This window comes from Pygocentrus nattereri, chromosome 14 (genome assembly GCF_015220715.1).
Source record: "Pygocentrus nattereri isolate fPygNat1 chromosome 14, fPygNat1.pri, whole genome shotgun sequence".
In the NCBI taxonomy this organism is placed as follows: Eukaryota; Metazoa; Chordata; class Actinopteri; order Characiformes; family Serrasalmidae; genus Pygocentrus; species Pygocentrus nattereri.
The window spans coordinates 25,181,987-25,326,165 of NC_051224.1; the positions used below are offsets into that span (position 1 = coordinate 25,181,987).

Sequence of the window (144,179 nt, forward strand, 5' to 3'; positions counted from 1 at the left end):
TTCTGTTTGAAACGGCAATAAATTACACGAATGCATTTATTTAAAAAAATACAAAATTATTTAATAAAATAAAAATACATATAAATAAAATTAACAATATTGTATTATATAAAGTGATCTTATTTAAAAGCATACATATGTACAAATTAATTTAATTAGTTTTATCAGAAACCCATGGAAACCGCCACTATATATAGCCATTTAATAAGTCATAACGAGAAGGTTTTTCATAATAATGTGTGGCTAATCATAATTATGAGAAAACAAGTAATAATGCTAAATCATAATTATGAGAAAGTAAATCATTATTATGCTAGATCATATGAGAAGGTAAGTCATAATTATGAGAATGTATGTCATAATTTGAGATTGAGTCTCATTATTATGACATCCTAAGTCATAGTTACGAGAAAGTAAGATATAATGATGAGAAGCTAAGTAATAATTATGAGATGCTACTTCAGAGAAAATGTTATTATTCAACTCCTCCCACATAGGGGAAGTCTGTTTATTTACATTATATAATAATTCATTATGACTTACTTCGTGGTTATATTTACTTTTTTCCAGTGGCGGAAACGGGCTTCCGTAGAAAGCGGACGTAGGACGCTACAAAACAAAAGTTCGATTCAGTCGCCACCCACAAGGAGCCGGCTCGGCTCAACCGGATCATTTGAAAGGACTCGGTTCAGTCATTGAGCGCCACTCTCTCTCTCTCTCTCCACCGCCTCGATGAAGTTGTGTCGAAGATGGCGGATTTCCTGCCGTCGCGGTCCTTTCTGTCCGTTTGTTTTCCCAAATGTCTGCTGAACAGCAGCGAGGCGGAGCAGCTGAGGATATCCAAGGAGATTGACAAATGTATTTCGCGGGACAAAACGTACGTGAAGCGGCTGGTGAAGATTCTCTTGCTGGGCGCCGGCGAGAGCGGCAAGTCCACTTTCCTCAAACAGATGCGCATCATCCACGGACAGGACTTCGACCAGCGGGCTAAAGAGGAGTTCAGAGCCACCATCTACAGCAACGTTATCAAAGGTTAAAAGCCCTTCTGCTAAGCTTTAGCCCCCGGCTTGCGACCCTCGCTTGCTTGGATGTTGTTTGTTTTGTTTTCGCGCCGTTTGTTTGTGTGGCGGTGATGCTAAGCTAACCGAAAAAAGTGGAAGAAAACGCCCATGTTGCCGAGTATAAACCTCCGCGTTAGCTCCGGCACAGAGTTCGCAGACTTTGTGTTTTCTTCTCGACGTCTTTAAGTTAAATAAGTTGGCTGTAGATTTAGAACGACTAGAATGTTATTCTAAAACCAGCTTCTTGTTTGAAATTTCCCGTTCCACCTTAAATAGTGCAGCAATTACATTCTGGCGCCTCAGGAACCACAATGTATCTGCTGCACCATTTAAGGTGGAACGGGAAATTTCGAATAGGAAGCCAACTTCAGCCTCGTAGTGAGTGCTAAGCTAAGCTAAACTAGAAATGTGCATAGAGACGAAAACAGCCGTTAGCAAAACTCTGATAGCATATAAAACAAACTTGTGGTCATTTTTTCTTTATTTTTCTGTCGTTAACGCTCGCAGGAGTTAAAATACGAGGGTTCTTAAGGCGATTTGTTCCCTCATGGTCCGTATTCGTGTATTAAAGGGGGAATTTCACCCATTTAAGTTTTGTGAAAGTTTTCTGCGTAATTCAGTGTTTAAGGCGTAAACAGAGAGATTCAGATTGGTTTGGTGTGAAATGGTTCAGATGTCTTTACAGTGGTGGTGATGGGAACCAGGGGTCGCCGTTACTACAACACAAATAGACATTTTATTTACCATCCAGAATCACCAGTGAACCTACACGAGTCTTCTGGGTTTATATGGAATGTTGATGATGGAAAATCTGAAATAGTAAGTTTTCTTTGGGGACTGTTTTGCCTCACAACACCCTGCATGTTATGTATCCCTCCACCATGAATGGGTTTTAAGGGCGAAATGTTCTTAAAACTATCATGAAACAGTGTCTCAGTCATCAGACAGTGAATTCATAACCCTTTCATGTAGGAACTTTCTGTGAGGGAGCTTTAGAGGTGGACGTCTGGTTCCTGTCACCATGACTGTCAACAGTTCTGACTCGGTCAGATTCTCTAGAAAGGAGAGTTTCACACCAGACGGCTCTGAATGACTGCTATGAAGTAATGTGGAGCTTTGGAAAAATAGGTGGGAGTTCCCCTTTAAATCAGCGAGCTACAGTGGCAGAATATTTGAGCTGGGGAGTATGGCAAAAATGTAATAATGACAGTTTATGTCACACTATTCATTTTCTGACATTAGGTAAATTAGTAAATACAAAATAGTGTCATAACCAAAAAAAAATTAAAAACTATGGATACATTATTTGTGTGCAACATTTTACGTCATGTGCTGCACAAAATCAAATAAAACAGAATTAGTTAGGTTCTCTTTTTAGTCAGACAGTGTTATGTACCGATGATGTTTGCGATAAGCTCAGGAAAGCATATAGTGATGTCAATAATCATGATAGCGATCAGTATTGTCATATTGCTAGAGTGTTTTGATTATTTCTTGAGACATGCAGAATTTCACATGTTCGGGCTGCTGCCCAGCTTTAGCTTTATAAGCTCCTGCATCAACATTTCAGCATTTCTCAATCCTGATCCTGCATAGTTCAGTGTTTTTCAGTTCAGCAGCTCCTAACTAAACCCTTCATGAGACTTAAGAGCAAATGCACCAAAATATTAATATTTAGTGGTTAAGATGTAAACAGAGCAGTTCAGAATGGTTTGGTGTGAAACGCCCTGTTCTAGAGAAACTGACCGAGTCAGAACCGTTCACAGTGGTGGTGATAGGAACCAGACATCCACCTCTAAAATCTCCCTCACAGAGAGTTCCTACATGAAATGGTTATGAATTCAGTGCTTGATGCCCGAGACACTGTTTCATGATAGTTCTGAGAAGATTTTAGGCTAACACAAATATTTTTTAAAATACATGCATGGTGGAGAGATAGTTGCAGGGTGTTTGGTTGATTGGCATGTAAATAATTGCAATTATCATATAAAAAATGGCATCATAATAGTCCTTTTCTTATGCAAGTATCAAACTGGTCAAATTGCTTCCTAGCTGTCGATACTCGGTTGGAAACAGAAACTGCTCAAGCTCAAATAAACATCATTCACCGCTGCCCTCTAGAGAAGACCCCCTAAAGTGGTGAAAAAGGCAATAAAACTGCAGCGTCCCGTTCCAACACAATGAACACACTTTCCTTCTTTCCCTCAAAATCACATAGATTGGCCCTAAAACACATTTTAACAGATACATAACAATAAATTATAAATATTATATCTGTCTTTCAGTTTACATCGTTTTTGAGTATTAAAAATATCTGAAATTAAATATGCAGCTTAATTTGGCATTATAAATACTCAGCTTGAATGCAAGAGGGCAGAAAATCAATTAAAAAAACATTTGCCTTATGCTAATTGCTTATCTGTGCTTATAATAGCCAATATAATAAACCACTATCAAAATTATTGCACTTTCAGTCTACAGACACAAACACTCCACTAACAATTTCTGAAGATAACTACAACTGCACTTGTTTTCAAGATACTCTTTAATTTAAAAAATACTAAATTTAGCAGGTACTAGAGAAATTTTTGATCAGAAATGACTCATAAAAATATCAATTACATGTCAAACACTGGCATATCTGAGTAGCCCAGGGTCTCACATGGAATGTGTGACTGTCATGTGATTAATGTTGTTATTGTAATTGACCCAAAATACAAAAAAAAAAAACCCCAAAATTGTGGAGTTCTAAGGGTTGAAGCATCCTTAATAATGGAATTTCTTCTCAAAATTTCTGCATAATTAAACAGTTAAGAGGTAAACGGAGTGTTTCAGAGTGGTTTGGTGTGAAACGCTGGTGATAGGAACCAGACATCCACCTCTCAAAGCTCCCTCACAGGACGTTATTACATGGAATGGATTCCTGATGGAAAAACATAGCAAAATATTCTTAGAAGAAGAATTACTTTGCAAAAAATTTCTGGTCAGATGACATCTTGACTGTCGCAGTTCGCCTAAATTCTGAAAAATCGGTTGAATTTCCCCTTTTAAATGAAAACGGATAAGTAGGAAAACAGTAACGCGCACAGGATATGGGAGCTAATACAGGGCATGTTTGGGAACTACTAGAGTAGATAATGAAGATGATTGCTGGGGTGGGGTGTTTATTTTGACCCTACATGTAATCACAACTGTTGGCTTTCTCAGTGAATGAGTCACAGCAGACTGCGATATAGACGGTGTTCGGCTAACATGTTGGTTTTAGGGCATTAAGTCAATTATTGACAGACTTCTATGTCTGATGAGCATCACAGAACTATTCAAATAACTAAAGCAGACATATTTACCCTCTTATTCTTCAGGGTATATTTTGGTTTGCCTTAAGCGTAAAGCAGATTATTCAGTAACTGCATGAAATAAATGTAAATTATTTTGTTTATTTTTTGGTAAAAGCTCCCATCAGATTAACAGAAAATGTGTTTTGTGATCACACATATTGCTCTATGCTTACAGTTTACTTAAACCTTAGACGCTCTTTGTATTATTTTATAAACATAATGTTTACAGAACAGATCACTGAAGAGAGTTTATAGCCCACATTGTGGAAAAATGGGTTGACTTTCAGTAGAAAAAGCTACTTCAGCTACTTTTATTATAAGGGTTTAAAATGACATCACCATCTATTTGACTGGAAAGAAGACAGTTACAGCCTCATACAATGCCCACCTTCTGAATGTAGCTTATGAAATATGAAAAATATGAATAATGTGTCGAAATGCGTTTTGGGACCACCGGAGGTCCCAAGGAGTTAAAAAGGTTAATCCCACTGAAGTGGGAATTAATATTCCTGTACCTCTTTCCTAATACTCTTGTACAGTGACGCATCTCAGAGAGGTTTAGGTGGACTTCTCAGTGCGTGTTTACTCACTTTTCTCAGAAAAGGGGATGCGATAAATTAGCACCAGTGATGTTGTATAACGTGGGGCTCCCCAGTAACTGTGCGTGATTCTCAGCTGGGGATTTCCAGCCGTATCATCGCAACGAGCGAAGAGTGGAGATTTCCTGACTGAGATTCAAGCCTCTCTGTGGTCATGTGCAACAAACGGGACGCTCTAATGTAAAGGTGGGCGTTGTGTGAATATATCAGTACATTATTCATGATACGCAATATGTATCACGAAATTTCGTATTTGTAATGTTTATATATACCTTTGAATGGACAGAATGCACCAGCAGAACCGTGGCACCACATTTGAGTACAACCTTTGCAAAAGTAAACAATATAAACACAGAACCCACGTTCTCATCATTCAGCATCATTCTTCAGACTGTTGTATATGCTTCTTTGTGGAGCCTGTTTAAAAAGAGATATATAGTACTAAAGAGTTTTTATGAAATCAAGCATGTAACAGTAGCAGAACAGTTTTTGGTGCTATATCAGTCTGAAGAACCCTTTTAGCATGCAGTGTTCTTTGAGTGTTTAAGAACCCTTGAAGAACCATCTTTAAGAGTAGGTGTTGTTGTTTACAGTCAGTAATTGATCTAAATCTGTATTTTTGAGATCCATGTAGTTGTTCAGTGTTCTAGATATCCTATACCCATCCTGTATGTGATGAATTTATCACAATAATTGTAAAACATCGTTGTATCGCCCACCTCTGTTGTACCATTATGTTGCAGGGTCACCTCAGCATCCTCAGTCATTAACTTAAATGCAAAACGTTTAGAGAAATGGCCGCGTGGAGTTAATCCTAAGCATGAGGGTTAGTGAAATTCTTGGTGGCTTCCACAGGGTGAGGGAGTGAGAATCTGCTTTAAAGTTTAGAGCCTCTACATTTTGTGTATGTGTACATATATATATATATATATATATATATATATATATATATATATATATATATGTGTGTGTGTGTGTGTGTGTGTGTGTGTGTGTGTGTGTGTGTGTGTGTGTGTGTGTGTGTGTGTGTGTCTGCATATCAGACTATGCCTGGTTTAGCCCAGTCATCATTACAGATAAACACTGAATAGACTTTTACAATTATATGTTTTAATACTACTTTAAAATGCCCATATTGTGGAAAACTACAAAATTTCCATTTACTCTTCCGTTCATACAGTCCATATATTATGATTTAAATTGCGATTGATTACAACTGAAAAAATTGCGCTTCTTCAAATTGCGATTTCGGTATTAAAAACAGTTGTTCAGCCCCACCAGCTAAGCTGCAGAGACTGCCCGTTTTGAATGCCCCATTTTTGTGATGTCACTCAGACTGATGAGGCTCTCTGTGTGTAAACAAACATGTATTTTTAAGTACTGCCAACATCAGCGATATGCTCAGAAAACATACCATTACATATGATGTAATTCGTCGTATTGCCCAGCTCTGATTCATCGGATGCTTATACATAGACTCAATAATCCGATCATAATCAGATTTCTGCAGTTATCTGATTCAAATGGTCATGTAAACACCATAGCCTGATCTAGAAATCCAATTTAGCAATCCGATAAAGAGGTGGGATTTTTTTCTGAGTAATCCGATTTCTCAGTGCATGTAAACTCTTATTCTGATTTCTTTCGGATTTCTCAGCCTGTGCGAGATCAGACGGTGGATGTTGCGAGACAGAACACTACTGGAGTGGCGCTAAAACCAAACAGGAAATAAAGGATTTAAATATTCTTTGTCTTCTAGCTAATGATGTATGTTCATGTTTTCAGGTAAAGTGATGCAATGTTTAAAAAAACTAAAAACTGTTGAAGTTTGAGTTTTATGTTACGCTTACATCGCATTGACTTCTGTGGATTTATTGGCTGGTTGTAAAGCAGAAATCTGATTACTGTCTGACTCATGTCGACCCGGAGTTTCCCCATTATCTGATTACTGAAGTGCATGTAAACGTATTGATCGGATTACCGACAAAATCAGATTTTCTGCAGTTATCAGATTATTGAGTGCATGTAAATGTGTTGATCGGATTACTGACAACCTGATTTTCTGCAATTATCAGATTATCGAGTGCATGTAAACTTGTTGATCGGATTGAAATCAGTGTTTGACAGGTTTGTGGTTCTGGAAAAAACACATTTGTATGTTTGCATGATATTTGTTTTTCATTGGAGGCTGATTTTCTTTATACATATTGCTTATATATAGCATTTACATTACTGTAGAAAGATTTATATAATAAAGAATATAAACTCTAATTTACAGTTTTAAAGTGTACTGTTTTCACTTCATGTAAAATGTTAGTGCATCTCAGGTTGGCTGAGTAATTGATAAATAATGGCAACTTTTGCTAGTAAATAAATAAGTAATGCTTTTTTTTTAAATACCACCATTTTGGCCATGTGGGTATTAATTGATTGTCTTTCATCACTGTAGATTCATAAGGAGTTTGCAACCTTCACTGTTCCTCTTTCCTCTTTAAAAAGCATTATTAGGCAACTAAATGTTCACTCACAGCAAATATGAGTAGTTGGAAAGTGTTTACTAAGGACTTTGTCAATTTTCCTATTTCAAAACACATTTCTCAGGACAGAAATGTGGTTTTGACTGTCTAGTTTGCTCCAGTAGATGTTATTAATGGCCTGAATGAGGTATGTCGTTACATAGACTCCTCACTAATGAATAATGGAAGAGAAATCCTCCTTAGAAGTGTATAATAGTAAATATCAGACATTTTTTTGTGACATTTTTATGTTTTGTGGCATTATTTTGAGCTGTGTGTTTTTAACTAGTGCTGCACAATATATCGTTTGTTAATTGCTGTCATGATATACACCTTGACGATATCAATATTGCAGTACATTTTAATATGTAAATGATCCTATGACTGATCACAGTATTTTGGCTGTTAAATGAGTCAAGAAATTCACATAATTCATTGTTTTTGTCGATGTCACAGAAAGCAGCTCTCCATCTAATGAGAGTTTCAGTCCAGTGTTATTAGAATGAGATACAATACAGGGCAGCCAATCTGCATGGAGCTCATTTACATGCCAGGCTTGGTCACAAAAAAGTGAACTATGACTGTTAGTACTTAAAACTACAGTTTTAAAACTACTCTAATACTAGAGAAATGTAAGATGAGCCCTTTAACCACACCATGTCAAGCTCTTGTTAATGTTTTTACTATTTTGCAGCAAAATAATCACCGTGTGATGTTTTGTACGTTCTGTGCAGCCCTAATGTGATCAGTATTCTAATGACCCCTGTGTGTGTAGTGTCGCAGCGTCTCTGGCCAGTCGCTGCAGATTTGTTAGCTTTTCAGATGTGATCCTGTTTACAGTCCCCAGATCTCAACATGTTGCATCCTGATATTGTTTATGTTGTAATTTATTTGAGTCATGTCGTTTAGTGAAGCTGCGCGGTTCTGCTTCAGGGAATGAAAACTGGTGGATCGCCTGTCTCTGATAAACGAGCTGGCTATGCAGCATTGGTAAACATTGTTGTGTGTGTATATGTGTATATGTTTCCAAAAGTTTTCACGCATCCAAATCATTGAATTCAGGTGTTCCAGTTGCTTACATGGCCACAGGTGTATAAAACCAAGCACCTAGGCCTGCAGACTGTTTCTACAAACATTAGTGAAAGAATGGGTCACTCTCAGGAGCTCAGTGAATTCCAGCGTGGTTCCATGATAGGACGCCACACCTGTGTAAGTCCAGTCTTGAAATTTCCTCAGTACTAAATATTCCACAGTCAACGGTCAGTGATATTATAACAAGGTGGATGCGATTGGGAATGACAGCAACCCAGCCTCGAAGTGGTCAGCTGCGTAAAATGACAGAGCAATGACAGAGTCAGCGGATGCTGAGGCGCGTAGTGTGCAGAGGTCGCCAACTTTCTGCAGAGTCAATCGCTACAGACCTCCAATCTTCATATGGCCTTCAGATCAGCTCAAGAACAGCGTAGAGAGCTTTATGGAATGGGTTTCCATGGTCGAGTAGCTGCATCCAAGCCTTACATCACCAAGCACAATGCAAAGCTGACGTGTTCTCTGGAGTGACGAATCATGCTTCTCCGTCTGGCAATCCGAAGTCTGGGTTTGGCGGTTGCCAAGAGAACGGTACTTGTCTGACTGCATTGTGCCAAGTGTAAAGTTTGGTGGAGGGGGGATTATGGTGTGGGGTTGTTTTTTCCCAGGAGTTGGGCTTGCCCCCTTAGTTCCAGTGAAAGGAACTCTTAATGCTTCAGCACCAAGAGATTTAGGACAGTTTCATGCTCCCAACTTTATGGGAACAGTTTGGGCATGACCCCTTCCTCAGCGAATACTTTTGGCAATGTTGTGTGTGTGTGTGTGCATGCATATGTATACATACATGTTGCATTTCAGATGATATAAAATGTTAGTGCATCTAAATTGGTCTAAACAATAGTTAAATAATTGCAACTTCAGTATAATAATAAACATTTAAAAATGGTTCTTCAAGGGTTCTTTAGTAAAAATCAATTTTGGTTCTTAGTATAGTATAAATCATGGTTCTATATAGAACTTTGCATGATTGAGTACTCTTTGCATCTTTAAAGCGTTCTTCAGATTAATGCATGTGTTTTATATGGTTCTATATAGAAATGTTTTGAAAAAGGTTCCATACAACACTAAACAAGGTTCTTCTGTTGTTACAGGCTTGACAGTGTAGCAATCAAGGAACCCTTTTTGGTGCTATAGAAAGCTTTTCAAAGAAAACGTTCATCAATCTGAAGAACTCTTTGAAGATGCAAAGGGTTCTCAATGTTAAAGGTTACTAAAGAACCCTTGAAGAACCATCATTTTAAAGTGTGAATGCTAATGTTAACAGTCAGTGAAAGAAGATACAGTGAATGACGGCTTGTGGTTCCACCTGTACTTCGGAAAACCTTTAGTTATTGATTTAACCAGCCGTTAATATTTAATAATTTGAATAATTATGACCATGTTAAATTAATTGATGCCGCTCTGTTATCAGTGTAGGTTCGTAATGAGTTTACAGCCTTCGGTCATTACTCAGTCAATTATTTTAATGATTGACTAATCACTTTTTCAAAGATTAGCATTAACTTACAGGTTTTGTTTCTATCTTTAAGAGAGCTGAGTAGCCTTTAAAATCTGCTCATTTACATATGCACACCTGTTCTGTCTGCAGCAGTTTAGCCCCGCCCACACAGTGAAGTTATAAGGAGTGTTTTACATCAGAAGTATGAAACACTTTTTAAATGAGGCATGAACAGAGGGCGGCCAGTCGGGATGGAGCTCATTTATATATCGATCTTAAAGGCACAGTAACAGAAACAGCATGTTTAATTCTAAGGGATAAAAAGAAGCTGGAAAGTTTATGAATTATGACACATTAGCACATACATGAAAAATGAGTACAATACAATAAAAATGCAAGTATGTTTATGGATGTTTTTGATGATTTCAATATATGTAATTCGACAAAAGTAGTTTATTTTTCTCCAAATATTGCAGGCCAGTCATCTTTGTAGCTTTGTGATGAGTTTGCGGCCTTTAGCGATTAATAGATCAAAATAATTGAGGCTCGTCAATCAGAAAATGATTCAACTGGGGCTAAAATAATAATGATGGACTTGAAATTGCAGGTTTTGTTTCTTGTTCTAAGAGAGATGAGTGGCCTTTAAAATCTTCAATATTATGCAAAAAAGCGTTGCAGATTCTTTGGAACATGTGTTGAGCATATTGCAAGATGTATTACGGTATTTATGTAGCAGTATATATCAGTACTGCTGTGTACACTAGAGTTACACTAGCAGTGTAAGAGGTGACTGTGTGCATCCTGCAGTTCTCAGTATTGTCACCACCTTTCAATGAAGGTGTGATTTTTCTCTTTTCTCTACAAAGCAGCTCAGCTGCCAGGAAAGATGGTCTTTAATGTAATCGAATAAGCCCCCGTTCACCTATACCTGCCTGCCAGCTCCTGTTCAACTGCACTTTTAACTCGTATTGTCTGTTACCTCCTCCACCCACGTACGGAGCAAAGTGAGAAGGTGGCATTTACCTCCCAGACTTTGTGGCTTTTCTATGTAATTAAACGATACAAAACCGTTGGCTTTTGCCTAAGCACGGTCTTCCTCGAGGAACTGGACAGACAGTGAGATTTGTGCAAGCCCATTAATTTTTGATGCTGGAAGGCTATTAAATTTCATTCATGTACGTCTGTGAGCAGCGAGGTATGTGATGTATTTTATGATGAATGGACTGACCTCTGGGGAGAACTCTTCTGCCTAAATATTCCTGAGCAGGGTTTGGGCCACGCTAGAGGAATCTAGGCGATTAAAACGTAAACGATAATTATCAAAATTAAAATTTTTGATGATATACAATCAGTGTATTTTCTTTTACAGGCCTGATTCTGATGTCTTAAGTTGAAGGTTTTCTTCCATACTGAGTGCTGATCCAGTGCTGATTTTAATATCTAAGTTCAGGGTGTGGTTCGATACGGAGTGCTGATCCGATACCGAGTCCAATATTAAAATTTGTAGCGGATACAGACTCTTGATCTGATACTGTTTCTGATGTCTGCATTCAGGGTTTCGGTCGATACTGAGTAGTGCTGTGCGATTTTCACAATTAATTTGGTTAATTTGAATTAACGTTTTCACACGATGTTAGAAATGTGACAGTCGAGTTTGTGCACTGTGATATTTTATGATAAGTTTCTTGGCTGTTAGAAAACAATTTTTTCACAGTTCTAACTATGGCAACATTTGAGTTCAGAATACTGCCACCGTTTAAGGTGGAACGGGGAAATTCGATTAAGAAGCTGGTGAAAAGATAACCAACTTCAGCCTCGTCCTCTTGTGAGCCTAAGATGACCTGTATGTTGGGGTGCTTAGTACTAGTTAGTATTACCAAATAACAGACTTGGCATCTTAAATTTAGGAGGTATTCTTTGTTTATTTAACAAATGTGTGTTTCACAGTGAAATATTAGGGTGCCTGCCAAAGCTGCTCAAAGTTGTCCAGCTTTCTGTAATGGCACACCTCTTTTTATACTGACCAATCACAGTTTATTTTAACTGACCAATTCCTTTTTTCTTCACTGACCAGTTAGAGGCTCTGTTGTGTCGCGTCTTCGCCCGCGAAGTTCGCCCAGCTGCCATGTGCGCGACACATCTAATAAAGCCTCGGCGTGACGTCTGCGGTTGTTTTTCTTCTCCTCAGTTACAGCACATCATCTCCACAAGAAGTCTGTTGAGGCCTTTACCTTTCAAATGCTGCCTCAAGCCTGAATCAGTAGATGTGCATGTGTGCTCCTTTCAAGAAACCTGTAAGAACTTTGTGGATGGCATTTTTCTTAATGTAAGGAGGTCATGCTGGCACATCATTTAAATTAAGAGTTATTTGTGAGCTTTAAGGAGCTGCTTGCTATTCTTAAAAGAATATCACTAATAAAATGGTTATTTTATGTTTGTTATGCTTTTTTTGTTTTATTTTTTTGTTATGCTTGGACAGCTAGTCCCTTGAAAGGATATTCAAATCTTTAATATTCAAATCTAATAATCTAATCTAATAATAATCTAGATTTTACTTTTTGGCAATATCGCCCAGCCCTAATACTGAGTGCTGATCCAATGCTGATTTTAATATTTGAATATGGGGCTGATACAGACTGTTGATCTGATGCTGATTCTCATTTTTAAATTCAAGGTTTTGAGTTTGTACACTGTGATAGTTTATGATGAGTTTCATGGCTGAGTTTTGTGCCAGAAGTTTCTGATAAAATTCTGAGGTCCATAAGCAAAATACTGAACATGAAAATGTTATGTTTGTTTAAGATGCAAACAAATGGATTTTAATCACTTATTTTTCCAAAACGGTTACAGTTCATTTTGAACACATTCTGATATTAATTTATCACTCATGTTTTGATGACTTATGTGTTTTCATTTAGTAATTCCAGGTAGTTGCTATGGTGTTCCTATGAGGTTGCTGTGGTTTTCTTGCTTGATTAAGCATTGTTTGGTGGTTGTTAGGTGGTTACGAAGGTGTTGATAGGCTGTTGCCATCATAGGTGGTTGTTACTAGGTTTTTGCTTTTTCTATCACAGGTGGTCGCCAAGGTGTTGCTATGCTGTTATCCAATCCCAGGTGTTTGCTTAGGTGTTGCTTGGCTTTGGCTTTGCTATCATGTGGTTTCTAATTTGCATGCTACGGTATCCCAAATGGTGTCTAATGTTTTGCTAGCCTGTTGCTATTCTATTCCAGGTGATTGATAAGGTTTCGCTAGGCTGTTGCCTTGCTATCCATATCGTTGCTAACGTGTTGCTAGACATGCTATGGTGTCCCAAATGATTGCTAGGCTGTTGCCTTGCTATCCATGTTGTTGCTAATGTGTTGATAACTTGTTGGTAGACGTGCTATGGTATCCCAATGGTTGCTAAGGTGTTGCTAGGCTGTTAGAATGGTTTTCTAGTTGGTTGCTAAGATGTTGCTAGCCTGTTGCTAGCCTATCCCAGGTGATTGCTAGTTAAAAAGAAGGTGTCACTAGTTAAAAAGCTCTATATAGTACCACATGTTCTCCATAAATCTAAAAGACCATTTCAACATACAAATACATTTTTAAGCATATAGATGTGTTTTTGCATTTTTATGGTTCTGTGTAGAGCTATTGTCTTTACTAAAGAAGCCTTGAAGAACTTTGTGTATACTAGCAAAGCGCTTTAGGTTTAAAGAGGGGGAATTGAAGCTCATGAAGCCTGTAGAGTCAAAACAGACCTCTGTGTGTTTGTGACCTCACAACCACAACTTGCTGGCAGTTTGGCTCACTATGTTCAGAGGTGAAGCCTGAAGCCAAAAAGGTAGATATTCTGATCTAATCAGCCAAAACAATTGCAATTTAAGTTGGTCACAATATTGGTCAGAAAAATTGCAATTGGACTTCCTATAGTGTATTACAGTCCGTCAGAGTGACTGTGTGGATCATGTGAACATTATAGAGGCTTTTTAAATGAAACAGTAGAAGCCATATCACCCCCTACACTTCCTGTAGTGTATTACAGTCTGTGTGGATCATATGAACATTTATAGATTGATTTTAAATGAAACAATAGATGTCATATTACCCCCCTACTAGGTGTGGGTCAGAATGTTTGAGTAGTTATGAAATTAAAATATAGTATATAGTCGCTAACTCAAGATCATTGTATGTAATGAAATTAACATTCAGTATCATTCAATTTATCTGTTTTTGTATCAGAAAACTTCTTGCAAACGGGCTGTTTTTAAACTTAATGTAATGAGGTTCAATGTTAAAAATGCTGTTTTAATTTAGTGACCAGGCTGCCCTCAAAGTCAGTTGACTTTTTTTTTACTAATTAACAATGTAATTGTAAGTTAACAGAACAGAAAATTATACTAATTATTATTATTATTACTATTATATTTCACATTGTTTATAGCTGCTTCTTTCCCTATATATCAGGTTTATGATGGACGTTTTAAGTGACAGTTAAACTGAATTGTTAAATTATTAACAGTGGTGTCCGAAGCGTGCAGACTGGCTCTCTTACCTGCACAGGTAGCACCTGGGAATGGAAATGAGGAAGGGCATGTGTGCGTATGTATGCAAACCTTTACTACTGTGCTTGCAAGGCCCTCAGGTTTCAGTATAGTAGGTTTTTAATTTAAAAAGAGACAAGCTTTATTCTTTTCAAGGCTTAGTTTTCTTTAACCCCATTAAAGCGGCGGTGTTATTTTTTTTTTTTTTAATGTGCTAAATTGTTTTTGATTAGTAATGAATTGACATCAGATAGACCTATATGAATGAAACATTGCTAATTTGTTTCTAATTAGTTATGAATTTATTATTTATCATGCCTGCATAGTAGTTGGAAAATAAACCAATAATAAACTTGTAGTTTAAAGGGAAATTCCACTGATGTTTCAAAGTTTCTGCCAAGTTCACTGTGTGAGGTGTAGAAGGAGAGATTCAGAGTGGGTTTGTTGTGAAATTGTTCAGATGTCTTTACAGTAGTGGTGATGGGAACCAGGGGGCGCCATGACTACAACGCAAATATAAACTTTTTATATAAATATAAATATTTTATTTACTGTACAGAATCACCAGAGAACCTACAAGAGTCATCAGGCAGTGAATTCATAACCATTTCATGTAGTAACTATCTGTGAGGGAGCTTTTAGAGGTGGACGTCTGGTTCCTATTACCACCACTGTGAATAGTTCTGACTCTAAGTTTCACTAGAACAGGGCATGTCACACCAAACCGTTCTGTTTACATCATAGCTTCTTAATTATGCAGAAATCTTGGAAATTTGGTTGACTTCTCCTTTAGGTAGTTACTATTAAGGCTAGGGATATTTTGTTACAGATTCAATGTGAGATTTTACTACCCATGCATTGTTTGTGTGTGTGTGTGTGTGTGTGTGTGTGTGTGGGACTGCAGCAGAAACCAGTCTGACCTGTTTTGTGGCCGCCAACATTAGAGCAGGAGGGCAGAAAAGGTGTTGGATTTGTCTGAGAGCGTTTGGCCCATTAGCGCTAATACAACTATGACGAGTGTGTGGTGGAGCAGCGATCGGTTTTGGTTTCTGAAAATGAGACCGTGTTAATTAAACTTAGAGCTGAAGGCCACTGTGACCTCATCTTAACCAAAGCTGCTGAACAGTTCTTCAGTCTAGTGGGTCAGAGAGCTGTTGGCGTGTGAAACTGAGCTGAGCTGAACTGTTGTTTTCATTTCTGTTTTAACCAAAGAAACTGCTCCAGTACTTTCCCATTTGTTTCAGGGAAGCAGGGAGGAAGTGAATGGGGTGTGATGGCGGGTTATTTGTTAGACAGATTCGTGTGGTAGCTGCAGACGGCAGACACTGTGGTTATGGGTGTGGTCAGGTACACCAGCCTTTGTCTAGAGAAGCTCCAGCTGTCGGTGCAAGTTACTGTTCTTAATGCAGCCAAACAGGTCAGCAGCTATCAGGCATCACTCGTTCTGCATATTCCATCAAATATTGTTTTGAATACTCTATAACAATAAGATGAGCTCAGTACACTTCACCCCAAGCAAACTGAACAATTATTCTTATCCTTGATTTTATAATTCAGATTCAGATTCCTTTATTGATCCCAGGGGGAAATTGCAGTTGTTACAGTTGCAGCCATTTATGTAAAAATAAACACTTTACTAATAATTTAAGACAATATAGAGAAATTTACAGTATGTACACCAGATTTAAGTACTTAAGAATATAGTACGGTGGCGGTGATTTTGTAATATGAAGTATTATTATAAGTATATTAAGTAATATGAAACATCAGGTATAAAGCAGTTACTATTATTAAATTATTTAAATTAAGTTAGTGTACTACTATTAACCTTAATAATAAGTATAATAACAATAATGACAAAAAATCATGGCTGGTACTTTTTTTTTTTTACCTTGTGTAAGGCTCCCTAGGGTTTTGAGAGGCTTTACATAACGTTGTTGTTGTATTATTATTATTATTGTTATTATTATTATTATTATTATTATTATTATTATTATTATCATCATCATCAAATCAACAATAAGAATATATTTAATTTTCTATAACAGTTCCAAAGGCTCTGATTTGCACTGAGCAAATTGAAGAATTATTCTTATTTTTGATTTTATATTTCTACTACAACTAATAGAATTAATAGTAATAATATTATTAATAATTACTTCTGTAACTTGTGTAAGGTGTCCTAGGATTTGAGAGACTTTAATTTAAACCTTTTATTGCTGTTAGTCCTTCTTCTCCTTCATCTTCTTCTCCTCCTTCTTCTCCTCGTCCTTCTTCTTCTTCTCTTTCTCCTTCTTCTTTTCCTCATCAAATCAATGTTTTTTTTTAATATTGTATGAGAGTTTGAAAAGCTCAATATGCTTCACCAAAAGCAAATGGAAGAAAAATATTCGTATTGGTTGTATTATAATAACAACGCGATAGTATGTTGTATTTTGATATTTTTCAGTATGTTAAATTCAGCAAATAATCAAGTGCACAATAAATTAGCAGAAAAAATGTCCTATTTAAAGGACCCAAATCATGAAAAACTGAACCTTCCTCATTTTTCTGAAAGAAGAGTTTGATGTAGCTGCCTGTATAAACATTGCTAAAGTTTTGCTCCCCAGTACATACAGTCTATATATGTTTTTGTGATGTTCACACACATCCTTCTACTGAGCCTCCAGCAGTTTAGCCCCTCCTACTTGAGTGCTTCATCTTAGGCTGCTTTTAAATGGTGCACAAAACAAAGCAGCCTGTTGGAACCGAGCTCATTTACATATCAGTCTTAAAGGCACAGTAACAGAAATAACCTGTTTAATTAGTTAGGTAATTAATATAAAATAGAGAGGTTCAAAAGTTGAGAAAAATAATATATTTTTAACAAGCCATTTAATTTGATTAGAGGTGTTTTAGGACAGCAAAGTATGTGTCGTTTTTCTATGTACGTTGTAGCATATAAATCAAATTTTAGTTACTGTGATGTAAATTTTTGTCTCCTATGCAAAAATGAAGCTGTAGTTTCCTAAAACTGCTTTATTTTGCCTTGTGGGTGTGGCAGGAGTTTTTGGATGTGCTTGTTTAATTGAATTCTGGTCCAATTGAGTCTGAATTTGGCATGTCCTCACAGGTATTCGGGTTTTGGTGGACGCACGAGAGAAATTGCACATCCCGTGGGGCGACCCATCTAACCAGGAACATGGAGAGACCGTCATGGCCTTCGACACACGCTCTTCCAAAGTGCTGCAGGGCACGGTGGAGACGAAGGTGTTCATGCAGTACCTGGCCTCCATCCGCTCGCTGTGGGCGGACAGCGGCATCCAGCATGCCTACGACCGCCGCAGAGAGTTTCAGCTGGTAAGTCGGAAGAAACTGTTAAAGCCATAGTTTGGCCACAAATCAGATTTGCAGTTTTGGTACCTTTTAAGTTTATTCTTACAGCACCTTCCATACACTGCTGTCAGTCAGAGTGCTTCACAATGAGAATATACAGAGTCGTTTAGGAAGTAAACGAGAATAGAAATGAAAACTTTAATTTAAAAGAGAAAATCAATCAATTAACAATCAAATTAGAGATTCAAAATAAGGATAATAAAATGCCATAAACTGAGCTGAAAGCTGTTAATAATGCACTGTGCAGTGTCTGGGCTCTTCTTATGCTCTTGTGGTCCATTTAAGAGCAGCTAATGGTCTGAGAGTTCTGCTCAGCTCATCGCTGCAGCAGATCAGATAAATATGCTACTCTTCACCATTTAAGACATTTATAGAGCAACTTTTAGTTCCATCCACGCGGGCTAATTGGTTGAGAGGGGTTCAAACTGTACTGTTATTTCGCCATAACATCATGGGTTTTCCACAAACTCTGTATCACTCCACTTAGACGCTGTTGCTAAGCAACGACTGACAGCTGTAGGAGATGCTTAAGCCATTTGAACGTTTTAACTTCTTACTTTGCCACAAACAGAAAACGGACACTTAATATCACATTTGACTGAAAGCTGATTTGGTCAGACTCTGAAGATGAGACGACGCTAAATTCCCAAACAGACTGGCTGGAACAAAACAACATTAATACTGATCTGGAAAAAAAAACAACAACAAAACTGAGCTAATCTTGATATTGGGTCAGTTTTATGGGTCAGTCTGATTTGGTCCGACTCTGAAGATCAAACATGTTTGGCGAGTGGTATTGGGTTAATTTCTGGCTGATTCCAGGTTGTTTAGCTGGTCTTCTGTCACAGCTGTCGATTGAAAAGCTGCTCAGTGGAGATGACAGTTTGGGAATTTAGTGTAAGGAGCTGGAGAATGAACTGCCGGCTGTGCAGCGAGTGGGCAGAGCTTGTTACTCTGACGTAGCAACAAGCTGCTTGTTAACGAACTATAATTTGGAGGAAGGAACTGAACATTAAAACATTAAACACAGCGTTCACGGCCCAATTTATTAATTTCTTACTTTATTTATTTAACTGTTGTATTAAAGCAATAGAACACTCGAGGAGTGTGTTCTCGCCAGTAACATCATGGCATGATGATCTACGCCGACCAAATCACAGCCGTGATGTTATTTCGCGATAACACACTCCCTCTCGGGTTCTATTGCTTAAGTAACGGCTCCTTAAAGTCTTTTCTGGAACAGAGTGGTGAGTCAGTTTAAGGATGTAAGAATCGGGGGAGGGTGTGTTCCTTCTTTTACTCCTAGTGAGATTCTGGCAGATGAATTCTGAACCAGTTGATGGTCTTTTTTTGCTGAGTCCAATTAGGTGACCATTATGGTGATCAATTCTGTTGGAAATGAAAATGTGGATGAGGTTCTCCAGGTCTGCCCTAGTCAGAACATGTTCTTCCTTCCAGCGCTGCTGTCAGTGGCAGCCTTTCCAGTAGCTGTCTTTTCTTTTGTGTACTTTTTTTGCACTTTTTCCTTACTTTTTTTCTCTGTACACTTATATTGCTAATCAGTGACTATAAAGGTCATTTTATCTGACATCTTAAAAGTTTGAAACAAAGCCGTGCATGTTTTTAAGTAAAGGTATCAAGTTATTAGTACAATTATGTGTATTCAGTGCAATGAGCTGCATTAAGTCATTGTAACAGTAAATACAGCAGTATTGCTGGGCTGTATATGAGCAATGACTGGGTTTCAGAATAAAAAGAATATTGTTTGCTTCAATCCATACAGTCCATATGTGTTTGGAAATTAAGCTGCAAAAACAACCCATTTTGAATTAATTGTTTTTGTGATGTCACAGAAAACAAAGTATTTTTTTCTACATATTTTCTGTTTCTGCCTTTTCTACATTTAGCAGTGCAACCCTGCCCACTCACTGAAGTTACAAAGAACTTAAAAATGAATTATGACCACACATATCCCTACATGACAAACTGTTATATATAAACATGGAGAGAAGGATGGACTAAAGTCTATTGCACAACTGAAAAGGGAAGTAGCAGCAGTTTAATTGTTTTATTTATTTATTTTTATTTTCTCCTTGTTATACATAGTGCTGTCTTAAAAGCTTTGCTCTACTGTCAATTAGCTTTACTTTAAATTTTGATAATATATTACAGATACTTGACTTCCATAAATTGAAATTGTGTCAGCTTTCAGTTTATGTAATAAAACATCAATACTTGACATCAGAGTATTGATAGTGTTACCACACAGAATATCGCCATACTCTGCTGTATGGATTTTATCTCTCATCCTTGTATGTTACACTGTATATAAGCATGCACAAATTTTACATAAACATGGACAAAAAGATGGATTAAAGTCTGTTGCGCAACTGAAAAGGTAGTAGCAGACATCTTAAAGCCTGAATTTTGCTGTGTTATATATGTAGCACTGACATAAATTACTTTGCTTAGTTTAGATAATAAAACATTGATACTTGGCATCCATCTATTGATGTTTTATTACAGTATTGCCACACTAAATATCACGGTACTGCTGTATAGATGCTGTATAGATTTTTACTTTAGATTTGGATAATAAACTATCGATACCTGGCATGTGTATTGATAAAATATTGCCGCACAAAATGTCATGATACTCTGCTAAATCGATTTTATTTCCCATCCCTACATGATGCGCTGTATATAAACATGCACAAATTATACATACACATGGATAAAGTTGGATTGAAGTCTGTTGCACAACTGAAAAGGTAGTATCTGGCGTCTTAAAGCCTGAAAGTTCTCCTTGCTAATTAGTGAAGTATGAACTTCCACTACTCATTAGCTACGTCAGCCTCGTTGCTTCTGTAAAACTAAACCTAAAGAAGCAAAGTACATTTGTGAAAATAATGCAAATGTGTGTTTTCACTGAAGTATGGCTGTAGTACTAATGTTGTTTTCTATACTAAAACCATGTTGGAGCGCAGAGGCTCTGATTTGAGCGAGTCTCCAGCATGATGCTGCAGACATGGTTGTTTGGGTGACACTCGCTGCCTTGTTTTCCCCCTAGAGTCACGGCTGAGTTTTCACAGAAACACAGCATGAACTTGGCCTGAAAGCTCTGCAGACTGACCTGCAAGGCTGATGTTTATATCAGGGAGGATGTGTAAACCGCAGTGCTTCTACACTCGGGCCTCGACCGCCAGCCTGACATTTTTCATCTGAAGTCGGCCTGAAAAGCTGCAGCAGAGTTTATGCATGTTTATTAAAGCCAGTCAGCTGGGATGGAACGTGCAGTTGTTTCCTGTTTTACGTTCAGCCGGATTTGCAAATGTTCCATCCTTTTTATTTTTATATGTATTATTTAAGTTTTTCCCAACTAATCCTATTACATATGATTACTCATCAAAGCCTGATATCAGTCGAGCTTCAGCACGCGATTTCTGCACTTCTCCAAATACTCTCAGTTCCTGATGGGTGAATTCCCCATTTTTTAAAAAGCAGTAGACTGCGTGAAAATGAGTCTTAGCTTATGTTCTGGAAGTAGTGACTACGTTGGACATGTGCCAGGTTAGCTTTTTTACTAGTTTTATTAATAAGTTCTTACACCTTGTAATGCACCTTCTATTAAAGGGCCCATACACTACATTTTTCTTGTATTTGATATTTTTCCAAATCCCCTTAAAACATGTGCTTTTCATGTACTAAAAACAATCAGAATTAATTTTCCAACCTCTCTCTATCTCTTACTGTGGTGGTTCCAAAACCTACTTTTTCATATTCTTCACAACTTCATAAGCTACATTCAGAAGTTGGGTGTCATATGAGTCTGTAACTGTCTTCTTTCCAGTTAAATAGATGGGTGATGGGTCATTTTAAACCCTTGCAATAAAAGAAGCTGAACTTCCAATTTTTTTTGAAAGTCAACCCATACTTTCGCATATGGCTATCAGTCTTGGAGGCTCAGTCACATTAACAGCCTGTTTAAAGAAACAACAAAATTAAACAGTGGGTGTCTTGTTGCGACTGGTTTTGGCATATAAATGCTCAAATGTTTTAAGTTGACTTTAAAGGAAGCAACTACAATAAAATAGAATATGAAAAGTAGAATATGGGCTCTTTAACCAGTTATTCTCTGTCTGAATTTGTGACTATCATAATGCAGATTATTCACTAACTGCATGAAATAAATGTAAATTATTTTATTTTATTTATTTATTTATTTATTGTAAAAGCTCCCCTCATTTACAATAAAGGTGTTTTATGATCTACACGTTGCTATATGCTTACAATTTCAAGTCAAGTCAAGAGGCATTTATTTACAACACGGTGCAACAAGGAACAAAGTGCGAACATGCAGACATAGTGTGCAAACAAAAAATTAAACTAGAAACAATAAATACAGTAAATTAAACAGACATTAAACAGGGCAGTACAGCACTGATATAGCGCTCATTCTGGACATGAGGTAGTGAGAATAAAGTGCAGAGATATTAACATACTGTTATCTGTGAGTCACGCAGTCAGTTGACATACATAAACACTGCAGTTACTGGGGTAGAAAAAACCTGAGCAGAACAGTGAAAACACAGTGTAGCAGCAATGATCGAGATGGTGCAAGTGGAGCATCAAAAGAGGTGTGTGTGTGTGTGTGTGTGTGTGTGTGGAGTATGGTGGGGGCAGGGGTTAGCTCAGTCCTTGTGAGTTTAAAATCCTAATTGCTTGAGGAATAAAGCTGTTGCAGAGTCTGGCAGTGGTGGCACGGATGCTCCGGTACCCTCTGCCAGGTGGAAAAAAGTCTGTGTGAGGGAGGGATGGGGTTGTCTATAATGCTAGTGGCTTTCCGGATACAACGTGTGGTGTAGATGTCCGTGATGGAGGGGAAAGAGACCCTGATAATCTTCTCAGCTGTCCTCACTATACGCTGTAGGATCTTGCAGTCTGAGGCGGTGCAATTCCCAAACCAAGCGATGATGTTGCTGCTCAGGATGCCCTCCACGGACCCCCTGTAGAACATGGTGAGGGTGGGAGGGGAGAGATGAACCAGTGATGTTCAGTGGGGGGGTCACCTTGCATTCTTCGGAAGTCATCCATCTCCTTAGTTTTTTCTACATTCAGAGACAGGTTGTTGGCTCTGCGCCAGTCCGTTAGCCGCTGCACCTCCTCTCTGTATGCTGACTCGTCGTTCTTGCTGATCAGACCCACCACAGTCGTGTCATCAGCGAACTTGATGTGGTTTGAGCTGTACTTTGCAGTACAGTCGTGAGTCAGTAGAGTGAACACCACTGGACTGAGCACACAGCCCTGAGGTGCACCGGTGCTCAGTGTGGTGGCGCTGGAGATGTTATTTCCTATCCTGACCAACTGAGGTCTCTCAGATAGGAAATGCAAGATCCAGTTACACAAGGAGGCGTTCAGGCCCAGCAGGCTCAGTTTTCCAATAAGCTGCTGAGGAATGATGGTGTTGAACGCTGAACTGAAGTCTATGAACAGCATTCTGACGAAGGTGTCTTTATTGTCTAGTTGGGAGAGAGCCAGGTGGAGTGTGGCGGAGGTGGCGTCGTCTGTTGAGCGGTTGGGCCGATATGCAAATTGCAGTGGGTCCAGTGAAGGAGGAAGCTGGTCTTTAATGTGCCTCATGACGAGCCTCTTGAAGCACTTCATGATGGGAATGAGTGCAATGGGACGGTAGTCATTGAGGCAGGAGACTTCTTTGGCACAGGGATGATGGTGGACTTGAAGCATGTTGGAACGATTGCAGTGCTCAGAGAGATGTTGAATAAGTCCGTGAGAACATCAGACAGCTGTTCAGCGCATTCTCTGAACACTGCCTGGTATGCTGTTGGATCCTGGTGCTTTTCGTGGGTTGACTGTGTAGAGTTCTCCGCATATCAGCAGTGGACAGTACCTGTTCACTTTGAGGAGGTGTGGTTTTCCTCACCGTTGTGCCGTTCTGTGCCTCAAACCGAGCATAGAAGTTGTTAAGCATGTCTGGAAGGGAGGCATCACTGTCACAAGCAGGTGGAGGTGACTTGTAGTTTGTGATGGCCTGGATGCCCTGCCACATGCGCCGTGTGTCAGCAGTGTTTTGAAAATGATGATGAATTTTCTTTGAGTAGGCACAGTTAGCCTCTTTGATGGCCTAGGAGAGCTTGGGTCTTGACTTGAAAGCCCTGTCGCAGGTTCTCAGCAGCATGCGCACCTCTGCAGTCATCCATGGTTTCAGGTTGGGGTGAGTTGTGACTGGTTTGGAGACAGTAACATCATCAATGCACTTGCTGATGTAGCCAGTCACTGATTCTGTGTACTCCTCCAGGTTGATGGAGTCACTAGTAGTTGCTGCTACTCTGAACATTTCCCAGTCAGTGTGCTCAAAACAGTCCTGAAGAGCAGAGAGAGCTCCTGGCAGCCAGGTTCTCACTTGCTTCTGGTCTGGTTTGGCATGTCTGATGAGCGGTCTGTATGCTGGAATAAGATGTAGTCTGACTAGCCGTAGTGGGGGCGGGGCTCGGCCCTGTACGTGCCGGGGATGTTTACGTAAACAAGATCCAGCATGTTAGCCCCACGGGTTGCAAAGTCCACATACTGATTAAATTTGGTGAGCACAGACTTCAGATTAGTGTGGTTGAAATCACCGGCAACAATAAACAGTCCATCTGGGTTTGTGTTCAGGAGGTCGCTGATAGCGCTGTACAGCTCAGTCAGTGTGGCGTTAGCATTAGCACTGGGAGCTATATCCAGCAAACTTATCTCTCTAGGCAAATACAATGGCCTGGCTCTGACAATCGCAAACTCCACGAGCGGTGATCAGTGACTGGAGACTAGCGCTGCATTTTTACGCCATTCAGTGTTGATGTAAAGACACAGTCCTCCACCTCGAGTCTCACCGCACAGCTCAGCGTCTCTGTCCGCATGGAAGCACAGCAGGCCATCGAGCTGAATGGCTAAGTCCGGAGTGGGGTTCGTCATCCTGTCTCCGTAAAAACGAAAACACAGCAGTCTCCGAACTCACGCTGGGTCGCCTGCCGAATCCGGAGGTAGTCCAGTTTATTTTCCAAGGAACAAACATTAGAGAGAAGGAATGATGGAACGGCTGGCCTATATGAGGTATGGGAAAGGTTCAGTAGGGGGACTAGCTCAATAGTACTCCCCTCAAACTGAGAGGCAGCTGAGTAGAGCAAGTCAAAAGTGTAGTTTGATGGCCTTGCGTCCTAGGACTTGCCTGTACTACTGTCAAGCCGGGGCAACATTTTAACTACTGTTTATTTTGGTTTGCACAGTTTTTTTTTTTTTTTTTTTTTCATTTTGTCTTCACGATTGTAAATAAATCGCTCACTCTTTGAAAAGAACCACTCAGTCATCTTGTCTTCAACCTGCATCCAACTTCCACATACCATTCAGTCACAACCTACCCGGTGACTTTGTGTCTCATCACGGGCTTCGGTAAGGCTTCGTCATAAAAACGTGTAATAGAATCGGCTGCTGTTGGAATAGTAGTGTGTTTACCTGCGCATAATAATCCGATAACTGCAGGAAATCAGATTTTGTCAGTAATCTGATCAAAGCATTTACATGCACTTGTGTAATCAGATCATGGGGAAACCAGCCAAAAAACTCACAGAAGACGTGATGTAAATGTAACATAAAACTCGAACTTCATGCTGCAGCTATTTTTCTAAAAGTTGTGCCGCTTTACCTGTAAATATGAACGTACATAATTTCGAAGATAAGGATATTTGAATCCTTCGTTACATGTTTGGGGTTTGCACCTCTATGAAAGTTTTGTTGCCTCTCGTGACAGCACTGCTTCTTTATTTCTGGTACCACCTTCTGTTCTCATGCATACAAAGACTGAGAAATCCAATAGAAATCCTTGTAAGAGTTTACATGCACTGAGTAATCTGACTACTGGGCTAAAATCCAGCCTCTCTATCGGATTTCTAGATCAGTGTGGTGTTAATTTGATCTTTTGAATAATCAGATAACTGCAGAAATATGATTATGATCAGATTATTGAGTGTGCATAAACACACTCATATTTAAAGTGGTGGTTCGGCATTTACACCCCCTGTTTTGGCAGGTGTGCAGTTGATCACGTGATGTTTTGAGCGATTACTAGAGCTTGACTGACATGAATATTCTGTGACCAAGACCAGCTCTGATTATAAGCTGCTGAAAATTATGATTAACAGTAATATGTCCTCTAGGCCTGTCAGTCATTTTAGCTGATGATTGTCATATAAGGTCTTAAAGGTCTGGTATGCAGGATTTAGGAAGGTCTTATCAAAATAGAATATATTAAAGAAAACCATGTTTACATTGGTCTATAATCACCTGTAAACTACGAATCGTTTTTTAGCTTAGAATAAGCTATTCATTTCTACAAAGAGCAGCTCCTCTTTCAGCAGGAGCCCAGAACAAAACCGAACACTGGCTCTAGAAGGGCGCCTTTCACGATTTTACGCCTGAATTTGTAGGCGCTGTAGCTTCGGTTGGAAGGCATATAAAGAAGAATCGGTGGTTGCTGCTGTGACCATTTTGTCTTGTGAGAAGTTTGAAAGCCCAAATTTTGAAAAATGGCGGATCAAACTTATTATTTAGCACTAGGATTGCAAAGGGGTGGAAAATTTTCGATAAATTTCCAGTAAATTACCGGTAACTTTCCATGGGAACTTTGGAAATATTCCAAAATGTAAACTTTCCGTGACAGTTTTGGGAACTCTGTGAATTTATGGGAATTTATTGGAATTAATAGGAAATATTGGATAATTTAAAGGAACTATATCATACACTATCATCAATGTACCATTTCTTGTCAACAGCAGACATGAAGGCATAACGATACAAATAATAACTGACACATAGTTGCAAGCAGAACTTTATAAATGCTTAATTCTTTCATTGAACAATCAAAAGTTCAATCAAAAAACAATAAAACGAATGCAACTCCTACTTTTTGCTTAAGTTTCAGGCTTCTTCCTGAACCTCGGTAATCCTTCATGTTCACTTCATCATCAGTAACATCTGACTCCTCTTCCTCTGTGTCAGGGTTCAGCCTAGTTGAGGATGGCTCTAGAGAAATTTGAGGCACTTATTGATATGTTGCTGCAGCTTTGTGGCATTCTTTTCATACCTCTTTCCACAATATTTACACAAAAACAAAGCCTTTCCATCCACATTAGCTGGTGTGAAATGTCGCCACACATCAGATGATGTACGTGGCATTCTTCTGTTAAATAAAATGACAGTGTAAAAACACTAAAGCTAATGGTCTTCAAAGTGTTAAATAATAAGTGTTAATTCTTGGTTACAGAAAACCATTGAGGCAAAAAAATATAGGTAGCTAGCCTATGCTAGCCATGGGAAGCTAACCTCTTTCTAGGCTGCTAGCCTTGGTAAACTAGTCTCTTAAATGAAATTGCTCATTAAGCTTTTCTGATTTACCAGACAGCAATCAACTGTGACATTACACCTTAATTTAATAGTTGCTTAAATATTTAATTTCTATTATTGTCAATAAAAATATGAGCCTCTCAAAACTTACCTGACTTCAGGTAGTCCTTTGGTCCAAGTGTGTGCTTTCAGTAGTGGTAAGTGTCAGGTTTCTAGAAATTATTTGGACATAATGCTGTACGTGTGATGGAGGAATGCACAGTGCATGCAGGAGGCGTGGTCTCAATAGCCCCTCAGTGTGTAATGTGCCGTGGATTGAAGAGCAGCTTTGCTGTTTTGGTATCATATCTAATTATTTTAGCCAAGATTATGCTTCAGTACATTTTTTACCAACTAGATGTAAGTTTCTCATCTTTAGCTTAGAATATTTACATTTTGTTCCCATTTTATTCTCGTTAATTCCTGTGGTAAATTTCCCAACTTTTGAAAATTCATTTTGCAACCCTATTTAGCACAAGAAAAAGAAAAGGATGGTGAATCCCCACCGACTAAGAAGAGAAAACATGAAGCAGCAAAACAAAATCAGGACAGACGGCATCAAAAAATCTGACGGCCACTGTAGGTTCTACTACTCGCTTGGAAAGGGAGGGGTAAGAGAGGGTGAATCCTCACTGACTAAGAAGAGAAACCATGAAGCAAAACGAAATCAGGACAGACAAGAAAAGTTGCTCCTATGTCTCTGAATTCATCTCAGCGTTGTTTGTGTGTTAATGAACTATGTTGGTGTTTTATGTTCAGATTATAATATAAGAAAAAAGCTATCGATTGTCAGCCACTCATTATCAGTGGGATTCTTGTCGATACCAGTTAATCCTGCAAGACCACAATATTGGCCAATATAATCAGCCAACTGATGCATCGTTCAGTCCCTACAGGTTACATGTGGAGATGCGCTTTGATATCAGAATCGTATCCGTTTCGGCAGATAATTGCTTTTAAAGTGTTCCAGGCTGATATTTGATGTGTATATTATATAGAAGTTGGTGGTGATACTGGGCTGCTTCACTAATGTTTCCAGTGTCTTCACTTTACTGCTTTTGTAAATTCACAGAAATTAATTAAAAGTAAATTTTTTAATTTAGATCACATACAGATTAGTTTAATCTCAATTTGTACATTTTCTATATCAGGATCACCAGAAATGTGCATGAAAAACACTGGATATCGGCATTAGGGCACAATTCCCATATTAGTCCTTCCCCAATTACATACGTGCTTGCTTTATTTATTTGTTTGTATAATTAGTCATAGCAATTTTTGTGATTGAAAAATTGTGTGGCGCTGCTGAGGCTTTTTTTGTTGTTCCACCTTATCAAAAAACTGAATCTCATGTTAAGATATGAACTGTGAAAATGTTTTCAAGTAACCTGTCTGTTTTTTCCATGTCTTCCACCTTTTAATTCACAATAAGTGGTGATATAAACAGTATGAGAGTGTTTTGTCCATATTGTGTAGCTCTGAGCTGAAGCTGCCTGGGCTGGTTGGGCTGATGTGAGGTTTTAAAAACACGCTGGTCAGGACAAGAGAAAACACTATGCTGAGCAGGACGCAGATCCACACTTATAACACCGCAAAGTTCTGCACAGGAACCCAAACCAGAGCTTTTTTACAGTTCACTCTGTGGGATAGTTTCTTTAACTAAACACTAGAAGCCATATTGCCCCCTACACTTCCTGTAGTGTATTAGTCTGTCAGAATGACTGTGTGGATTATATGAACATTATAGAGCACATTTTAAATGAAATGGTAGAAACCATATTGCTCCCTACACTTCCTGTAATGTATTAGTCATTGTAGCCCTAGTGAATAAGCAGTTAAACATAATATTTAATTGTTTTTCTTCTTGTTTTTGAGCTGTGGCCAGTGGTAAGCAAAATGTGCCAGCTTTTGTTTTACTTTACTCCCCGCCCCCCAGCACAGTTTTACTACAGGTTCTGATCATTTGCATTTGAGCTTGCAAAGCCTGTTGTGGGGAAAGACCAGAAAACAAAACACTTTTGTGTTCAGTAATCCACAGACCATGTGTGCCGAGTGCAAAACATATCAGGCTTCCTGCTTCATGCTTTACAGCAGGAACTCCCAAAAAAAAAAAAAAAAATCTGTTCAGTCCACAAAGAAAGCGCGCACACATAGACACACATACATCTATGTACATACACTGACCAGGCATAACATTCTGATCACCTCCTTGTTTCTACACTCTTTGTCCATTTTATCAGCTCCACTTACTGTATAGCTGCACCTTATAGTTCTACAGTTACAGACTGTAGTCCATCTGTTTCTGTGATACTTTGTCAGCTTCCTTTTACCCTGTTCTTCAGTGGTCAGGACCCCAATGGATCCTCACATAGCAGGTACTATTTGGGTGGTGGATCATTCTCAGCACTGCAGTAAAACTAATGTGGTAGCGGTGTGTTAGTGTGTGTTGTGCTGGTACGAGTGGATCAGACAAAGTGGTGCTGCTGGAGCTGCTGTTGTATATGTAATAATATTAGATCCAATACGTACAGTACTGTGTGGATATCAGAGCCCACCCTACTTTTATTTGTTTTCCAGCCAAAACAGCCATTGAGTAGTTTTTCAGGGGACCCGATCTTAGATAATGCACTTGCATCAACAGTTAGAAAGTCAAATGAAAGTAAATGGAGATACCAGGACTTTCCAACACTGAAGTTTCTGAGGACTCCGCCGACTCCAACAACCACCGGGAAAAACCTTGTAGAACACCAAAACTGCCACAGTCAGATAAACAGCACTTAAAAGCTTTCATCTTTGAGAGAGAGGAGAAAAACGAGCTGCTTCAGATCTGAAAACATACACAGGTGTTTGTCCATCCTTCCACTGTGAGAAGACCACTCAGCGCTGTGGGTCTGAAAGGATGTCTATCTGTTTAAGAAGAACCTCACTGAGAAAAGGAGACGGAAGCAAAAAGAACACCATTTAGCACTAAAGCGTCGAAAATCCACATCCGAGACGTGGAGTGAAGATTTATTGACTGATGAGCTAAATTTGTATCTGGGATCGTGAGAAACAGGAAGTGCAACTAAAGTCTAAGACTGAACTTTTTGCAGATTGTTTGAGACACTGAAAGTGAGCCTTCTGAAAAGAACAGAAGCTGTAATAAAGACACTAAATACTGAGAAATCTGGTGATATATTTAGTTATTGAGGCTTCGGTGTCATTTCCTGATGAATGTGTTCTGGTTTTTATGTCCTGAATGGCTGTTTTGACTTGAAATAAATGAGGGGTGGTTTCTGACTTTCACACTGGACAAAATATTTAAGTATGTAATACTTTATGCAATAATAGTACTTATTTACATATATTATGTATATATTGTGTCTGTTAATGAAATTTTAATACTTTTTGAGCGCATTGTAAATAGCAGTTTTCAACTTCAAATAAATAAGGAGATTACAGCTGCAACTAACGATAATTTTCATTGTCGAGTAATCTATTGATTATTTTCTCGATTAATCGATTATTTGTTTGGTCTATAAATTGCCTGTGGTTAAAAATTGTTTAAATATTTTCCAAAGTCCAAGATGCTGTCCTCATTTTTTTTTTTCCCTCCACACCCAAGAGATATTCAGGTTCGTGTCACAGAGTGGTCAAGAAACTAGAAAATATTCAAATTTAAGAAGCAGGAATCAGAATTGATTACTTTTGTCTTTATTCCTAAAAATGATTAATCGGTTACCAAAATAGTTGCAGATTAATTTAATAGTCGACAGCTAATCGATTAATTCTTGCAGGTCTATTGGAAATGCAAAGTTTGATGTTTTTATAGTATCTACATGTTCTAATTAAAAAATACTTGTACTCTTTCGGTTCTAAAATATGAACTGTGGGTCCTGTATTTCAGCTCTCTGCTTCCCTCCCAGCTTCCCCACTCTACTCCTCCCTTTCCTGGCTATTGCATAATCCTAATTCACAGGCCTTAGCCCTCCCTCTCCCCCCACACGGCTGCTCTCTCTCGCACTGATCTCCGCTGCCCTCTCTCTGTTCCTTTCTGTGTGTGTATTAGAGTGACATCACTCTCGTTTACTATCCTTTCAGGTTCACGCTAGAGCTGCACAGTATAAGGTTTGTTTAAAGAGCCCATGTCATGGGAAAAACAAGTTTTCCTCACCTTTCGGAATAAAATAGTCGAAAATTGACAAAAAAGCCTGTTTGGATTGAACTTTATCCTTATTTTAACCCTGATTCGCTCCTTCCGACAGTTATTAAATGTCTGAAGTGATAACAGTGCTTACAGTATGTGAATAAATGTATTTGCAATAGTGTTTTACCCATGTTCTGCAACCTAAAGACTAAGAGATTTACAGTTTTGGAGATTCCTTGGAATTTGATTTCGGTGGTAAAGCCGGTACAGTGTTCAGTGTAATAAGACCAAAAGTAGGGCTGAATGTCCGATTTGTGGAAAATATCTAATTGCAATTTTTCCACCTAATATTGCAACTGCCGTTTAAATTGCGATATATTTTTTAAAATTGAGATTCATTACTGACTTTTTTGGGCCATGAAGACCAGAACATCCACCTTTTTTTGGCTTGAGGCTCAACCCCTGAATGCAGTGTGTCAAACTGCCCGTAAGTTGTGGTTGTGATGTCACAACACATGGAGGTTTGGTTGCCTCTGTAATTGATCTCACTCACAAGCAGTTCACAAACTCTTATTAGGTTCTGTTCACTGAATAAAGACTTCAAGGGTTCTTTAGTAATGACCGTGGTTGTTTGTATAACTATAAGGACTCAGACCCATTTGCATGCATAAAAATTTCTCTACAAGTTAAAATGGTTCTTTAGATTGATGGAGAATATTTTGTATGTGTTTCTATATAGAACCTTTTTGAAGGTTCTGTGTAGAAGGTTCTGTAGATGTTGTGCAGTAACGTTGCAGAAAAGTACCACATTTAAGTGAGCTTTCTGTAGAGGATGTGTTTGTCTTTGATCAGAATGTACGTGACCAAATCATAAGGCAAATTATTCAGTAACTGTGTGAAATAAATGTAAATGTATTTTATTTCTTTATTTTGTTAAAGCTCTCTCAGATGAATAGGACATGTTTTATGATCACACACATTGCTCTATGTTTACAGTTTACTGCTGAAAGACAAAAAAAAGTTACTGCTGAAAGACGCTCTTTGTATTATTTTATAAAAATCATTTTTACAGAGCAGATCACTGAAGAGACGCTATCTGTTTATAATTTATAGCCCAGATTTGTGGAAAAATGGGTCGACTTTCAGTAGAAAAATTCAGCTTTTATTTTGTTTAAAATGACATCTATTTGACTGGAAGACAGTTACAGCCTCATATTCAGCTTTTGAATGTAGCTTATGAAATATGAAAGTTATGAAGTAAAGAATGACTAAGTGCATTTTGGAACCACGGGTGGTTCCATGGAGTTGAAGAGCTCTACAGTGGCCTAAAACGGAGATAAAGGATGCCTAAAATGGCACTTTTTCAAATGGTCGTGCCTCTCTAAGGTCCGGTTGTCTGAGATGAGACCGTATCAGCCGTGTCTCTCCTGCTGCAGTCCCTGAAGGCCCACCCGTGATGTCTGGTGATTAAAGCTGGAGGAAGCGATTCTCTGATAATACACATCCATAAGCTTCTTCCTCTCCACAGAACAGGGAGCTTCTTCACTCATCTTTAGCTCCAGAGTTATGAGACCGATACGAAACACAAGGCTCCAGACTAACATTGTCCTGTGGACCATAAAAATAAGATATGAGGTTATAAGTGAATCAGTTTAACTGCCCTTAACGAGCAGCTTTTTGCTACGTCAGAGCACTCTACTACCCACTCGCTGCACAGCCAACAGTTTGTTCTCCAGCTCCTTATGCTAAATTCCCAAACTGTCGTCATCACTGAGCAACTTTTCAGTCGACAGCTGTGACAGAAGAACAGCTAAAAAACCTGGAATCAGCCAGAAATGATACCATTACCAAAGATACCCAATACCATTTGCCAAACGTGTAGTCTGATCTTCAGAGTCTGACCAAATCAAACTGAGCCATAAATCTGCTGCAATATCAGGTTCAGCCCAGTTTGGTCAGTTTTTCCACATCAGTATTAATGTTGTTTTGTTCCAGCCAGTCTGTAAAGCATCTTACAACCCATTTAGTTTGGCGAATGGTATTGGGTTCGTTTCTGGGTGATTCCAGCTTGTTTAGCTGTTTTTCTGTTACAGCTGCCGACTGAAAAGCTGCTCAGTGAGGATGACAGTTTGGGAATTTAGTGTAGTCTCATCTTCAGAGTCTGACCTAATCGGCTGCCGGTAAAATGTGATCTTAAGTTTCCGTTTTCTGTTTGTGGCTTGAACATCTCCTACAGCTGTCAGTCGTTGTGTAGCAACGGCGTCTCAATGGAGTGATACAGTGTTTGTGAAAAACCTGTGATGTTATGGTGACATAACAGAACAGTTTGAACCGTTCTCAACCAATCAGCTCGCATGGCCAGAACTAACTGAACTAACTGTTGTATGATAAGTAGTATAAATAATTTAAATGTTTAGTTTCTCAAAATTGTCAGTCAACGTCACAAAATTGTCTTAAATGTCTGGCGCCACCACTTGTACGTTGTGCAGCACTGGAGTGTTTGAGCTTCTGTGTCATGCTCAGAGATTTTTGTTGCATCTGCTGGAAATGTTCCTTTCACTCTCACCCTTTCAATCATTAACCCCTTCATTTTTTCATTCGGATATTACAGTGAGTATAGTGAATGATCCGTGAAGGAATGTGGAGCCGAGATTAGAGCGATGGCTTTCGGACCGCATATCTGAGGCCCGCTGAAGGAAATCTCGCCTGTTCTCATTCTGCTGGTCACTTCTGGGACTTTTCACCGACCCTCTGTCTTTAGACTAAAATCCCTTTGCATTGAGTGACCCTATACCCTTAAAGATGGTTCTTTTCTGTGTAGCACCATGAACACTCAAAAAACCCTTTGCATGATCAAATGGAGAGCATGTTGTATATAGTTCTGTACAGCTTGACACCATAACAATAGAAAAATGCTTTTGGGAGTTACATAGAACCATTTTACAAAACGGTTCTGTGTAGAACCATTAGTCAGAACAAACAATTCATGGTGCAAAGGGTCCTTGTGTTCATGGTTTGATATAGAAACATTTTTTTATTAAAGAACACTTGGAAGAACCACCTTTTTAAAGAGTGTATAGATGGTTCAATATAAAACCGTTTTCAAAAAGTTTGTATATAGAACCATCAAGAGCACATCCTTCTATATGAAGAACCCTTTCATAATAAAAATCCTTTAATCTGCAAAGGGTTCTGTGTGTTCATGGTTCTGTATAGAACCATTTACTTTATTATGGACCTCTTGGAAAAACCATCTTTTCTATGAAGAACCTATTTGAAAAGGGTTCTCTATAGCTCTCAAAATGCTTCTTCCATTGTTACAAGCTTGACACCGCAAAAGTAGAAAAACTCTTTTTGGAGCTAAAAGAAACCTTTTCAAAAATGTTCTATATATAACCATATGCAACAGATTCTCCATCAATCTAAAGACGCCTTTGATTGTGCAAAGGGTTCTTTAGTGTTCAGAGCTCTGTCTAGAACCATTTTCTTTACCAAAGAACCCTTGGAAACCATCTTGGTGTTATTACCATAATTGTTTGATTTATTAAAATAATGTTCCATTCTGTCACTACCAAAACAAGCATAACTCTACCCAAACATTACCAAATGTTTCAGCATTGCATGTTTCAGTAGTGACCATTTTGGCTTGTTAACTCAAAACTCAGTATATGACCAGCAAACACAACTTTGAACAGCTTTTTGCACAGAATATCATCATATTTTACATAACACTAAAAAGTATTGAATTGCTTAAATTATGAATATTCTTAATGTTCCACATTGATTTTCAGACTTTGGGACACATTTGGACTAATTTGGTAGAACTTTAAATGCTGTTTATCTGATCCGGACAGTTTTGGTGTTTGTCTGGCCTTCCAGGTGGTTGTTAGGAGCCCAGTTTTCTTTATAGTGTTTTTGAACAGTCGTATTTTTGACTTTTTCCTTCTTTATGCAATTGCATTATCTGATGCACTTTATTGCCAAAAGTATTCAGTTGTCTGCCTTCACACACACATAAAATTGAGTGAGATCCCAGTGAGATCTTAATCCATATGGTACAATATGATGTCGGCCTGCCCTTTGCAGCTATAACAGCTTCAACTCTTCTGGGAAGGCTTTCCACAAGGTTTAAGAGTGTGTTTATGGGAATTTTTGACCATTTTTCCAGAAGCGCATATGTGAGGTCAGACACTGATGTTGGATGAGAAGTCTCCACTCTAATTCATCCCAAAGGTGTTCTGTGGGGTTGAGGTCAAGATTCTGTGCAGGCCAGTCAAGTTCTTCCACAACAAACTTGCTTATGTCTTTATGGACCTTGCTTTGTACACTGGTGTGCAGTCATGTTGGAACAGGAAGGGGCCATCGCCAAACTGTTCCCACAAAGTTGGGAGCATGGAAGTGATTGGAACACCTGAATTCAGTGATTTGAATGGGTGAGTGAATACTTTTGGAAATCTCCCCACGAATATGTCCTGAAAAGTAAACTTCTTCTTGATGGCTGTTTTGACTAAGTTAAATAAATGAGTGGTAGTCTCATTTCCACTGTACTGTAAATCTACATGTCTTTCTTACACTCACTCGCTCTCTCTCACTGAGATTGAGTGTCATGTTTAGTATGCATGTATCGCAGGCTGAGCATAGCCTGACAGATCCCTCTGGTGTCGTGTTTTGTGTCATTATGCAGCTGTGATGCATTACAGGCACAGTTCTGTGTAAAGTATGTACTTCTTCAGAGTGACTGTATGTATAGAGTACATACAGCATATGGCCATCGCCGCCGTCATCGTAGGAGAATGTGTTTGCTCACATGCAGAGTAAAACACACTGAAGTACATTAACGTCTGCCACGTTTGGTTGAAAAACTCACCTCTGTGGTGATGCTAATTACAGCTAACGCGCGTGTGGGTTTTCTGATGGTGTGTTGGTGCTAATCTAAAGGCTTGGAACTGCATGTATTAGGTTTACAGTCTTAAAGTAAGCAGTCCTGACATTGTGCCGCAAATATTGGACTATTTGAGATGGATTTAGATGTTAATGTTTGGATCGCCACTGACTTTACAGCTTGTGGTGCTTTCTGCCCAATCAGGAGTGATGATGGCAATGGCTGAGCGATTTGGGGGAAATATCTATTGACGATTTTTCCGACTAATATTGCATCTGCAATTTAAATTGCTTGTTAAATGTTGTGTGTGTGACAATTTCCAGATCGCACGTGCTGCAATTTTCTTTAGTTCAAAAAGAAAGTTCTTCAAGGTTCTTAAAAAAAAGATGCTTCTTTAGTAAAGACAGTTTGACTATATAGAGCCATGAACACTCAGACCCATTTGCATGCATGAAAAGGTCTTTTGAATGGTGAAATGGTTCTTCAGATTGGAGAATGTGTTGTATGTGGTTCTGTACAGCATCAAAAAGGGTTCTGGTGCTGTTACTTTGTTGCTTGTTGATGTCAAGCTTATTACAATCTAGAGAACTCTTCAAAAAGGTTCTGTATAGAACCATATACAACACATTCTCCATCAATCTGAAGAACACTCACCACATAGAGAACTTTTTATGCATGTAAAGGGGTTTCTGAGTCCTTATGGCTCTACATAGAACCCTTGTCTTAACTAAAGAACCCTTGAAGAATCATCTTTCTTCAGTGTGTATGTTAGCAAAAACGATGTTTTAGGTTTTAAGAGGGGAAACGGAACCTAATCATGGTTTGTGAAATACTGTAGGTGAGTTATACCAATCAGAGGCAACCAAACCTCCATTGTGACATCACAACCACAACTTACGGGCAGTTTGACGCACTATGTTCAGGGGTCGAGCCTCAAGCCAAAAAAGGTGGAGGTTCTGGTCTTCATGGCCAAAAATCAGACATGAATCTCAATTTATACATTTGAATCGCAATTTAAATTGCAATTGCAACATTAATCCTTTAATTGATCCTTCTAATTAATCAGATTTATACACATTTAATGCAGCGAACAAGCACAGATGTAAGACCAAGTTTAAACAGGAAGAGTACACTGGCGAACTCTGAGTGACAGAAAATCCCCCATGTGACCTGTTTTTAAAAGCCCTGCGTTTGAAAGCCACACTGAGTTCGGCACATGAGCACAGGCTTGTTTTTGCTTTGGTTGTAGTTATGTCAGGTTTCTAGTGCAGAGGTCACACAGCCTGCCTTTTTTGACTCTGCTCTACTGCTTTTGTTTGAAAATGAGATTTTCCTCCGGTCTCTCTGCTTATTTTGGTGCTAAAAGTTTACAAGAAGGTTCATATGGGCATGTACCAAACTTACTGATTGACTTTTATACATGTATGTCTTTCTAGGATTACCTCAGTATAGTTTGTTTCCCTTTGCAGTATTAATATCACAGATATGAGGCAAATGAGCCTCTATCCAATCACAGTGCTTCGATTATCCTGACTAAACACAGCCCCAAAAGAATTGTGGTGTTTTAATGAATCAGGGTACTAGTTTTTATCCATACTGTGCAGTTTTAAAACTGAACGTTTTAAAACAGAACAGTAAAATAGACAACGAGACAGGGTATGTGGAGTCAGTACAGCTTGGACAATATCATGTGGGTTATGGTTCAGTTATGTTCCCTGACTAAAGGTACTAAGATGGACCCTTGATGGATCCACCCTAAGAGGGGAACTGACCCAAAAACACTTTAGCACCTTATATTTTTGAGTGTCTGTGTGAAATTGTTCATTGTAGAGACTCAGACACCACATCTACAACCCAATTATATATTAAAATGTATGGTACCACTTTAGAATAAGCTTGCTTTTATAAAGGGTTTATAAATGGTTTAAAGTGAGTTTATTAAGTTGTTTAGGTCATAAACACTTTCAAAATCATTAATAAGCAGTTATAACACAAGAACAAAAAGGTGAGCTGTTGTATCGGAGTATGAATATGTGAGGAAGCTGATAGTTTAATGTTGACTGATGGTAAAATCAGTTCAAGACTAAAACCTGAGGTTTATATATAAATTAATGTGGATTCACTATTAGAAGCAGTGAATTCATAACCATTTCATGTAGTAGCTTTTTATGGCTTAAAATTGTTAAAAGGTTCTGATACGACCGCAACTATATCTTGCCTGCTGATCTACGCTAGGAAGGATGCAGACTGCAAACCCACACTGCTGCAGATTAGCTTCTGGAATATTCTGCAAGAATTGCCTGCCTCCTCACAGTCGCTGTTCTGTTTCTTTCTTTTACCGGCTTGGATCAAATACACAACACCCCCCAACCCCAGATGTCTTAAAAGTGGTGGTTATAGGAACCAGGGGTTGCCATGACTACAACACAAGTATAGACATTTTATTTACTATCCTGAGCCACCAGAGAACCTACATGAGTTGGTGGAGTTCTTTCATATCAATTCACCCATAAAGAAATAATCCAGCATGTTATTAGTATAAGAGACTTTTTTTTTCTCTGAATATTGCGACTTTGTTCTCGACATATTGCAACTTTGTTCTCAAAATGTTGCAACTTCATTTTTATTAATAATTTAAATTAATACATTTTTATTTTTATTAACAGAGCCCCTAAAATGCCGTTGTAGGCATGTATGCATAATCATTTCAACGCAATCGTGGGCTGGAGGTTAGGGAACCGGCCTTGTGACCGGAAGGTTGCTTGTTCGGTCTCCAGAGCCGTCAGTATGTGACCGAGGTGTCCTTGAGCAAGACACCTAACCCTCAACTGCTCCCCAGGCGCTGTGGATAGGGCTGCCCACCGCTCCGGGCATGTGTGCTCACTGCCCCCTAGTTTGTGTGCTCATTAGTATGTATGTGGTGTTACTTCACGTATGGGTTAAATGCGAAGGTGAAATTTCTCCATTGTGGGTCTCATAAGGGTCACTTAAACTTAGTAACTTTCAGTGAGGGAGCTTTTAGAGATGGACAGATTTGTCATTAATGCTTCGCAAGGGTCCATACCACCACTGTGAACAATTCTAACAAGGTAAGTTTCTCTGGTACGAAGCTTTTCACACCAAACCAACTTTGAGTGATGTTTGTTTATTTGAGCTTGAGCTGTTTCTGTCCTCGACTGAGTATCGACAGCTAGGAAGGTGTTTGACCAATGTGAGCAAAACGACAATTATGATGCCGTTATGGCAGTCAGCAACTGAAACGTTATGATCGTGACACGGGCCTAGTTTTAATACTTGTTTGCTACATTAGCCTAGTAGCTTCAGTGCTGAAACTGAAGAAGCTTTGGTGAGGAAACTGTAAATGAGGTTTTTGGTTGAACTGTTGCTTTAAATAGGCCACCTCCAGCGTGGCTCTCCCTCAGGTGTTACCAAGTAACAGGACTTCCTATTTATTCTTGGCTCAGGAGCTGGTATTCTGACCAGAGCTTTGTTCCCAAGGGTCCACACCCTCCATTGAAGATGAACAGACCATGCCCGGTGGCGGCATGCCCGGACTGGAGAGGGTTTCAGGGGCTTTTCTTCTGACCGAATCGCTGCTGTATTTATCACACTGTAAGCCACCTCAGAAAACCTTTGTTTCCCCTGAAACCACATTAACCCTTAAACACTTGCAGTCTTCAGGGGGTCCTTGAAGGAAGGAAGGAAGTTGGTGAAGGTTTTCCCTCAGGCTCCTGTTCTAGGTCATACTGTGGTTTCTTTTAGGAATTTACACGTTTAGGAATGTAAACAGTGCTCTTGAAAGAACAGTTTGATTAAAGACATGATTTTTCATCGCCCGCTTCCCCCAGCTTGTTTCTTTGATTTTAACAATGGAGCTACGAGACCTAATGTAGCTAACAAGTAATTGAAGCTTATACCTCACCAGTTTCATCATACCTAAATCATCCAGCTCACCTCAAAGCATGTGTTGTTCTGTATCTCTAACAGACTTGATTGTGGTTTTGACGCTGTGATTCACTCCATCATCATCATCATCATCATCATCATCATCATAGCTAAAATTAACCAGCAACCATAATGAAGACTGAATTTTGTTTCTGTTCTGGCCAGTTTGACTATTTAGTTGTCTTCACAATGTGTTTTGTTATTAAAACAGTACATACGACAAAAAAATAGGAAACCTTGGGACAAATGTGTTTTGTTAGTATCAGTTTTCTGTTCAGTGGTTTTATTGATTTATTTTTATTACTAATCTGCTTAATAGTTTTGATTTATTTTCCCCAGGTCTTTTGTGTACTATTTTAATAACATTGTTTTTATTTCATTGGCAATACTTTTTTGTGTAATTATTGGCTGCATCATGAATGAGGATCAGCCTCAATGTAATTTAAATGAGTTTAAATAGAGGTTGATTAGTTACTTGTTAACTGTTGGCTTCATAGCTACAGTGCTAAAACTAAAGAAGCAAACTTCACACACCAAACATGTTTCAGCTGATCCTGTACGCATTTAAAAAAGGGTTCTTTTACATCTTTAAAGGGTTCTTCAGGTTAATGGAGAATGTGTCATATGGTTTTGTATGTGTTTTTATATGGTTCTTTGCATGATATAAGGGTTCTTTGTATGTTGAATTGGTTCTTCAGATTGGACTACATGTTTTATATGTTCTGTAGAACCTTTTTCGAAGGGTTCCGTGTAGCATCAAAAAATATTCTCCTAACATTGTTACATTAGCCAAGCCCTTTTGAGTACTGTGTAGAACCCTTTGCAAAAATGGTTCTGTATAGAATCATACAAAACACACTGTCCATCAGTCTGAAGAAACAATTAAGCATGCAAAAAACCCTGTTTGCTGAAGCTGGGTTCCTTATTTTCGTTCTTTCGTTTTGCTCTTTTCCGGACCAGTTTGTTCCTATTACCCAATATCTTCATTCCCAAACTGACTTCTTTCAGAGGCTCTGTTTTGCTTTAAGTTACATGAATTGGCTGTGCTATGGTGATTTGTCAGTGGTTTCTGGTAAATGTGTTTGTGCTGCTGCACTGTTTCATTAGCCGGGTGTTTGAGTCATGAAGGCAGACGGCACGGAGTCGGTCTGTTTACCTGAGCAGTCTTCACATCCTTTAATGATCGTTTCTGCAAAAAAGACCAACCACAAATTACCCCTCTGCTCTGCAGGCTGTCCGTATTACATGTTTTGCATCTTCGAATGAAAGAAGTCTGTACACATTATTATCGCTCTGAATTTAGACCTGAGAGCCTGTATTTCACACCAGCTATGACAGTGTTTATGGTTCCAAAACCCACTTCATCATATTCTTCATAACTTTCATATTTCATGAGCTACATTCAAAAGATGGGGGTCGTATGAGGCTGTAACTGTCTTCTCTCCAGCCAAATAGATGATGTAATTTTATAATGTTATCTAAACTATAAACAGACAGCATCCCTTCAGTGATCTGCTCTATTAAAAATTACTTTTATAAAATAACACAGAGCATCTAAGATCAGCAGTAAATTGCAAGCATATAGTAATATATGTAGATCAAAAATCAAGATGGATAAACCAAAATATAATCTTTCATTTTAGGGCCATGTATAACATTTGCATGTTTGTATGTTTACCATAAACAGCCATAATTAACACGACCATCTTCTCGCTTCTCTTAGAATTAAACGGGTTGTAACTGCCTTTAAGAACAGTATATGCAAATAAGTTTTGTTTTGATTGGCTGGCTCTTTCAGAAAGCAATCCTAAATGAAACACTTCTTCTGTAACTTTAGTGTCAAAGGCTGGGGTTAAACTGCTGTAGGCTGACTAGGTGTGTGTATGTGTGTGCATGTGTGTATTATATATAAAATGTGCAAATGTGTTGTCTTTATGACATTGCTAAAACAGTTAATTCAAAGCTGGCTGCAGAAGAGAGTTGAATATCCAGGACATCATCATGAAGAGCCTTCCACTAAATAAATTTTTATTAGTCACTGTTTTCTTTCCAGCTTTTTCTGTTTTAACATTACTGACTGACTGTTTTTCCTCAACAGGGTGAATCAGTGAAATATTTCCTGGATAACTTGGAAAAACTTGGAATGCCGGTAAGCATCGCCTGCATCATACCATAAAAATATTTACAGTTTCAAACTGCAGTTTCTAGCCTTTCACACACACAAACAGTTTCCTAGGTAAGTATTTCTTTTAATTGATAGTTTGGCTGGAAGCAAGGACATATGATGTCATCGATGCAAAGCATCACTTTTATAATAATGATGTTAATAATAATCATTAAAATAACTTTGTTTATAGATCACTTTTCACACTGGTGGCAACTCAGAGCACTTTTGTGATAAATTTCAATAGTAATAAAAGAAATCACTGAGCTTGATATCTTCTGTTATAGTTACTCTTTGATGACTTATAAGAGGAGAGAAAAGAAAATGAAAGTTGAGTATTAATTTAAAGCATTACAGCAGGGCTCTAGAGTGCGACCAATTTGGTCGTACGTGTGACCTCATTGCTCAATTTCCTTTTATTGGCTGTGGTTCAGATATTCCTGTACGTGTGTGTACATTTGAAAATGTGTGTGCTGCAGTCAGACATAAATCAGATAAACAGAGTGGATGTAGCTGCGGATGATGAGAGAAGATGAAAAGAATGATTGACAACTTTTTCGTTAAGAATGTTAAGGCCTGATGCATCCGAAAATCATAACCAGTGCTCTGACACGGAACCACCAACCCTCCCAGGTTATGTCAAGCCCTGGTCTGGAGACAGCATCAGATAATGAGCCACATATGATCGACTCCGAGCCAGAGCCCACTGAAATTAAAAGGGGGGAAAATGTATACATTTAGAAGAGAGTGGCCTGACCAGTTTCCCTAGCTAAGATACAGTAAAGCCGATTATATAATGCACTGAATTTACTGTAAAAAAAGTGTGGGAAGACCATGGTTGGCAATTTGTGACTGGTTCTAATACATTTAAAATTGAAACGCTGAAAAAGCACAATGCATCTATAAAACACATTACATGCCGTGATAAATGCACAGCCCAAGTGTCCCCTCTCCCCGCTGCCTTTCAGTGGCAGGCAGCAGCAAACAGATCATCAGACAAGGCTGAGATGATAATCAAGTTTAACGTTGCCTACAATATTGCAAAAGAAGAATTCCCTTCACTAAGTTCAAGTCCAAATAATTCCTCAGAAGAAAAATGGCTTGAATGTAAACCCAACGTACGGCAATGATGTCGCGTGTGCCCAATTTATAGGAGTCATCGCAGATGCATTGGGGAAAAAAAGATGTCTGTGCAAATTGTGAACAGTGTGTACATGGCATTCCCTATCGACGGAGACACAGATATCGGCACAAAGGAATGCGTCGTTGCGTACAGTCGTATCTTGTGGAGAGGAAGACCAGTGAATATACTGATTGGAAACATTGAGGTCAAGCATGCCCATGCCCAAGGTAAGCCATGTCATGTAATGTAGACTGTTAATAATGTGCCTACCGTCTTGTTACTGCATTAACCATATAATATTATTCTGATAATTGAAAATTAAAAAATAAATATAGTACAATGAAAATTAAAAAGTTGATGGCATCCTAGGGGCATGTGACTGCAATGGAGGATAGTCCATAAGACATTGAGCCATGAGAGTTTGAAGCCCTTAAAACACTTGCACTTTTAATTAAGATTTTATTTTTATTTTGTTTATTTTGAGATGTTTTAAGTTTAAATTTCAGCTCAGTGAAGCACTTTAAGCACCAACACTTTTTCAGTAAGTTACCTTTCTTGTAGAATTGTGCTTCAAATAAAGAACTTTATGTTGACCAGATTGTCAGTTAATCATTTACAAGTCAATATTGCCTATATGGACAAAAAAAAGTGAACCTGTAAAACTGCGTTGTTAAATGCGATGCGGTCAAAAAAATTTGGGTGCATCTAACTTTTGTGCTGGTGCACCTAAGAAAAAAAAAGTTAGGTGCACTAGTGCAACCAGTGCAAAAAGTTAGTCTAGAGCCCTGAATTACAGTGAATCAATTAAAGGGTAACACAAAAAGAGAAGTAGACATGTAATTAAAATCTGAATTAGAAATGTAGGTGAAGTGTGTACCAAGCTTTGCTGTAAAAAGTTATAATTGAGTTCCACAGTTTAGGAGCAGAATATCAAAGAGGACACTCATGATGCATCAGAGCTATTTGAGTGCTATTTGGTGCCACCTTGTGGGCAGTTCAGCCTGCTACATGTGAGTGAGTGAGTTACAAGCCACTGTATATCAAGTATGTTAGAGATTACTGAACAACTCCACACAGTTTGAGGCATTAAAGCATGTGGTCATTAGTGCCGTACTAATTGATGGGGGATGGGGTAATGTGCAAAAGTTTGTGCGCAAATCCAAGTCAAATTCCATATGAAAAGTCACCATGTCCTCTACAGAGAACATTTTAATGCACAATTACTGTTTATTGACTGAATGTAACACACCCCTTGCATGTGTGGAATTTCTTGTAGTATGGAAACATCAGCATTTTTCCAGACAGAGTACAAGTACATGTTTTTTTAGTATTTGCTGATACAGTCCAATACCAGACTGAGTAACATACTTAAGTGAAGTATCTGTTAGTGTGAGTGTAATGAATCTTAACAGTTAAATCATTCAATTCTACCTGATTGTAAGTGAAGTGCGTTAGCTGGCTCTGTCTCTGTTATTGATCTCTGATCGTGCAGCGCTGCAGTGGAGAAGAGCGGGTTTTGTTCCGTCAGAAAACCTGAAATCATTTGAAGCAGTTACAGTGTTGAATTAAAAAGGTAACACAAAATAGAAATGTAATTAAAAGCTGAATTAGAGTTGAAGGTGAAGTGTGTACCAAGCTTGGCTGTGAAATAAAAGTTGAGTTCCACAGTTTTGAAGCAGAATAACAGAAAGAGGCCACTCATGATGCATCAAAGCTATTTGAGAGCTATTTGGCGCCACCTTGGTGAGAATATTCAGCCCGCAGAACGTGAGCGAATTACAAGCCACCTTGAATCAAGTCTGTTAGAAATTACTGAACAACAACAGTTTGAGGCATTAAGGCATGTAGGCATCTTTAGGTTTGTTTAACAACATGGAAATTGACCAGGGGGTGTTTTAAATTTTGCATTTCACTGTAAGCCTCCATTACTCATCAGCTGCATTAGCCTTGTAGCTCTAGTGCTAAAACCGGAGAACTTAAACTATGTTTGAACTACGTGTCTGGCTGATCATGTCGCTTTAATTCTGGTCTAATAAAGCACGTGAATAACCAGCTCAGTGTAAGCAGTGATGTTGAATGTATGTCCTATGATCACTGTAATTCTGTTGTTACTGGGCTTCCTAATAAAAATGTACATCCCTTACAACTCATACAGAATGCAGCAGCATCCTAACAAAAACAGCACAGAGAGATCAGATCAGTCCTGCTTTAAAAGAGCTGCACTGGCTGCCTGTATCATTCAAGATTGATTTCAAGGTTCTGCTACTAGTCTTTAAAACTCTAAATAATCCTAAATCACCTGCTTAGATTGTTCCGCCATGCAATCCAAGATCTGCACACACTGACCTTCTACAAATACCCTCTGTAAAATACAGAAAACGTGGACAGAGACTTTAGTTATTCTGCTTCTAAACTCTGGAACTCAATTACACCTTTTATTAGACAGTCGAGCTCAGAGCTCACTTTTAATAAACATCTGAAAACAAATCTCTAAGTTAGGATTTAATGAAAACTCGAGGTTTTTATCTTCTAGTTTGATCGGTTTCATTTTCTTCTCATTCTGATTAAAGACTAATGATGTCTATATACTGTTATCACCTCTGTAAAGCACTTTGAGTTGCCACTTGCATGAAAAGTCATATATAAATTTAAAAATATTATTATTATTATTGTGATTATGATGAGCGTATCTGGTTTAAATAGTCGCGTGAACCTCAGCAGCGGAGGCTCAAGCGCATTTGTGGGCGGATGTGCGCGAGTGCACCCGTTACTTTGTGCTGTTCTCACGCAGCTCTGAGGGTGGAGGAGCTCCGGCGCCAATACCCTGAACACGAACACACACACACACAGAAGGAAGTGAAAGCAGTCATGTGCTGTGCATGCAAGCCTTGCCAGCGCTCTGCCTCCCACTGCAGGCCATTATACAGTGTTTAAAGTGATAGTTCATGAAACTCATTCATGTGACGTATTTGATGTCTGAAGTTTTGCTTCTCTAGTTTTAGCACAGGTGCTACAAAGCTAATGTAGCTAACAAGTAAAGGAAGTAAGGAGCTAAATCTGCATGCCTTCATCACACACACTCCTCAGTGTCAGATGGCATGTAATGAAAAATATATTTTATTTATGTAGGACCTTTTGTACATTTGAATTGCTTCACAAGGAGAAAGTCAAATAATCAGTAAGCCGAAAAATAAAGATTTGGAGGGAAAAAATAGTAATACTAAGTGACTCATTCTAAAACAAAACATGCACACTTAAACATGGTTCCTCAAGGGTTCCTTAGTATAAAAAAAAAAAACCTTATAATAACTTGGCATGGTTAAATGGTTCTTTGGTTCATGGAAACGTTCTTCAGATTGATGGAAAATGTGCATAAATGTGCTACAGATGGTTCTTTTTAGAATCTTTTTGAATAGGGTTCTAAGTAGCACACATACAAGCTTGACTTCGTAACAATAGAAGAACCCTTTTGGAGAACACTTTTCTACATAGAACCATCTACAGCACTCCATCAATCTGGAGAACCCTTTAGTGTCCCTAAGAACCATTTAACCATGCAAAAGTTTGAGTTTTTATGATTATCTGGAACCATTTTCTTCACTAAAGATCCCTTTTTAAGAGTGTATATAGAAGCAAGTAATATAGGAAAACAGTAAAAAAAAAAAAACAAAGTGGAAAGAAAAAAATGTAAATGATGATCACAATATATATAACGGTATGACTGCACTCTGAGAAGGAAAGGTGCTGTTTCTGGGTCAGTTCCCTTCTTGACACTGGGGGTTCCCCTCAGGGGTCCAGCTTGGTACCTTTAGTCAGGGAACATAACTGAACCATAATCCACTGAAATATGTTCTAAGCTGTACTGACTCCACACGCCCCCTCTCGCCTCCAGGCTTTTATTTTACTGTTCTGTTTTAAAACATTTGGTTATGAAAAGGTACAAGTACAAACTTTTCACCTGGAAAAAGATTCACAGTCGGACCTTAAAACCACTGCTGTACCTTTCAGGGAGCATTTCCACGGTTTATACCTTGATGAACGAGAACTGTACCTGAATAAAACCTTTATTTCTAACAGTGTATTTAAAAAAAAAAAAGAAAAACCCTAGCTGATGTAAAATGATGTTTTAAGCTGCCTTTGCTATCTGGGGATGCTCGTAGGAGGGAGGTTGCCAGGGGTGGGTTTGAATTTCTCCTTCCTTAGTTTTAGCACTGAAGCTATGAGGCTAATGTAGTGACCAAGTAATGGAAGCTTCAACCAAACTCCTTATAGGTGAGTCTCCTCACTCGCTGGCCATCTTTGCAACAACGTCGGGCAGTTATTTCAGCCATACAAGACCAGACCCCTCTCTCTGTGAATGAGGAGAGACCAGAATACTCAAAACATTGGCAAAGAAAATCATAGTTTATAGCGTTTGTCTCAATAATGCAAAAATAACATGATTAGCATGTTTTTTTCTTTGTTGTTGAACATTCTCCACTCGCAGCATAGCCAGCAACTCTTTTTATTTGATATTTGGTTTTTCTCTGTAAATTATGTCTTTCATTATACCCTGCCGTTTGGCAAACGGTGTGAAGTGTGGCCACGGTGTGTTTTTAGTGAAAGCTGCTTTCTTAAGAATCTGAAAATCGGCTCTGGGTTTCAGTCTCAACCCTGCAGATCACTGATAACTGTTATAACAGTCATTAACCCACTGCTACTCATATACACTGCATATTCAATAAAAATAAAGAGATTAATAACATTAATATTCATTAACTAACATACAGAAGACTACGGCTGAAATAAGTCACAGAAGAATTATAAATTAAGTAGTAAAAAAGATAATAATAAAACTTTATAAAGAGTTGTTGCTGCTAATGTTGCTATTATTATTGTTGTATATCAACTTATATCAGCTTGTGGCGTGTCTTGTATACAGCTATAAGAAATGGAAGAAAAAGGGTAAAAATGAAGCCACAAAAGTATTGCAAATGGAGGTTTGGGGGAAGTGTGTGTGTGTGTGTGTGTGTGTGTGTATATATATATATATATATATATAAAATATACAAATACACACACACACACATTTCCCCCAAACCTCCATTTGCAGTACACATATCAGAAATAAAAAATCCAAAATAAAAATAAACCTGTAGCTCCAAAAAATAGCAAATAAATCACAATTCAAAAAATAAAGCTTTTAGCACCAGAAGCAGTGCGTCTCAAACCAAGCCACAAAAAATTGCAAACAAAACCCTAAAACTATAACTAAATAAATGGGAGCTTCACAAATGATTTATCTCAAATAAAGACATAAATGTATTTCAGTTCAATTAAATAAAAAATAAAATTTTATCAAAAAGCAATAAAAAGTGGAAATAAAGTGGCGAAATATGACAGTCATTTTAAATGTAAAATCATTTAAAAATGGATCAGAAGATAATTGTAAGCAAATCAAAACTTGAAGAAATAGAAGCTAAATGTTGTAACATCAGGAAGGGTGCTGAGAGCCGTTGATATGTTTTGGAAATGTTGGTGTGTGGGCGCAGCAGCGTCCGTCTGTCTGACTGTCTGTGTTCACCAAAACAAACAGCTTTGCGCTCCTCGTTAGTTATTAATATCTCTCTGTTTATCCATTGGGTTATTCAAGCTTCCTCTTATATTTGCTCTGTCAACAGTGAGGCTCACTGACACGGATCTGCTCATCTGACGGTTCTCTGATCTGTATCTGTTCCACAGTGACGCGACAGGCCGCTCAGATTTACGTCAGGCAGCCGTTTGGCGTCAGAGCTCAGTTGGTGCGTTTCTCTCACACAGGAAGCAGGTGGTTTTTCTCTCCTCGTGATATTGATGTTCTGTGAGGAGCTGAATCGGCATAGTCTCATCTTTTATTCAGAACGCTGACGTTCTGCATCAGATAACGAGGGTTCTGTCCTACAGCGTTCACATCACTTGCAGTGGCAGCTCTGAGTGTCAAACATCTGCCCTCTCTCTCTACCTCTCTACATCTCTTTACCTCTGAGTTCAGAATAGCTTTATTAGCATGACTGTGAGGTACAGTATTGCTAAAGCATCGCAACAGTAGAAGTGAATAACGAAAACAATGAGAACAGAATGAGATAAAAACAAGAACGAACATAAATAATAACCATATTCACAAAACTACAGTACTAATCACTGTTTATAATTATAATCATAATAATTAATAAACTAATGACATTTGCAATTTTTGCAAACACAAATAAGTTGTTTAACAGTAAAGTGGGGGGAGGGGGTCAGGAGGGAGGTTTCTTACCCGCTGTCAGGCGGTGGAATATTTAACAGCGAGGGGGCTCTCTACCTCTCTATCTCTCATTATCTTTGTCTACTGGTCTTTCTCTACCTTTCACACTTTCCCTCTTTAGCCCCTCTACCTCTCATTTTTCTACATCTCTCTCTATCTTTCTCTACATCTGTCTCTGTCTCTCTCTGTATACACTGTTACCAAAAGTGTTCGCTCGTCTACCTTCATACGCATATGAAATTGAGTGAGATCCCATTCTTAATTCATAGGGTTTAATATGATGTTGGCCCACCCTTTGCAGCTATAACAGCTTCAACTCTTCTGTGAAGGCTTTCCACAAGGTTTAGGAGTGTGTTTATGGGAATTTTTGACCATTCTTCCAGAAGCGCATTTGTGGAGTTGGATGACGTTGGACATGAAGGCCTGGCTCGCAGTCTCCGCTCTAATTCATCCCGAAGATGTTCTATCGGGTTGAGGTCAGGACTCTGTGCAGGCCAGTCAAGTTCTTCCACACCAAACTCGCTCATCCTTGTCTTTATGGACCTTGCTTTGTGCACTGCTGCGTAGTTATGTTGGAAGAGGAAGGGGCCATCTCCACACTGTTCCCACAGAGTTGGCAGCATGAAACTGTCCAAAATCTCTTGGTCTGCTGAAGCATTAGGAATTCCTTTCACTGGAACCAAGGAGCTGAGCCCAACTCCTGAAACACAACCCCACACCATAATCCCCCCTCCACCAAACTTTATACTTTGCACAATGCAGTCAGACAAGTACCGTTTTCCTGGCAACCGCCAAACCCAGACTCGTCCATCGGATTGCCAGATGGAGAAGTGTTATTGGTCACTCCGCTTTGCATTGCGCTTGGTGATGTAAGGCTTGGATGCAGCTGCTCGGCCATGGAAACCCATTCCATGAAGCTCTCTCTGCTGGTCTTGAGCTAATCTGAAGGCCACATGAAGTTTGGAGGTCTGTAGTGATTGACTCTGCAGAAAGTTGGTTACCTTTGCGCACTATGCGTCTCAGCATCCACTGACCCCACTCTGTCATTTTAAGTGGCCGACCACTTTGGGGATGAGTTGCTGTCTTTCCCAATCGCTTCCACTTTGTTATAATACCACTGACAGTTGACTGTGGAATATTTAGTAGTGAGGAAATTTCCCGACTGGACTTGTTGCACAGGTGGCATCCGGTCACGGTACCATGCTGGAATTCACTGAGCTCCTGAGAGCGACCCATTCTTTCACTAATGTTTGTAGAAGCAGTCTGCAGGCCTTGGGGCTTGATTTTATACACCTGTGGCCATGGAAGTGACTGGAACACCTGAATTCAATGATTTGGATGGGTGAGTGAAAACTTTTGCAAATATAGTGTGCCTCTCACTCTCTCCCTCTTTTGCTCTTTCTCATTCCCTCTTATTCTCTTGCTTTCTTGCTCTACCTCTCTCTCGCTCTCACCCCCCACCGGAAGGAAGTCTCATGCTTATTCTCTAGATATCTATCTTCCTTTCCTTTGCACATTTGTGCTCGCTCTCTCTCGTGCGCTCTCTCTCTCTCTGTTGTCATCTATGTCTATTATGTTTGCCTTCTTACTTCTCACTCTCTCTCTCCTATCACCCGACTTTCTCGTTGTTTTCATTTCTCCTTTAATCCTCATGCTTTTTCTCTCTTAATTATATCTGCTTATTCCATCTCTCCGTCTCTGTCTCTTTCCCTGTTAAAGAGGAAGTTTTTGCTGTGTATCTGACACACTCAGTAGCCCTGCCCCTGTGTGTGTGTGTGTGTCAGTGCTGTACAGAAGTCTTGGGCGTCTGAGCACATTGTTTAAAACCATTTGTCTGGGCAGTAAGCATTGCTTGTAAAATCATCATATATAATTAGAATAAATACAAATAAACCTGAATACAGTTAAAAATAAATTGTGAGAGTTTGAAAAACATTGTCTGGTTCCTGGGTTCTGCAGGGATCCATAAAGTTTGAATGAATAGCATTAACGTGTTGGATTTTATACACTCATCAGACAAAACATTAAAACCACCTCCTTGTACCTTCACTCCCCGTCAAGTGGATCAGACACAACAGTGCTGTTGGAGTTTTATACACAATGTCCACTCACTGTCTACTCTATTACTACCTTGTCGGTCCACCTTGTAGATGTAGTCAGAGACGACAGCTCATCTGCTGCTGCAGAGTTTGTGTTGGTCATCCTCTAGTCCTACTAGCACTACTGTGACTGATCCACTCAGACCAGCGCAACACACTATCACACCACCACGTCAGTGTCACTGCAGTGCTGAGAGTGATCCACCACCCAAACAGTACCTGCTCTGTGAGGGTCCATGGGGGTCGTGACCACTAAAGAACAGGGTAACAGAGTATGCAGAGAAGCTGATGGACTACAGTCTATAACTGTAGGGATTATGACTGATGTGTGGGTGTGTATACGTACTTTTCTTTAGTGAAGACAATGGATTTTGACAGAATCTGCATGGTGAAGTGGTTCTTCAGATTGATGTAGAATGTGGTGTTAACGATTCTGTATAGCACCAAAAAGGGTTCTGCTATTATGACTAACTTGTTATATTAGTATTTTTTTGAGTGAATGCAAATAAATGCTTACTGCTCAGTTGAATATCTTTTTAAATCTTGTGTGTGTGACAGAGAGAAAGGGAAGCTTGGTTGTTTTATTAATATAGATAAAGTGAGAGTGAGCTCTTCCTGATCAGTCACCACCTGCATGGGTGATGTGATGTGCTTTAACTGTTACAGTGCTAAACCAACTGAAACAGACATTGACGAAACCCCAAACTGTGGTTTGTATGACGTGTGAAAAGCTCAGTGTGTTCCAGCTGTCTGTGGGCTTCTGCAGTCGCAATTACACACACACACATACATGCAAGCATGCACATGCACTGGAAGCAAAAGGTAGGTGTTCTAGAAAAATGACCAGTGAGTGGAAGTTCTAGGTAGGTGATTCTGGTGAAGTGGCCAGTTAGTGGAAGTTCAAGGTTGGTGTTTCCAATAAAGGGGCCAGTCAGTGTAAACGAAGGTGAGCTGCTTGTGTGTCCTTGCAGCTCATTCAGAAAATGAAAGTGTGTTTTAAAGATTTGAACATGTCACTCCGTTTCTGGGAGTGAGAAGATAAACGAGGTGTGATCAGTGATCGAATTACTTCCTGCGGTATTGTTGTGTCAGCAGTGTCGCTCAATCACGCTGCACTGTAGGAGTGTGTGTGTGTGTGTGTGTGTGTGTGTGTGTGTGGGGAGAGGTGCTGAGCTCATCCATTGAACTTTCCCAATGAACCCTCTCATCTGTGACGTCATCCTGGAATTTTAGAAATGTACCCTCTGACCTCACGCCAGTATGGAAACGTCCTCAGAGGAGAATGTTTTTTTTTTTTTGTTGATGAGGTCATTGTATGTGAGTCACATTAATTGTGTGTTCCGTCATTCAGAGTGCGCATGTTACAGTAGCTGCCGTTCGTGTTCTTTCGTTTTTCTTCTTAACTTTTATTTATCGTTTTAATAGTTTATTTATTTATTTATCTCATAGCTTATAATATATATATATATTTATATATGTATATATATATTTATATATATGTATGTATGTATGTATGTATGTGTGTGTGTATATATATATATATATATATATATATATATATATATATATATATATATATATATATATTTATGGCATTTGTCAGACACTCTTATCCAGAGCAACTTACAATGTGATCATTTTACACAAGCAGGTGAAGGTAGTGTTAGGAGTCTTGCCCAAGGACGCTAAGGCTACGTTTACGCAGCAGGTAAAAGTGGCCCAAATCTGATCTTTTTCCTCATATGTGACACAGATTTGTCATTTGTGTGTCAGTGTGAACAGCAAAAACGCATTTCATCAGAGATTTTCGATTCCGATTTGAGACGCTTACATATGTGGTACTGATATCCGATCCGTATCGGATCTGCAGCAGTGTGCGACTCAGTCTGAAGAGCCAGATCAAAATTCAAGTGACTTTTACGTGAGTCCAACTCGACATTCATCATAATCTTGCTGAGGTTCATAAACATTTAGGCTGATGTTTCTGTATTAAAAAAATAGAAGATACTTGTCGTGTTTGAAGAGGTTTCGAACTAAATGGCTGAGCGCGGCCGGAGGAGCCTGAGGCTGCAGCTTCAGAGAACAGTTAAAGAGGACACGAACCAAAGAAGTGGCCGAATAGCGTGCCCTTTTTATGGCGAACTCACGCATTGTGTTGCTGTCAGTCATTGGAACTGTAATCGCTCCTGTGATGATGACGAAGACGAGAATGAAAGCTCCGGGAGCGACTGGCGTTTTCTGCCTGTCATGACTGTTTACCTAGGGACAAGTACAACACGTGAAGCTCTGTTTTTTTCACACATTTAAAAGATAGTGTGAACAGCCAAACAAAAATCAGATTTGGGCCACTCTTACCTGCTGTGTAAACGTAGCCGTATTGGTATAGTAGTGTAGGGGATGGGTTACCCAAGTGGGAATTGAACCCCAGTCTACAGTGTACCCACTACACCAGAGGTCACTAATAGGTGGACCATGGTCCCAAAACTCAGATGCTGTCCTGTACGGACCTGGACGATAAACTATGGAGAATTATTTCATTTAGATGGTGGGTCCTATTTTTATCCGCCTAACTTTTCTAGCCTTTATGGTAGCTTTAGCAGTCAGAGACTCACAGACCAATTGCATGTGTTGTAAATGTCGCATGTGACGCCACTCAACCAATCAGAGCACTGAGACTTGATTGAGTGACACACACACACACACAGGGTGAAGTGAGAAACACTCGTTATGATGATCTGGACTTTTTTTTTCCCCCACACACGTATATATTTGGCCTACCTGTTGTGCCACCTGACTTTTAAGACTAATTTCAACTTGGACACCCGTAGAAACCTCTGTCCTTCAACTTGAGTTTATACTTATTTTAAAATAAATAATCATTATTATAATGCCACGTGTTCATTTGTTCTCTTGAGGTCGGGCCACCAGACACAGTAAACTGAATCATTATAACCACGACTGTCATATTTTTACTAAATTTGTGACCTTGGCATTGGACCATGAAGGTCATTTGGCATCTTTTTTTTTTTTTTTAAAGCCTGGCCCCTCTTTCATAAAAGCATCTCAGAATAAAAGTCCTTTGTTGCTGGTTGTGCTGCCTGACATTTGTGTTCTTAAGTGAGTTGGGCACTTTTAAAGATGTCTTAATTCACAATATGGTTTTTATTTTAAAGCTTTCACATGTAAATTCATGCCAAACTATTTTATTTAGAATTTTATACAATTAAACTAAATTTTTTGTTAGTTTACTTAATCAAAATGTATGGTTGGACAGTTACATATTTTTGACTTTTGGAAGCAAAAATATGAAATGAAATTTATATTGCACTGAGTGATTTCACATAAGAGGTGTTGCTGAGTAATTTATACATCGTGTTTTATTTTTTTGGGGGAAATTAGACAGCATTTTTTAATGTCAATGACCCTATCTATATACATAATATATACACAAAGTCAATTGATAGTTGTGAAAAAAAATTAGAACCTTGTTTGCATTTATTTGACAGACTGATATTAATATTGTTAATATCCTTACAAAATGGTACATTAGACAGCCGATCATCAGTCCAGATTTTGTAGCAAGTACGTTTATAGTCACACTGACTCCTTAGTGTTGAAATTTGATATTGAATGATGATTTGTGGATGAGGATATAGAGCAGTTTACATTGTCCCATATAAGTATTATTTTTGGTAAACAGATTCCGTAAGTCATTTCATAATTATGACACTTGTATCCCGTTTACCTTCAGGCCTTTATTATTACAGTGATTTTTCTGTCGCTCTGTATCTCTGTCTCTGTAGCATCACATTTTCTGTGTTGGAGGAAGTCTTAGGCAGTTTTGCTCCTGTGTATTTCAGTGAACTGTATTAGCTTTTAGTCCATCTCTGAAATCACTGCTGTGACAGATGTTCTTGCTAATCAGCGTTTTTAAGAAATCCAGTGTAAAGCCTTTGTTCCTGTTTCTGCAGAATTGTTTAGATAAACGCTTTGAGTGAAACATGATGTTTTTCCTGAGTAAGTTTATTGTGTAGTTATTAAACCCCTAATGAGCTCATGAGCTGAGTCAAGTGTGATGGAGCAACAGAGTCTGTCCAGAGTTGGTTTATGGGGAGCCTGGTCACCTTCCTATTTCCCTGGTTCTATCAAAAACAGGACTACTAATCAGCAGAGGGCAGCTGCGAGTGAGTGCTCAGTGAACGGGAGTGAATGGAGATCATGGCTAAAAATGAAGTTAAAATAGTTTTTAATCACTCGCCCAGAACATTTCTTTAATTTTAGAAAGCAGAAGGATTTATCTCACTTAAAAAAAAAAAACCAAAAAAAAAAAAAAACCTAAGACCTCTTACCTGTATATTTCTTTTTTTTCTACAGTGCACAGGTTTTGGGCAGTGGGAGGCGGGCATTACTGCTAGAGCATGATTGTTTGGTGAGCAGAGCAGCTCATTGGCTGTTGGTGCTCACAGACATCATGGACACACATGAAGCGTCATTTTTAACTCTTAACTCGAGTTTAAAAGCTTATATAGCAGCAATGTTGGTGGAAATTCTCTACAAGTTGTCCGGTCTGTCGTCTTCCAAGTGTGTACCTTCATGCCTGTTGGTGCTTTGATTGAATAGTTCCTGATGTGGACCCCAGCCACTTCGACTCACCGCTAAGGTGTGAATCACACCCGTCTTACACAAGTGTCCACTCACAGCAGAAGGAACAGAGGTGATCGCGAGGAGCGGATTATTCAAACGGAACATGCTCGCCCTTGGCTTCAAAGATTCTTCGAAGTTTCTTTTGCAAAGAAAATGGTTCTGTGTAGCGCCCAAAAGGGTTCTTTTATTGTAACAAGCATGACACTGTAATAATAGAAGAACCCTTTTGGGTGCTATATAGAACCATCTTCAGCAAATTCATGCACATATTTTGTCAATCTGAAGAACTTTTTCATGATGCAGAGAGCCTTTTAATCATGCAGTGGTTTTCTTTGCGTGTTAATGGCTATATATAGAACCATTTTCTTTACTAAGTACCCTTAAAGAACCATTTATTTTAAGTGTAGGTTAGCCTCAGGAAGCCTGTCAGCTAGCCATGCAAACATTGGGATGTAATTAGAATTTTTTTAGAAATTTTTTAAGTTTGAGCGTACTGTAGGGCAAGTGTATTGGTTTTAATGCCTTTCATAGGTTTCGTACCTTTCATACGTTCAAAACACTTGACATGCACCGAAAATAAAAGCATTAGATAATACAGCTTATAACATTCATTTTAATATAAATAACATTATTACATAAGATAGTTACAAAGGCATAAAGTAGACAGTAATAAAAACATTTTAAAAAAAAATTTTTTTAAATAGATTTTGGAAAAATGTAACCTCTTTTCTCATTCACACAAAATGGTTCTGCCTGTTGTCTTTTTTTCCCCACAACTTTGATGAAATACATGTACATGAATTTGCATTTGATGATTTACAAAACTCATAATTATACATAATCATACATAATTTTATTAGTTAAGAAAGTCAACAAGTGTTTTTATTGTGCTTAAATGCTGTTTGTTAATTGTGTCAGATGTGCAGGATTGTTTGTTGTGAAGAAAACAGCAGTTGTCCATTTTATCTTGTCAAGTTTTCACCACCCCCCCCCCCCCTTTGCCCCTAATTGCTAATTAGCAGCTCAATACAGTCACAACATTTCACACATAGAGCCAGCGATGTGCTTGTTCATCTGATAACAGCTGTGATGACCAAAATGATGATGTGTTTGGTTATATTAATTAAAGATATCAGAGTTCATTTGCATTCCACCTCAGGAATGGGCCTCAAGGGGGCGCTGCAGGAAGAGGTTAATGTTTTCTGTTTCTGTCTCCTCAGGACTACCTGCCCAGTCAGCAGGACATCCTGCTGGCCCGCAAACCCACCAAGGGCATCCACGAGTATGACTTTGAGATCAAGAATGTTCCCTTCAAGATGGTGGACGTTGGGGGGCAGCGGTCGGAGCGGCGGCGGTGGTTCGAGTGTTTCGACAGCGTCACCTCCATTCTGTTCCTGGTGTCATCCAGCGAGTTTGACCAGGTGCTGATGGAGGACCGACAGACCAACCGGCTGATGGAGTCGCTCAACATCTTCGAGACAATAGTCAACAACCGCGTCTTCAGCAACGTCTCCATCATCCTGTTCCTCAACAAGACAGACTTGCTGGAGGAGAAGGTCAAGACGGTGGCCATCAAGGACTACTTCCCAGAGTTCACTGGGGACCCGCACAACCTGGAGGACGTGAAGAACTTCCTGGTGACATGTTTCCGGAACAAGCGGCGGGACCAGCAGCAGAAGCCCCTTTACCACCACTTCACCACTGCCATCAACACCGAGAACATTCGGCTGGTCTTCCGTGACGTCAAGGACACCATCTTGCACGACAACCTCAAGCAGCTCATGCTGCAGTGATGCTGCGTTCCTTCTGGCTCCTTTAACGTCATTTTTCGTTTTTGTTTTTTGTTTTTGGTTTTGTTTTGTTTTTTTTTAATGGACCTTCCCCATCCTCCTCTCCCCTCCTCTTCCCCTCCATTCTTCTGCAAGTTTGAACTCCGTACAGTAACCTTTCTGAATAGCTCTGGGGTCTGTTTTGTTGGGGAGAACAGGGCTTAGGTGGGTGAAGAACGCGCCGAATGGCTGGGTTCGTGTCCGTCGGTCACCGCTGAGTGGCCACGGTGTGGATGTCAAGTTTAGGGATGGGAATGCGTGCGCATGTGTTAGTATTGCGCATCTTACGGCTGCACGATATGGACGAAATACAATAACACGATAACATGGAGGGAAAAGTGCAGAACTGCGCCATCTGCTGGTTGCGTCCAAAACATTTCAAATTGCCATTTGTTACACCATGGGGGAAATTTTTTATCGAAACTCACTTGAAGCTGGAACTTTTGTGAATCATTTCAAGACGTGAAGAGCGCAGCACCATTTAATTCGACTTTAATAGCAGAACATTTCACACCGTAATTAGAACCACAATTAGAACCACAAAAGAAACCCATAGCTTGGTGCTGGCGCCGCTTCATGGGATGTGCGATCAGTATTTTTATTTTTTAACATTTTTGTCGTTTTGAGCTTCAATACAGTATGAAATATAATTAGACTTCTAACGCAGCCCCTCCAGTGCATCGGTAACCTGAATGCAAACAGCTGTTGACCACTTTCACATTGTTGGAATGTCGAAACTATATCTGGTTCAAAATTGTTTTGATGCTCTTCACTTTCACTGATTGGCGCATCTCAATTGCATGCAGTATCACAGTTGCGAAGGCTGATAATGCAATAATAATTAACCAATCGTAAATTGTGCCACCCTGGCGCGTATGTATGTGTGATTCTATGCTCCTGTCTGCCTTTATTCAGCCTGCCGTGAAGAGGTGCGTGCCAAAAAATTCTTTTTTTTCCACCCCTCTCTTCCAAGTTACTAACCAATGTACAGTTGAGTGAAAGTGGGAAGATACGAGTCCTTAATTTCACCTTTTGAGCCTTTTATTACTGACCAAATAGCGATAAAGCGAAGGTTTTTAAGAGATGCGAAACTTGTTTTGAATTTTTCGTTTTTACTTTTTTTTTTTTTTTTTCCCCCTTAAAAAAATGAGTTTTCTGAGCCTTTCACAGTTTGTCATCAATACCTGCCTGGCTGTGTTTTTATTTTTAATGTAGGTTCCTAATCGGGTCTTGTTTTTATATAGATACATGAATATATTTACCTGTAAAAATTTAAGTTATATTTTTAAAGGTTTACACTTTTACTTTTGTTTGTTTTTGCCACCACTGATGGATTCTGGTTACTTACAGTTGGAAAAACAGTGCACGTTTCAGACCACTTAAACTGAACGTATAGCGTAAAAACTCAGGGCTGAATGTCGACCACTTTGTGTTGGGTTTTTGACCGTTTAAAACTTTCAGCAACATCCACACACACTGTCCATCAGTGATTTGTCTTGCTGACCTGCTAACGTCAGCTTTATTCTTTTTTTTTCTTTTTTTTTTTTCTAGTCCGTTTTCCTTCACGTCAGCAAGATTCCTCTTTTAGATTCTGCTTTGACACGTGTCCATCAGGGAAAAGGGGAAGTGGTGTCTTTTTAATTTATTTAATGTTTTATTCTTTTAACCCTCTTCAGACTTCTTGACCCTGTTCATTTTTAATTAACCGTGATTAAAAAAAGTAATTCACAAGTGCCAAAAATGTAAAAGGTACCCCTTGTTAAAACAGTTCTAAGCCAGTCACATGCAAAAGGGACAGAGTTCGCCTTGCAAAGATTTTTTTTTTCTTCCACGTCAGACGTTTATAGCTGATGTATAGTGCCGTGTCCACCCGGTATGCAGTTCTGTGAAGGGTGTTTTTAAGTGTATAGTGTGTATCTCACTCTTTTCTAACCCATATGCAACCCACACTGAAGATGTAAAGCCATCTTTGTTCGTTTTTTTCTTCCTCGCTAGTGCTGCACGTTCACTCAGAGCCACCTCACATCTTCCCAGCTCACTCTTCTCTCACCCATTCAGTATTGCTGCTGCTTCTTTTTGGCTGGATCATCCCGGTTGTGTGGCAACCTCCACAGTGAATGGTGCCTATACATCCATCTATGCATGCAGACACTGTTTCAGGCTCCTGACGGCTGAGGCTGCCGTTTAAACCCCGGCCGAAGGCTCTGCTGCCCCGAGAGCTCTTTGTGTGCCTCATGTCTCTGGCCGGAGTCCCAGGAGGCTCGTGAAAGGAGAGGTTTTGTTTGTTTTTTTTTTTTCCCCCCTTGTGTACCAGTCAGTGCCCCAACCAAGTGCTAAAGCAGCACTCACTGCTCAAGAGTTCAGTTGGATGCTTGTTTTGGTTCTAGACTGTGATAGGTTGAGCTTACGAAGTGTTAATAAGCCTTTGCTAACATGGCAAAATGCCAATCATGGAACCTATGATATTGGTCTATGCTAACATAGCAAGATGCTAATGGTGGAACCTGTGCTATTTGTGGAAGCTGTGCCATATTAGCATGTGCTAACAACAAAATGGTAATCAAGGAACCTGTGCAGTATTAGCCTGTGCTAACATGGCAAAAAGCTAATCGTAGAATATGAGCTGTTAGCCTGTGCAAACAGCAAAATGCCAAACATGGAACGTGTGCTCTTAGCCTATGCTAACCTAACAAAATGCTGATCACAGAACCTATGCTGTTAGGCTATGCTAATCACAGAACCTAAGCTGTTAGGCTATGCTTATCACAGAACCTATGCTGTTAGGCTATGCTAATCACAGAACCTAAGCTGTTAGGCTATGCTTATCACAGAACCTATGCTGTTAGGCTATGCTAATCACAGAACCTATGCTGTTAGGCTATGCTAATCACAGAACCTAAGCTGTTAGGCTATGCTAATCACAGAACCTATGCTGTTAGGCTATGCTAATCATAGAATTCATGGTGTTTGTTTGTGCTAACATGCCAAACTGCCAGTAATAGTCTGTGCTATGTTAGCCTAAACTAGCTAAGCTTATGCTATATTAGCATTTTGCAGTTACATCCCAATAAAATGGTTCTTGAATTGTTCTTTAAGGAAAAATAATGATGTCTGAAGGCATGAATACTCACGGAGACATTTGAGTGCATAAATGGTTCTTTGCTTGGCTACAGGGTTCTTCTCCATGATGGAAAACCTGCTGAATATGGTTCTTTTATAAAAATGTTTCTCTCTAGCACCATGGAGGGTTCTAGAAGTTACAGAACCTTTTTTCTATTACTGTAAAGAACCCACGTGCTAATTGTGTAATCTACTTTCCACTTCCCAAATATAAACAAACTTGATCGAATTTCAGCTGTTTGAATTGACGGTTGTGCAGTGACCACAAGCCACATTGCGCCTGTAAGAATATGTTTGAACTGCTTCTTAATCTGTATGAAGTCTAGTTGTTGATGTGTTTTTCCTGCTTTTATTGTACAGTCATGGCCAATCGTTGCTGTGAACCCTGAGAGGTCAGCTAGACGTTCCTGAGGAAAGGTGCCTTCAGATTTCAGAAAGCAGCAGACGTTATTTATGAGCCGTTAGCGTTTGTTTTAATGTAAAGTTTGACTCGTATCAACATGAAGATCCGAATGGTTTTTGAATGGCTTTAGTTTGGGAAATGGTAGGATGCTGGTTAGCAAACCCGAACACACAAATTAAGACGCATCAGATGTTCTATTAGCTCTGCTGCGTAGGGCTGCACGAGATGGACAAAATGCAATATATTCCAGTTGCATGCCACTTACTGCACCCTTGAAGTGGCATGGCCTGCATCAGGGCTGGGAACCAAAGTCGGCTCTGGACTTTTGTCTATACCAGCCCACTACGACCACAGTGACCTTCCTCGACCCTCAAAAACCAAACGTTTGTTTAGAGGCTGATTTGCCTGTTTAAACCTCAGAGCAGAGGTCTGTACCTCCATAATCATTAACAAGCGAAAGTTCAAGGAACGTTCAGTTTACTATCTCTAACCAGCAGCTGCCCATTGACTTTCATTATAGGCGAGTTTTGAGTCGGCATGTTTTCTGTTAAGAGACGCACGTTGAAATTATGGTCTGTGCTAAATGACAGTTTGTTACATGTGCAGTAAATAGAGACAAGGTTGAAACTTAATGATGTATTCCTTTAAAAAGCTTCGGAACAGCTCAGCTGCTGCTGAACAGGAACGGTTTGCTGCTAGCCTGTTAGCTGTTGGCTGAATTTTGAACGTGCCTCAGTTGTTTAGGTTATTATTCTGTGGCTTGTAACTGTGAGAGAAACTAAATCTCCTCCAAAACCAGACTGTTAATGCTTTTTGTTTGTTTGTTTAACCAAAACAGAAAGTGACCGGCGTTATGCTTCCGTGCTCGTTTTCTGCTTAGCAGGCCAGAAAGCGAAGACATTTCAGCAACCACACACGTGCCTCGTTTTAGAGTTTTCACTGTAGTCGCGTGCCGAGGCAGGAGGTTTTGAAAATAAAAAGAAAGCAATGCTGTAATTTAGACACAGATACACTACTTTAATTAACCTGTATTTCTGTGCCTGTCGTCACTGTGAGAAAGAAAACGACTTTTACTGACGTCTCAATGCTGAACGTCACAGTTACGATGCAGGTTTTGCTGTAGTTTATCTTTGTAAATGTGTTAAAACAGTGTATAAAACAAAATGGGGTTGAGTTACTGTCATTTTTTTGGGAATGTTGCAAACAAAAGGAAAAAAAAAGACGCAATCAAAAACGGCTTAAATTCTAAGCTTTTCCTCTTTTCCCCCAGAAAATCAAGTACGCTGATTAATGTTTAGTTATGCAGAGGATTAGGTCTGAAACTCAGTTTCCTAGTGCCTCCAGTTTTTAATGCCTCAAACCTTTCCAAGCCTTTTTTTCTGTTTTTATTTTAAATTTTGTACTTGGATGATTCAAATTGTTTTGCCTTACGTGGATGTTTTCTAAATCCTCATTTTCTAATCCTACTAAAAAAGTAAATGTCAAGGCTCTAGCTTCCTGTCAGTACAGAATACTGAAACACTCTCCATGTACAGTCTAACCTCTGCTTTCTCACCCTTTTCCATCCTTCAATAAAATAAAACATTTTTAAAAATATGCCTGTCTTGTTTTTTCAGTTTACTTCGAGAGCTGGTCTTTTTGGGGGTTATGGTTTCAAAGGGTTTTAAGAATAAAATCTTATTAAAGTGAGACAATTCAACTGCTAGAAGCGCTAAAGATTTAAAATGCTAATGTTGCTAAATTAATGAATGTATAAGTAGAGCCGGTTTCTGAAGAGCCTGGCCACTTCCTACCCCCTCCCCTTATATGAAAAACAGCTAAACAGCAGCAGGCACCTGCAAGTGAGTCCTCAATGAATGGGAGTGAATGGAGCACGATGGCTAAAAACGAACAGAATAGTTTCTAATCACTGGGCCAGAACGTTTCTTTAATTTTAGAAAGTAGAAGGATTAATTTCACTAAAAAAAGAGAACTCGCCTGTATGTTTCTTTTTTTCTACAGCAAACGGGTTTTTTGGCAGCAGGAGGCGGCTGTACTGCTAGAGCATGAGGATTGATTGGCGAGCAGATAAAAATAACAGCAGTGTTAAAATGGTTCACGCTGATCAGTAAATTATTTTTTTTGCATAAAAAAATGTTTAAGCATTTAAAACTGATTTTGCTCAAAATGCTCCATATCACCCCATTCATTTTGGACCCACTCGGGAGCGCGCTCTAGCGTATGAGAAACCCTGAAGACATTGCAGAGCGGGAATTCTCTACAAGTTCTCTGGTATAAGCGCCATTTAGCATGCTGAGGATAGCATATCCATGTTAGCATGTTCGCTTAAGGCCATTGCTTACTTGAAATTAAATTCTTTCTGGGTTAAAGACCACAGTAAAACATTGCAAGTGAGTGTTTAGCAAGCCACAAACCTGTCTGAGGATTTTTTTAATAAGTAAAAATTCTGTCAATTCGACATTTATTTTGACATTTGAGTTTTAGCAAAATGCTAATGTTGCTAACAGTGAATTACACCATGTAACTTGAGCACCAGTTCGCATTACGACAGTACCAAGGCCATGTCAAGAGATTTGAGGGTAAGCGGTCTAGCGAGGGGTTTATAATGTAATTGATTCAGAGAAACAGTTAAAGATTAGAAACGTATTAAAGTTTGATCAAAGTGCTAATGTTGATGACGGATTAACACGTAGTCAACAGCGATGCTAACTGCTTCCACCAGCTATACATGCGTGGATACGTCTGCGCGTCCGCCATGTTGGAGCGGTCATGCACCTGATGTGAGTTAAGCTCTCCGGTAAAACCACAATCAGCGAGTCCATCCGTGTGTAGAATCACTTCTAATCTTTATACACAGAAGGACGAAGCTGTGTTGGCTTCCTGTTCGCCAGCTTCTTGTTTTCCCTTTCCACCTTAAATGGTGCAGCAGTCACTTTCTGGTGCCTGAAGCTGCACCATTTAAGGTGGAGCGATCAAATTCGAACAAGAAGCTGGCAAATAAGAACCCACCTTCAGGTTCGTGTAATAAGGTGCTAATCTCCTATCAATATCTACACGGATAAATGAGTGTAAGGACTATTAAATAAAAAAAGCTTAATATAAAACCAGAGGAAAAACAATCAGCAGGTTCTCTGAGCCTCACCGACCACACGGCCGTATCTACACATACACAAACATCACACAGACATGAGCGTGGATCACTGCGTTCCCTCCGGTATATAATCCTTTCCCACTTTCTGAGAGCAAGATTCCTGAAATGGTGGAATTTTGGACCTCATCTTTCTTAAACTGCTGCTCTGCTGTGTAACGGTACTAAATGCAGTCCAGCTGCGATGTTGACGTGCTTGGCTGGACCCAGTGCGGCATCTAGGTGTGTGTGTGTGTGTGTGTGTATGTGGAGGGTTAGAAACCAGCATTTCAAAGCGAATAAAGATCAGCGCTGGTTTCTAGTTTGACCTTTACATGCTGAAAAGAAGGTTGTTTAGCAGAATGCTAATGTTGCTAACCGCGAAATACATAATGCAGCCATCGATTAGCATTATGGGAAAAAAAAATAATATAAAAAGAAAATCGGTTGCTAGGAGCCTTTTTAGCATGTTTTGCCAAGATTTTGCTCACTTGAAGCTGAAATGATTTGGGACGTCAGCATTCATCACGTTTTGTATTGTTTCTACATTAAAAGAAGCAGCAAAAGATTAGAAAATAAAGATTTTTTCATTGAGTATTTTTAGAGCTAGTAATGGGACCATGAAGCCAGGTTGGTGTCAGATAGGTTTCTAAAACTGTTTTAAGCAGAAATCCTGCAATAAATAAATAAATGTACACGCCAGAAATGTTATAAAGGTTTAGCACGTTGCTGTAGTAACAGCGAGTTATGACGCTAATTGGCTGCTGCTATGGTTAGCGTCCATCCATTATAAGCCAAGTTAGCATGTTTGGTCCAGCTGTTCCTGTTTTAAAGGGGCCAGTGTTGTTTTTAATGAGTAATGTGGAGTTATGGATTATAGGGAACAGTGAAAGGTTAGAAAACAGCCATCGGGCCTCTGCAGGCGAAGTATGTGAGTAGGATAAAGCTAATGCCTCAAAGAGGGTCACTAATGGGCCAGTCAGTTGCCCTGCACACGGACCTGATGACCAAAGAGTATATTCACATTTTGTGCAGAATTAAGCTTATTCTGTCATTTAGAGAAGATTGTTATGAATATTATAGCATTTTAGTTTATGGCAGCAGATTTCGCTTGGAGTTGTATAAGGTTTTTGTAATAGTTTCCCTAAAACCTGCTCTTCACACCTTAAAGTCGTGCTTCTTTAAGGGTTCTTTAGTAAAAACAATGGTTCTATACAGAGCCATTAACACCCGAAGAGCCCTTTGCATGATTAAAGGGTTCTTTGTATGGTGACATGGTTCTTCATACTGATGGAGAATGTGCTGTAGATAGTTTTTTTTAAGGGTTCTTCTATTGTTACATTGTCAGGCTTGTCACAATAGTAGAATCCTTTTTAAAAGGTTCTATATAGAACCATCTACAGCACACCTTTGAGTGCTCAAGGTGCTGTATAGAACCACTGTCTTTACTAAAAACCCCTTGAAGAACCTGCTCTTAAGAGTGTAAGGATTCTGTTCAAGGCCCAGTGTCCTGAAAGCGCCTCGTGTTAAGATCATGTTAACTGGTAGAGAGAGAGAGCGTTCAGTGTGATGCTCGCTCTGCCATTTATGTGCCTTTCTGCTGTTTTTGGGGAAAGCTGTTAGACTGAAAATCCGCCAGGTGGCGACATCGGACCACTTTTACAGGATGCTGTACCAGAGCCGGTTTATGAGGAGCCTGGCCATATCCTATTCACCCGTTATATCAAAAACAGGCCTGTTAATCAGCAGAGGCCGCATTTTTCTTTAATTTTAGAGAGTAGAAGAATGAATTTCACTAAAAACCAAAGAAATCTTACCGATATGTTTCCGTTTTTCCACAGTAAACGGATTTTGGGCAGCAGGAGGCGGGCGTTACTGCTACTGAGTGCTGATTGGTTGGCGAGCGGAGCAGCTCATTGGCTGTTCGCGCTCACAGACGTCATGGACACCCATGATGCTCGGATTTAAACTCCTATAGCTCGAGTTTAAAAGCTCTGAAAGTATAACAGCGGGGCTCAAATGTTTTATGCTGTTGAGGAGATTACTGTATTCTGTTACATTAAAAATGTTGAAGCATTTATAAGCTATGATTTTGCTCCCTATCGACCCATTCACTTTTGACTCACTCGGGAGCGCCCTCTAGCGTTTAAGAAACCCGGAAGACATTGCAGAATGGGAATTCTCTCTGTAAGTTCTCTGGCTGCACTGCGTCTCAAATTCATCTCAAACTATTTTATTTACGTGTTTATGGATCGTTTTATGTTTACACACGTTTGTCTCGCTGGAACTTACTTTAATGATTGAGACTCATTTGATTAATTTGGAAATTGTTCTTGTTTGAAAAGTGTAACAGCACTAAATGTTAAATGGGCGGTTATGCTGAGTGAACACAAGGTGGCGGTATTTGGCCATTTAAACAAGGGGTCCCACAAAAAGCCTGAGTAGACTGATAAATCAATGTGATCAGTTATTAATCCCAGTGTTACTGAGCTCTGCTAAAGCCTGAGTAGACTGATAAATCAATGTGATCAGTTATTAATCCCAGTGTTACTGAGCTCTGCTAAAGCCTGAGTAGACTGATAAATCAATGTGATCAGTTATTACTCTCAGTGTTACTGAGCTCTGCTAAAGCATGTGCCAACCAAGCTGGCTGAGGTTTTCACTGACGTCTTAAACCTCACTTTAACATCTACAGTTATGAAGTGTACCCTCACCAATTTGCATACCGCTCTAACAGATCCACAGACGACGCCATTGCACTAACAATACACACTGTTCTCACACACCTGGACAGAAAGAACACATATTTACGAATGCTGTTCATAGATTTCAGCTCAGCATTCAACACAATCATCCCTGTCAAACTCATTCCTAAGCTCAGAGACTTGGGATTGAACTCTCATCTGTGCAACTGGATACTGGACTTCCTAATGAGCAGACCCCAGGTGGTGAAAGTTGGGAACAGCTTCTCTTCCACACTGACTCTGAGCACAGGGGCTCCGCAGGGATGTGTGCTCAGCCCCCACCTGTACTCCCATGTCTAACATCATCTTCAAGTTTGCTGATGACACCACCATCCTAGGCCTCATCACTGATGGAGATGAAACAGCCTACAGAGACAAGGTCAACGCTCTGTCAGAGTGGTGCCTTGACAACAATCTCTGTCTCAGCATCAGCAAAACAAAGGAGACGATTGTGGATTACAGGAAACAGCAGAGGGACGGTCACTCTCCCCTATTCATCAATGGACCTGAAGTGGAGAGTCAGCAGTGTGAAGTTTCTCGGCGTACACCTCACCGATGACCTCACCTGGTCCCACCACACCAACACTATTGTGAGATTTGTCCGTCATTGTCTCTTCTTCCTGCGTAGGCTTAGGAAGTTTGGTCTGCCTCCTCAGATCCTCATCAGCTTCTACAGGTGCACCACAGAGAGCATCCTCACGGGTTGCATCACTGTCTGGTACAGCAGCTGCACCGCCTGCAACCACAAGGCCCTTAAAGGAGTGGTGAGGACAGCAGAAGCCATCATAGGCAACAGACTACCAGCCTTACAGGACATGTACCAGTCCTGCTGCCTCAGGAAGATCAACAAGATCCGGTCAGAGAGCGTCACCCAGCACACAGCCTGTTCATCATCCTGCCATCAGGCAACCCGGCTATTGAACAGTTTCTACCCACAGTCTGTCAGGCTTCTGAATAAGCTGTGAAGCTGTGGCTCTGTCCCCAACTACCACTTCACTCAGTCACTCTGTCAGTATTATTATTGTATCATATCGTCTCTGCTACAGACAATAACAGTAAGCCACTTTAAAGAACTATAGCACAGAGTCACTCAAGTAACTTTTAATGTATGTTGTCTCTGTCTTGTGTATATTGTGTTTATATTTTGTGTAAATTTCACTATATTTTGTGTATAATTTCTCTAGATTTTGTGTAAAATTAATGTATTTTATTTATTTTTTATTTATATATATTTTACTCAGTTACTTTCTGTAGAGTGATTATCTGAGCCTCACCACAAGCATTTCAATGAATAAATCTCCTGACATGTTGCGCAAATTACAAACTTGAAACTTAATGTCTGTCTTGCTGAGCTCTGCTAAAGCGTGAGTAGACTGATAAATCAATGTGATTGGTTATTAATCTGGGTTACTGAGCTCTGCTAAAGCCTGAGTAGACTGATAAATCAATGTGATTGGTTATTAATCTGGGTTACTGAGCTCTGCTAAAGCCTGAGTAGACTGATAAATCAATGTGATGTTTTTACTCATGTTCATGTATTTACAGCCTTTGGTTGAAACTCAGATGAACTTCAAGACTCAAATAAAACAGAAACTCATAAAATCAAGAACTAAAATTTATTCTAATTCAATAAAACTAACTGTAATACAGCAGTTGCAGCATTTCAAAGGCAAACTCTACATTACTGTTTGGTTTCATTACATAAAAATATTAAAAAAGAAAACGTGATGCCCAAAAATTATAAGAAAAAGATGAACTGCAGTGCAATCATAACATCATGACTGACAAACCGATGGAGATCAGAGCCGTTCAAGTCTTCAGGTGAGGATGAGCCTTAACTGGTTCAGGTCAGAACATGATTGTGTCTTTCATTACACAAAGCATCACACTGTCCTTTCAGATTGTTTCTCGCTCAGAATTTATTAACTAGATTCAAGTCTGATAATGATTTAGAAATAAAAATAAATAAAATATTAAATCTGCACCGCCTCCTTCACTCTCTGTGTGATCAGAGTGAGTCAGAGTGTTTTGGCGTAGCTCACTCTGCTGCTGTAGTGATGAGCTCTCGGTTCTTTGAAGGAACTCAATGAGAACCGTTTGTCCCACTGATAAAGGATAAACACACATTTGCTACATTCGTTCTTCTTTGTTGTCCACACAGAAATGTTCCTCAGAGACGCGTTACGAACGTGGAAGATGTGAAGCTGGAGCAGATCATATGATCCGTCCGTGGTTTTGTCTCTCTTACGCCTCTTGAGGGGTCAGTTTACATCGGGACATCATGATCTCACAGCAACGACAGGATGAAAGTGGCTTCTTATTCATTTCTGGAATTTACTGTTCCAACTTAAACACTGTAGCTCCATTTAAGGTGGAACAGGAAATTCCAAACACAAAGAAAACTACAGCTTCATCCCAGCAGCTCCACTCCAACCTCTCACCGCTTTAAAAGGAAGTTCGGTTTCCAATAAGAACTAATGGATGAACCACAAACAGGCAGAAAAACGACCTGCTGTAAACAAGAACACAGACATTTCACCTCGAATGTCACAACACGGCTGTCGTCACTGGAACGGAAAAGGAGCCTTCTGAAAAATCAGCATAAATAGAGACCGTTTCACGCTGTGGCTGAGCGGCAGAGCTGACCGGCCTGCGGTTTCTCGTTTGGTCGAAAACAAAATGAAATAAATAAATTAAAATTGGTGAGAAAATGAGACGCCGAAAAAAAGGGATTGGGACGTCCGTCTTTGGGTGGATCGTTCAAGTTGATCTGTGCGTTTTTGCGGTGTGTGAATCTGTTCACTGAAGATGACAGTGGGGTCAAATGTTTACATCATTTCCACATCAATAATATATATGAATTATTATAAAATGGCACCTTTTAAAAAGAAATATTGAGCATAACTCATCATACGTCACAACAGAAATGCTAGATTGTAGGTTTTATCTTCCTGGACAGGTCGCCAGTCCATCGCAGGGCAGACAAACAGACACAGACAGTCACTCACACCCAGGGGCAATTTAGCATGTCCAATTGGCCCCACCCCTAAAATGTCTTCTCATATTTTGATGATGTCATCGTGCACCAGTGGGCGGAGCTAGGCTTGGCTAGCTTAGAGACGCTCCCTGATATCGAGTTTCAATCACACATACGTCACAATACAAAAAGAAAATGATCTGTGGTCTCACAATTACGCCGACTCTAATGTACAATACCGTGACGAGGTTTTATTCCATGTAAATTTGGACCGTTTCTATTGGTCCAAATCTATTCGTCATGAAAAACAAAGTTCCATTGAAGACGTATTATATTACCACCTTAAAAGGCCTTAAAACCCACAGCTCCAAACTTAAGCAGTAAAAAGTTTCTACATGAATTTCGTTAGCTGTAACATGTCACTCTATGCGCCGCTACGCCACCTTCTCAATGCTCAGAGTGACTTTTTGTAGGCGGTTTTTCGCTTTTAGTTTCTGTAGAATATCAAAAATGTGTAGTCTGTATTTGAGACTTTCTGAAATCATAAAATAATCAGTTGAAAATCTGTGTGAATGTTGCTTTATTCACATCTGAGAATAACTTGTTGTAGTCCATATAATAACCCAATAATAACCCTGCTTGTCTCTCACTGCTGTCAGTGGTTTGTAGAGCATAAAGAGTAAAACTGCTGCCCTCCACATAACAGACTAGGGGTCAGTTCCCCGTCTGGGCAGCACACAAGTCCTTCTGAAACTCTCTACCTGACTTTGACTCTGACTCTACACTGGCTGTGCTCCAATAGCAGGAATGTGGAAAAGCTGTACACGTGTGAATCAAGCCAGTTGACCCCACTGTCTCCACTGTGTCCTTCAGTATGTGTGTTTATTTGTGAGTGTGAGGTTTTCAGGCTGATGCTGAATCAGGTGGACTCTTCGCTGAGCTGCTGTCCAGAACCAGGTCCACTTCCAGGAAGTCAGCGGGTGTGTCCTCGCTGTGAGTGTCTCCCTGTTTCTCCTCCTGCGTCACACTCTTCCTCCTGCAGCAGCACAGTCCGAGTTTGGCAGGCCGAACCAGACCCAGGAATAGCGCCCCCACGCCCACACCGGCCGCGCTGGTGTAGAAGGCTGAGCCGTAATTCTGCGTCCTGTCGACCAAAGTGCCTGAAAACACAACAAACACACGCAGGGAGTGAGTGAGGTCAGCAATGCAGGTGGGCGTCCAGAGTCTAAAAGAGCGTTTCCTGTTATAAAGTTATGATGATGTCATCATCCAAGATGTGTCTGGTGTCTGAAGTCTGCTTCTTTAGTTTTAGTGCTGGAGCTACGAGGATAATGTAGCTAACAAGCAATGGAGGCTTACAGCCCACCAATTAGCATGGTGCCTAGAAACATGTGGAGGCATTCATTATCTCTAATATCTCTTATAATTATGTGGTTTCTGACACTGTATGACTCACTGTTACCTATAAACATGGATGAAGTACATTAGCTTAGCTAAACACACTAGCAGCCACCTGGAAGTATGAACTTCATTTGTACTTCTGTCCACCTGATGGGGTATAAGCTTCCATTACTTGTTAGCTGCATTAGCTTCGTAGCTAAAAGAGCCAATTGTGGACCCAGTAGGGCTGTCATCATTGACTTTATTAGTAAACTGAGTAATGTAGCGATTATTTAGATGATTAATTAGATATTTGTTGTTTTTAGCCAGTCATTTCATGAACTTGTCATGCCTACATATCATTATACAGACATGTTCACTGCTGAAATTCTCACATTGTCACTTCATTCAGAGCCCAAATACCAGCCCTGTGATGATGCTCATATCCCAGACAGGCTGTAATCCTACTTAAGCTCTACTTAAGCATATCCTTTTGAAGCACTGAAGCTTCTAAGAGACATTCAAGCATCTTATTGTTTACTTTGTATGTTGCAGTTTTACAGTGAATCTTCTGATGAAGCCAACCAATTAAAGCCAATTAATTATTTTTTTAAGCAATCCAGTTAATTTCACTCTGCATACCTGAAATCAGTAACTACAAACATATGTGCATTAGTGAGATCCTGCTGGTGTGGGTTTCCTCTCTTTCAGTGATGCTCACAAAAGCGAATGCTAATAGTTCCTTCATGTGGAGAATGTTCAAACTGCTGAACAGCTTTCATGACACTGGTTATCTCTTAAATTGTAAGTAATAGCCAAGTCAATTCATCAAGAACACACGCTTTAATCTATGATTTTTTAAAACACGTTTTAAGTAGTCGAGTTCCTATGAATAGCATAAGGTGTGCAACATTATTTACCTGCTAGTGGTGGACCAGCCAGCCCAGCAAAGCTCTGGATAAAAACGTAAACTCCGACGGCCGATGGCATCCTCTCTATGCCCACCACATCGTCCTCAGCCAGCATGGGGATGTGGGTGGAGCCTACGGTGCCGAAAAGGAAGCCAAAGGCGGCGCAGCAAGAAGCCAACCCCCAGAACTCGGAGACGGCGGTGAAGAGCGCCAGCACCAGGCTCAGCAGCAGCGTACAGATCAGCAGGATGTAGATTTTTCGGATTGGCTGGCGGTTCAGCACCCAGCCAATGGAGAGGCGGCCGAATATTTCGGCCACGGCCATCGTGGACAGCATGTAGGTGGCTCGATCGCGTTCTAACCCGCGGCTGACGCTCAGTTCAATCACGTAGAGCTGCGGGGCGAAAAAGCCCAATGTGGCGAAGAGGCCAAAGAGAGAGTAGCAGATAAAGCTGCAGTCCGTGAGCACGGAAAAGTCCAGAAGTTTGGGCCGAGCCGCCTGCGGCTCTGCTTTCTCCTCCTGCTGTGCTGTGGGCTGTTTAAGAGGAGTTGAGGGAAGTGCTGGAGGTTCAGGTTCCTCCTCTCCTCTCTTCTCCACCAGCTGCAGGTCTGTAGTTTGTTCTGAGCCTCGTTCTGCCGCACTGCGACTAGGGCTGCATGGTACAAACCAAACACCAAACTGTGGTTATATTTCTGTGAGGTTTCTTGCAAATTGGAGCTTACCACAATAAAACTGCAAACAATATGACTTTTAAGGAGCTAAAAATTCAGATAGTAATTTCATTTTGTCAAAAAATAGACTCCAGTAATTTTATTTAAATACCATTTTACTGGCCAATATTTTAGACCGGCAAATTGTCAAATATGATGACTGTCAAAGTCTTACATATTATAATTATTGTAGAACACGGACAGAACTTTCCAGAATTCTTAGCTGTGCTGGTTTCTGTTAACATTAAATGTGTATGATTTTGATGGCAAATGATATACGAATTAGGCTCTACTAGTGAAACATCAACTATACTAACTTTTAGAGACTGTCTAAAGCGCTCATTTGTTTACTGCAGCAATATCAGTCCTCCAAAGGCCAATAACTCAGAATTCATTAACAAATTTCATATATTGCAGAAAGTCCCACGGCTCAGTTATATAGGCTAGTTTTGCTTTAGCTTGGTGGTTAGCTTTCTTTCTGTAAGCTTCCTTCATTAAAACATTTAGAGGTGGAAATTTGTTAAAGCTATGTGGGCGGGACAACCCAAATCAGCCTTGTGAGGATAATTCTTTCATAAGCAATACCCAAGATTAGGACCACCCGGTTACCACGACCATTTATTGGGCATCGCAAAGTTATTCCTGGTACGTAAACAAGGATTTAGCTTCCCTTTAGGTCCTCTGGGGCATTTCGCCTGAAGTTTGTCCACTTTTAATTGGTGATGCATAAACCTCTGTCACTTGTTACCTACATCACATCAAGATTAACCAGATTAACAAGATTAATCTATAGGATATAGTAAACATAGTCTTACCTCGCACCCTCAGCCAGGTTGGTTCTGGAAGAGGAGATGGACTGCACTCCGGAGTCCACGGAGCTGAAGGAGGTTCGGGTAAACTCGTTCTCCAGCTCATATTTGCTTTTGGTTTGTTTGAGGGGAGACTGAGGCCCCTCCTCCTCTTCTGGGGCGGAGGGTTTGGGCTGGATGATGATGGGCCTGAGCAGCGCTCCAAAGGCAATGACTGACGCCTGCAGGAGGCCAATCACAACCAGGCAGTTCCTCCAGCCAATGTGATCTTTCAGGGCACTCAGGGCTGCAGAGTGAGAGATAAACGGCAGCGATGCCTCAGCATTATATTCCTAATGGGGTCCGTTAAGGAAATAATTACTAGTTGAATCTAAACTGAATCTCTAACCAGCCAAACCAGCCTAATCAGCCAAGTTATGTTTGGTATTTAAAGTTCCTTTCTTTAGTTTTGGACAGGAGCGAAGAAGCTAACGTAGCTAATCAAAATATATCCTATATAAAAAGGTGGAAACTGCATCTTGTGGCTCCTGTGTTGAAGGAAAATTTGTGTAAATTTGTTGATTAGCTAAATCTTTAAAGTCTAAGTCAATTTATTATGGTACAAGACATTCACACCCTGATGAACACAGTGAGCCTTTCGGCTAAGTGGGTTCACAGGCTGCTCTCCTTTCAGTTTCACCAAAAAAACATCACACAGCAAAGTGAGAAGCACTATGTTCCCTGTTTATTGTGCAGTGATGATGACCAGGTCTTGTGGCCAGGTGTGCTAACATTACCTGGAGCTAAAACAAAGAGTGAGAAACACTCTCCGGTTGAGGCGACGGAAGTGACGAGCGATCTGCGCTTGCTGAAGTACTGCGAGAGGATGGTGACTGTAGGCAGGAAGGTGAGGCAGTAACCCAGGCCTGTAAACAAACAGCACAAAGGGTAACAGCCACTGGCGCCTTCTACTGACACGGGCTCAGGTCAGGCTACGGGGGGTTAAAGCACAGCACGCACCAGGCCGCTGGCTTCCACGGGTCCCGGAGGATGCAATTCTGAAATAAAATTGCAATTAAGAGAGACAAAAAAAGGGACAAGGAGAAAAACAAAGAAAGAGATTGCTAGATTAGGGTGCGTCCATTTGCAGAAAAAAGAAAGTGCTCTGATAATCGGGGAAAGCTAGCAGTGCGTAGGGTGTTGACGTAAACAAACACATAACTAAAGATAAAAACAACTGAGAAATAGGTCGTCACTTTCATCACTTCGAAAATTAAAAATTACAGCATAAATCAGCACAAATGACAGATGGAATCATGACTCAGCCAATTCTGTAAGAAACCATGGTCGGTTCAGTCAGAGCACTAATTGGATTCCCTCTCAGTACCTTCAAGAAGAATTGTGAATTACATTGATTTGTGCAGAAACACAATCAGAGCTTTTAAAGAAAATCAAAATCACACTGTATGTCTGTACAGTGATTCAGCAGAAGGTGGACAGCAGGAGGGTGGATGAAGCTGGGAACTGCAGGGATGGTCAGACTGGTTGTAACTCGTTGTTGTTATGTAATAAGTAATAAGTTATATTGCAGGTGTGAAGTGAATGAGTTATGATCCACCACTGACTCTAATGCAGGTGTGTCCCTACAGCTGAGGTTTGTGGTAAAAACAACTTAATTTACTTTTAATTTCTGTATTTTAAGAAAACTATAATACAGATTAGAGGTGTCACTCAACCTGTAATATTGACGTTTTAGTACTATAATAATACAACACATAGTGTTTCATATTGTATTGTAATGTATCGTACTGTGTCATATTTTGTACTGTATTACACTGTACTGTATGGTAACATATATAGTGTTGCATCAAACTTAATGACTAATGTTACCATAAGTATCATATTGTATAGTATTATATTGCATCAACAGCAACAAATAATTTATCATTACATATTATAATTTATCATATTATATCATTGCACTGTCTCACTGTCCTGTATTATACTGCAACATATAATAACTTGTAATGTATTGTGTTAAGTGATCTTCCTCTCTGTAGCTCTCGTTCTAACACAGCAGCTGAGTGTTAAAATGAGACACTGAGGATGTCAACCATTTTAAGTCCCACACAACCATGTTAAGGTACAAAAACGGTGCAGATGGATTAACTGGGTTCAGTAAGTGAACAGAGGTGCAGTCCATATAAAATGGTATGTAAAAGACACTTGTACACATGGAATGGACACCTGATCTACTACACAGAGGACACTGTTTACAGCAGTGGTCAGCACTGTTTTACATAAACAGATAAAAGCAAAGACATACAAGCACACACATATATACACATCTCGGGTGGCACAAGTACCTGAGACAAGGCCCACAGTGACGTACATCTGGTCAATGGACTGCGTGAAGGCTGTGCTGACCGACCCCAGGCTGATCAGGAAACCTCCAAACATGACCACCGGCCTGCATCCGAAATGGTTACTCAGCACCGTGGATAAAGGGGCTGTGGAGAAACATCACCAACAGTGATTAGAACCAGTATGAATCTGCAGTGTGTAGTGCTGACTGTGATTATTCTGGAGTGAATGGTCTTCTGTAACTGGCTGAACTCTCAGTGATATTAGTCCTGTTACAATCCACATCATGCTAATAGAATAACAATACAGCTGTGCTCCATGTTGTTATTGTTATTGAGTTTGTTCTGTGGAAAAATGCTGGCATCCAGGTTATGACTTCTACTATGACTTCAATCTACATTCCTTGGTAAAACTCCCAAAGCACAAAGGCCAATCGGGTCAATCACTTGTAGGCTTTATTTTGAGGAAGTCTTGTTTATCTTTGCCCCTCGGAGTGATTAGACTGTGTTTGTGCAAGGAAAACTGCTGCTTTTAGCTCCTCTCAGCTGGAAGAGTGTGAGTCTATGCACAGAAATATGACGCAACAGTCGGGTCATTAAACCCAGACCACCTCAGCATATCCATTTACAAATGGATATCCTTTCTGTCTATGTGTGCCTACAATATAGGCAAATCTACTGGCAGAACACTCTTCCATACAAAGAGCTTATTTGTGTAATTATTTTACCAATATTAACATTAACAATATTATTATTAGTATCATCAGCAATACTACACATTTTAAGGATGCATAAAGATATTAAGAATATTAAGTGTATTGTGTATTGATGTCTGTTTTGGTCTTGTGTTGTGTCTGTTTCTAAAAGAGAATGAGGTCATTTTTATACAAATAACAATCTAAATTTGACCTCCTTTTATTGCTTTTTACTGCAACAGCTTTTAATTGTAATTCATGCCATTTAAATCTGAGCTTAAAATCTACATATAAGGCAAATTTATGCCAGGAAATGCTCATAAAGTACATTGTGGGAACATAAAAGCTCACGTGATGCTACAGCAATATAAATGTCTGAGGTCTAATTGCACCCAGATGGTCTAACAGCACAAGCGAACCTTAGAGAGAAACTGCTTTCTTTAATGACCTTTTTCTAAATGTGCCTCTGTACATAATGAAGGAATGGCTGTGTCTCAATAGGGTCACTCTATTCTCCGAGATAGCTGAGAGGATTCACTGATGCTTAGCGGAGTCACGATTCATAAAACCCATTACTCGATTCGATACAATACAGTGGCGTCTCAAATCAATTATTGTTTTTGATGAAGCTAAAACAAGTGGCTGAAAATGTGCCTACATTAATGTGTTAATGTTTCAATATTTCTGATTATTAGAAAATTCAATATTATAAAATTACAGTACTTTTGAAATAAAAGCTATAGTGTCCCAGTGTAATGCTATGGTGACAAGCTTACATACTATTTGTGATACGATGTGTTACGTTGTACTGTTACATCCTAGAGCTTATACATAACTAGCTAACTGCTTATTCAATGTCATAAACTCCACCAATCGCTGTAGTTATTCACTGAGGTGAGTAAATATAAACTAGTAACATTTAGGAGCAGAAATAATGGATTATTTGATGAAAAACTAAAAACTAACTAAAAAGTCTCAATTTTGGTTAAAATGTGGGTCTCTGTAATTCAAACACTGAAAATAGCTGGTCAGGTAGCTCTTACTATTTGCTGTGTGTTGTGAGTGAATGGCTAGACTTGGGGTTCTTTCTCCCTGTTTAAAAGGTATTAGACACTGAGTGGCTGATAAAGGCTAAAGGCAGGTGTCTGACCTGTGAAGGTCATCACAAAGACGCAGATGGAGACGATCCAGGACACTCGGCTATTGGATTCTCCAAAATCGTTCGTGAGGTCTTGCAGGAAAATGCCAAAGATTTTGATGATGCCGTAGGTGAAGACCTCTGTGAAGAAGAAGGCCACGGCCACGGCCCAGCCCCAGCCTCCATCTGGAACCTGAGGGTACACGTTGGCGCTCATGCACCCCCGCAGCGTGGGCACCAGTCCCTTCATGGCTGGAGATGTTTCTGCCTGGAAAACAAAAACGTGACACGTCAGCAGAGGCAGGGAACCAGCTACATTTACTGAGTTACACATGCTCAAGTAAAACGGATGGATCTGAACTTTTTTGAGCATTTTCGCATTTTCACTTCCATTTTAATCATCAGCATCCTTTTTTGTGTTTACTCTCATTCTGTTGGTTCAGCTCCTGGACTGTTTTACTGCTTCTCTCACTTTGGAGCTTTAGCACCAAATTTGAGACCAAAGGGATCCAAAACGAAAGAACAGAGAATAATAAATGTCAGTTCCTGAGCTGACAGAAGCTGGATGGACTGCATTTTAAGCAGTTTGAACTGCTGTTTTTGTTCTTCTACTCCAGAAGGTTTTGGACGATGCTTTTACTTTTACTGTGGTCATTCTTTCACTGCAGTAGCGATATTTTATTGCAGTACAGGTTCAGATATCCACCTACTGGCACAGCAAACATGGCAGGAGATTTCGTCTCTGATAGCTGCAGATGTTGTTCCCCTTGACCCTCAGGCTGAGCCAGCACTGCATGTAATTACTGAGAAAAGCTGCCAGCTTAACCTTAATGAGGACTTAATGTAAACCCAACACAGTTTCATACATACCACTGCACGGACCCCTGCAAAGGGACAGTTTGGTGAAAAGTGAGATTTACATGACTTTCCCCTTTCAGTGATCTCACATAGGCATGATTAGACCTCAAGATGGCTGCTACTGCTACTAATGTACTGTTGTCCATGTTTATTTAACAGTGTGTCATACAGTTAGAGGTGGGCAATGTGATGATATTTTATTGCTATCGTGATAAATTATGTCCCAATATACTTTACTGATCATCCATATCATCAGTACTTAAAGAAACACTGACTACCTACACGTTTTCTTACAAAGAGAGCATTATAAGGTCGGTTTAACTGGATTTAGTGCAGTTTGAATAAAAATCATTGTAGTTTATTATTATTTTAATATTTTTATGTGGTCCCACAGGTTCAGTTCTGTCTGTTCCAACTTATTAAATCTCAGAAAAACGAAATATTATGAGGCACATGTGTATCATGAAAATATCTCAAGGTATCATACAATGTCGCCTAATTCTTCCTGTCAGAAAACACATAAGCACGTCTACTGGAGATTCCTGAACCAGCTTCCAGCACTCAGCTACATGAGCTCTAGTGCAAAACTAAAGACTGAGACACTAGACATGGCCTCCAGGGTAAAGGGTGTGTGTGTGTGTGATCCTATCGATTTAATGTCTAAAGGAATAAAACATCTCTCTTAGCAGCTTGGCAATGCTAAAATAACAGCAGCAAGCTTTAATCGGTTTTATTCTGAATATGTTCAAGATCCTGTATCAGCCTGCAGATCCAGACAATTTAATTTAGTACCTAAAGATGTGCCTCAAGGGCTGAAGGTTTTTAAAAAATGTTGGAAATGAAGTCACAGCCACATCATGACGCCTCATTTGTCCTTCAGGCAGCTGCTGATAAAGAACCTGATCTTTATGCTGAGCTTCCAGCCCTGGTTGGACAAGGTGTTCCAGCAGAATGATGTCATATAGTAGCTTGTGTGGGGCAGAGGGGGAGGGGACAAGGCACTGCAGGAGAGAGAGCTGATGCTGATATTGACACGTTCTCATTCACAAGACTGCAGTCTGCAGACACTACTGTCACAGTAGATGTGGCATAGAGCGGAGCTCGGCTGCTAGTCATTAATAACCTAAATTGAATATATATATATATACATATATATATATATATATATATATTTATATATATATATATATATATATATATATGTAAAAAAAAATAAATATATATATATATATATATATATATATATATATATATATGTGTGTGTGTGTAAAAAAAATAAATATATATATATATATATATATATATATATATATATATATATATATATATATGTAAAAAAATTATATATATATATATATATATATATATATATATATATATATAAATAAAATATATATATTTTTTTTCATATGTGTGTGTGTGTGTGTGTGTGTGTGTGTGTGTGTGTGTGTGCTTGCTTAACACGTGCAACACTACAGATGACGCAAAGTGCATTGCAGAAGCAGTGATGGGAAAATCTGATTCAGTTCGCTGAATCGATTCTCTAATTTCTCTGTCCAGCGTTTCAATGAATCGAACACAAGAGACAAGAGAGAAAAGGGTAAAATAAATAAAATAAAACATAAACAATGAAAGAATTGAAAAAAATAACAATAAAAGAAAGCAGGTGAGATAAACTAGATACGACGTTTTAAAACGGATCATTTACTTTTTTCTATCATAAAATGTATTTTATGAAAAATCTCTTGACATGTGCTACATAAATAAAGATTATTATTATTATTATTAACATTATAATAATAATAATAATAACATTTCGGAAAATATTGCACTCTATAAGAGACGGTTTTCAAGCTTAGTGGGGAATCGGTTCAACTGATTCACTGCAAGGAATTACTTCAGATCTAATGAACGATTCCTTCCTGCACTAGCCGATCAGCGCAACGCAATGCCGCCAGACCGAACCGGTCTGGAGAGCAGCTTCTTTAGACGACTTAAACACGAAGAATTCACAAAAATCACAATTTTATTATTTTACTTGGCAAAATGTAAATCTCTCTTCAAATTCGATTAGCTATTCAACAGCTTCGTGTTCGAATTAGTCGTTCCACCTTAAATGGCGCAGCAGTTACACTCTGGTGCCTCAGCCTCAGGCATCAGAACGTTAACAGCTGCACTATTTAAGGTGGAACGGAAAATTCGAGCAATAAACTGGCGAATGAGAAGCTGACATCCTAGTTACCTCTCTCACAGAATTGTACAAAAACTTATTTTTGAGTTCTACTTACCGAAAACGAGGAGAAACTCTGAGGAAAGTTGCCGGTTTTTATTTCAAAAGACGTTAAATCTTGGCGTTTCCTCGCTGGAGCATCTCACTGAGAGCCGAGCGGAGAGCAGCGCTGAGAGCCGGTTAGCTTCAGTCTGAACCGAACCGAGCCGAGCCGGAGCTGCTGGATTACTGAACAGCTCCGGTTCTCTTCTCTTTTCCTCCCGTTGCTGCTCTCCTTTCCTCTCTTCTCCTTAGCACATCTTCTCTCCGTCTGTCAGCTCTCCGTTTCTCTCTTTCTTTCTGTCTTTCAGTACCGGTATAAGCCGGTATTGCAGCGCGTGCGCGCGAGCTGCTGCTTTACAGTTTGAACTTAAATACTGATTTATACATTGATTTAAATAAATTAAAATATACATATAATTACGCTTTTGCTCTAAAGTGTATTTTTTCAATAAAGCCAAAAATAGATTTCTTTCTCTTTTTAATGGAATCGAACTTCATTTGAATACGTAGTAATTTGTGTGATAAGTATATGAACTAAAATAGATAAATGAAATATTGGTGTTCTTCGCTCTAAGCTGTGAGAAAGAGCACCATAAAACGTTCTAAGCCGCATTAAAAGTCTAGATCAGTGAACTCTTTTGGCATCGTCTGAGCCTGTTTGGTGGTTGTGCTGATGCTGATCGCCACCAATAAAAGTCCCTAGAGCTGCAGCCAGCAGTGCTGGTCGCCCCTCTCCGCCTGTAAGGCGGACAGAGACGCAGAGAGCGGCTGAGCGCTACCGGGTGGAACAGGTTCATTCCGGTTCTGAGGGGCTGCCACATGGGCGCGCAGAGAGCGCGCGGCCTGGGGGGCGAATACTAATGAAGTCTGTCCACTTTATCATTCAGTAGATCTGCATCGACTTTCAGAACATCAGCATCAAAGCAGCAAAGCCGCTCGAACTGTTTGATTTATTAAGTGTTGTTTACACTGTGAGGAGAATCCTCGTGCTACGTACAGGACGCCGCGAGGTGACGTCACGCGCATAGCCACGCCCCCTACACACTCGGCTGGGCAGTGAAGAGTCCGTTTGTGTGAAGTTTGTTTTATATGAATCTGTGTTAATCTGTGTTAACAGTCTTAAAGATGGTTCTTCAAGGGTTCTTTGGTAGAGACAGTGGTTCTATTTAGAACCATGAGCCCTACATAGAACCATATGCCTAAATGGTTCTCTGTATTGTGAAATGGTTCTACAGGTTGATGCAGAATGTGTTGTATAGGGTTCTATATAGCACCAAAAAGGGGTTCTGCTATTAGTCTGATGAAGTTTGTAACAATAGAAGAACCCTTTCTGGTGCTATATGAAACCAAAAAGGTTCCATATAGAACTATATACAACACATTTTCCATCAGTCTGAAGAACCATTTCACCATGCAAATGGTTCTTTGAGTGTTCATGGTTCTAAACAGAACCACTGCATTTTCTCAAAGAACCCTTTAAGAACGATGTTTTTAAGAGTTTATTATAATTATTATTATTATTATTATTATGATCATTATTATTATTATCTTTGTAGCTATTTTATTTTTCCACACCTGTTTAGCCTGTTTATTAAACATTGCAGGTTTTTCAAGATAGCATTAGATTGTTATTCATGGTAACAGGTGGAAGAATAAAAAAATACACCGGAAAAAAGGTTACTTTAAATGTACTTGATGAAAGTTGTGCACATTGGCTCAGAGACTAATTCATAATAATCTGATAACTGTAGAAAATCAGATTGTGTCAGTTACTGGTTCAGTGTATTTTCATGCTCCTGAGTAATCAGATAATGGGGAAACTCTGGGTCTACATGAGTCAGACAGAAGTGGTGGACGAGGTACACAAACCTTGTACTTGAGTTAAAGTAGAGACAAGGAGGAATAAAAAAGTACAAAAGTATTTGCCTTCAAATGTACTTAAGTATCGAAAGTAAAAGTACTAAAAGATTAATGATTGCTCAAATGTCCTGTGATCATTTTTATAACTAGACTCGCTTCATGAACTCATGTTAGATGAAAATCCTCCAGTGTCTCTCTTGGTAAACCAGTCTTTTAATAGAATGTGATTAATTAGTGACGCTGATTAAATTATCATAAGCACAATACACTGAGTGCAAACAGTATCCATTAGACAGTGAGAATGGTGATCAAAATGATCCACAAAGAGACAGGAGTGAGTGGAACTCCGGCACCAGTACAGCAACCAAGACCCCAACTCATTATGGCAGCCCCCCTACAGTAAGCCCACATTATCCTCCAAATATTACGACTTTTTTCTTGAAGTCTACTATTTTCATTTTTATGAACAGTGGCCCTAAAACGCCGTTGTTGAACTGTATGCTTGCAGTGGGTCGGTATGTCAAACAGGTCAAAACAAGCTCAAAACAAAGTGACCGCTGTGCCCTGATTGGTGTTCTTGCTTTGCGCTTCTTTCATTTTAACATGTTACATTGTTATACACACAGAAACCAAAAGGAAGGACGGATTTCTCAAAATCGAGGGGCCGAATCAGCACATAATTTTTACATCCCGGTAGAAGAGACCTTACAGAGAGAGGAAACAAACACACTCAGATCCAAAACACAGTGAGGGTTACAGGCGCTTCGGAAGTTTGGGGACACCTAAAGGTTTTGATGATATTCAGATTATTAGGTTCTTTTTCAGTGAGGTAGTAAAACTTCTTTGTGAAAATGTGAAGGAGTTCATCACGAAACAGCTCTGTGCTGATTAGTGTACATGTATCATCTATACTCTTCATCTGAGATTCTTTCTCATCAAAGTGGTGTGAAGTGCAGGTTGTACATAATTCCAGAGTTTGGTTTTCCAAACTATTGTTAAAAGCTCATATTGGAACTCTTTTGGGTTTGAGTGCTGATGAGAGCTCTGGAATTAATTCCCTATAAAGCATTAAGTGCTTTAAAGATGAATTCCACCCACTGTTCTGCAAACAGGATTGCTCCATAATCCAGTGTGTGAGATGGAAATAGAGTGATACAGAGTGGTTTGGTGTGAAATGGTTCAGATTTCTTTATATGGAATGTTGATAATGGAAATAATATGTTTTCTTTGGGGACTATTTTGCCTTGCGCCCTGCATATTATGTATCCCTCCACCATGAACGGAGTTGAAGTTCTCAGAACTATCATAAAACAAGCTCTCAGTCATCAGGCAGTGAATTCATAACCATTTCTTGTAGTAACTTTCTGTGAGGGAGATTTTAGAGGTGGACGTCTATGGTGGAGGGATACATAATATGCAGGTCTCAAAATGTGAGGCAAAATAGTCCCCAAAGAGATTTTCCATCATCAACATTCCATATAAACCCAGAAGACTTGTGTAGGTTCACTGGTGGTTCTGGATAGTAAATAAAATATTAAATAAAATTTGTGTTGTAGTCATGGCGACCCGTGGTTCCAATCACCATCACTGTAAAGACATCTGAACCACTTCACACCAAACCATATCTTCTAGTATTAACACAACAGTCTCATAATGAGAAATATTAAATATATTGACTACATTTAAGATGTTTTCATTCCCTAAGAGTGCATTTTATGCAGTGTGACTCAAGTTTTTATTTGTTGTTTACTGGTTATGCCTTCCGCCTGATGACCGCTGGAATAGGCTCCAGCAACCCCTCGCAACCCTGAAGGAGAAGCGGCTTAGAAAATGTGTGCATGTGTGTATTAACTGGTTATAAACAGCAGATAGCCAAATGCAGCAGATAGAATCCTGAAAGTACAATAACGATCAGCAGCGCTTCTTTCGTTTTGACATGTTTTTATACACACAGAAACCAAAAGGAAGGACAGATTTCTCAAATTGTAATGGAGTAAAAAGTCAGATATTTGACTTTGAAATGTAGTGGAGTGAAAGTAAAAAGTAACCCGAAGTACCGATACACAAAAACTACTTAGGTACGGCAACCAATTACATTTACTTAGTTACTGTCCACAACTATCAGACAGTAATCAGATTTCTACTATACAATAAACTCAGAGAGGAAGATGTAATGTAAATAAAATAAAAGAGAAATGAATGAAATCAGAGTGAGGGTTTACTGAAAAACCCCATTACTGACCTCAAATCCAGCCTCTTTATCAGATTTTTATATTGGATTTCTAGACCTTAATCTGATCTAAGAAAAATTATCAGATTATTAAATGCATGTAAACACACTGTCTGTCTGAGAAGATGTTGTGATGGCGGATGGTTCTCTCTTCTGCTGTCCTACATGCTGCAGGCTTTTATAAGGACAGACATACACTAAATTTTCAAAAGTATTCACTCGTCTGCCTTCTCATACATATAAATTTGAGTGAGATCCCTTTCTTAATCCATAGGGTTTAATATGATGTCAGCCCACCCTTTGCAGCTATAACAGCTTCAACTCTTCTGGGAAGGCTTTCCATAAGGTTTTGGAGTGTGTTTATAGGAATTTTGACCATTCTTCCAGAAGCACATCTGTGAGATCAGACACTGACGTTGGATGAGAAGGCCTGGCTCGCAGTCTCCGCTCTAATTCATCCCAAAGGTGTTCTATCGGGTTGAGGTCTGGACTCTGTGCAGGCCAGTCAAGTTCTTCCACACCAAACTGGCTCATCCAGGTCTTTATGGACCTGCTTTGTGCACTGGTGTGCAGTCATGTTGGAACAGGAAGGGGCCATCCCCAAACTGTTCACACAAAGTTGGGAACATGAAATTGTCCAAAATCTCTTGGTGCTGAAGCTTTAAGAGTTCCATTCACTGGAACTAAGGGGCCGAGCCCAACTTGGTTTCGGCGGCGCAGCAGGTAGCTGCAGCAGCCTCTTCGGGAACAAAACGGTACTTTTTGATATTTTTGTCGTGTAACCCGACCAAAACCAATTATCATGACTGCTTCAACCAGCATCAGCGTCTACCTACGCCAGAGCCTGCTACAGCTGAGAAACCAACCACAATCTCTGCTCACAAACGAACTGCGGGAAGAGCTGCGCCAGCTAGACCTGCTACGATCCACGGCACTGCATGAGCCTGCTGGCCCAACGCGATGCACGAGAAGGTGGAAGCAAGGCAAGTGAGCCGGCGTGCATGCTAGGCTAATGGCTAACACCACATGACCAACCGTTCCATCGCTTCTTCTCTCAAACGTTGTTCCTTGGAGAATAAACTGGACTACCTCCAGAATCGGCGGGCTACCCAGCGTGAGTTCAGGGACTTCTGTGTTTTCGTTTTTACGGAGATGTGGATGACGAGCTCCACTCCGGAATCAGCCGTTCAGCTCGACGGCCTGTTGTGCTTCCGTGCAGACAGAGATGCTGAGCTGTGCGGTGAGACTCGAGGTGGAGGACTGTGTGTTGACATCAACACTGAATGGTGTAAAAACGCTGCGCTAGTCTCCAGTCACTGCTCACCGCTGGTGGAGATGGGGATTGTCAGAGCCAGGCCATTTTAGTTGCCTAGAGAGCCAAGTTCGCTGTATATAATAGCAATATATATAGCTCCCAGTGCTCATGCTAACGCCTCACTCAGCGAGCTGTACAGCGCAATCAGCGACCTCCAGAACACAAACCCAGATGGAATGTTTATTGTTGCCAGTGATTTCAATCACACTAATCTGAAGTCAGTGCTCCCCAAATTTAATAAGAATGTGGACTTTGCAACCCGTGGGGCTCATGTGCTGCATCTTGTTTACACAAACATCCCCAGCACGTACAGGGCTGAGCCCCGCAGATCGCTCATCAGACGTGCCAGATCAGACCAGAAGCAAGTGAGAACCTGGCTGCCAGAAGCTCTCTCTGCTCTTCAGTACTGTTTTGAGCACACTGACTGGGAGATGTTCAGAGTAGCAGCAACTACGGGTGACTCCATCAACCTGCAGGAGTACACCGAGTCAGTGACTGGCTACATCAGCAAGTGTGTTGATGATGTTACTGTCTCCAAACTCGTCACAAGTCGCCCAAATCCGAAACCATGGATAACTGCACAGGTGCGCATGCTGCTGAGAACCCGCGACAAGGCTTTCAAGTCAAGGGACAAAGCAAGCCTCAGGGTGGCAAGAGCCAGGCTCTTCCAGCCATCAAAGAGGCAAAGCATACCTACTCAAAGAAAATCGAACAGTTCCCATACTTCAGCTATTTTGTGACATTCCTGTCTATGGAGGCCAGCATTGCTTGCAACCCCATAACATTGTGCCAAGCCTAACGACAAAGTGACTTTGATAAGAGTAAGACAAGGCCCCGGTTTGCAACCTTTCCCAGAAAAGAAGACACAGCAAAGATCTTCACAACAAGTACCAATGAAAGAAACACAGTTACATGTCTATTTTGTAAGAAAATGGGACACAGTTTGCACAAATGCAGTAAGTTCATTGAAAAAAACGTTAATGAAGGAGTTCCATTCATCACTCCAAGAACTGCAGCAACCGGATGGTCAGCAGCACCCGCTCAAAGCATCATCCCACATGCCTGCATGAAGATACGCTCAAGATCAACCTAAAGAACACAGTGAAAAACAGGTAACACAGCCACAAGACATAACCAATGAAAGCACATCCAGTAGAGTAACACATGAGAGCAATAATACACAGACAGCAGCTATAGTCCCTGTCTATGTATCCACGCCAAGTGATCAAAGCAAAGAAGTACTTGTCTATGCTATACTGGATACTAAAAGTGATTCCTCATTCATCCTCAATGAGGTAGCAGACAACTTGAACATAAACAAACAACTTGAACATAAACAAACAACAAGTTAAGCTCACATTGTCCACAATGTCATCCAAGGCAACTACGGTACCCTGTAAAAGACTTGAAGCCTTACAGATTAGAGGGGTATTCTCTAAGAAGCTTACAGTACCAGTAGTTTATACTCGTGACTTTATACCTGCTAATCAGAAACATATTCACACTCCAGAGATTGCTAAAGCTTGGCCTCATTTAGAGCATCTTGTAGAACATATTGCTCCACTATCAGATTGTGAAATTGGTCTTCTGATTGGATACAACTACCCACAAGCCTTAATGCACAGACAAGTTATATATGGAGAAGAAAACGAACTATATGCACAAAAATCTGACTTAGGCTGGAGCATAGTAAGCTACTGTGATTCAAGTGACACGAGCAGTGATGCAATAGGAGTAAGTCACCACATCACTGTAAGACAAGTAATACCAGAAATCAGTCCAACAGCAAAGTTAAAGAATGAAGTTCACTACATCTGCAAAACTCAAATAAAAGAAGTAAAGTTTACGGATGTGATTAATGCGCTCGAATCAGATTTTATTGAGAGAGCAGTGGAAGGCACAAGTGTCTCACAGGAAGATCTTTACTTTCTAACAAAGCTAAAAGAAGGAATCAAACATAAAGCAGATGGACATTATGAAATGCCATTGCCTTTCAAAGGTGAAAGACCAAATCTTCCCAATAACGTGTCGAGTGCTATGCACTATGTACCTGAACAGTCTGGAACACAGACTTGGGAAAAACCAGAAATACTACGAGCACTACGTAAGTGGAGTACGCACATGGAGATGCAGAAAATGTACCAAAGGAAGAAAATGATAACAACCCTGCCTGGTATATTCCCCACCACGGGGTATACCATCCTCAAAAACCAAACAAGATACGTGTATTGTTTGACTGCTCTGCACAATATCAAGACGCATCACTAAACGACCACCTACTTACAGGACCAGATCTCACAAACACGCTAGTGGGAGTGCTGTGTAGGTTTTGCAAAGGCCCAGTCGCAGTAATGTGTGACGTGGAACGTATGTTTCACCAGTTCCATGTAAGACCCGAGGGTTCAGGATGAAAGTTCATCTCTTCAGGGCAGCATCTTCACCCGGCTGTTCCAACTTCAGCCTAAAACACCTAGCCGCTGAAGGTCAGGACAAGTTTGACCCAGGCACAGTCAAATTCATCCAGAACAACTTTTATGTAGATGATGGACTTGTCAGTGTGATGTCAGAAGCAGAAGCAATAAAGCTTGTCAAAGAGGCAAGAGAGCTGTGTAGCACAGGTAAGCTAAGACTACACAAGTTCATATCCAACAATGAGAGTGTGCTAAGGTCACTACCAAAAGAAGAGTGTGCCAACAGTGGTAAAGACTTAAACCTAGAATTAGGAGAGCCACTACTGGAAAGAGCACTTGGCGTCCAGTGGTGTGTATCCTCAGATCAGATTCAGTTCAGGATAACTGTAAAAGAGCACCCTGTGACAAGAAGAATTAGGATTTGTAGCACCATTCATCCTAAAAGGAAAACAAATCTTGCAACAGTTATGTCAAGAAAAGGCTGGCAGGGATGAACCCCTCTCCGACCATCTTCGCATGCAGTGGGAGTCCTGGCTACAAGATCTTCAAAACCTGTCAAAGGTGAGAATCAAAAGTTGTCTCTTACCAGAAAATACAGATGTGAAACAGTATGAGCTACATCACTTCACTGATACCAGTGTCACAGACTATGGACATTGTAGTTACTTGAGAACAGTTACTTCCAATGGTGATGTAAATTGTACCCTAGTAATGGGGAAAACATGTGTAGCCCCTACCAAGGTTACCATTGTTCCTAGACTTGAGTTATAAGCAGTAGTGGTAGCTGCAAAGACAAGTGTGATGCTCAGAAATGAACTAGAAATAAGTTGCCTCAAAGAACATTTCTGGACAGATTCCAAAGTTGTGATTGGATATGTGAATAATGAGGCAAAGAGATTCCATGTGTTTGTAGCGAATAGGATTCAAAGAATCAAGGCTCTTACAGACCCACAACAATGGCATTATGTGCAGTCTGAACACAACCCTGCAGACCACGCATCAAGAGGTCTGAGTGTCAAGCAACTCCTCACATCAAACTGGCTCATAGGTCCAGATTTCTTGTGGCAGAGAGCTCAATATTGAAAATGTGAATGTTGAAATTATGCACGATGATCCAGAACTAAAGACAGTTAATAGGCTCAACACAAATGCACAACAAGAAAACAGGACATTACTAAACAGACTCACAAAGTTTTCAGACTGGAGTAGAACTGTAAAAGCTATTGCACGTCTCAAGAGGTTTGTATTCAGGACAGACAAGAATCAGAACTTTTCATAATGAAACTAACACAAGACAACGTTTTCCACACTGAAATGAAAGACTTGACACAAGGAAAAGACATTAAACTCAAAGACAAGAAAAACAAGCTGTACAAACTAAGCCCCTTCCTTGATGATCAGGGTATCCTCAGGGTGGGAGGATGTTTAACCAGAGCTGGTCTTCATCCACACGTGAAGCACCCAGCTATTATGCCAAGGTCAAGTCATGTCTCATCTTTGTTGATTAAACACCACCACGAGAAAGTGCGTCATCAAGGAAAAGGAATAACTACAAACGAGCTGCGGTCCCAAGGAACATGGATTCTAGGATGCAGTAGTGCTGTCTCACATCTTCAAGTGCACAACCTGTAGAAGATACAAGAGAAACACACAAGATCAACTCATGTCAGATCTACCAGAAGAGTGGAAATGACACCGCCATTCACCTACTGTGTTATAGACTGTTTTGGACCTTTCTATGTCAAAGACGATAGAAAAGAACTAAAAAGGTGTGGTCTTCTGTTTACATGTGTGTGTTCTAGGTCAATACATATTGAAATGTTAGATGATCTTACCACAGATATGTTTATTAGTGCATTAAGAGTGTTTATAGCCATACATGGACATGTAAGACAACTCAGATGTGACAAGGGTACCAATTTTGTAGGTGCTAAGAGAGAGTTTTTGAATGTAATGAAAGACTTTGACCATGAACAGTTAAAACAGTATGGCTGTGAGTTTGCAATGAACATTCCTTCATCCAGCCACATGGGAGGTGTCTGGGAGTGGCAAATTAGGACTACTAGAAGTGTTTTAACTGCTATTCTAGCCTCTCACCCCAACCAGATTCTAATGATGAAGTCCAGTATTGTACTGCCCGCTGCTGGTGAATCAGGACCTCTATTTGAGAAAGAGGTGGCGCCAGGTACAATTCTTGGCCAATGATTTTTGGACAAGGTGAAAGAAGGAATATCTTCTTAACCTTCAATGGAGACAAGTCTGGCAAAAGGACAAAAGGAACACAAAAGTGAATGACATCGTTATTCTTCAAGAGGATAACTCCCCAAGGAACCAATGGAAACTGGCAAGTGTAACAGAGGTGTATCCTACTACTGATGGAAGAGTCAGGAAAGTAAAGCTGTTACTCAGTGATTCAAACCTGGATAACCATGGAAAACAGACTTCCAAGCAGGTTTATGTAGATAGACCAGTGCATCAAACTGTGTTATTACTTGAGGCAGAGTAAATGCAGTATGGTTCTATATTGTTGTTATAAGATTGATATTTGAAGTATGTTTTGTGAAGAGAAATCACAGTAGGTTTGTGATTTGGTGGGAGTTTTACTTCCACTACTTTGATTTATACAAGTTTATTTTGGTTTTCTAAATGTTATGCATTACGCCAGTACATTTATTTTGAAAATCCCCAGGTAGGATCCAATCTTCACATTAGTTTCCGACCAGTCAGCTGAGAAGTACGGAGGTGCAAAGTAATAGCACATGTGTATAACAAGTTTGTAAGCTAAGAATCTCAATATAAGATAAATAAGTCCTCATTTCTCTCCTCGAGCTTGGGTCAGCCAGCAAGTTCGACGGTGACACATTTGTAAAGGTGACATCATGGTTGTATCACGACAAGATAAATGTCAAGTACACGATTCATTCAAGCCACAATAAAACACCACATGAGCCGTCAGTAAAAGAACTCTTTATTGATAGTGAGAGGAGAGGAGTGACAGTTACTATGGCTTTATCCAGCAGGGCCCTTTGAGCTGCTGTGCTGGTGCTCCCCTTCCTACCTGATGAACAGCCTCCTCCAGTTTGTGCTGCGTGTCCTCCATCAACTGCTCCACTGACCATCTGACCCCGGGCCACACTGACCCCCAGCCCCAGAGGGTCAGCTTCGGCCAACAAGCCAAGCCAGAGCGACAGGAAGGCTAAGAGCAGACACCCTGTAAGACCCAGCCTGCACTCGTTTCTCTGGAAACTGACGAAGGAGGGAAAAAAGGACTGGGAAAAGACTTTTGGCTTCACCAATAGGTCGGAACGTCCATGCTGTTAAAGAGACAGAGCACAATTCCAGACTCTGTAACTGAATCCAGAGCCCTACAATCCCGAATGTCCAGTACTGCTCAGTTTGTTTCTACTTGCTTTAGCAGCCGCGCTTATATTACTGCCTTTGAATGTGGTCTCAGTTTTATTGTCATCATCTATTCATATTCCATAACAATTAATCCGTCACACGATAATAATCTGAGCTCTGGTCAAACTGATCATAAGAAGAACTCGACCTCACAGATCGTCTTTGTTAAGCTGGCACGTCTCCTTTTTGTCCAGTAGATGATTTTTCAGAATGTCTGTGTAATTTGATCATTGAGATGTAAATGATGTCACTCCGAGTGGTTTGACGCGAAGTGATGTATTGTAGAGAAACTTACTGACCTGTTTCTTTACAGGGGTGGTGATGGGAACCAGGGGTTGTGCTGTCTACAACACAAATATAGCCATTTTATTTACTCTCCAGAACTCTCCTGAGATTTCATTTGCGTTGCTGACCATAGAAAAATTGAAGTAAATCCGGAAAAATTGTGTTTTATTTGGGGACTATTTTGCCTTACGGTGCCCTGCATGTACCCCTTCCATGTGAATGTTTTTTAAATACCTAATTTTAAAACCGTCTCAGGCATAAAACAATGCATTTGTACCCATTTTTACAATAACACTCTGGGAAGGAGCATTCAGAGGTGTTAAAGGGGAATTCCACCCATTTTCAAACTTATCCAGTCCAAATTGTTCATAGTGGTGGTGATAGGAACCAGACGTCTAAAGAGTTTAATGCCTCTAAAAGCTCCCTCACAATAAAGTTATTACATTAAATGGTTATGAATATACTACCTGATGCCAGAGACAGTGTTTAACAGTTTAACAGTAGTTCTGTAATACAACTTTGGCTAACACACGCACACACACACACACACACACACACACTGGGTAGTTTCCACATGCCATCTACTGTCCTGCTCATTTGTAATTCAATTAAATTCAATTGAACTTTATTGTCATTATACAATACAGGGTAGTACAGTATAACAAAACACTATTGGGCTACTTTTCCAGTGCAGTAATAAAAGATGCATAGTAAACAGTGCAAAGACAAAAAACAGTAAGACAGACAAAATGTGCAGTCAGTAGGTACAGGTGTCGAACGTAGACAAGATGTGCATAGGTAAGTGTTATAGGTGTATTGGACGTATAGACAGTTAGTGCATAGTCAGATATTCAAGTGTATCAGGTATATAGACAGAAATGTCCTGGTGAACTGCAGTACAGTACAGTAAATGCAGAAGTACTAGTGGTGTAAACAGTGGTCTGTATATAAAGTGTACAGTGCAGGTACAGAGTAGCAGTATAATGTTCAGGTATTGGCTATAAAACACTCCCACAGAAAGTTTTGTTATTTCTGTGGGAAAACTGAGTTACTTTCTGAATCAGCTTTAACAGTTCACCTGTCATTTTGAGGAAGAAGACCCCACCCACTGACTTGGACAGTTTTCCCTAATCTCACTTCACTCTGAGCCTCACACTTCTTGCATTTTGCATGTGCAGGGACCCATTTCACTGCGGTGATGGCATGCGTTCTCATGTATTCTGAAGCTTTGCTGACTCCCTGTTTCATGGGACACACACTGTAACACAGCAGTTATGTGCAACTGTGACACCTCAGCTTGTGATGTTTCACCAACAGATCTTTGAGCAGCACCTACTTTACTGCTCACCACCTCCTCAGAGGCTGGACAATCAGAATAGCCCCCAATTAGTAGAACTGTTTCAGCACTGCCCTGAGTTTACTGACTTTCTGGATCATTCTGGCCTGGTCTGAACCTTTCTGCCAGACTCAGAGGCTCATGTTTCAACCTTGCTCCTTTGACTGTTCCTGTAGCTGTTTCTATAACAGATCAAGACCAGCTTTATCAGAGCGGCCTTCGCTGTCGCTGGAAGGAGTCGGCTCCTCCTCATGGGAGGGGTTCACTTGCTTTTCCTTTGTATTAATGCGGTTCAGCAACTAATTTCTTTCAGTTCCAAGTGAATCAACTTTTCCATGCAGGACACTAACAGAGTGCCATTAAGACTCTGTGTGTATAACTAAAAATTGCTTGAGAAAAGCAAAACCCTAAATAATAAAAGAGGCTCCAACAGAGTCTGCTGTTAGTCTTTTATTGGTTTTAGGCTTTAAAAGTGTTGTCCTGTTGATTTCTCTCTAGTGGGATGGCTGTTTAAGAGATGGATTTGTTGGGCTGTAGCGTAGAAGTGGAGTTAATAGTCTGTGTCAGTCTGTCATTCTGTGTCTCTGTAGGTCAGTGAGCACTAGATCTTTAATGACCTGTACTTCACCTTCTGTGGCCACCACCTCAAGCATCTCGTCTCCTGCTTCATCACGAATAAGCATCAACAATTTGTGATGATTGGTTTGGCTGTAGCGTAGAAGTGGAATTATAGTCTGAGTCAGTCTGTAGAGTCAGGATTAAAGTCTCCTCCAGCAGTGAATGTTTAATGACAGTAGGATGTGCTGTTTTTAAGGGCTTGTTTTCTGGTGATGTTCGGCTGCTCTAAAGGTTTTTTACTGGTCAGTATGAGGCATCCGGTCTTCTTCCACTCCTCCACTGCCTGTTTCCATTTGACCATTTCTTTTTCTGGTGTCTCTCTCTGGTCTCTCTTTCATCACGTTCTGCAGAGCGGTCATCGTGCTGCTGCCAGTTCGGTTCACAGTCCGTTCACAGTCCGTTCATTTCTCTCAGTGCGTGCACGAGTACACTGAGCGGGATTTCCTCTCTTTCCTCTCTCGCTCACATGTCGTCCTCCGTTGTTTGAAGGAGTTCGTGGAGCATCCCTCCTCTGGAAACTCGCTCTGCCAGCACTGGGCAGCTCCTCTCCCATATTCACCCATTCTACATCTTCTGTCTCTCGGCTTGTTTTCTGGTCTGGGATGGGTCTTCTGCCTGATTTCAGCTGTTCTGACTCTGAGACACTCTCTGCTGTCTCTCTGTGGAGCACTCTTTTCCTCAGGAGGGGCTTGTACGGTCTTCTGACAATGATTTACTGTCCAGTAACCAGTCTCTCTCCTATCCTCCTTTCTTTGTGTCCTCGTCTGCTGCTGAGGATTGGTTCCAGGTGCTCTTTCACAGGTTGTTGAGTTCTCAGGCTGCGTTCTTCTCTTTCCATATGTTAGTTCTCCGTTCCTTCTGCAGTCCCTCTGTGGAGCACTCATTGCCTCAGGGGGGGGCTTGTAGGGTCTTCAGAGCATGTTTTACTGTCCAATGACGCTTCTTCTCCTACCCTCCTTTCTCTGTGTCCTCCTCTGCTGCTGAGGATCGGTTTCAGGTGCTCTTACACAGGTTCCTGAGAAACTCAGTCAACGGTGACCATATTTCTTCAAATTTTATCCCCTTTCCTTTGACAATATAAGTGAGTCGTTCCAATACAATACAGGATGCCATTTCTTTCACCCACATTTGATTTGAGGGTACATCCATTTTCTTCCAGTACAAAGATATTAATCGCCTGGCCTGCAGGAGACCAAAGTCAAGTTTTAATTGTCTGGAACTAAAAGTACAGTTCTCTGGATATATACCCAACACACATATTTTTGCTTCAACAGGTACATTTACCCCAACAATCTTAGACAACGTCTGCATGACTGATTTCCAGCACTGTTGTAATTTTGGACATTCCCATACACAGTGAAAGAGAGTACCCTTTCCAGCTAAACATTTACTACAACTATCTGGAATATCAGGAGACCAACGATTCAATTTGACTGGAGTTACATAGGTTCTAATCAACCACTTATATTGGAGAAGTTTCATTCTTGTATTAATTGATTGCTTTTGGGCTTTTAAACATATAGTTTCCCAGTCCGTCTCCTGTATCTCCTCCTGAATGTCAGATCTCCATGCGTCCAACCTGTCAGTTGTGGATTCCTTATCGTGTGTTAATAAAACGGTATAAAGTAAAGAAATATGGCCTCTCTTCTCTAGATTTACAGTACGGTATTCTCTAGGTATGACAGTGGTGGTTCGGATTCGATTGGCCTATATTTTGACATAATGAAATGTTTAACTTGTAAATATTTGTAAAAATGTTTCCTTGGAATGTTATATATTTGGCATAATTGCTCAAATGTAAGAAGGTTGCTGTCCTTGTAAAGGTCTGCCAGCTTCTGCACACCTTTATCTGCCCAGATTTTGAAACCCCCATCAGCTCTCCCTGCCTTAAAAAATGTGTTGCCCAAAATAGGTGAAAAGCGAGAGATAGGAGGAGTATCTCCCACGTACTGATGCGCCCTATACCAAATGTCAATTGTGTTTTTTAAGAAGGGTTTTTTTGTAATTTTCTTTAAATTTGCTGGGCTTGCAGAGTATAAATACTGATTTAATTGAAGGTTTGTTACTGATGTTTGTTCAATATTTATCCATGCCGGTGGTGTCTCATTTGAAAAGTAGAACATAGCTGAACGCAGCTGTGCAGACCAATAATACAATTTAAGATTAGGGAGTTGCAACCCCCCCTTTCATATGGCAGATGCAACAAGCGAAGTCTTAGTCTAGGTTTTTTATTATTCCAAATGAATCTAGTAAAAATACTGTTTAATTCATCAAAAAATAGCTTTGGAAGAGGCAAAGGGAGTGATTGAAACAGATATAAAAATTTTGGCAGCATGTTCATTTTGATCATGTTTATGCGGCCAATCATTGATATGGGCATTATCTGCCATTTATTTAGAGACTCCTGCACTTCACTAATCAAAGGATCATAGTTTGTTGATACAATAGTTTTAATGTCTGGGGTGATTTTAACACCAAGATACACAAATCCCTCTTTTGCGTTAATGAATGGGATTTGTATAACTGGAGTTAGCCTTTCATCTTTGTTCAGAAAAAGCATAGAAGATTTTGAATCATTTATACTATAGCCGGAAAATCTGCCAAATAGCTCCATTTGTCGCATTAAGTTTGGTATACTAATGGACAGTCTCATCAAAAAAACTATCAGGTCATCAGCATACAGGGCCAATCTATGCTCGTGATTTCCTATCTGGATACCAAATAAATGAGTTCGCATTCTAATAGTCATTGCCAAGGGTTCTATAGCCAGAATAAATAACATTGGAGATAACGGGCAACCCTGGCGAGTAGAATGTTCCAATGTGAAAGGTTTAGAAACTGTGTTGTTTGTTAAAACACTAGCTTTAGGATTTGTATACAAAAGCTTAACCCACTTGAGAAAGTTATTTCCAAATCCATATCTCGGGAGAACATTAAATAAATATGACCATTCTATTCTGTCAAATGCCTGGCGAGCATCGAGTGATAGTAAAGCTGTATCTTTAGCATCAAATTTCTCATTAATTATATTTAGAACTCTTCTGATATTGTGAAATCCTTGACGTTTTGGTACAAAACCATTTTGATCATTATGAACTAAATGTGAAATATAGGGATCTAATATTTTTGCTAGAACTTTACAAAGTATTTTAGTGTCAATCCCCATCAGACTTATTGGTCTAAACGATGAGCACTCTGTGGTAGGTTTAACGGGTTTTAATATCAAAGTAATCATTGCCTGTCTCAGAGTGGGTGGAAGAGCCTCAGTTTTAAACGCTTCTTCATACATGTTAAAAAGTGGAATTACTAGTTTTTCTTTGAAAGTTTTATAAAATTCAATCGGGAAGCCATCTGGCCCAGGAGCTTTACCACTATTACTACTTTTGATAGCCTGTGAAATTTCTTCAATAGTTAGATTTCTAACTCTTGTTTTGTGTTTTCTGTGAGTGTCTGAAACTGAAGTTGGTCCAAGAATATGTCTCGTTCTTCCGAGGCATGGAAACAATCTGATTTATATAAATTCTCATAAAATTGTCTAAAACTATCATTAATTTCGGATGGATCTACCGTTATCCTCCCTGAGGAGGTCTTTATACTATTAATGGCTCTTTCACTCTGCATTTTCTTAACTCTCCATGCCAAGAGTTTTCCCGCTTTCTCTCCTTGATCATAATAAGATTGTCTCAGCCACATTAGACTTTTTGCTGCTGCGTCAGTAGATAGTTTATTATATTCAGTTCTCATACGTAACAGTATACTTTGCTTTATTGAATCATCACAGATGTTTATCTCTAACTCCAAAGATTTAATCTGTTTATCCAGGGTTTCCATTCGTATTCTTTGTTGCTTATTCTTTGTACTCGAATAGCTAATAATTTCACCTCGAATATATGCTTTAAATCCTTCCCATCTCACTGAGGCACAAGTTTGATCTGTGTTTAACTCAAAGTAGTTATCTATTTTCTCCCCTATGAATTTAACAAAATCTGAATTCTGTAGCCATCTTGCTTGAAATCGCTACTTTGGGGGGTTGGAGATAAAATTTTCTATATGAACATTCAGTGAGATAGCTGCATGATCACTGATCACTATGCTATCATACTGACATTGTTTGATCTTTGATAAAAGTTCTCTTGAAACAAGAAAGTAGTCTATACGTGAACGGGACTTAAGTACACTTGAATGACAAGAGAATTCTATTCTGTCAGGATTTTGTTCCCTCCACACTTCCACCAAGTTGATATCTAATATATATTGATTTATTAACTGTCAAGTTTGGGCTTTATAGGCATCTGATCCTGTTGAGCGATCTATGTCCGGGTTTAGAGTGCAATTAAAGTCTCCCCCAATTATATAAAGTCCTTGCAAAGTAGATACAGTAAGAAATAGGTCTTCAAAAATTTTTGGTTTATTTTCATTTGGTCCATACAAACTCACTAAATTTAATGTAATCGAAAGAATGTTACCCTGAGCGATTACATACCTACCAGCAGGGTCTTTTATTGTTTTTATCATTTGGAATGGTATGCTCCTATGAATCAAAATAATTACACCTCTTGCATAGTTATTGTATGATGCGTGTATCACCTGACCAGGCCATCTGTTCTTTACACATTTTAATTCACAGTCTGTAAGATGCGTTTCTTGGAGGAAAATTATTTTCGATTTCAGTTGTTTAATCCTGTTTATAACCTGTTTTAGTTTGATTCGTTTCCTGAGTCCCCTGACATTCCAACTTGTGATTTTTATATAAGTGATATTATGGGCATTCAATTGTTCCATACTTTGCTTTTTGTTTTTGTTTTTTTTTTTGTAATATTAGTATAGCGACACATGATGCTGAGTTGACATAAAATACAAATAGGTTCTGAATAAAGTTAAATAAATAATTAAATGAAAAAAGAAAATCCTGGTAGTGATACATAATACTTAACCCCTCCCCCCCTCCCTTACTCAGATTAGTAAACTGGGGCCTGTGCTAATCCACCAAAAAGAGGAGTAGCTAAACTATAAAAACCCAACTTCAAAGGCAACAGCGGTGTCCGTCAACCATGCATACACCATACTAAAAATAGATAAATCTAGCAAACCCATATGAACATATTAACATGAGATTAGTCACTGAATGAAATTATTCAACAGCAGTGTCTCTTATATGACCATGTAAAGTTCCTCTCTTAAGAATAAAAGTTTAACTAAAATAGGTGTCAGTGTTGAAGAGAGAGAGAAAAAAAGAGCATCTATGTATATATATATATATATATATATATTTTTTAGCAGCATTTTAAAACATTATAGAAGATATCTTGCAAGTCAGTAAAATGAAAAAAAAAAGTTTTCTTATCTGCTATGTCTAATAAAGTAATAAGTCAATTAACAAGAAAGAGAGAAAAAAAATAAAGACTGAATATTATGACTCCGCTACCACACATAACTTAAAGTACGGCTATTAGTTATGAGCAGCTGATTCTGTAATTCAGGAGGTGAACCTCTCACCGCTACAGCAAGTCCTGTCCGATATGTCTACGGCGGAAATCCTCGGCTTCCTTTGAAGACGAAAACAGGTGTATCTTCCCATCGTAGAGGATCCTCATTTTACATGGATTATATTGAAACCCACGGAACATCCCCTTTTCAATCCCCTTGCACTACTTACCCAGAAGGTGGTCATTAAACCAGCCATTAGGGGTGTACTTTGTGTACTTCTGGTACTGGTCCCAAGCCCGGATAAATGGTGAGGGTTGCGTCAGGAAGGGCATCCGGCGTAAAACCTGTGCCAAAACTATCATGTGGATCACAAATATGATTGCCATACCGGATCGGTCGAGGCCCGGGTTAACTGCCTCCGGTGCTGTTGACCAGCAGGGTGCCGGTGGAAATTGGACTACTGTAGGTCGAAGACCATCAAAGAGGAGAGGAGGAAGGCGGGTTAGAAGGCAGTGAGAGAGAAGGAAAGGCAGGAGTGTGGAGGTTAGAGTAGGGACTCTGAACATAGGGACAATGACTGGTAAAGGCAGAGAGCTTGCAGACATGATGGAGAGAAGGAAGGTAGATATTCTGTGTGTCCAGGAGACCAGATGGAAAGGAAGCAAGGCCAGGAATATTGGAGGTGGATTCAAACTGTTCTATCAAGGTGTAGAGAGGAAGAGAAATGGAGTAGGGATAATCCTAAAGGAACAGCTTGGGAAAAGTGTTCTGAATGTAAAGACAGTGTCAGACAGGATCATGAGCCTGAAGTTGGAGGTTGACGGTGTAATTTTGAATGTGGTCAGTTCATATGCACCACAGGTTGGTTGTCAGTTAGAGGAGAAAGAGGAATTTTGGAGTAAGATGGATGAAGTGGTAGATGGTGTCCCTAGAGAGGAGAGATTAGTGATTGGTGCAGACTTCAATGGACATGTTGGTGAAGGGAACAGAGGGGATGAAGAGGTGCTGGGTATGTATGGTGTGAAAGACAGAAATGTGGAAGGTCAGATGGTTGTAGATTTTGCAAAGAGAATGGAAATGGCTGTGGTGAACACATATTTTCAGAAGAGGGAAGAACACAGGTGCACACAGGTGGATTATATCCTTAGCAGGAGATGCCACCTAAAGGAGATTGGAGATTGTAAAGTGGTACCAGGGGAAAGTGTAGCATTAGATTAGATGGTGGAAGCTGAAGGAGGAGGATGGTTGCAGGCAGTTCAGGTAAAAATTGTAACAGGCCCTTGGAGACTTGTATCGTTTGGCTAAACAGAGAGCTGGAAAGGATGTACAGCAGGTTAGGCTGATAAAGGATAGAGAGGGAAATTGTACTAGTGAGTGAACAGAGAGTGATGTGTAGATGGAAGGAGTACTTTGAAGAACTAATGAATGAGGAAAACGAGAGAGAGAGGACAACGGGGGGAGAGATAGTGGATCAGGAAGTGCAGAGAATTAGTAAGGTGGAAGTGAGGGCAGCTTTAAAAAGGATGAAGAATGGAAAGGCAGTTGGTCCAGATGACATACCTGTGGAGGTATGGAGATGTTTAGGAGAGAAGGCAATGGACTTTTTAACCAGGTTGTTTAACAAAATCCTGGAGAGTGAGAGGATGCCTGATGAGTGGAGAAGTACTGTACTGGTCCCCATTTTTAAGAACCAGGGTGATGTGCAGAGCTGCAGTATCTACAGAGGTATAAAGTTGATGGGCCACACCATGAAGGTATGGGAAAGAATTGTTGAAGCAAGGCTAAGGCGAGGGGTCCAGATCAGTGAGCAGCAGTTTGGTTTCATGCCCAGAAAGAGTACCACAGATGCAATTTTTGCGTTGAGAGTGTTGGTAGAGAAGTACAGAGAAGGTCAGAAGGAGCTACGTTGTGTCTTTGTGGATCTAGAGAAGGCATATGATAGGGTGCCAAGACAGGAACTGTGGGACTGTATGAGGAAGTCAGGTGTAGCTGAAAAGTATGTTAGGGTGGTGCAGGACATGTATAAAGATAGTGAGACAGTGGTGAGGTGTGCAGTTGGAGTGACAAATGGTTTCATGTTGAAGGTAGGGCTACATCAGGGATCAGCTTTGAGCCCCTTCTTGTTTGCAAGGTTGATGGACAGGTTGACAGATGAGGTCAGGCAGGAGGCTCCATGGACCATGATGTTTGCAGATGACATTGTAATCTGTGGTGAGAGTAGAGAGCAGGATGGAAGAGAATCTGGAGAGGTGGAGGTTTGCACTGGAGAGGAGAGGAACGAAGGTCAGTAGAGATAAGACGGAATACATGTGTGTGAATGAGAGGGAGGCAGGTGGAAAGGTGAAGATGCAAGGAGTAGAGGTCGTAAAGGTGGATGACTTAAAATATCTTGGGTCAACCATCCAGAGCAATGGACAGTGCAAAAAAGAGGTGAGGAAGAGGGTGCAGGCAGGATGGAGTGGGTGGAGACGGATGTCAGGGCTGATGTGTGACAGAAGGATAGCAGCAAGAGTGAAAGGTTTACAAGACAGTAGTGCGTCCTGCTATGATGTATGGTTTGGAGACTGTGGCTCTGTCTAAAAGACAGGAGGCTGAGCTGGAGGTGGCGGAGATGAAGATGCTGAGATTTTCGTTGGGAGTGACAAGGATGGACAAGATTAGAAATGAGCAGATCAGAGGGACAGTGAAGGTGGAGTAGTTTGGAGATAAGCCAGAGAGGCCAGGTTGAGATGGTTTGGACATGTGTTGAGGAGGAATAGTGGATATATTGGGCAAAGAATGTTGGAGATGGAGCTGCCGGGTAGAAGGAGAAGAGGTAGACCTCAGAGAAGGTTTATGGATGTAGTGAAGGTGGACATGGAGATGGTTGGTGTGAAAATAGAGGAGGCAATGGATAGGGCAAGATGGAGGCAGATGATCTGCTGTTGCGACCCCTAAAGGGAGCAGCCGAAAGAAGACCCAGAAGGTGGTCATTAGGTGTGTCATGTTCTTCCATGTGATCCGTCATGCTGTCTGTAGAGGCTTCATCCTCCGTATCTGTGTCCTGAAGGTCAGTGAGCACTAGATCTTTAATGACCTGCGCTTCACCTTCTGTGGCCATAACCTCAACCTTCTTACCCAGAGGTTGGTTGTTATCTGCCTCCTCATCCAGGTCAGCGGACATGAGCGGTTTAATGGCCTCGGCCTCGGCCTAGGCTTCAGCCTTAATCTGATCCGGCAAATTTCTTGCTAGATCATTGCTGGCTTCAGGAATGTTTTTGGAGGATTGGAAGTCGTCATCTAGAGGAGGTTCCACCTTCTCTGGTGACCGAGCAGAGATTTTCTCCAAGCTATGAGACACAATACCTGCTGGGAGGTGTGGAACATCACTGCCCTCCTCTCCCACTGGTGGCTGTTGGGCTGCTTGGTTTACTTCTGCTCTTCCTACGTCCACTGCCAGTTCTTTTTCCTGTTGTCCCTTCCTTTTTCTTGCTCTCCACTTTTTCTTTCTCTTGGTTTTACCTCCCTCTCTGCGCAGTTGCTCTTCATTTGCATTAGTTTCTCCGTCAGAATCGGACTGTCGCCCTTTAGAACACCAAAACCAGTGTCTCAATGAAGAATGGTGAGAAATTTCGGTGCGCGTGGAATTTATCTACATCAGAGCCATTATGACATCACATGGTTGTATTCTTGGTTCATCAGGTGAGAATCTCACCTATTATGACATCACTGACCCAGAAAGACAGCATTATACACTGTGGCTGCTGCAGTTCAATGGATGTGAATGTAGTGAATGCTATGTTTGTGTTGTGAGGCCTGGTTCCCATCATCACCGCTGTAAAGAAATCTGAGTCAGTAAATTTCTCTACAATGAGCCATTTCATTTTCAAAACTTTACACGCTGGATGTGCATGTAGAAATACTTCCCATGTTAGACCATGAGCTTAGTCTGAGTTATGAAATTGATACATGCGTTTATTTCCTCATGACGTGGCTGCTGTAAGTGGTTTACTTGTTTACCAATAAAGGTGATTGATCAGTTAGAATTTGTCCGGAATGCTGCAGCCAGAGGGTTAACCGTGACAGCAGCCTATCACACCAGTTCTAGCTTCATCACACTGGCTTCAGGTCTCTTTCAGGACAGATTTTAACGTACTACTGCTGATTTTCAAAGGGTGACATGGATTAGCACCATCATACATAAAGTGCTGCCTGTCTCAGTGTGTTCCAAATCGTTCGTTATGGTTAGGCTTGCTTACAGTACCAAAAGTAAACAAGAGAAGAAGTGAATCAGAATCAGAATCCTTTATTGATCACAGAGGGAAATTGCAGTTGTTACAGATGCAGCCATTTGTGTGAAAGAATAAACACTTTAATAATTTAAAACAAAAATAAAGAGAAATTTGCAATACGTACACAAGATTTAAGTTCTTATGAATATAGTAAAGTGGCGGTGACTATGATAATAAATATTAAACATCTAGTATAAAACAGTTCAATATTATTATATCTCTGAGTTTTTGCACACTATTATTATTATTATTATTACACATATGAACAGTTTGGTATTGAGTTTTGCACAGATGAACCACACTCCGGAATCACACACTGAGGGAAGAGTTATAGAGTTTGATGGCCACAGGTAAGAATGACCTCCTGTGGCGCTCTGTGGTCATTTCAGTAGAATGAGTCTTGCACTGAATGAGCTCCTGTGTCTCATTACCATGTTATAGAGTGGGTGGGAGCCATTGTCCATAATGGCTTGCAGCTTAGACAGCGTCCTCCTCTCCGACACATGGCCGTCAGCAAGTCCAGCTCCACACCCACAACATCACCGGCCTTGCGGATCAGTCTGTTGAGTCTGTTGGCATCTGCCACCCTCAGCCTGCTTTCCCAGCATGCAACAGCATAGAGGATAGCACTCGCCACCACAGACTCATAGAAGATCCTGAGCATAGTCCGGCAGATGTTGACGGACCTCAGGTGCCTCCGAAAATAGAGACGACTTTGGCCCTGTAGAGGGCGTCAGTGTTCTTAGCCCAGTCCAGTTTATTGACAATATACACACCCAGATATTTGTAATCCTCTGCAGTGTCCACACTGACCCCCCTGATGGACGCATGGGTCACCGGTGCCTTGTCTCTCCTCAGGTCCACCACCAGTTCCTTTGTCTTTTTCACATTGAGCTGCAGGTGGTTCTGCTCGCACCATGCGACAAAGTCCTTCACTGTCGCCCTGTACTCATCCTCAGAAGAAGAAGACCCAGAAGGTGGTCATTAGGTGTGTCATGTTCTTCCATGTGAGCCGTCATGCTGTCTGTAGAGGCTTCATCCTCCGTATCTGTGTCCTGAAGGTCAGTGAGCACTAGATCTTTAATGACCTGCGCTTCACCTTCTGTGGCCATAACCTCAACCTTCTTACCCAGAGGTTGGTTGTTATCTGCCTCCTCATCCAGGTCAGCGGACATGAGCGGTTTAATTGCCTCGGCCTCGGCCTAGGCTTCAGCCTTAATCTGATCCGGCAAATTTCTTGCTAGATCATTGCTGGCTTCAGGAATGTTTTTGGAGGATTGGAAGTCGTCATCTAGAGGAGGTTCCACCTTCTCTGGTGACCCAGCAGAGATTTTCTCCAAGCTATGAGACACAATACCTGCTGGGAGGTGTGGAACATCACTGCCCTCCTCTCCCATTGGTGGCTGTTGGGCTGCTTGGATTTCTTCTGCTCTTCCTACGTCCACTGCCAGTTCTTTTTCCTGTTGTCCCTTCCTTTTTCTTGCTCTCCACTTTTTCTTTCTCTTGGTTTTACCTCCCTCTCTGCGCAGTTGCTCTTCATTTGCATTAGTTTCTCCGTCAGAATCGGACTGTCGCCCTTTAGAACACCAAAACCAGTGTCTCAATGAAGAATGGTGAGAAATTTCGGTGCGCGTGGAATTTATCTACATCAGAGCCATTATGACATCACATGGTTGTATTCTTGGTTCATCAGGTGAGAATCTCACCTATTATGACATCACTGACCCAGAAAGACAGCATTATACACTGTGGCTGCTGCAGTTCAATGGATGTGAATGTAGTGAATGCTATGTTTGTGTTGTGAGGCCTGGTTTCCATCATCACCGCTGTAAAGAAATCTGAGTCAGTAAATTTCTCTACAATGAGCCATTTCATTTTCAAAACTTTACACGCTGGATGTGCATGTAGAAATACTTCCCATGTTAGACCATGAGCTTAGTCTGAGTTATGAAATTGATACATGCGTTTATTTCCTCATGACGTGGCTGCTGTAAGTGGTTTACTTGTTTACCAATAAAGGTGATTGATCAGTTAGAATTTGTCCGGAATGCTGCAGCCAGAGGGTTAACCGTGACAGCAGCCTATCACATCAGTTCTAGCTTCATCACACTGGCTTCAGGTCTCTTTCAGGACAGATTTTAACGTACTACTGCTGATTTTCAAAGGGTGACATGGATTAGCACCATCATACATAAAGTGCTGCCTGTCTCAGTGTGTTCCAAATCGTTCGTTATGGTTAGGCTTGCTTACAGTACCAAAAGTAAACAAGAGAAGAAGTGAATCAGAATCAGAATCCTTTATTGATCCCAGAGGGAAATTGCAGTTGTTACAGATGCAGCCATTTGTGTGAAAGAATAAACACTTTAATAATTTAAAACAAAGATAAAGAGAAATTTGCAATACGTTCACAAGATTTAAGTTCTTATGAATATAGTAAAGTGGCGGTGACTATGATAATAAATATTAAACATCTAGTATAAAACAGTTCAATATTATTATATCTCTGAGTTTTTGCACACTATTATTATTATTATTATTACACATATGAACAGTTTGGTATTGAGTTTTGCACAGATGAACCACACTTCTGAATCACACACTGAGGGAAGAGTTATAGAGTTTGATGGCCACAGGTAAGAATGACCTCCTGTGGCGCTCCGTGGTCATTTCAGTAGAATGAGTCTTGCACTGAATGAGCTCCTGTGTCTCATTACCATGTTATAGAGTGGGTGGGAGCCATTGTCCATAATGGCTTGCAGCTTAGACAGCGTCCTCCTCTCCGACACATGGCCGTCAGCAAGTCCAGCTCCACACCCACAACATCACCGGACTTGCGGATCAGTCTGTTGAGTCTGTTGGCATCTGCCACCCTCAGCCTGCTTTCCCAGCATGCAACAGCATAGAGGATAGCACTCGCCACCACAGACTCATAGAAGATCCTGAGCATAGTCCGCAGATGTTGACGGACCTCAGGTGCCTCCGAAAATAGAGACGACTTTGGCCCTGTAGAGGGCATCAGTGTTCTTAGCCCAGTCCAGTTTATTGACAATATACACACCCAGATATTTGTAATCCTCTGCAGTGTCCACACTGACCCCCCTGATGGACGCATGGGTCACCGGTGCCTTGTCTCTCCTCAGGTCCACCACCAGTTCCTTTGTCTTTTTCACATTGAGCTGCAGGTGGTTCCGCTCGCACCATGCGACAAAGTCCTTCACTGTCGCCCTGTACTCATCCTCAGAAGAAGAAGACCCAGAAGGTGGTCATTAGGTGTGTCATGTTCTTCCATGTGAGCCGTCATGCTGTCTGTAGAGGCTTCATCCTCCGTATCTGTGTCCTGAAGGTCAGTGAGCACTAGATCTTTAATGACCTGCGCTTCACCTTCTGTGGCCATAACCTCAACCTTCTTACCCAGAGGTTGGTTGTTATCTGCCTCCTCATCCAGGTCAGCGGACATGAGCGGTTTATTGGCCTCGGCCTCGGCCTAGGCTTCAGCCTTAATCTGATCCGGCAAATTTCTTGCTAGATCATTGCTGGCTTCAGGAATGTTTTTGGAGGATTGGAAGTCGTCATCTAGAGGAGGTTCCACCTTCTCTGGTGACCCAGCAGAGATTTTCTCCAAGCTATGAGACACAATACCTGCTGGGAGGTGTGGAACATCACTGCCCTCCTCTCCCACTGGTGGCTGTTGGGCTGCTTGGATTTCTTCTGCTCTTCCTACGTCCACTGCCGGTTCTTTTTCCTGTTGTCCCTTCCTTTTTCTTGCTCTCCACTTTTTCTTTCTCTTGGTTTTACCTCCCTCTCTGCACAGTTGCTCTTCATTTGCATTAGTTTCTCCGTCAGAATCGGACTGTCGCCCTTTAGAACACCAAAACCAGTGTCTCAATGAAGAATGATGAGAAATTTCGGTGCGCGTGGAATTTATCTGCATCAGAGCCATTATGACATCACATGGTTGTATTCTTGGTTCATCAGGTGAGAATCTCACCTATTATGACATCACTGACCCAGAAAGACAGCATTATACACTGTGGCTGCTGCAGTTCAATGGATGTGAATGTAGTGAATGCTATGTTTGTGTGGTGAGGCCTGGTTCCCATCATCACCGCTGTAAAGAAATCTGAGTCAGTAAATTTCTCTACAATGAGCCATTTCATTTTCAAAACTTTACACGCTGGATGTGCATGTAGAAATACTTCCCATGTTAGACCATGAGCTTAGTCTGAGTTATGAAATTGATACATGCGTTTATTTCCTCATGACGTGGCTGCTGTAAGTGGTTTACTTGTTTACCAATAAAGGTGATTGATCAGTTAGAATTTGTCCGGAATGCTGCAGCCAGAGGGTTAACCGTGACAGCAGCCTATCACATCAGTTCTAGCTTCATCACACTGGCTTCAGGTCTCTTTCAGGACAGATTTTAACGTACTACTGCTGATTTTCAAAGGGTGACATGGATTAGCACCATCATACATAAAGTGCTGCCTGTCTCAGTGTGTTCCAAATCGTTCGTTATGGTTAGGCTTGCTTACAGTACCAAAAGTAAACAAGAGAAGAAGTGAATCAGAATCAGAATCCTTTATTGATCCCAGAGGGAAATTGCAGTTGTTACAGATGCAGCCATTTGTGTGAAAGAATAAACACTTTAATAATTTAAAACAAAGATAAAGAGAAATTTGCAATACGTTCACAAGATTTAAGTTCTTATGAATATAGTAAAGTGGCGGTGACTATGATAATAAATATTAAACATCTAGTATAAAACAGTTCAATATTATTATATCTCTGAGTTTTTGCACACTATTATTATTATTATTATTACACATATGAACAGTTTGGTATTGAGTTTTGCACAGATGAACCACACTTCTGAATCACACACTGAGGGAAGAGTTATAGAGTTTGATGGCCACAGGTAAGAATGACCTCCTGTGGCGCTCCGTGGTCATTTCAGTAGAATGAGTCTTGCACTGAATGAGCTCCTGTGTCTCATTACCATGTTATAGAGTGGGTGGGAGCCATTGTCCATAATGGCTTGCAGCTTAGACAGCGTCCTCCTCTCCGACACATGGCCGTCAGCAAGTCCAGCTCCACACCCACAACATCACCGGCCTTGCGGATCAGTCTGTTGAGTCTGTTGGCATCTGCCACCCTCAGCCTGCTTTCCCAGCATGCAACAGCATAGAGGATAGCACTCGCCACCACAGACTCATAGAAGATCCTGAGCATAGTCCGCAGATGTTGACGGACCTCAGGTGCCTCCGAAAATAGAGACGACTTTGGCCCTGTAGAGGGCATCAGTGTTCTTAGCCCAGTCCAGTTTATTGACAATATACACACCCAGATATTTGTAATCCTCTGCAGTGTCCACACTGACCCCCCTGATGGACGCATGGGTCACCGGTGCCTTGTCTCTCCTCAGGTCCACCACCAGTTCCTTTGTCTTTTTCACATTGAGCTGCAGGTGGTTCCGCTCGCACCATGCGACAAAGTCCTTCACTGTCACCCTGTACTCATCCTCAGAAGAAGAAGACCCAGAAGGTGGTCATTAGGTGTGTCATGTTCTTCCATGTGAGCCGTCATGCTGTCTGTAGAGGCTTCATCCTCCGTATCTGTGTCCTGAAGGTCAGTGAGCACTAGATCTTTAATGACCTGCGCTTCACCTTCTGTGGCCATAACCTCAACCTTCTTACCCAGAGGTTGGTTGTTATCTGCCTCCTCATCCAGGTCAGCGGACATGAGCGGTTTAATGGCCTCGGCCTCGGCCTAGGCTTCAGCCTTAATCTGATCCGGCAAATTTCTTGCTAGATCATTGCTGGCTTCAGGAATGTTTTTGGAGGATTGGAAGTCGTCATCTAGAGGAGGTTCCACCTTCTCTGGTGACCCAGCAGAGATTTTCTCCAAGCTATGAGACACAATACCTGCTGGGAGGTGTGGAACATCACTGCCCTCCTCTCCCACTGGTGGCTGTTGGGCTGCTTGGATTTCTTCTGCTCTTCCTACGTCCACTGCCGGTTCTTTTTCCTGTTGTCCCTTCCTTTTTCTTGCTCTCCACTTTTTCTTTCTCTTGGTTTTACCTCCCTCTCTGCACAGTTGCTCTTCATTTGCATTAGTTTCTCCGTCAGAATCGGACTGTCGCCCTTTAGAACACCAAAACCAGTGTCTCAATGAAGAATGATGAGAAATTTCGGTGCGCGTGGAATTTATCTGCATCAGAGCCATTATGACATCACATGGTTGTATTCTTGGTTCATCAGGTGAGAATCTCACCTATTATGACATCACTGACCCAGAAAGACAGCATTATACACTGTGGCTGCTGCAGTTCAATGGATGTGAATGTAGTGAATGCTATGTTTGTGTGGTGAGGCCTGGTTCCCATCATCACCGCTGTAAAGAAATCTGAGTCAGTAAATTTCTCTACAATGAGCCATTTCATTTTCAAAACTTTACACGCTGGATGTGCATGTAGAAATACTTCCCATGTTAGACCATGAGCTTAGTCTGAGTTATGAAATTGATACATGCGTTTATTTCCTCATGACGTGGCTGCTGTAAGTGGTTTACTTGTTTACCAATAAAGGTGATTGATCAGTTAGAATTTGTCCGGAATGCTGCAGCCAGAGGGTTAACCGTGACAGCAGCCTATCACATCAGTTCTAGCTTCATCACACTGGCTTCAGGTCTCTTTCAGGACAGATTTTAACGTACTACTGCTGATTTTCAAAGGGTGACATGGATTAGCACCATCATACATAAAGTGCTGCCTGTCTCAGTGTGTTCCAAATCGTTCGTTATGGTTAGGCTTGCTTACAGTACCAAAAGTAAACAAGAGAAGAAGTGAATCAGAATCAGAATCCTTTATTGATCCCAGAGGGAAATTGCAGTTGTTACAGATGCAGCCATTTGTGTGAAAGAATAAACACTTTAATAATTTAAAACAAAGATAAAGAGAAATTTGCAATACGTTCACAAGATTTAAGTTCTTATGAATATAGTAAAGTGGCGGTGACTATGATAATAAATATTAAACATCTAGTATAAAACAGTTCAATATTATTATATCTCTGAGTTTTTGCACACTATTATTATTATTATTATTACACATATGAACAGTTTGGTATTGAGTTTTGCACAGATGAACCACACTTCTGAATCACACACTGAGGGAAGAGTTATAGAGTTTGATGGCCACAGGTAAGAATGACCTCCTGTGGCGCTCCGTGGTCATTTCAGTAGAATGAGTCTTGCACTGAATGAGCTCCTGTGTCTCATTACCATGTTATAGAGTGGGTGGGAGCCATTGTCCATAATGGCTTGCAGCTTAGACAGCGTCCTCCTCTCCGACACATGGCCGTCAGCAAGTCCAGCTCCACACCCACAACATCACCGGCCTTGCGGATCAGTCTGTTGAGTCTGTTGGCATCTGCCACCCTCAGCCTGCTTTCCCAGCATGCAACAGCATAGAGGATAGCACTCGCCACCACAGACTCATAGAAGATCCTGAGCATAGTCCGCAGATGTTGACGGACCTCAGGTGCCTCCGAAAAAAATAGAGACGACTTTGGCCCTGTAGAGGGCATCAGTGTTCTTAGCCCAGTCCAGTTTATTGACAATATACACACCCAGATATTTGTAATCCTCTGCAGTGTCCACACTGACCCCCCTGATGGACGCATGGGTCACCGGTGCCTTGTCTCTCCTCAGGTCCACCACCAGTTCCTTTGTCTTTTTCACATTGAGCTGCAGGTGGTTCCGCTCGCACCATGCGACAAAGTCCTTCACTGTCACCCTGTACTCATCCTCAGAAGAAGAAGACCCAGAAGGTGGTCATTAGGTGTGTCATGTTCTTCCATGTGAGCCGTCATGCTGTCTGTAGAGGCTTCATCCTCCGTATCTGTGTCCTGAAGGTCAGTGAGCACTAGATCTTTAATGACCTGCGCTTCACCTTCTGTGGCCATAACCTCAACCTTCTTACCCAGAGGTTGGTTGTTATCTGCCTCCTCATCCAGGTCAGCGGACATGAGCGGTTTAATGGCCTCGGCCTCGGCCTAGGCTTCAGCCTTAATCTGATCCGGCAAATTTCTTGCTAGATCATTGCTGGCTTCAGGAATGTTTTTGGAGGATTGGAAGTCGTCATCTAGAGGAGGTTCCACCTTCTCTGGTGACCCAGCAGAGATTTTCTCCAAGCTATGAGACACAATACCTGCTGGGAGGTGTGGAACATCACTGCCCTCCTCTCCCACTGGTGGCTGTTGGGCTGCTTGGATTTCTTCTGCTCTTCCTACGTCCACTGCCGGTTCTTTTTCCTGTTGTCCCTTCCTTTTTCTTGCTCTCCACTTTTTCTTTCTCTTGGTTTTACCTCCCTCTCTGCACAGTTGCTCTTCATTTGCATTAGTTTCTCCGTCAGAATCGGACTGTCGCCCTTTAGAACACCAAAACCAGTGTCTCAATGAAGAATGATGAGAAATTTCGGTGCGCGTGGAATTTATCTGCATCAGAGCCATTATGACATCACATGGTTGTATTCTTGGTTCATCAGGTGAGAATCTCACCTATTATGACATCACTGACCCAGAAAGACAGCATTATACACTGTGGCTGCTGCAGTTCAATGGATGTGAATGTAGTGAATGCTATGTTTGTGTGGTGAGGCCTGGTTCCCATCATCACCGCTGTAAAGAAATCTGAGTCAGTAAATTTCTCTACAATGAGCCATTTCATTTTCAAAACTTTACACGCTGGATGTGCATGTAGAAATACTTCCCATGTTAGACCATGAGCTTAGTCTGAGTTATGAAATTGATACATGCGTTTATTTCCTCATGACGTGGCTGCTGTAAGTGGTTTACTTGTTTACCAATAAAGGTGATTGATCAGTTAGAATTTGTCCGGAATGCTGCAGCCAGAGGGTTAACCGTGACAGCAGCCTATCACATCAGTTCTAGCTTCATCACACTGGCTTCAGGTCTCTTTCAGGACAGATTTTAACGTACTACTGCTGATTTTCAAAGGGTGACATGGATTAGCACCATCATACATAAAGTGCTGCCTGTCTCAGTGTGTTCCAAATCGTTCGTTATGGTTAGGCTTGCTTACAGTACCAAAAGTAAACAAGAGAAGAAGTGAATCAGAATCAGAATCCTTTATTGATCCCAGAGGGAAATTGCAGTTGTTACAGATGCAGCCATTTGTGTGAAAGAATAAACACTTTAATAATTTAAAACAAAGATAAAGAGAAATTTGCAATACGTTCACAAGATTTAAGTTCTTATGAATATAGTAAAGTGGCGGTGACTATGATAATAAATATTAAACATCTAGTATAAAACAGTTCAATATTATTATATCTCTGAGTTTTTGCACACTATTATTATTATTATTATTACACATATGAACAGTTTGGTATTGAGTTTTGCACAGATGAACCACACTTCTGAATCACACACTGAGGGAAGAGTTATAGAGTTTGATGGCCACAGGTAAGAATGACCTCCTGTGGCGCTCCGTGGTCATTTCAGTAGAATGAGTCTTGCACTGAATGAGCTCCTGTGTCTCATTACCATGTTATAGAGTGGGTGGGAGCCATTGTCCATAATGGCTTGCAGCTTAGACAGCGTCCTCCTCTCCGACACATGGCCGTCAGCAAGTCCAGCTCCACACCCACAACATCACCGGCCTTGCGGATCAGTCTGTTGAGTCTGTTGGCATCTGCCACCCTCAGCCTGCTTTCCCAGCATGCAACAGCATAGAGGATAGCACTCGCCACCACAGACTCATAGAAGATCCTGAGCATAGTCCGCAGATGTTGACGGACCTCAGGTGCCTCCGAAAATAGAGACGACTTTGGCCCTGTAGAGGGCATCAGTGTTCTTAGCCCAGTCCAGTTTATTGACAATATACACACCCAGATATTTGTAATCCTCTGCAGTGTCCACACTGACCCCCCTGATGGACGCATGGGTCACCGGTGCCTTGTCTCTCCTCAGGTCCACCACCAGTTCCTTTGTCTTTTTCACATTGAGCTGCAGGTGGTTCCGCTCGCACCATGCGACAAAGTCCTTCACTGTCACCCTGTACTCATCCTCAGAAGAAGAAGACCCAGAAGGTGGTCATTAGGTGTGTCATGTTCTTCCATGTGAGCCGTCATGCTGTCTGTAGAGGCTTCATCCTCCGTATCTGTGTCCTGAAGGTCAGTGAGCACTAGATCTTTAATGACCTGCGCTTCACCTTCTGTGGCCATAACCTCAACCTTCTTACCCAGAGGTTGGTTGTTATCTGCCTCCTCATCCAGGTCAGCGGACATGAGCGGTTTAATGGCCTTGGCCTCGGCCTAGGCTTCAGCCTTAATCTGATCCGGCAAATTTCTTGCTAGATCATTGCTGGCTTCAGGAATGTTTTTGGAGGATTGGAAGTCGTCATCTAGAGGAGGTTCCACCTTCTCTGGTGACCCAGCAGAGATTTTCTCCAAGCTATGAGACACAATACCTGCTGGGAGGTGTGGAACATCACTGCCCTCCTCTCCCACTGGTGGCTGTTGGGCTGCTTGGATTTCTTCTGCTCTTCCTACGTCCACTGCCGGTTCTTTTTCCTGTTGTCCCTTCCTTTTTCTTGCTCTCCACTTTTTCTTTCTCTTGGTTTTACCTCCCTCTCTGCACAGTTGCTCTTCATTTGCATTAGTTTCTCCGTCAGAATCGGACTGTCGCCCTTTAGAACACCAAAACCAGTGTCTCAATGAAGAATGGTGAGAAATTTCGGTGCGCGTGGAATTTATCTACATCAGAGCCATTATGACATCACATGGTTGTATTCTTGGTTCATCAGGTGAGAATCTCACCTATTATGACATCACTGACCCAGAAAGACAGCATTATACACTGTGGCTGCTGCAGTTCAATGGATGTGAATGTAGTGAATGCTATGTTTGTGTTGTGAGGCCTGGTTCCCATCATCACCGCTGTAAAGAAATCTGAGTCAGTAAATTTCTCTACAATGAGCCATTTCATTTTCAAAACTTTACACGCTGGATGTGCATGTAGAAATACTTCCCATGTTAGACCATGAGCTTAGTCTGAGTTATGAAATTGATACATGCGTTTATTTCCTCATGACGTGGCTGCTGTAAGTGGTTTACTTGTTTACCAATAAAGGTGATTGATCAGTTAGAATTTGTCCGGAATGCTACAGCCAGAGGGTTAACCGTGACAGCAGCCTATCACACCAGTTCTAGCTTCATCACACTGGCTTCAGGTCTCTTTCAGGACAGATTTTAACGTACTACTGCTGATTTTCAAAGGGTGACATGGATTAGCACCATCATACATAAAGTGCTGCCTGTCTCAGTGTGTTCCAAATCGTTCGTTAGGGTCAGGCTTGCTAACAGTACCAAAAGTAAACAAGAGAGGAAGTGAATCAGAATCAGAATCAGAATCCTTTATTGATCCCAGAGGGAAATTGCAGTTGTTACAGATGCAGCCATTTATGTGAAAGAATAAACACTTTAATAATTTAAAACAAAGATAAAGAGAAATTTGCAATACGTTCAAAAGATTTAAGTTCTTATGAATATAGTAAAGTGGCGGTGACTATGATAATAATTATTAAACATCTAGTATAAAACAGTTCAATATTATTATATCTCTGAGTTTTTGCACACTATTATTATTATTATTACACATATGAACAGTTTGGTATTGAGTTTTGCACAGATGAACCACACTTCTGAATCACACACTAAGGGAAGAGTTATAGAGTTTGATGGCCACAGGTAAGAATGACCTCCTGTGGCGCTCTGTGGTCATTTCAGTAGAATGAGTCTTGCACTGAATGAGCTCCTGTGTCTCATTACCATGTTATAGAGTGGGTGGGAGCCATTGTCCATAATGGCCTGCAGCTTAGACAGCATCCTCCACACTGACCCCCCTGATGGACTCATGGGTCACCGATGCCTTGTCTCTCCTCAGGTTCACCACCAGTTCCTTTGTCTTTTTCACATTGAGCTGCAGGTCGTTCCGCTCGCACCATGCGACAAAGTCCTTCACCGTCGCCCTGTACTCATCCTCATCACCCCTGCTGATACATTCAACTATTGCAGAGTCATCAGAAAACTTCTGAAGGTGGCAAGTCTCTGTGCAGTAGCTGAAGTCTGTGGTGTAGAGGGTGAAGAGGAAGGGAGAGAGGACAGTTCCTTGTGGAACTCCAGTGTTGCTGACCACTCTGTCTGACGCACAGTGCTGCAGGCGTATATACTGTGGTCTGCCAGTCAGGTAGTCAACAATCCAGGACACGAGAGGGGGCGCCTACCTGCATTGCTGTGAGCTTATCACCCAGAAGAGCAGGCCAGATAGTGTTAAATGCGCTGGAGAAGTCCAAAAACATGATCCTCACAGAGCTGGCTGGCTTATCCAGGTGAGCGTAGACTCGGTTGAGCAGGTAGATGATGGCGTCTTCAACTCCCAGGCGGGGCTGACAGGCAAACTGGAGGGGGTCCAGAAAAGGCTGGACTATGGGTCGGAGCTGATCCAAGACGAGCCTCTCCATGGTCTTCATGACATGGGACGTCAGTGCCACTGGCCTGTAGTCCTTGGTGTCACTGGGTCGTGGCGTCGTTGGAACAGGAACAATACGAGTGTTGAGGCAGCCATTTGATGTTATGCACCAAAAAATGGAACGATTTCTCAAAAGAGATTAGACAAGTAACATCAGCGCATCATATTAAGAAGCAGCTCGAAAACATATTTTACCCACTTTGTTTTTCATGAATCCATAGTTTTCACATACTATTAATACTAGTATCTACGCCCGATGACTGCTGGGATAGGCTCCAGCACCCTCCTGCGACCCTGAGGGAGAAGAGGCTTAGAAAATGTGTGTGTGTGTGTATGTGTGTAATACTAGTATCACTAGTATCAGTATTGTTTAAATTTGTGATGATATATATATTGGTGTGTGTGTGTGTATGTATATATATATATATATATATATATATATATATATATATATATATACACACACACACACACACACCAATACGTATCTCTTTTGTCTTTTAATCCATTGTGGAGCACTTTGAGCTGCATTTTTGTATGAAAAATGCTGTGCAAATAAAGCATTATAATAATAATAATAACAACAACAACAACAATCTGTGGGTTTCCTCCAGGTTCTCCGGTTTCCTTCCACAGTCAGGCTAATTGGACATGCTAAATTGCCCCTGTGTGTGTGTGTGTCTGTGTGCCTGCCCTGTGATGTACTGGTGATCTGTCCAGGGTGTGTCCTGCCCCATGACTTCTGGGATGGGCTCCAGCTCCCCCTGTGACTCAGATGGATCAGCGGCTTATGGGATTTGTGTGTGTGTGTGTGTGTGTGTGAGAGAGAGAGACCAAAGCAGAAAGTGAGGTAGAGGTGCAGGAGTTTGCCTCAATCTTACACCAATCCAGCTGTGGACTCCAATATATGGTACCAATATATGACTTTTTGAATATTAGATGCCCAGTAGTAGTTTCTCAAATTAGGTAATGCCAGGCCACCCTTATCCCAAGGCCTTTCTAAAAACTCTCTGCGGATTCTAGCATTTTTATTTGCCCAAAGAAAAGAGGAGATTAATTTATTTAAAGATTGGAAAAAGGATTTAGACAAAAATATTGGGAGACATTGAAACAAATACAAAAAACGGGGTAATACATTCATTTTTATACAACTAACTCTACCTGGAAGAGATAAATAAAAACCAGACAATCTCTTAAAATCAGCTTCCAATTCAGGCAAAAGAGGTTTGAAGTTCTTTTCATAGAGGTCAGAGAAAGCACGGGTGATGTGTATGCCTAAATATTTAAATCCAGGCCTTGACATATGGAAAGGGAGCGCATTGTCCGGTAATTGAAGAGCCAAATTATTAATTGGAAAGCATTCACTCTTAGAAAGGTTTAATTTATAACCAGAGAAAATCCCAAAGTCCTTAAGGATATTGACAATATTAGGAATACATGATACTGGGTCAGAAATATACAGAAGTAAGTCGTCAGCGTATAAAGAGATTTTATGTTCGGTTTCGAACCTACAGATACCAAAGATATTGGGGGTTGTCCTAAATTTAATTGATAGAGGCTCAATAGCTAATGCGAATAAGAGTGGGCTGAGAGGACAGCCCTGACGAGTACCCCTTGAGAGAGAAAATAGTTGAGAAGATATCTTGTTTGTAATTACTGATGCTTTAGGTGATATATATAACAAGCGAATCCAGGATATGAAGTTTGAGCCAAAGCCAAATTTTTCCAGTACAGTAAATAAATAATTAAATTCCACTCTGTCAAATGTTTTTTCTGCGTCCAGAGAGACAACAACTTCGGGAGTCTCCTCGGACGAAGGAGAATGAATGACATTTAAAAGTTTACGGATATTTGTGAAGGACTGACGACCCTTTATGAAACCAATTTGTTCTGTTGAAATTATATTGATTATAACATTCTCTAGTCTCGATGCTAGCAGCTTGGCTAAAATTTTAACATCAACGTTAAGCAAGGATATAGGTCGATATGACCCACAGTTGTTTGGATCCTTGCCTGGCTATAAAAGAAGTGAAATGGAAGCCTCTGTTAAAGTTTGTGGTAAATGACTCTGATTAAAGGAGTGGTTAAACATCTCGAGTAGCAGAGGGGTGAGTTGAGGAGAGAACTTTTTATAAAACTCAACAGTATAGCCGTCTGGTCCAGGTGACTTACCACCTTGCATTTTATGAATGGAGTCTACAATTTCCTGTAACTTTATAGTTTCTTCAAGGTTGTCTTTGGCCTCTGTATCTACTTGTGGGATATCAATGTTGTCTAAGAAAGTCATCATATTTGATTTATCTTGTGGGGAAGAAGATGTATATAGTTTGGAATAGAAATCTCTAAAGGTGTTATTTATCTCTATTGGGTCTAAAGTGTTACGTATCTGAGGTATTAAGCGAGATGCAGATCTACATTTAAGCTGATAAGCCAAAAGACGACCTGCTTTATCTCCATGTTCATAGTAGTACCCTTTTAGCCAAAGCTGGTGTTTTTCTGTTATTTCTGTAAACAATAGGTCATACTGGGTTATCAGTGCAACCCTTTTTTTATATAGCTCAGGTGTTGGTGTGATAGAATATTGTTGGTCAATGTGTCTTATTGATTCCAGGAGTTCTTTTTGTTTTTGTCTTCTCGCCTTGCTACGTGAAATAGAATAGGAAATAATCTTCCCTCTTATAACTACTTTAAGTGTTTCCCATAATGTAGATGGAGATATGGAGTCAGACCTGTTGAAATGTATGAACTCGTCTATTGCTTCACCAATGAATTCACAGAAGTGATTGTCTGATAGTAGGGACGTGTCTAATCTCCAGACTCTTGGCTGTGTGACATTTTGAGAGAATGAAATGTCTAGGGAGACTGGTGCATGATCAGATTCAACAATTGTTGTATATTCAGTTTTCTTTATAGAAGGGAGAAGTGTGTTATCAATGAGGAAAAAATCAATCCGACTATATGTGTGATGAACGTGTGAAAAGAAAGAAAATTGCTTTTTGTGAGGATTAAAGAACCTCCAAGGGTCAACGCAGCCTGCTTTATCAGCAAACTCACCAAGAGCAAGAGACGTTTTAGAGCGTGCCAAAGTTCTAGGACCGGAGCGGTCCATAGCTGGGTCCATAACCGTATTAAAGTCACCCAATAAAATAAGACTATGTCTGTTCAAGTTTGGGAAAAGGGAGGTGAGTTTATGTATAAAGCTAACATCATCACAGTTAGGGGCATAAACACTTGCTATTATTACTGGAGTGCTAAATAGCGACCCAGATACTATCACAAATCGCCCTTGGGGGTCTGGGATGGTTTGAGATGGTGTAAAAAGTACTTTTTTATGGAACAGGATGGCTGTCCCCCGTGCCTTATTATTGAACTTAGAATGGAAACTCTGCCCAATCCAGGTCTTCCTAAGCCTGTTATGATCTGCTATTTTCAAATGAGTTTCTTGTAAAAACATTATTTCTGCATTTAGCCCCTTTAAATGAGAAAAAATCTTTGCTCTCTTATTCGGCCCATTCATTCCCTTCACATTCCAGGTAATGAAACGAGTTGGTGTTACACCTATATCCGCCCTAACATTATTGATGTCATACGACATGTGACATGGTTAGAAGTGAAAAGCAAGTTGTGCACCCCAGAGTGTCTGTCAATAACAAAAAGAAACATACTAAATATCTCAGTTCAATAGAAAACACAAAAAAGAACAATAACACGTTCATAAGAATAAATCCCCCTTTAACCCCAAACAAAACATATCCTATGCCTGCCCCCGGAACATGGGCAGACTGCAGGCACTCTTCTAACTCCTGAAACTTCCGATACATCCTCTCCTTCTAAACTGTGAAGAGCCTATGACCATTTAGCAGTGCCTCATAACCAAGTAAGCTGACCTAAGTAGACTTTGGCGAAAGTTCAAATTACTAGACATGTCAAAATGTCCTCCAAGCAGTAAGGCGGCTACCTTCCATCAGGCGTGCATGCCCTGACCAGGTCATGTCAGTTGTCCTCGCCAGCCACCTGTTGATCATAGTAAGCTCATGCCTCCTCCGATGTGTTGAAATCGAAGGTCTTTCCCTTATGGAAGACTTGCAGGACAGCTGGGTAGCGCAAGCGGAATTTTATACCCTTCTTATACAACGCTTGTTTAACGCCGTTAAACCCAGCGCGTTTCCTCGACAAGGCAGCGCTATAGTCAGGATATATTCTCAGTGTAACTCCCTGGTAGGTGATTGTATGCTGCCTTGCCCATTGCAGTAATCGTTCCTTCTCCTGGTGCCTTTGGAAACACACCACAAAGGGACGCGGGGGGTGGTTAGCATCGTCGGGTTTCATGCCCACTCTGTGCGCTCGCTCCAGCACTGGAGCAGCGTCAAACAGAGCATTGCCGTCGATGAGTCTCATTAGCATGTTTGCTACGAAGTTAACAGTATTCTCAACACCCTCGCTACCTTCTGGTACATTTATAATCCTCAAGTTATTGCGGCGTGACCTGTTTTCCAAGTCCTCGATGCGGTCTAAGAGTGCCGCATTTTGGGCTTTCAAAGCTTCCACCGCAGATTCAGTTGCACAAATCTTCTCAAAATTATCCCCGGCAAGTGATTCTGATGCAGTCAGTCATTGCTGTACAGAGTTCACCGTCTCTGCCAAAACACTCACCGAAGTCTGCAACAGCACCAGTGATTCTTGAATAAGGGCAGAGATGTCATCTTTTAAACTTTCTCGTTGCTTAGCTAGTTCTCGCACCAGCTGAGTCATGGTTATCCCGTCGCTTTTGGGAGGGCTATCGTCAGAGGCTATGGTGGCTAGCTTACTAGCAATGGTGTTTCGCGTGGTCATCAAAGACGTTTGTTTTTGTTTGGAGGTAGCCATTAGCTGTTCAAGGTTGTATAACACCGTAACATGCGTAAATTACACCAATTCTATGGTAAGGAAATTAAATTTGGTCACATAAATTACAAATTAGGTCAGAGCTCTTCACACACGCTGCCTACTCCTTCATGGCCCCACAGAAGTCCATCTCGTTTGTCTTTTAATCCATTGTGGAGCACTTTGAGCTGCATTTTTGTATGAAAAATGCTGTGCAAATAAAGCATTATAATAATAATAATAATAATAATAATAACAATCTTTACATGATTGGTTCATTATAGTTAATAGACATTTTGTCAAGGTTGTTTATAGTTGAATTAAAATCACCTGCTACCAATAAGTTTGATTCTGCTATGGCTAAAATTATACTTGGGACACTGTATGGACAAAAGTATTGGGACACCTACACGTCACACCTGCAGGAGCTTTTATGAATCACATTCTAAAACCATGGACATTAATATGGAGTTGGTCCCCCTTTGTAGCTCTAACAGCTTCAACTCTTCTGGGAAGCTTCCTACAAGATTTTGGAGAGTGTCTATGGGAATGTTTGCCCATTCATCCAGAAGGACATTTGTGAAGTCAGACACTGATGTTGGAGGAGTGGGCCTGGCTCACAATCTCTGTTCTAGTTCAGCCCAAAGGTATGTGATGGGGTTGAGGTCAGGACTCTGTGAGGGCCAGTCAAGTTCTACTCCAATCTCACCCAGCCATGACTTTATGGAGTTGCTTTGTGCACTGGGGCTCAGTCATGCTGGAACAGAAAGGTTCTTCCCCCAAACTGTTCCCACAAAGTTGGAAGTGTACGGTTATGCAAAATGTCTTGGTGCTGAAGCATTAACACTAGAAGTCCCAGAGAGGGGTCATTTAACATTTCTACCTCTGGAACCCAGAGACGGGTCGAGTGACCTGAAGGATTTTAGCTAACATCCTATAATCACCGTCGTTTGTTGTGTAAATAAGGCCATTACTGGCACACCACAGGAGGTTTGCCATTGAGTTTAGCTATTTAGTTTCTAGTTAGTTCTATTCAGTTTATTGTATTTGATAATATAAAGATTATACATTTTGTATTTAGTTTAGTTTTATTTGAGCAAAAAAGCAAACAAAGAATGATTTTTTTTTTTATTTTATATAGAGAATTAGAAATTTTACAGCAAGGTACAGCTGTGAGTAATGACCAGAAGCATTTGTGTCAAGAGAACTGAAATTTCAGCGTGAAAAATTTAAGAACAACTCTTATTTGTTTCCATGCTTTTTATTTTTTGTTATTAAAAATAATACAAAAAATACAAGGAATAAAACAATTCCACACATATTTACAATAGTCTGCAGTGGGGGGCTGAGTGTGTGTGAGTGGCATTTCCTTGTGTGGCTAGCATTTCAGCACTCACTCAGCAGTCTGTCTGCACTGTCAGAACATATCTGGCACTGCCAGGGTATGTCCCTGGTACATTTGCCACACGTGTATTTGTAGCAGTCGACACATCTCACAGTTGCACAATTGTTCGTGCATCGATGGTTGACCTGACACTTCGCCCTTTTGCCAGGGCTGGGTGTGGAAGGTTGTTGCCGAAGCAGTTTCTCCTTGCGTGCCTTCTTCTCACTCACATGAGAGTCACCCAACTCTTTTGCAAGTTCAACCAGGAAGTCCACCCGTCTCTCCTGCACCCCAATGCATGCCTGATAAAGCACATGTGCATTTAGTGCTGCCATGTCAATCATGTTGTAGAACACGGCGACTGGCCATCTCCGTGTTCCTGTACGCACGCTGTACTCCCGCATTTGGTCCATTACATCCACCCCGCACTTTGTGTTGTTGTATTGTGTGACCGTGTTTGGCTTCCTTTTGGTGGTATCCTCAGTCTCAACCACACTGTGCATGCTGCTGAGAATGTAGACGACCTTCTTCCATTTGGGTGCATACACTGTCAGTGTTGCACCAGTGGTTGAAAACACCTGAGTTTTTTGTTGCACTGTATTGCAGAAAACAGCAGCGAGTCAGAGATTCCACCTGCTCCGTGTGACGTGCATGTTGTGTCGTCCATTCTTGAATGCTACAAAGCATGTCAAGAGTGATAAAACAGGAAGCTCTGAAGGCGACTCCGGACACTAGCTCTTGGCTCTCCATCTGTAGGGTACGGTTCTATTGGGGTGAAATGGAGACGTTTCCCCACTTGTTCTTCACGCCACACTGTGCCATCTTTTGCGGTCTCTGTCGGCTCACTCGCCAACCGAGCTCTCTTTTTTAGTAGAGGAGGAGTTTCCTCATCTGCAAGATAAATAATTAAAAATGTAACATTATGTTTTGGTTCTAAATAAAAAAGATAGTCAGAAAATGGAAATAGGTCATTTGAGAAATCTAACCTGAAGACAGCTCAGAGTCCGAATCCGGTTGAAGGACTATGTCTTCTCCATCTGAGTCACAAGGGTTGGTGTTACTTAGGATCCGTTCCAATGCCTGTTGAGTGGTGAACCTTCTCTGCATTTTGTTTCTGCTTCTTTGTTCCTATTTATCCCCCACAGCACAAAAGGCTGCATGCAAATTTGCTAAGGTGTTAGCAACCTTATGCATGTCCCCTGCACAACAATGCAGCTGGGGGGTGGACAGACACTCAGGAGCAACTTACATTCTTTTGCTTACACCCTGCAAGGTTTGCAAGAGGTTGAGGTGGATCAACACAATTAATTTGTTTTCTTTTTCTAAACTGTCATTTTGAACCCACTTCTTCCACATCTTTTTTAAAAACTTTTGCATATTTCTTGAAACAGATTGGATGTTTTGCAAACTATATGTACATTTGGCAAAATGACCTGTATAATGCAGCACAACATCACAGATCAGCAGCGAAAGCTCACATCTCCTCCATACACTTTATGTATGCTTCAAAACAAAATGTGTGTTTTATACAAATTGTCAGTTCCCTCAAAATGCCCAAAAAAAGTCTCTTGAGCTGTGTTTCACATGGTATTTTGAGAATGTCACCTCGGTTTCAAGAAATGAGCCAAACCAATTGAAAAAAAAGATCAACTTTAATTTAAATCAACTTTAATTTGTTCAAAATGTGCACCACCATGCCACCATGCTCAGGACATGCCCCCTCCTTCTACCTAACCATTAGAGCACTATCAGTCCTCTTTTGGCATGCATAGGCTTGCAGGTAACACACTATTCAACCCCAGCTAATCTATGTTTCTGTATTTTGCTAGCCAGCATGGTCAAACAGTTTTCATCCTTATCCTTCTTTTCTTCAAAAAAAAAATAAATAAAAGGTTTTGTCTATTTATTCTTTTAAATTTTTATTTTTAACATTTTCTTCACCTGCTTTTTTTTATTAGCCAGCATAAATTATTATTGGCCAGCTTATTTTGCTAGCCAGCATGGTCAAACAGTTTTCAAATAATATTCATATATACATACATGTAACAATGTAGAGAAAAGAAAGAAGGAAATGGAAGGGAAGAACAGGAGAAGAAAAAGCAGGTGAAGAAAATGGTAAAATAAAAAAATTAAAAGAATGAATAGACAAAACCTTGTATTTTTTGTGAAGAAAAGAAAAAGAAAAGAAAAGAACAAAAGGGGAAAGAATATGTGAGCATAAAATATGTTGAGTAATAAAAAACGTATTGGACGACAAAAAGAAAATAAAAAGAAAGGAATGAGAACGAGATATATTTTTTCATGTTTTTGAATAAGGACTAAGATATGAAGTAAATAGAATTAAAGGATATAAAGTAAGAAATGCATATATGTAAACTGCAGTGTGTCTATTGATGTTGTAAGATTTTTTTTCCTGTGAATAATCTTGCTGCCAATTCCTGTATGTTTCTTGAAACAAGCTCACTCAGGCCTGTCTGTAGAATTTGGGCAGAGGGGGGTGAGAGGTGTTTGTGTGTAGGCAGGCTGTGGGTCCCCTTGCAGATTCCTCAGGTAATGGCCACATTTACAAATGAAAGGATGCTAATTGGAGCCATCAGAGTCATCAGTTTGGACTAAGGGTCTTTTGACCCACTTTCAGGACTTCAGGGGGTAGGTTGAAATCTCTGGGACTTCTAGTGTTAAGATTCCCCTTCACTGGAACTAAGGGTTCTAGACCAACCCCTAAAAACAGCCCCATATCATCATCTCTCCTCCATCAACCTTTACAGCTTGCTCAGTGCAGTCAGGCAGGTAACGTTCCTCAAACCCAGACTCGTCCATCTCTGACAGATAGAGCAGCATGACTCCTCATGAGTCCAGTGGCAACGCTTTACACCACACCATCCGACGCTTGGCACTGGGCTTGGTGATGCAAGGCCTGCATAGAAAATGATTATGTTGGGAGTATCTTTAATACTGAAGTTGATTTAGATCCATTATCTTTAATTCTGGGTAATCCCAGTAGAAAAGTTTACTTTACTAAATGAAAGAAGGTTGTAAAATACTTATCTTTGCAGCTGGGAAGAATATTTTACTACAGTGGTTGGCATATGATATTTGATATATGATATATGATATGATAGATTTAGGCCCAATCCCATTTCACCTCTTGCCCCTAGCACTGACCCCTTAGCCCTTAGTTTTATGTGTTCACATCTAGGGGTAGGGTGTCCCAATTCTTGTTGAGATAGAGGGGTAGGGCAAAGGATTAGGGCTACATGTAAGTTCAAACGGAGGTTTTTCAGAGACTCCAAACAGAGTGACAGAGAAAGAAAAAACAAAAAAAATGACAAGACAGCTGAACAAGAGACCAAAGAAACCCACAAATATGAGAATTTACCCTTCTTCATAACAAGCATAAAACATAAAAAATCACTAATAGCATGCTAATGTTTCTGATCCACTCAGACCAGCACAACACACACTAACACACCACCACCACGTCAGTGTTGCTGCAGTGCTGAGAATGAACCACCACCTAAATAGTACCGGCTTTGTGAGGGTCCATAGGGTTCCTGACCACTGAAGAACAGGGTAAAAGGGGACTAATAAAGTATGCAGAGGAACAGATGCACTACAGTCTGTAATTGTAGAACTACAAAGTGAACCTATATATTAAGTGGAGCTGATAAAATTGACAAATACTACCATATTTTTCTTTAATATTTCATCTGCCAGTGTAGAGAATAGATACCTGCACAGGTTTGAGCCGCAGATCTTTAACCTTTGGTATGATCACTATTTTAACTAGGATCCTCCTCAGGTCTGGACTAATCCTAAGGTAAATGTTCAGGCAGGCACGGCCAGCGCTGTCAGTAATTAAACAGCCTCCGACACTGTCTTTTAAAATGCCACGTCTGATGCTCAGGAGTTAAGTGTTCTCATTTGCTGTAAAAAGTTGTCAATCTCTGTTGTACACTTCCTCGCCTGCTGATTGGCGCTCTGTCTGCGTGGGGGCGAGAGGAGAGGGAGAGGAGAGGAGAGGTGTGGGGTGTAGAGAGAGAGAGAGGAAGGGGCGAGAGGAGAGAACACGGCAGATACAGGTAGAAAAAAGTCATGTAAAACACGTTATATTGAGGTTTCTCATCATGTCCAGTGCCAGGTTGTCGATCAGAGAAGCCCCAGAGTGGCCTGTCCTGACTGAGTGTGGGAAATGAGGGAAACTCTCCCTCATAAAGTGAAGCTCTGCCCGGAGTCACTGCTGCCGTTGGCACTAAGCTGAAGTCCGCCCTCTCGGTGAGCTTGTCGGTGAGACTTGGGGACCACCAGCTGCTGGTGCATCTTCTACACCACCTCGGGAAACCAGATAGCGGTCTGAGCTGCTGCGAGGCTCAGGCTTCCTCTGGCCACGCTGGATTTCCCTCTCAGAGGCAAGGTAGCAGCTCTCCACTCCATTCCCCCATATTGGACCCTGAGTGGGTCAAGGCAGGTTAAGTGTTTCTTTCTGCCATTTAGTTTGAGGCCCCCACGTGCACAAGCAGCATTCAGGCCCACCAAGAGAGACACATCCGCAGAGAGAAAAAAGGGGAACCCCGTATTTTTATTTCCTTTTATTTCAATATTTCTGACCAGGTCCATTTGAGTTTACTGATGCAATTTGAGTGTAAGTGTGTCCGCGTTAGTGCTGTGTATTAATAGGGTATTACTATACATGTCTGGGAAACCATTGAACATTAAATAGTGTATTTTATGTTTTTTTTTACTCTTTTGTTATGTGACCAAAAGGGACATCAGATTTGAGTGACCAAATTGAGTGATCTCAAATTTTTTTTTCTCTAAGCTGGTTTTAATAAATACCCCAGCCCAAAATACAGTATTATTAATACAGTATCTTATTAATCATAAGAAGCTGGGATTTTGTTTGTTGTAAGTTATAATAGTCACATGTCTAAAGTGTTGCTCTAAGTACACCGGTCATATTTGGTAAGATGGATTATAACTGAGGTGAAATATTATTCCTTTACTAGCCTGTATTTATAACTATGCCTGTTTTATTTAAGCAGTTTCGGACAGCTCATAATTAAATTAAAAAAGGGCACGAACTCACCTAACTCATATAGCATAGCCTAGAGTTAAGGGGGCGCTACATATATATATATATATATATATATATATATATATATATATATATATATATATGTATATGTATATATATATTTATTATATTTATTATATAAATAATAAATGTTTATTATTTTAGTAATATTGTAGCATCTAAAATTGCTTTGTTCTAGCTTTAAACATGCATTATATAAATTATATATATATATTTATATATATATATATATATATATACATTTTTATTATTTTAACAGTATTATAGTATCTAAAATAAATATGTATACAGTAATAATTTTATTATATATATATGCAGTAATAATTTATACAATGCATGTTTAAAACTAGAACAAAGCGATTTTAGATGCTCTAATTCAATATTTCAAAGATTTTGAGTTTTTATATATTGTCAATATATAATGTATATGCCAATATGTCAATATATACTGTAATGCACTATTTATCACATTTGAACACTTTCATTCGGGATATTAATTTCATTATTTCCATTAATTTCAACTTCTTTCTGGAGGTTGATTTTTGTTGGAACGTCTTTCTTGATGTTCTACAGGTTTCTCAGTCATTTCAGAACCTTCAACAGCTCTGTTTCATCTTTCTGGACAATTTTATTTACAGTTTCCTCCTGATTACACTACTGCTAGTGTTTATGAGTCTTAAATATACTGGATCATTTTTTCTGGCAGTTTTTCTCAGTGTATCAGTAGACTTCACACATACGGAGAACAGAGAGATATAAAACTGAATTATGATCAACACTGAGTGACCTCAGTTAACACACGGCACTGTTAATACTACAATCCCAATTCCAGTGAAGTTGGGACGTTGTGTAAAACATAAATAAAACCAGAATACGATGATTAGCAAATCCTTTTCAACCTATATTCAATTCAATACACTACAAAGACAAGATATTTAAGGTTCAAACAGATAAACTTTATTGTTTTTTGCAAATATTCACTCGTTTTGAATTTGATGCCTGCAACATGTTCCAAAGAAGTTGGGACAGGGGCAACAAAAGACTGGGAAAGTTGAGGAATGCTCAAAAAACACCTATTTGGAACATTCCACAGTTTAACAGGTTAACTGGAAACAGGTGAGTGTCATGATTGGGTATAAAGGGAGCATCCCTGAAAGGCGCAGTCATTCACAAGCAAGGATGGGCGAGGTTCACCACTTTGTGAACAACTGCGCGAGCAAGTAGTCCAACAGTTTAAGAACAGCGTTTCTCAACGTGCAATTTCAAGGAATTTAGGGATTTCATCATCTACAGTCCATAATATCATCAAAAGATTCAGAGAATCTGGAGAAATCTCTGCAAGTAAGCAGCAAGGCAGAAAACCAACATTGAATGCCCATGACCTTCGACCCCTCAGGCGGCACTGCATTAAAAACCGACATCATTCTGTAACGGATATTCCCACATGGGCTCAGGAACACTTCAGAAAACCACTGTCAGTGAACACAGTTCGTCGCTCCATCTACAAGTGCAAGTTAAAACTCTGCCATGCAAAGCGAAAGCCTGGTCTGATGGTCTGACGAGTCCACATTTCGGAAATCATGGAAGTCGTGTCCTCCGGGCCAAAGAGGAAGAGGACTGTCTGGATTGTTATAAGCGCAAAGTTCAAAAGCCAGCATCTCTGATGGTGTGGGGGTGTGTTAGTGCCCATGGCAGGGCACATCTGTGAAGGCCCCATTAATGCTGAAAGGTACATCCAGGATTTGGAGCAACATATGCTGCCGTCCAAGCAACGTCTTTTTCCTGCTTATTTCAGCAAGACAATGCCAAGCAACTTTCTGCACGTGTTACAACAGCGTGGCTTCGTAGTAAAAGAGTGCGGGTACTAGACTGGCCTGCCTGCAGTCCAGACCTGTCTCCCATTGAAAATGTGTGGCGCATTATGAAGCGCAAAATACAACAACGGAGACCCCGGACTGCTGAGCAACTGAAGTTGTACATCAAGCAAGAATGGGAAAGAATTCCACCTACAAAGCTTCAACAATCAGTGTCCTCAGTTCCCAAACGCTTATTGAGTGTTGTTAAAAGGAGAGGTGATGTATCACAGTGGTAAATACGCCCCTGTCCCAACTTCTTTGGAACGTGTTGCAGGTATCAAATTCAAAATGAGTGAATATTTACAAAAAACAATAAAGTTTATCCGTTTGAACATTAAATATCTTGTCTTTGTAGTGTATTCAGTTGAATATAGGTTGAAAAGGAGTTGCTAATCATTGTATTCTGTTTCTATTTATGTTTTACACAACGTCCCAACTTCATTGGACTTGGGGTTGTACAACCCGGTTGGGTCGCAACATAAAAACAAAGAGGCCTCTGTGCCCTCCCAGATCCCCAGGTCACACATACAACCAGTTTCACGATAAGAACAATTTGATTTTATGTTCAAGAGTTCAAGGCTTTAGACATGTATGAAACATTAGGGGAGGGAAGGGTAAAATAACAAAAACACAGCTAACTTAAGTTTAGAAAACATAACTTACCTAACAAACAAAAAGAGAATCACATACAATTTCTAACCTCACTTCCTAACTAAAGCAAGCCAGGAGAAAAGACGCCAACCGGAAAATGACCCCTTTTCTCCAATGAGGGTTTATATATGAGCGCTATGTCTGGGCAGCCATGTTAGCCGAGTGTTTACAGTGTACTTCAATGAAAGTGTAACAGTACGAGCTTCACGAAAACCTCAATGACAAACAACAGAGCACCAACAAACCACGCACCACTGGCCAAGCTCTCACACCAACACAGCTCTACTGCATTAGTGCCGCTTGAGGAACGTGATGCTGCCGATGGAAATGCAGGAAAGCAGAAGGTAATTGGTGAAGAAACTCAACATTTAAAACAAATACTGTCTGATAGTAATATTGCCAGGAGATCTGTGCTCCATACTCACTCTTTACACTTAAAATCAGACAGAAAATCTAACCCCAAGATATCCTTCACAACCATTACCAGTCTTCTTATCTCTCCCTTCACTGTCCAGAAGCTGCATTAGAGGTAAAGTTCCTGTGAAAATGATTTTAAAGCAATGAAACTCATTAATCGTTAATAACATAGGACTCCGTCTAAATGACAAAAGGGTGTTAATTCTCATTACTTTAGATCAGGGCTGCCCATACTTATGTGGCTTGAGATCTACTTTTTACAGGGGACAGGCAATCAATCAGTCAAGCAATCAATCAATAAATAACACTGTAAAAAACAGACCCCTCCTGCTCGGCATGGCGAGGGGTCTCACACTTCTGAAAGAGTCGGTGTGTGTTAGAAAAGGAAAAGGCTAAAATGGCTCTATGGGAACTGGCTACTGACTAGAGAGACTACTAGAGAGGCTAATTCCCAGCAGTGCTTTAGGCGGCGGTGGAGTAGCTACGGTAACAATCAGTAAATTAAAGAGACTGTGGCCACGTTCCACGTCCATCAGTCACGCTGATGTGCCAGAAGCTGTAGGAAAGTGCTGAAGGTTGATAGTCTGTTTGAATGAGCGGCGCTCTACCAACGTGCACTACGGGATCAACTGGTCGATCACGATCAATGAACTGGGCACTCCTGCTTTAGATTTAAACAGGGGCGGAAGAGCACTGAAAATCCCTACTTCAGGAATAGTACCGCTAATCTAGTGATATTTGCTGAGTACCAGTAAAAGTACTAAACTGACTCAGTGACAAATTCATGCTAAAACATGTTTACCATCAACATCATTAGCAGTGGAACGGAGCTTCTTTCCTGTGATATTTATCCTCTGGAATCATAATAATGACTTCATACATGATCAGAAATTACACTGTAACAGCCACAGTTACAGACAAATACAAGGGGGGAGAGAGAGAGAGAGAGAGAGAGAGAGAGAGAGAGGGAGAGGGAGAGAGAGAGACAGACAGAAAAAGAGAGAGAGAGACACACACAGAGAGAGATAGAGATAGAGAGAGACACACAGAGAGAGATAGAGATAGAGAGAGTGAGAGAGAGGGAGAGAGAGTGAGAGAGTGAGAGAGAGAGGGAGAGGGAGAGACTGAGAGGGAGAGAGAGTGAGAGACAGAGAGAGAGAATGATAGAGAGAGACAGAGAGACAGAGAGACAGAGAGAGTGAGAGAGAGAGAGAGAGAGAGAGAGAGGGAGAGGGAGAGAGAGACAGAGACACAGAGAGAGAGAGAGGGACAGAGACACAGAGAGACAGAGAGAGAGAGGGAGAGGGAGAGAGAGAGAGAGAGAGAGAGAGAGAGGGAGAGGGAGAGACTGAGAGGGAGAGAGGGAGAGACAGAGAGAGAGAGAGAGATAGAGAGAGAGAGAGAGAGGGACAGAGACAGAGAGAGAGAAAGAGAGAACCAAAGTCTCTGACTATGTAGATTACCTGTAAACTGAGATCAGGGAGTCAACACAGTCTTGCAAATGCATTTATAAGTGAGTTGCAGCATCTTCACAGTATTTTTACAGTCAGAGAATCCGATGAATATTACCGCATGTCTCTTGGTACGCTCTGTCAGAGTGATGCCCTGATGTCTCTGGTTCCTCTTCATTGACGTCAGGTGATCTCTGTGTTGTGTGTGTGCAGCGTGGGTGACACCGGAACTTCATACTCCACCGCCGTCTGATCTGGTTAATGTTTAGGGCAGTAAATCTAAAAAGAAACAAACAGAAGAACTGAGAGCGTGACAGGATTATTGTCCAGAGTTTGTGGAGTATCTGGATCAGACTAGGTCAGACTAAATGGAATCAGGTAAATGGAGATGACTATTTGATGAAGTCAGGTTCCTCACATGTGCTGCTAAAGTGCTCCTCTTTCTGTCTCCACTGAGCTGGACATCTCTGTAGTGCAGACAACTGAATTAAAATGACGAACATGTTTAACAGTTAACTGTTCTGGACTGCATGATGACCTAAATGTGTTTCTAACTCTGCCCAAGGATCCTCTAGAAGTGAAACCTGGACGGGGATGTGAGACTGGGCTTCACCTCGGCACCGACTCTGCGGTTTATATTCAGAACACGGACCAGTCAAAAACGCTTCAGGGCACAAAAGTAATGCTGTTCATGATTTTTATTTGGTGAAAAAGGGACAAAGACTAAGGAAATTTACAGTGGTACCACGCGCTGAGATGGGAGGCATCCACAACAGAAGACTCGTCTCAGGAAGCTGGAGATCCGATTACGCAGCTTCTTCCACTTCTTTTCTCCAGCTCGGGTGGAATCTGTAGTACCTAAAGACAGAGAGAGAATAAGGAGAATGTCAGTTCAGCGCACTTGGAAAATCTGGACAAAGACCATTGAGAAATCTCAAGAGGAACTGAGTAACTCACCATCTGGGCAGGTAGGAACCTCCAGGCTATCACATTGCTCCTCGTCAGAGTCCTCAGACTCCCCTTCATTCACCTGGAAGACACGTTGTATTAAGTCAGTAAAACAACATGAGACTGAGCATTACATCAAGATTAAATACAGAATCATTTCAGTCTGTTTACCTTAAAAGCAGGGATGGAGCTCGACGTATCAGGCCAAGCTTCTACAGGAGATCCCACACCGTTGTTAAAAAACCTGATGGGTTTTCTCTCCAGGCTGTGCCTGCAGGTTTGGGAGGCGTTGAAGAGCTCAGAGCACTCATCGCTCAGATCAGGAGATCCACCAACTTCTCGGATTAGTTCCACCGATGGACTCCGTGTACTGAGGACGGTGCTGCAGGACTCTTGCACCTCAGACTTCCCCTGCAATCTTTTCTCATCAAGAGCCTAAACAGAATGTAGCCAAAGGCAAAAGTGTTAACACATGAACATCAGACAATTCACCACACAGGTATTCATGGGTGTGTGTATATGTACTTAACACACTCCCTCTCAGGTTCTACTGATTATCATGAAATAACATCACGGCTGTGATTTGGTCGCCGTAGATCATCACAGCTGTGATGTTATAGTGATAACACACTCCTCAAGTGTTCTACTGATTATATAACAGTTAAATTAATACAGTAAGAAATTAATAAACCGGGCCGTGAACGCGGCGTTTAATATGTTGTAATGTTCAGTTCCTTCCTCCAAATTATAGCTCCTTAACAAGCAGCTTGTTGCTACATCAGAGTAACAAGATCCACCCACTCGCTTCACAGCCGGCAGTTCGTTCTCCAGCTCCTTGCACTAAATTCCCAAACTGTCGTCACCACCGAGCAGCTTTTTGTTTTATATTGGGTCAGTTTTATGGCTCAGTCTGATTTGGTCAGACTCTGCAGGTCAGACCACACGTTTGGCGAATGGTGTTGGGTTCATTTCTGGCTGATTCCAGGTTGTTCAGCTGTTCTTCTGTCTCAGCTGCAGCTGAAAAGCTGCTCAGTGGTGACGGCAGTTTGGGAATTTAGTGTCGTCTCATCTTCAGAGTGTGATCAAATTGGCTGTCGGTCAAGTGTGATCTTGAAAGTTTGTGGCAAAGTGAGAAGACACGTTGTATTAAGTCAGTAAAACAACATATAAGACTGAGCATTACATCAAGATTAAATACAGAATCATTTCAGTCTGTTTACCTTAAAAGCAGGGATGGAGCTCGACGTATCAGGCCAAGCTTCTACAGGAGATGCCACACCGTTGTTAAAAAACCTGATGGGTTTTCTCTCCAGGCTGTGCCTGCAGGTTTGGGAGGCGTTGAAGAGCTCAGAGCACTCATCGCTCAGATCAGGAGATCCACCACCTTCTCTGATTAGTTCCACCGATGGACTCCGTGTACTGAGGACGCTGCTGCAGGACTCTTGCACCTCAGACTTCCCCTGCAAATGTTTCTCATCCTGAGCCTAAACAGAATGTAGCCAAAGGCAAAAGTGTTAACACATGAACATCAGACAATTCACCACACAGGTATTCATGGGTGTGTGTATATGTACTTAACACACTCCCTCTCAGGTTCTACTGATTATCATGAAATAACATCACGGCTGTGATTTGGTCGCCGTAGATCATCACAGCTGTGATGTTATAGTGATAACACACTCCTCAAGTGTTCTACTGATTATATAACAGTTAAATAAATACAGTAAGAAATTAATAAACCGGGCCATGAACGCGGCGTTTAATATGTTGTAATGTTCAGTTCCTTCCTCCAAATTATAGCTCCTTAACAAGCAGCTTGTTGCTACATCAGAGTAACAAGATCCGCCCACTCGCTGCACAGCCGGCAGTTCATTCTCCAGCTCCTTGCACTAAATTCCCAAACTGTCGTCACCACTGAGCAGCCTTTTGTTTTATATTGGGTCAGTTTTATGGCTCAGTCTGATTTGGTCAGACTCTGAAGGTCAGACCACACGTTTGGCGAATGGTGTTGGGTTCATTTCTGGCAGATTCCAGGTTGTTCAGCTGTTCTTCTGTCTCAGCTGCAGCTGAAAAGTTGCTCAGTGGTGACGGCAGTTTGGGAATTTAGTGTGGTCTTATCTTCAGAGTGTGACCAAATTGGCTGTCAGTCAAATGTGATCTTGAAAGTTTGTGGCAAAGTGAGAAGACACGTTGTATTAAGTCAGTAAAACAACATATAAGACTGAGCATTACATCAAGATTAAATACAGAATCATTTCAGTCTGTTTACCTTAAAAGCAGGGATGGAGCTCGACGTATCAGGCCAAGCTTCTACAGGAGATGCCACACCGTTGTTAAAAAACCTGATGGGTTTTCTCTCCAGGCTGTGCCTGCAGGTTTGGGAGGCGTTGAAGAGCTCAGAGCACTCATCGCTCAGATCAGGAGATCCACCAACGTCTCGGATTAGTTCCACCGATGGACTCCGTGTACTGAGGACGGTGCTGCAGGACTCTTGCACCTCAGACTTCCCCTGCAATCTTTTCTCATCCAGAGCCTAAACAGAATGTAGCCAAAGGCAAAAGTGTTAACACATGAACATCAGACAATTCACCACACAGGTATTCATGGGTGTGTGTATATGTACTTAACACACTCCCTCTCAGGTTCTACTGATTATCATGAAATAACATCACGGCTGTGATTTGGTCGCCGTAGATCATCACAGCTGTGATGTTATAGTGATAACACACTCCTCAAGTGTTCTACTGATTATATAACAGTTAAATAAATACAGTAAGAAATTAATAAACCGGGCGGCGAACGCTGCGTTTAATATGTTGTAATGTTCAGGTCCTTCCTCCAAATTATAGCTCCTTAACAAGCAGCTTGTTGCTACATCAGAGTAACAAGATCCGCCCACTCGCTGCACAGCTGGCAGTTCGTTCTCCAGCTCCTTACACTAAATTCCCAAACTGTCGTCACCACTGAGCAGCTTTTCTGTGTTTTATTGGGTCAGTTTTATGGCTCAGTCTGATTTGGTCAGACTCTGAAGGTCAGACCACACGTTTGGCGAATGGTGTTGGGTTCATTTCTGGCTGATTCCAGGTTGTTCAGCTGTTCTCCTGTCTCAGCTGCCGACTGAAAAGCTGCTCAGTGGTGACGGCAGTTTGGGAATTTAGTGTCGTCTCATCTTCAGAGTCGGACCAAATTGGCTGTCAGTCAAATGTGATCTTAAAAGTTTGTGGCAAAGTGAGAAATAAAAAAATTCAAATGGCTCGAGCGGCTCCTACAGCTGTCAAAGTTGTTGCTTAGCAACGGCGCCTCAGCGGAGTGATACAGTATTTGTGAAAAAATCTGTGACGTTATGGAGAAATATGTGTAAATTATAGAAATATATGTGTATTATATGTTATATAATTAATAATATATTATTATACATATGGGTCATTCTATATTTGGAGCGGGAAAGTGTTCTTCACTCTTAGCTCAACTGTGGAAACGTTCATGCTGACTTTTGGAGCTGTGCCTCATATTTTAAGCGTCTTTTTAAGCCCCGCAGCCTCTGTGACGTGGTTTCCCCCTGAAAATGGAGAATGACCCATATTGGAGAATGACACACATTTATAAAACAGCTTTTACAGGGGAATAAAGCATTTCCACATACCTGAAGGAGTTTGGAGGGAGGTGTTAGAATTCCACGTGACCTATACGCCAATTTCTTTTAACTGGACATATAGATCAACCTATATGTCTAACACAATATATGATAGACAACATTCATACATAGAAAACGTGTGTTACTACCATAAGCTTCATGATATATACAAAAGGCTTATATTCGCCACTGTCGGAAGAAAAGCTCGTATCTCCAAAATGGTGACTTTCTCCAAAATGGTGACCCTTCAACAGCAACTTTCATTCAATATATATGAAAGTTCATTATATATATCTCAAAGTTCAATAATTATTTCCTGTTCGGCTTGACAGTATATATATGATGAACTTTCGTATATATTGAATGAAAGTCGCTGTTGAAGGGTCACCATATATATATATGTGGGTGCGTGTGTGTATTTATGTGCTTTTATATGTACACACACACACGCATATATATATATATATATATATATATATGTACTTATATATGTACATATGTGTATACACATATGTATATGAATACATGCATATATGTATACATACACACATACGTATATAAATATATGTTTATAATTATGCACACCTACATACATAGTTTGGATATCACATATTTATATTCATACACATACATACATATTGTGCACAACATATATATATATATATAAATAAATAAATACATGCATGCATACATAAAAATACATCCATATTGTATACATACATGCATATGCATACACACATACATATATACTTATATATTGTATGCATACATACACACAAACGTACATATTGTATGCATACATACTCACATACATACATATTGTGCTTATATATACAAATTTATATATATATGTGTGTGTGTGTGTGTGTGATTATATATGTATACATGTATATACATATGTATATGAATACATGCATGCATGCAGACATACACATATATGCATGTGTGTGTATTTGTGTGTGTGTATGTATGTAAATATATATCTAGACATTTATATACATATATGTATACGAATACATGCATACATGCATGCATACATAAAAATACATCCATATTGTATACATACATATATGCATACAAACATACATATATACTTACATATTGTATGCATACATACACACAAACTTACATATTGTATGCATACATACTCACATACATACATATTGTGCTTATATATACAAATTTATATATAGTATGTATATATGTATACGTGTACATATGTAACTATATATATGTATTCATATATATACATTATATGAATACATGTATGCATACATACTCACATACATATACATATATACATACATGTACATATACATATGTATGTGTGTATATATGTATGTAACTATATATAGATACATGAATATACATATATGTATGTGAATACATGCATACATGAATGCATACATACACACACATATATATTGCATACATACATAAACACATACATATACATATGTGTATAGTATGTATGTGTATATGTGTATGAATGTAACTAATATATATATATATATATATATATATATATATATATATATATATATATATATATATATACACACATGTCCATACATATATGCATATGAATACATTCATACATCTATGCATATGTACACACATACACACATATTTTAAACATTTGTGTATGTGTACATACACACATACATACTTACTGCATACATACATACATATAAACATACATGTTTATAGTATATACGTACATATGTATATGTATATATGTATGTAACTATACATGTATACATGTATATACATATATGCATATGATTACATGCATACATGTATGCATACATACACACACATACTTATTACATACATAAATACACATACATATGTATATAGTATGTATGTATATATGTCTAGGTGTACATATGTAACTATATATCTATACATGCATAAACATATATGTATATGAATACATGCATACATGTATGCATACATACACACACATACTTATTGCATACATACATACATAAATACACATATGTATATGAATACATGCATACACGTATGCATACATACACACACATACTTATTGCATACATACATACATAAATACACATACATATGTATATAGTATGTATGTATATATGTCTATGTGTACATATGTAACTATATATCTATACATGCATAAACATATATGTATATGAATACATGCATACATGTATGCATACATACACATACATACTTTTTGCATACATACATACATACATACATGCACACATACACACACAAACATATATATATATATATATGCATACATACACATATGTATATAGGATGTATGTATGTATATATGTATATGTATATATGTAATTATATATGTATACATGTATACACATATACATACATACATAAATACACATACACATGTATATAGTATATATGTATATGTGTATATATGTATGTAATTATATATGTATACATGTATACACATATACATACATACATACATAAATACACATACACATGTATATAGTATATATGTATATGTGTATATATGTATGTAATTATATATGTATACATGTATACATATATACATACATACATACATACATACACAAATACACATACATATGTATATAGTATGTATGTATATATGTATATGTGTATATATGTATGTAATTATATATGTATACACATATACATACATACATACACAAATACATATGTATATGTGTATATATGTAACTATATGTATACATGCATAAACATATATGTACATGAATAAATGCATGCATGTATGCATACATACACACATACTTATTGCATACATACATATTTATATAGTACATATGTATATATGTATGTAACTATATATGTATTCATGTATATACATACTTCTATATGAATACATGTATGCACACATACACATACATACATACTTTTTGCATACATACATACATACTGACATACACATACATATGTATATAGTATGTATGTATGTATGTATATATTTATATGTGTATATATGTATGTAACTACATATGTATGTGAATACTTATTGCATACATACAATTGTAATTCTGATTTTACTGGTACATATTTAACCTTCAGGATTATATGTATCATCTCTATATTATGCGTATATGACCATTAATTGCTGTTTATATCAAGGTTCTATCTCCGACTTACCGTTCCCGATTCTGGTTCTGCGTCCATTCTCGCGTCCGCACCGCAGATCGACACAAACGCGACTGAATGATTTTCACGCAGTGCTCGCCTTTCATAGCCGCCGCGACTGTGACGTCACAGCCGCCGGAACGCCCCGCCCACGTCTCGTCACCATGGTAACAGGTGCGGCGATGTAAACAGTCCAGCAGCGTCAGGTTTCTTACTGTAAATGAATGATTTCCCGGACAGTATCAGCCGCTGGATCTGCGCCTCTTTAACACTAAAGGCCATTAAAGCTGTTAAAGCTCGTCTGGACTGGGTCCTTCTACAGAAACGCCCAGCGCTCAGAGACACATTACCCTGAACAGCCCAGTAGGGTTAGGGCTATTTATTCATTTATTCATGTTTAAATTAACTTATTCAGATTTTTAAATAAAGCAGTGACTTATTTTAACAGTTACACCTTCTTGAGCCGCTAATTTAGCCATATTGGTTCTTCAATTATCTAGAACTCCAAGCACCACGGAGGAGCTCGTCCCCACAGTCATGCATAAAGGGAGACGCCGTATTTTCAAGATTAAAAACACATTTTTCTCAAATTTTAACTGCAATAATCTGAACGTTACTATGGAAATTAGAAATTAAATCACATTAAAGAAATTAAATGACAAATAAACATTATAAAACGTAATAAAAGTTCCCCAGGAGTCGTGTCACTGGCATCATCGCGTAACAGAAAGTCTCTTATTTTGAAATAAAAGTCACACCGATGACGTCACTCGACTTCCTTTTCCCTGTTTTCTGAAGATCCATGAAGAAAAGCTCATGGTGAGTCCACTGTGTGTTTCAGTTCTCAGAGATTTTCTCATTAAGCTCATGATCTCATATGAAGCTCTCAGCTGATGTCACTGGTGTGACCGACTTTACTCTGAGGTAAAAGTGAAAAATCGGAAGATAAATGGATTAAATTCCATGTTTTAGTGGATGTTCCAGGATGGACCATGATGTGGTTTGATGTTCTGTAGCAGCCGTTTAGTAAAATGCGTTTTTCATTAAAAACGTCACCGGTGTTACTTTTCTTATGTGTAACACCGATGACGATCGGTAACACCGGTGACCCCTATGGACAGACAGAAAAGTAGAGTGACCCTACTTCAAGCTTTCTGCAGTTATGTGAGTCTCCCTAGCAAATTTATTTATGTATGTGTGCCACCCAAAAAAGTGTGGTCACTATTCTGTTTCCTTTATTATTATTATTATTATTATTATTATTATTGTTGTTGTTGTTGTTGTTGTTGTTCTTAGTTACCTTTAGTTAAATCTGCCATATTAATCTTATCAATGCTCGTCAATTCTAAGCTTGTTAATAGAATTGCAGGTATCCCTGCTAATCCCTGATGCTGCCAGTAGGGGGCGGAGCAGCGCTGGCTGTGCTGTGATTATCTACAGTAGTCTGTAAATTTCCTTTCAGACTAGCCAGGCGTTCGTTAAAGCGAGTGGCGTCTTCTGTCTCATCTTTTCTCATCCCTCCTGACCCAGTTAGTCCAGCGTCCGGGAGCAGATATCAGCACGTTTGTGTCAGCTTGTGTGCGCTGAGTCGAGGCTTAGTAGGTTCCAGAAATGCAGACGGACAGATCCTGAGTTGTGATATGCCGGATGCACTTTTTAGTCGCTTGTGTTTTAGCTGAGCTTCTGGGTGAACTCCATGAAGAAACCTGTGTTTGGGAGAGGTTATCATTTTATTTTGGCCGTGTGAATGAGTGACATAATGTGTTTACATGTCCGAGACGTTCTAAGAGGTTTGATAGCGCCAGTTATTAGCACGTTGAGTTCAGAGCACCCCAGTTAATGAGTGAGCCTCGTCTGTATCTCAGTCTGTGGTACATAATATGTGATGTTATAGACTAAATATACAACCCCAATTCCAGTGAAGTTGGGATGTTGTGTAAAACATAAATAAAAACAGAATACAATGATTAGCAAATCCTTTTCAACCTATATTCAATTGAACACACTACAAAGACAAGATATTTAATGTTCAAACAGATAAACTTTATTGTTTTTTGCAAATATTCACTCATTTTGAATTTGATGCCTGCAACACGTTCCAAAGAAGTTGGGACAGGGCTTGTTTACCACTGTGTTACATCACCTTTCCTTTTAACAACACTCAATAAGCGTTTCGCAACTGAGGACACTAATTGTTGAAGCTTTGTAGATGGAATTCTTTCCCATTCTTGCTTGATGTACAACTTCAGCTGCTCAACAGTCCGGGGTCTCCATTGTCGTATTTTGTTCTTCATAATGTGCCACACATTTTCAATGGGAGACGGGTCTGGACTGCAGGCAGGCCAGTCTAGTACCCGCACTCTTTTACTACGAAGCCATGCTGTTGTAACACATGCAGAATGTGGCTTGGCACTGTCTGGCTGAAATAAGCAGGACGTCCCTGAAAAAGACGTTGCTTGGATGGCAGCAGATGTTGCTCCAAAACCTGTATGTACCTTCCAGCATTAATGGTGCCTTCACAGATGTATCAGTTACCCAAGCCATGGGCACTAACACAACCCCACACCATCAGAGATGCTGGCTTTTGAACTTTGCGCTGAAAACAATCCTGACAGTCCTTTTCCTCTTTGGCATGAAGTAGATCAAATTAAATGATAATATAAACAAGGAAGGACAATGAAGCTTTGTGTACATAGTGAAAATAATCTGAATAATCAATAATAATAAAATAAACGGAATATTCTCTCCACTGCTGCAGAGCTGCTGCGGCTCCAGAGCAGAAATAGATTTTTAGGTAAAATAATATAATACTTTAAAATCATTAACACACAGTTTTCACAATAAATGGTCTTAAACGCTGGATTTAATGTGTAACTGCTAATTCACCAACCTGACCAACTTCTTGGTCTCGGCCGCAGTTACTGTCACTGGCCACTAGGCATTTTTGCCCTAAGCTGTTAGTTAATTTGCTGCATGAAGGGACAGTCCTGTGTTGTGCTTTGTGAAGGGACAGTCCTGTGTTGTGCTTTGTGAAGGGACAGTCCTGTGTTGTGCTTTGTGAAGGAGGACTGTGCCATGAATGTGTGCCTGGCTGCTATGC

The 144,179-nt window shown here is 40.3% G+C and overlaps 2 protein-coding genes across 2 annotated transcripts; one reads left to right on the plus strand and one right to left on the minus strand.

Moving 5' to 3' along the window:
• The first annotated feature begins 723 nt into the window (after window positions 1-723).
• Window positions 724-63,568, plus strand: gna13b (guanine nucleotide binding protein (G protein), alpha 13b). Its single transcript, XM_017715492.2, has 4 exons — window positions 724-1,032; window positions 17,678-17,904; window positions 42,424-42,474; window positions 57,841-63,568. Exons 1-4 carry the CDS (start codon window positions 750-752, stop codon window positions 58,411-58,413), a joined length of 1,134 nt encoding a protein of 377 aa, XP_017570981.1. The 5' UTR covers window positions 724-749; the 3' UTR covers window positions 58,414-63,568.
• Window positions 63,569-71,051: 7,483 nt separating this feature from the next.
• LOC108438015 (monocarboxylate transporter 7-like) lies at window positions 71,052-82,319 on the minus strand. Its single transcript, XM_017715493.2, has 7 exons — window positions 81,953-82,319; window positions 78,819-79,074; window positions 76,977-77,120; window positions 75,408-75,536; window positions 74,638-74,917; window positions 73,121-73,764; window positions 71,052-71,980 (listed from the first exon to the last, which is right to left on the minus strand). The coding sequence occupies exons 2-7, from the start codon at window positions 79,054-79,056 to the stop codon at window positions 71,724-71,726; spliced, it is 1,692 nt and encodes a 563-aa protein (XP_017570982.1). The 5' UTR covers window positions 79,057-79,074; window positions 81,953-82,319; the 3' UTR covers window positions 71,052-71,723.
• Between the last annotated feature and the right edge of the window lie 61,860 nt (window positions 82,320-144,179).

Coding starts and splice junctions, on each gene's coding strand:
- gna13b (XM_017715492.2), top strand. CDS start 750: ATGGCGGATTTCCTGCCGTCGCGGTCCTTTCTGTCCGTTTGTTTTCCC. Junction 1,033..17,677: donor CTACAGCAACGTTATCAAAG/GTTAAAAGCCCT, acceptor ATGTCCTCACAG/GTATTCGGGTTTTGGTGGAC. Junction 42,475..57,840: donor TGGAAAAACTTGGAATGCCG/GTAAGCATCGCC, acceptor CTGTCTCCTCAG/GACTACCTGCCCAGTCAGCA.
- LOC108438015 (XM_017715493.2), bottom strand. CDS start 79,056: ATGAAGGGACTGGTGCCCACGCTGCGGGGGTGCATGAGCGCCAACGTG. Junction 77,121..78,818: donor CTTTGTGATGACCTTCACAG/GTCAGACACCTG, acceptor GTTTCTCCACAG/CCCCTTTATCCACGGTGCTG. Junction 71,981..73,120: donor GGCTGGTCCACCACTAGCAG/GTAAATAATGTT, acceptor TTGTGTTTTCAG/GCACTTTGGTCGACAGGACG.